Genomic DNA, 113,126 nt, shown 5'->3' on the forward strand with positions numbered 1-113,126 from the left:
CCGACTATGTATAACAAAGAGGAGTGTTAGGGCCAAACTGAAAAGAACATTTTTTAATCTTCTGAGAATAAAGTCGTAATATTATGAGAATAAACTTGTAATATTAAAAAGGTCGTAGATATTACGTGAATAAAGTTGGAATATTATGAGATATAGTAATTATTAATCAAGCAACATGTGACAAGATGAGAAACTAAAATTTAATTAAATAATGACACAAAGTCTTGCAATATCACCACTTTATTGTCATAATATTATGACTTTATTATAATTAATATTATGAGCTATACACAATTATGAAGGGAAAAAAACAGACACTACAAGCCATGGTCACTTTTTTTTCAGGATTCCAGTGTTCACAACTGCTGTACTGTAAGTTAATGGTTAAGTATGTGAAGAATCTCACTCAGGTTAGAGTCGTTTTCTGTAAGTAGCTGTAGGCAACTGGACTTGCTTGAATTCCGAAAGGCGGGTTCACTTTAGCTGACTGAAGAGAGCTCAGTCAGCGCAGCATTTGCAGCCGACTCTCAGGTGACTGTCACAACCCTCTTCTCACACCTCGACTCAGGTGAAAACAACAACCTGAAACTGGACCAGAGGGATGATTTGCATTCTTCAACTACTATGACTCTCTAGACAGGTTTCAACCTTAGAGGCTCATAAAAGTCACAGTTAGTCAAAAGAAGCCTCTTAGTCCAGTCGTCCTACAGCTAACCACTCTGCACACTGACCCACAAATGCAACGTCCACAGGTTACTTTTTCACAGTGAGCTGTTTAAATGATGACGTAACTCTTGAGACCTGCTGCAACTAAGCTTAGATCTGTCATTTACGGCTTTGACACCTGAACCCAGGTGCCAGGAACAAAAATAAAAATGTGATCGACTCTGCTTTATGGTTTTCCACTGGTGTTTATGAATTGGGTTACAAGGAAAACATTAACTCTGGAGCAGGTTAAAGATTGTTCCCCTGGGCTGAGTGTGTCGCCTGCATCAAAGGTTAATATAAAACTATTATGGAGCCTTTGAATGTCTTAATGCAGTTAAATGATTAGTATATTGATAGTTTCACCTTGCCAGTGAATGTATATAATGAGTATTATGTAGGCCTTTCGCGGTAAACGATATGTTACAGCTAAAATATAACAAGTAAAAGTAAGGAAAATGTGGGGAATGTAGTTTTTAATGCTGCCCAAGTGACAATAAATCTGATTGGTTTAGTGGTTTAGAGACTATAAATGTTCGCTAACTGTCACACTGATATCTTTGAATAATATCCGTGCATTTTTGATTGGTCATACATAGTTTTGTGGGGGTTTACTGGACCATTAATCATGTTTATGTCTTTAAACTAAATGAGTATTAATGAATTTCATAAACAATTGTCCTATTATCATTTTCTGCTCCATATCATCCTCGAGTGTCTGACTGATCCCAGAGAAATAGGTTAATTGAATCACTTTCTAGTAAATAATCTCTTGCTCTATAAGCACAGTCATTCTCACTCAAACATGAATGTAAACACATACTGTATGTTGTAAAATATGCAAATGTGGGTCTACTTTTTCCTGTTGCATGTATTAGTATGTATATTAACATATATTATAATATATATTATACTGAATGTGACTACAGTAACACAGTGATTTTGAACATAGCAGCAAATGGGGGAGGCAGAATTATTAAGAAGTTCACTGCAGGATTTCCTGAACAGAAGTCAGAGTTCCTACTGCTGTGTGTTTGTGTACATGCATAACCTTTCTGTACATACTGAATGTAGGTCAGTGGTGGTGAAACCTCTGGTGAAACATGGCATTTCAGATTTTTTTGGGAATATTCTATCGTCAAAACTAAGGTTACACAAAACCCAGGAACAGACAATAATATACTAACGTACACACATACAGCTCCCTCCCTATCCCGCCCTCATAGATACCATATAACAAGAATAATAATAATAATTGTTTGCAATAGAAGCAATATCACATCAAATATGAAAATGATTTTTCATGCTTGGCATATACCTAACACTGACAGAGCAGGTGGAGTGTGTTGCAAAATATAACCATGATGCAAGCATGCTCACCTTCACTCCCCAGATTTGCTGTATGTCATCTCTGTGCCCTTGGCCATCAATGAAAAGCAAGGATTTAATTTTCAGTGGCCTGTGTACTGCAGGTCAAATGAAAAGCATGCAAGTATTTCTCATTTTCTCATCCACGTCTATACTATTCATCATTATTTTGTGTCTCATTCTCCTTCTGTGAGGTGGAGTATGTTTGTACATGTGCATGTATGCCCCACAGTAACCCATCGGTCTGTTTAATGTTGAAACAGCTTGACAGGAGACCTTTAGGAAGGCCAAGAAGCAGCTTTGGAGTGATTGTTTTTGGACAAAACACAGGATTGTGGTCAAAATATCAACGCTGCTCTTCAGTGCTGGAATGTGACACAAAATATAAGATGTCTGTGGAACAAAGTCTTAATAAAGGATGGTTTGTCTCTTCAGCATCACTTAGTCTGTGCACAGCTCTTTTGCACTACGATGGTGTGTGTTCTTACATCTTTGTGTCTTTATAAACGTTTGTATGTTTCCATGTATGCAAAAAACCCAATAAATATATTGTTTAAAAAAAGATTTTCTTGAAATGGTAGGGTTGGTGAGTCTTGCTGTGACACCATCACCCATTTGTTTTCATATTATATACTATTATATAATGGATTTTTAAGGATCACATTTGTGAAGTAAATATTATGGTCTGCCACAGTGGAATGCACTGCTGACATTTGCTGTTGGTGCCATAACAAAACCCATGAACTACAGAGGCTGTTTGAATAACACAACAACACAAATCTGCAAACATTTTCCAAAATACAAGCATGTGATGTCACCTGTTTACTTGAATGAGCAATGAGGGCAGACTCACATCCAGGGCCACTGTGTCAGCCTCTGCTGGAGCCACTGAATTTAAAGAGGAAACGTCTGTTCTATTTTTGGCCTGTGCAATATGCGTCTTCAGCAGAATGTCAGAAAGCCCTCTGTTGAATCACACCGGCTCTGAAAATAAATCTGTATGTGACTTTGTTGTGATGTGTAGTGAAAGGCAAAGAACTCAGTTCCTTTGAGTCCGCCTCTTTTGATTGTTTATGTGAGAGAGTAGAGTTGACAGTGTGAGTGAGTATGGTTGTTTATATAAGAGAGTATGTTAGAAATTATGTGAGTGAGTATGGTTGTTTATATAAGAGAGTATAGTAGAATATGTGAGTAAGTATGTGAGAGAGTACAGTAGAATATGTGAGTGAGTATAATTGTTTATTTAAGAGAGTATAATACTGTAGTACGTGAGGGAGTTTGATTATTAATGTGTGTACGGTAGTCATACTAGTAAATGTGTCAGACAGAATAAATGATGGCTGTTTAATTTATACTGTCTCACACATTTGCTGATGCAGGTACTGTGAACCACATCACAGGAAATCATTCATTACCATTACATGATACTCAAAGTTACTTTGTTGAGTAAATATAAATGATTGCCAACCTGTAATCCCCCATTCTACTCATTATGTAATATATGTGTTCGACTTGTGTGTGTATGGCTTAACCTATTGAAGTTTGACCAGTGACATTATCTACTGGATCTATTTCCTCCCTCAAGAAGTCAAACCTTTAACAACAGCAGCAATTCCACTTGGTACTCTGGTACTTGGTACTTGGTACGTTGAATAATGATTAACTATAAATAAGGTGGCAATCCAAATTGTAGCCTTATTGGATCACCATGGTTTTATGTTTTATGTGAAGTGGAGGCTACGTGGGGAAGGATGAGGGATAATCAGCTGCAATTTTATCATTAAATGTTACAAAATTTTTAGAAATTACATATTTAAGGATGCTGTTGGTTGAAACAATCTTAAATCGGAACTTCATCTTCATTATCTAGTAACCCTGACTTATTTTAAAGATCTAGTGAAATGACTCTGGAGTCTAGCTGTCTTTATACAAATGTTTTTATTTATATATTTTTTTTCTTACTATATTGCTGCAATCTTAGCCAGGTCTCCTTTGTAAAATAGATACGTGATCTGAGTGGGTCTAACGTGGTTAAATAAAGGCTAAATAAAAATGATTTCATGTTAATCACGGTGATTCAAACAGATATGGTAAGAGCTGTGTTGTTAAATCATAGCATGGTCTTTAAACCTGTAGACACACCACTGTCAACAGTGACTGTCTCATGATGTCTCACGGCTGTGTCTTCTTCTCCAGCACCTCTTTAAGAAGTCTAGTTGTGGTGGTTTGGATCATTCACAAATGGAAGAGCATTGGTTTGTGTTCACATTGTAGACGTGTCCTTGGACAAGAAAATGAATCCAAATTTGCCCCGATGGCTTTGCCAATGGAAAATATGAAGATAGAGAAGAACTAAATATAAAAGCACTGTATGACTATATACAGAAGCATGGCGCAAATGTTATCTGTGCTGTGAAGCACTTTTGAGTGAATGTTGAGAAGAGAAAGTGCTTCACAAACGTTCAGTTTAAAAACAGGGTGTGTGTTCGGTGCAGTTTTTGGGACATGTACGACAAGGTTTTAATAGTTAATGTAGTTTTCATTTAGTTTTTGGTTTTAAAATGAGCTATTTTTAACTAGTTTCAGAGTGGGTTTTAATGTTTTGTAAATATTTAGTTTTAGTCAAGGTTTTCTGTAATATGGAGTATTTGCCAGGTGCAAGACTCAAAAAGGTCATAATAGGTATTGTGTCATAAAAACCCAACAAAAGACGCCATTTTAACTGTTTTAACCGCTCACATTCGTGCCACAGGTGCACCCATGGTAAATCCCTGCGGTAATAAAACACAACTCCTTCTATGGACATCCTGGGGGGGTGATGTTTATAGGTCACATCGTCAGGCTTTACAAAATGCATTTTTTTGTCTTCTTATGTGTTTTAATGTTGAGTCAAAGTCCTGATTCATTTTATATCAGATATTCTTTTGTTGGTAAAACGTGAGTAGCGTTAATTTTGCAAACGTCACAAAATAGAGCATTTTTATTTTATTTTTTGTTGTTTTTTATTGTTATTTTATTTTTTGAACTTTGACGTATTTCCAAATTTCATTCATTTAATTCACTCCGATTAAACAAAAAGCTGTACACGTGTGCTCAGATGTGTTTATATAGTTACTGAAAAATCTTCAACATCAGATTGCCTATAGGTTTTGCTGAAAAAAAAAGACAAATACTAAGCGAATTTTATTTTAAATTTTTAATTCAGTTGACAAAAATGATTTCTTTTTTCGATTTTAGTTTGCGTTATTTCGTTAGTTTTCGTTAACTATAACAACCTTGATCTAGGATCATGATAACTTACAAAGAAAAACATGGACACGGTGCAGTGTTTGATTGAGGACATACAGACTGTTGTTTCTACATTAATTAGAACACCGAGTACATTAATTGAAAGTCAGCACATCCTCCGGGGAGATCAGTGCAACAAGTTAAGTCTCATTACAGCTAAACTGAGCTTATACGTGTGTGCTTGTGAGTGCATGATCTATTTTCCCCTTGACTGACCTACTTTCTAAGTGAGCAGGGCAGACCACGGTATGGACGAATGGTTAGAAAATTGAGAGTCTGTGTGCCACACTGAGGATTTTCTTTTTTTGCATTTGTTCACGGGACAGATTGATTCTCGTGACTCTCTTGTGACTGACAGAGAGCCTGACACACTTCTGTGAGGGAAAACCTAGAGATATGTTTGACTACAGTGACATTTTCAAGGTCTGCATAATCCCATAATCAATTACAGCAAAGAGAGTCAGCTGAAACTCATCTTCCTCTCAACTATAGTATGTATAAGGATTACATGTGACAAATTCATTAGGTACAAATAACTAGAAGGTTTGCAGAATTCATTTTCTATGCACAAGTCAAAGCCAACATGTGGTTATTACAGTAATTTCACTCGTGCTGTTGCAGGAAGCCGGTGAATCTGTGTCTTTGTCACCACAGAGGAGAGAATTGGAAAAACTGCCTGTATATACTGTAGTTTCCTTTTTTGGGCCTGTTTTTAGACATTGAGATGAACACTTGTTGTCCTAAATATGTGTTGCACTGTTCAAACTTCAAATTTAGCATGCAAAATCTGGTGTTCGTGTACAACTACAGTGGGGTTTTTTTTATCAATAAAACCTTTTGTTTTTCTCCATTTTAAATGGTTAACATGCAGTAAATTGTGAATAACTGCCAGATATTGCAAGTTATTTTGCAAAAATGGGCAAAAGCAATTACACCCATGACATTTTATGGTTAAAATAAGCAAAAAGAAAACAAAAAAAAGAAAAAGTCCAGATGCACATTTTGAGGTTTAGGTGTGGGGTGCCACAAACTTTTACTTCAGTACAATAGATTTCTTTACTAAGTGCATATCGAACTCTACCCAGCAGCTGAACTATAACTGCTGATTCTGTGTCTGCCTTGTAGGATTCGGGACATTTTTGTGACGTGTAGGTTTGCTGTGGAAAAATCAAAGTCCTTGTTCTGACCCTGGGGCCTCTGCTTTGTCGTTTTAGATTTTCAGGCAATTCACCAACAAGACCAGACAAGTGTACATTAACAGGGCCAAAGGTAAATGGAGTAAGAGGTGAGGGAGTGTTGAGAGGTTAGAAGGAGCACGTCTGGATGACCTGGAACCGTGAGATGTGGCCTGTGAAGAACATGGGATAAAGGGGGGTCAGATGCACCTGTGTGGTTTGCGTAGGTGATTAAATTATCAAGGTACAGATTAATAATGTAGTGATTGAATTAGTATTTAGTATTTAATTAGGAGCCTTAGTCATAAGGTTTATTATTGCAAATTATTTGCCATTTATCCCTTATATTGTTGCATGTCAGTGAGTCGTCACAGCATGCTGACAGCCAATTAAACCCTCTCCACTACTTCACAGACATCTTCTAGGTGACGGCGTCAGTCCATCACTTATTAGACAAGAGGGTAACAATCATTACAATACCAATGTGCCTTTGTGCAAATACTGTAGGTGTCAAATGAAAGGGCATGCCAACAAGAGAGTGAGGAAACACAATGACTTTCAACCCTGTTTGGAGGATTTAGAATTGAGAGCACTGTTTAACCACTAACGTCAAAATCAGTGCAATGAGACCAAGGCCCTTTGAAGCTGTTCTCATGGAAATGCTGTGGGTCAAAACATTTAATGTTAATGTTTAGACTGATTTGTCAACCAGTCATGGTATATAAACTCAAATGTATAACCTACACACAACTTGAAGCGTCTTTCTTCAATCACGGAAGGACACTCCAAATGTTCTCTATTATTTGTTTTTGTCTATCTTTTGAAGATTTAACATGATGTGTCTTTGTTGACAGAAAATGGGAAGTTATCAACACTCTTGTTAGAGCCTAAGGCTTCACTTGGTGTCCTTCTCTTCATGGATGAACTGACTGCAGTGAAAACTGTCACTGCCTTTGCTCCACTAATCATTAGCCTGTCATGAGAAGGTTGCCTCACTGACCGGTTTATCAGAACCTTATCAGAGGATTGTATAACTCCACATTCACATTTTTCAGAGCTGCAGAGAAGCTATGAAAAAAAAACAACTTTGCCTTTGTACAGTGTAATGACTCGGAAAGGCAAATGCAATGTTGGTATTCCAACGACAATAGTAAAAGAAAGAAAATGACGTAAAGATATGAATGAATAGATTCATCGATAATTAATAGGTCGATCTATTAATAGATAGAATAGTCGATACACTATATGAAATGTTTTTCCTTAGAATCAGTTAATGTAGACAAGTGTACATTACATTAAGAAAAAGAAACATAGCAATAAAGCAAACACATGAAAAATCAATAAAGGACAGAAGAAAGTTGTTGTTGTCCTCATTTGACTCCAGTGTACTCATTGGTTTGCAGGGTTTTGTCCACTTTTCTTGTTCATCACAGTCTCAGAATTACAAATACGACAACAGATAAGTCATGTCTTCCTTTAGAAGATCAGTTTAGGCATCAAAAAGTCTCTACCACATACTGTATCCAAACTGTTCATAGTTACATGCAACCACATCTGAAGTTTGGGTTTTTAAAAGTCAAAGTCTCACTTTGTAAAGATGTGAGGAAGTTTTCATAGGTTCTAATCACTGCAGTGACATTGGGGGAAAAAAAAACATTGCATTTCCACTTTCTGTCTGTCTGTCTGTCTGTCTGTCTGTCTGATTCTAACTGCATCGACACAACAGTACCAGCGACGCGTCACAGCTGGGTCCAGATATGTTCATAGTGTCCTTGTCAGAACACGTTCATGCAGCCTCACTGAACCAATCTCTGTAGGATTAGGGAATGGGGTGCGGGGGTGCGTCAGAGTCTTTCAACATGACTCAGCAAAATGAAGGCTGTGTCCTTTGTGCTGATGGCAACACTCTCACCAACAGATTCTTGTGTACGTTTTAAGATTTAATGATAATACTTCAAGACAGTAAAACGGCAAGGTTGGGATGTTTCATAAAAGATGTTGATGACCATATACATTTGTTTTTATTTAGTTTAAATTGAGCCGTTTTTGTCACTTATGCATCCATTTTGCTTCTACATTTTTTGAAATTCAGTGTACTCAGAGAAGTATAATTTAATACCTTTAATTATAGTTTTATAATTAAAGGTCTGTGTCACTTTATGTATGTGTGTATGTAACCTTCTTTGATGTTTCATGTTAAAAATAAAATTATATATACACTATATATAGTATACAGTATGTACATTAGACATCTCACACCAGATGTTTTCAATCCTTGTTGAAGTTTATGTAGTTCCAATAATTTTGAAATAACCATAATTACTATTTTGTAGTTATTGTTAGACTTTTTTTTTTAAGTTGTTTTGTTTTTTTAGCCTCTTTTATGTGATATTAAAGATGACAAAACCATATATGTACACTGAAAGCTATTTAAAGTATACATGTGTTCACTCACTGGTGAACTGCGTAGGGTGTACTCCGCCTTTCGCTACATGTCAGCCAGGATTGGCTCCAGGGTCCTTCGATCTTCATGTGGAGGATGAAGTGGTAGACAATGGATGGATGAATATTTGTTCACTCACTTGTACAGACTTAATCTATATGGCAATAACACAACATCCAAATTTGCTTCGTTCACACTTTCTTGTCCCGATCTGAGTTCTAATAACACCTGCTTAAGAAACTAATAAGTGGAGCTGGCTGCCCTCCATCTGCTTTAATCACCACGTCTGAGGCTCCAGACACTGTGCTGAGGCGACGGACGGACTTCTTGCCAGAAAAATCCTTGTTCACCTTTGTAGGCAGTTGGGAGAAAGCTGAGGTCAGACAGCTCAGTGACAAAACTTAAAATGAGATGAGCAGAGCTGTGCTGCTTCAGGGGTTGAGTGAAGCCATCAAAAATCATAGTAGTGACAGGTTTTTACATTTTCTTTTATTGTACATATCTTGTACACACGTTTGATATCAAAGCTGCATGTGTGCTGTGTGTTTGTGTGGAGGTGATTCTTTTATAGTCTCAGGACTCCAGGCATGCATAGACACGGCTACAGTAAATAGAGTATGATGCAGGTGTCCATTCTTGGAAACCACGAGTGTCACCCCCCATACTGTAGTTGGAAGCCCAGCACATCACGGTAATAACACCAGCACAAAATCTGTTATGAAGACATTACTTTGTGTTGTTAAACCTAATCTGTGTTGACTGAGCACATGGCCCTGGCTGTTATCACTGTGGTTCTCTTTAAACAATGATCAGTGTGCCTGTAAGGCTACAGCTCGATGCTCATGTGCTGCTGTTGCATTTGATGACACATTTGTGCAGCTAGTCTTGTTAGGGCAATAGATTGATTTCCAATCATTTGGACAAGTCAATCAAAGCTTTATCCCTTTCCCTTTAACTACCAACTCCAACTTAAACCAGAGCCTCACAAACATGGTTCAGCCCTATCAGGACCAGAGATTAGTCATCACAGGGATTACTAATTCTGAAAAGGTACGTTTTTTGTACTGGAAAAGGTTCTAATTGTATCACACACACAGAAACTTGTTTTTATATCTTATTGAGGACACGTCATAGACATAATACATTTCCTTACATAAACCCAAGTCTAAAGCAACCTTAAACCAGGTCTTAACCCTGAAAAAGCCCTTTAAAGTCCGAATGCATACAAGTACACACACACTGGTACATGAAATCAGAGGACATTACATTGACTTTAATATTAATTTCCTGGAGACTTACTCCAACCTTAACCATAACTACTACTTGCCAATCCTAACCCTAATCCTAATCCTAACCCGATCCTAATTTTAAAACATGTCTTCGCTTTAAAATGTAATAATTCACGTTCTGGGGACTTGATTTTAATGAAGACAAGTAAACAGATTTAGGTCCCCACAACATAAGGAATACCAGGTCACACACACACACACACACACACATCTCTAATCTAATCACTGATGTACTGACGTAGTGCTAAGCTCTTTGCAGTCAGAGCAGGTGAATAGGTTCTATATATATATATATATATTGTATTTTCTGATATAAAATGTACTTTAGTTTTAGGTGAAGAGTTAGGATGGAGTCATGGTAGCTCAATGGTAGGGTGAATTGTCTTTCAACTGGAAGAAGTCTATATATGTTACACTTAACCCCATGTGGAAGTGTGTGAATGGGTGAATGTAAAGCTGCTCAAGAGTAGAAAAGCTCTGTAGACCATTACTAACTGTTCTTCTTCTTCTGATGTTATGTGGTAGTAACGAATAACAAAGATAGTTAGAGGAAATGTAGTGGAGTAAAAGTAAAAGTTGTTAGAAATATAAATAACAAAGTAAAATCAGACACATGATTTTTCAGTAATGAGGTATTTGTACTTTGTGACAATAAAATTGCAATACTTTCTACTTCCAAGCATATGTGAGTCACCCTTTACAAACTGGACCTACAGTTAAAAAAAAGCTTACGCTTTACATATTGCCAATTTGTTCCATTTACATGAAATGATTCACCCAAAAGAAAACAGCATTGGATCCTGGATTTCATCAGTTCCACATCACCCAGAGCAGTGTGGGCGTGGTAGAACGGCCCTCCGCTGCTTACGTCACAGGCGGCGTGGCGGTCACGCGGCTGTTCCCAGGGCCGAGCTTCAAAGTCACCACTGAGCTCGCGCGGCCATTCTGTTAGAACGAGTCTGTCATAGTCTGGAGTGGACGTGCTTCTTCTCTCTACGCTGAATCTAAGGAAGGAACACACGCCTGCTTGTTAGCCACAGAGAACCGTGCCTGTAGCCGCGTCGCGTCTTCTCTCTAAGCCGAACCAACCAACACTGAATTCGCATTAAATATGTCTAATATCGTTTGTTGTCAAACGCCTCAGGTAAGATTTTTCATCTCTATTCAAAAGTGACATTGTTTTTCCACTGACGCGTATGAACCAAATATGTTTAAAATGAATGAGTGGTGTCTTAAACTGGTGTGTTTGCTGGCTCAAACTGGACGGAAACCGCTGGAAAAAAAATAACGTCTCTTTATTGTCTTAAAGTGGCGCGAGAGGAGGCACACATTCAGCACGTCACACAAAAACCGCCCTGTAGTTTGGGAAATTAGATTTTGCAGTTGGCTCACATTTAACAAAGGGTCTTTCTCTTGTCGGGTTAAACGTCAATGAATATGGCCTTTAAAGTGGATGAATCCGCCCGGTGTGTCTGCCTCATGTCTCTCCCTCATCCCTGGCTCGGTAGCAGCAGCAGGACCAGGTTGCCTCCCTAGGCGTTCGCACTAGCTTTCTATCTTTATGCGGGGGTCTGTCGCCTATGTCCGGCTCCACACGGCACATACACACATTTATCTGTACGCGACATATTGTATGTCTGTGAGATTCGCTGGTTTCCTGGCCGCCCTCTTCTTCCCTGACCTACTTTGTGGTGATATATGCTGCACAGACGCTCTCGTGGTAAACCGCCATACATCACATACACCAGAGGAAGAAGGTGGGGGTGAGGAAGAGGAGGTGACACTGCTTTGCAGAGAACACGAAATGCGAGGTGTCCAACTTTAAGGGGGTGGCTGGGTTGTCAGTGTAGCACCACGGGCACATCCTGCCCTTTATTCACCCTCCATTTGTTGCCATATTGTCATAGTTTATGGGCCGTGATCAGTGTGAGCATAGCATTGACGCCTCACTATTCCATCATTATTGGATTTGCTATATCGATTGTCTAGTAAAATGAAATTGTCTTTAATAGTCAAATTTGCTGCTACTGCCGCTTATGACGGAGAAGAAAAAAAAACTTTTTGTGTTTTACATGGATAAGGATGTTCAACACCAACCATCTTGGAATATAATATAATAGAATATACATTAGTGTTATTGCACAACAAAATTGTGGGTGCTCCACACAGCAGCAGTGCACTAAAGGTAAAATATAAATTAAAAAAAAAATGCTAATTTTAACATTTAAGTGGTTATCATGGTGTGGCAATAATCTTTGTTCTGACAATGTTGTCAGTTTATTGTGTGCGTGTGTAGACAGAGAGAGGATTATTATTGACACCTTAATAACCTTGTTATGATTTGATTGTATTCTGTATTCGAGGTTGAAAATCAGTGGTAATTTTCCACACTGGGAAACTAGGGGAAATGGCGAGCAGCTCCTCTCTTCACCACTGGGGGAGCTGTCCAGCAAATACTGATTGTTCAGTGTCACAGACGTGCACTCTTGTGTGCGACTAATCGGATGGAAACATGTGCAACAGAGCAACCGCTGACTCTTTTCTCTTTCACACATTTGTTCTCTCCTCTTTATTCCCTGGTTCATAGATCCACTTACCCAGATCATAAAACCTCAAATTAGTCCCCCATTCCCAGTCTTTTTTTGGCATCCATTTTCCTTTAGATAATAATTTAAAACATAGTTGATGTGTAATTGTGCTTATTTTACTCTGTAGATAATGAATCGAAGCAGCAGCTCTGTATTAAGTATTGTGTAGTAGATAGATAGGGTTGTAGTGCTAGTTTACCTTGTGTGTTGGGTGGATAAATGGGATAATATAATAGGATAACCAGTCCCAGTTTTACACTGTGTTACTCCCTACCACCTGATTGTGGGGTGGAGGCACCTGTGAAGAATCAGAGTGAGGGGGTGGATGAAAACGCATTCAGCACTACAAAAAAGGGGCGTTTCCCACATCACTTCGCACGTAACACTCATTTATGGTCATAGGTGGAGAAAGAAGCCTAAGGTTGTTGATAAATACCCGCACGCGCACACTTCTTTGCTCAGACAGCGTAGAAATAGACACTCTACTTCATTGCTGAAGCAAAACAAACTTTGAAATTTAAAATCTCACCACAAAAATGCGGTCTACTCAGAGAGGTACTGACCACTGTCGGGACAAATCTCTATGGGCACTCACACCAGTGGACTTACATCAAGGTTTTTAAGTTTTTGTCAGCCTGTTGGCTTCTGCTTCATGGTATGTAATTCAAGTATTTGGATTAGAATTGCTTACTCTGTAAGTAAGCAATTCTATAATATATTCTATAATGTATATAGTAGGCATACTGCATGAGTCACATCTCTTGAGATGAATTCAAATGGAATGGAACATGGCAAAAGTGGGTGTTTTCGAATAGTGAATGGTTTATTATACATTTTTCTTGTTGTACAGTGTTTTTTTTTAGCATTGTTGTCGACAGTAAATGCGGTTTGAATAGGCAAATCAATTTTTTTACTGATCAATTTCATCCTAGCACATAATTATTTTTACAATGTGCAAAAAAGTGGACTTGATTTCTGCTTCAGTCTCATTATCCAGTGTCAGTCTGTCTGGGTAGCTTAAGAATTGTAACGCACAATGCCAATGCTATTCAGTTTGCCTCAGAGACATTATACTCCCCTATCTTTGAAGAAAACCAGCGTTTTTAATAAAAAATCTGAATCTGTGTCGGGATCACCATCTAATAATTTCTTCATATGGCCACAGCCTTCATGTGCCGAAAACTCGTAAAAACGTAGAGGAATTAATTTATTGAAAATATGTCTGACTAGAAGATTATAAGATGCCTCCTTTTGAGTAGAGGCTTGTAATATTAGTTACAAGGTTTTCAAGCAGCCCCATCATTGAATTCTTCCAGTGATTCACACTTAAGAGTCAAAAAGGACAGAAGCTGGAGTGAGAAGTACATTTCACATGTTGCAGTTGGTTATGTCACGTTTTATATCAACTGGAAGCACATACAACATGGTACTTAGTAATTGGTATACAATTTCAGACTGGGGCAGCTGCTGTGGTCGGTCTTGTCCTCTCTCCCAATCTGAGATAGAGAAGTTGGAAATGCAGTGTAATTTATTGACTGAGCTTGAGATTGCAGACAGAGTAGTGGTGACATGTATTATGATTGTATATGTACAAGTAAGGTTTGTGGATTTTGTTAAAAACATAAAATGTTTTGGCTAGACTAGATTAAAAATGTTGTGGTTTTTTTATGGTCAACCAGAATTTATAGTGCTGTCATGGAGTTGCATAAGACTGACACAGTAGCCAATTGACTGGCAGTGGGAATGTTGTCCCTCCTGCTTTATCCTTTTAGGTCAGTGCTTGAATGAAAGGCATCCAATAGGGAGGAGCCATCCAAAGGGGCCTGTCATATAACGTGGGGTTGGTGTGGCTGTGTTTCAGGGCGCATGGAGCCACAGCTGAGGGCATGCTAAGGATTTAACTGTCTTGCTTGGCCCGAATTAGCAGCAGGTGTGGATTTAAATCGCTATGCAAAGGTTTTTTTTCCTAAGGCATGAACTATTGTATTGCTTCTGTTGAAATAAATTGCATGATTCCACTTTTCCTCCCAAACTTAATGAGTATTGTTTGATTGGATGTTCTACAAATGTGTACTCACATGAGGAATATGGACACATTGTGCATGTTTGGAAAATGAGCTTGAGCTTGTGAAAAGGACACTGAGAACGTGGAAGAGGAGGGAGGGCGGAGTTCTCATCTGCCATTACTTGCACAAGGTTGACTTGATATAACACGTGGTACTGACTCATGCTAGCATTGCTTGAATGCCAAGAACAGGCAGCATCTACTTGAATGACACAAAATGAGCTGTGTGCCGTTTTTCCATCTAAAAGTGACTTCTTCTTTTTTTCTAGGTTATAATGTATGACCAACACAGAATAAGTACAACTCTATAGCCAACGGGATCCCGAGGACTTGATTACAGTCACTTCAAGCCTGATAGTTTGTCCGTGCGGCTGCACCTCCTCTCCCAACCAGGTTCGTGTCGTCAGCTGGCATTTCTTCTGACAGTTTCCCGTCCCTCTCAACGGCTAAAGAAGACTTAGTTTCCCTGGGATCTCAGTCTGCTTTGTCTACCTTTTAATTCCTGTTCTACTCTCAGCAGTGGCGCATCCCTGGATTTGCATTATTCTCGATTAGGTAAGGCTGTGACTAATGCATAGTACAGATTATAATGCACAATTCACATCACAGTCGCATCTAATCCTAATCCTTCCACTGGTCACCAATTAATAAAGCCAGCTATTACAGTGTGTGCACAGCTAAAAGCATGTTTGAAAGAATGCAGAAAATGAATATGTTGGGTATCATTGCTGTATGTATCATACATATTTTCCAACCATTTTTCTTCAGGCAAGCTATTAAAATTCACCAAGATGATTCCAAACGGTTATTTGATCTTTGAGGATGAAAGTTTCCTGGATTCCACCGTGGCCAAAATGAATGCTCTGAGAAAGAGTGGTCAGTTCTGTGATGTTAGACTGCAGGTACAGTTGCATGCACACATATGCTCATACGCACACTTACACAAAGGCCATTGCACTTTTTTAAGCACTTTTTAAAGTAATTCCTTTGCTTTTATTAGATGTATGACATGTCAGTGCAATGTGGATTCCACATTGTTCAATTCAAGGGGTGGTGTAAATGTTAATGAATGTAAATGAAGACTTCTTTCTTTTAAAACACAGATACTTGCAACTACACATTTTAAGTGTTTGTCTTCATCTGTCTCCACAGGTGTGTGGTCATGAGCTGATGGCACATCGTGCCGTTCTGGCTTGCTGCAGTCCCTACCTGTTTGAGATCTTTAATAGTGATATCGAGTCTCATGGAGTCTCGCATGTCACTTTTGAGGACTTGGACCCAGAGGCTGTGGAGATCTTGCTCAACTATGCCTACACTGCCAAGTGAGAAGCACCTTTGGCCATTGACCTTTTCACCTCATTACTGTGACACTCTCAACCTTTGAAAATGATTAACAACCACTTCTTCTTTCCTCTTCTTTGTTTTCAGACTAAAGGCAGATGAAGAGCTGGTCAAGGAAGTTTATTCAGCAGCCAGGAGGTTCAAGATGGAGCGGGTCAAACAGGTTTGTAGTTATTAGTGTGCCACTGATGAAATCCGGTACTCGAATCCTGTCTGTAATTTTATTTACTCCCATCATTTTCCACTCACTTCTCAGATTTGTGGCGACTACCTGTTGTCCAAAATGGATTCCCAGGGTGCCATCTCGTTTCGCAACTTTGCCAGCTCCATGGGAGATGCCAGAGTTTTGGCCAAGGTTGACGCCTTCATTCAAGACCATCTACTGGAAGTGTCGGAACAGGAGGATTTCCTCAGACTACCCCGACTCAAGGTACTTGCTTAAATTTGCACCTATAAGGATTTAAAGGTTTGCATATGTGTACCTTTCTGAATACATTTACCCACCAACATTGGTATAGATATTTTTGGGTTAGGGTTAGATGCTGAATTTAAAGACATACAATTAAACCCTGAGCACTTATGCAATAATATAGTAAATAAAACTGTACAGCTATTTAATAGTCAGTGTAAAGCTATAATGCAATTGGCTGCTGTTTTTTTTTTTTACTAGCTTCTCTTAACTCAAGTCAGCCTTGAACATCTTGGGTTGAATAACAAATACTAGATTAGGCTTTGTATTTTTACCTGTCTGACTTAGAAAATTAGCTTAAAATACTTATGTGCCTCTCTTAGATTTTCATTTTTGCTAAAACCAGCTGAGCATGTGGGTACAGTATAGTGACAGGTCAGCACAGTGCATCCCTTCATCCAGTAATTAATCCATTAATTTAATGTATGCCTTCTATTTTGCACCAATGGTGTGTACATTAGTTGATTTCTAAGCAATACTTATCAGAGGTATATAGTGACTTGTTATAATGCTTTTAAGGCCCAGGTTAAATAATAATACTCTGCATAATAATAAGCTGCAGTATTGGTTCTCCTAGTTGTGCATCTATTTATCCCTGCTGTGCTTGACTCTCTCTTGTTTCATCCCCTTGTGTGTTTACAGTTAGAAGTAATGCTAGAAGACAACCTGACTCTGCCCAGCAATGGCAAGCTTTACTCAAAGGTGCTCAGTTGGGTGCAGCGTAGCATTTGGGAGAATGGAGACCAACTGGAACGACTGATGGAGGAGGTCAGTACCAGGAAATGCATCTTAACTGGGATTGTCCTCCATTCCTAACCTGCCCCTTCCCTTCTCTATGACTCCTCCTGTTTTTGACGTTAAGAAGTCATTAAGGGGGATGAAATATAAATAGCATGCCCTTGTCATGCTGCTCTGTCAGGATTGTTCTTTTTCCCTCTGATTTGTTGAAGTTTTTGCAGTAAGAAACTCTGTACCCCTGACCCATACTACAAATTAGAGGTGAGCCGAAAAATAGCTACTGTTTGCTATTGTTTTTTTTTTTTTTGTTGTCCACTGTTCTCTTTTGGGTATGTGGTTGGTTTTACGTACAACCCTATCTGAGTATTACAGTGCTCCTCTCCTTTGAAACACAAAAACACAGGTTTGACCCTTGATTCTGCTGTCTCACTGCCACTTTGCTATCTGAACAGGTGCGTGTTTGTTGCTCCAGCACTAACAGGCCTTCCTCCCCATTGATTTTTATCTCTCCTATAGGTTTATTTGCAGCAGCAGGAGACCAGACTGAGGAGCCAGGACTGAGCCACGAGGGTAATGAGTCAGAGAAAAGAGAGGGAGGGGAGGAACACTACTGCCTCTCTTTGCAGCCAACATAGTGCTCCCATCTGTCCATGTCACACATATACAGATGTATCTCATTTCTGCTTTTCAAAGAAAACATTACAAACCTCTTGCAAACTATTCATCTAATTGAATGTCCATTTGCTGCACTTAACAGTACATGCTTATTCAAGCCCGTCTAACCACCAGTATGTTCAAGAACCACTCAAATTATGCATTACAAAACACTGTTCATAATCATGAGGATTTGTTTTGTGGAAATTTGTATATTTCACTAAACACCTCACATTTGCCTTATTCTTTCTAAAAAATGACCCTCAATACGTCAAGTGAGTCACTTCAACCAATTTTCTGAGTAGATAATTTGTAGCTTTTATTTCTTATGGGATGGGATATACCACGGGGTAATAATCAAGCATTAGCTTGATTGTATTGCTACAGCACAACTGTCTTTAGTCATCTGGAATTGACTGCCTATTGTGGCAATCATCTCAATGACCAACTTCTTCAGCTCAAGGACCGGTTTCCAAGCAGCAGAGGTGGAAAGAGGGCAGCGTGCAGCCCCTCCTCCTCTTCATTCTTCACAGAAGAAGAATTTTTCCAGTTGCAGCCTTTCTTCACCAGCTCCCTCCCTCTTTTTTAGATGCAAATTTAAAGGGGAGCCACTGTCGGATGTCTTCTTGACCTCAAACACTTAACCCACTTAATGCAGTGGCAAATGGAGCGTGTGTCTTTTTTCAAGGATGCTTTGCATTCGAGAGACTGAAGATCCAGGAGACTCCCACCCGCACCCCCCCTTCCCCCACCCCTCACAGCACTACTCCTCCTTCCCCTCTCTACTGAGGCTCTCAGTGTGTTGCCATGGAGACAGCCACATAGGTGTGTTGTTCCTGTTTGTCTTTCAGGTGCAAACGCTGTACTACTCGCCTGACCATAAGCTGGTGGATGGAGGGCTGGTGATTGAGGGGCACAGTGAGGTGTTTGGTAGCGAGGAGGACCACCATCAGTTTGTGCAGGTACTCAACAGCAGCTCATGCCTGGCTTCTCTTGTAATGAAGTCTTTACCACATTTTGCTTGGCAGTGTGTAGCTCTACTGTTTAGCTCGTGCCTTGCCAAGCATAAACATTACTATACATTCTGGGCCTGGCTAGTTGAAGATATGGCTCATTTATGACCACAATGTAAAAACTGTCAGATGCCTGCCTGGCTGTGCTGTTGAGTGTATGTTTAAACCACATTTTGATTTAAATAATCTCTAATCAGTTGCGTGTGGGCAGTTGCGTGTGTCTGCTTTTTACCCTCCACAGTGTTTTTGACTTAACTGTGTGTTGTTAGTTCTGGTCTGAGGGTGTAGTTTGCAGTGCTGGGTTTGTTGGCTTCAAGTGGAGATTTCAGTACAAACGCATCGTAGGTTCATTATGTTGCGTCAACGTTAGGATCAGCTGGATCAAAGTGTTGGGTTGGTTGTGATTCAAGTGGTGTTGGCCACGGGTGGGCCTGTGGTGCAAGCTTGGCTTCTGTAGCTGCACTGTGCTCTTGCAGAAGAAACCCGTACGAGAGAACACCCAGAGACAGATGAGCTGCAGCTCCTCAGGAAGCCTGTCGCCCACCAACCAAGCATCGAATGCCCCCAAACACACCACCAGGAGAGACTGGAAGTACATCGCCTCAGAGAAGACCACAAGTAAGTGTTTATGAGTTGTTTGTGTCTCATAGATACCTTCAAGAATAGATGAAATGCTCTTTCTTTTTTTTTACTTAAACATTGCATCCTTCACTCTCAAAACCTTGAGTGACTGTTAACAACTGTGAATCTTTCCTCCAGACAACACCTATCTGTGTCTGGCTGTGCTGGACGGTGTGCTGTGTGTGATCTTCTTGCACAGCCGCAGCACCCCTCAGACCTCTCCCTCTGCCACCCCCTGCCTGATGAAGAGCCTCAGCTTCGAGGCCCAGCCTGAGGAGCTGGAGGAGCAGCCGCTCTCTCCCATGCACTACGCTCGCTCAGGCCTGGGCACCGCAGCCCTGAATGGAAGACTCATCGCAGCAGGTTGGTACTAAAACATGTGAACTGGTAGACTAACATTGTCTGAGCAAGAGCTTTTTTCTTGCTGAACTGTATATAAAACAAATTGGGGGGACTTTTTGCGTCTTTTCTAATTTTGGTGCATCTGTCTGATTGCAGGAGGCTACAACAGAGAGGAGTGTCTGAGGACTGTGGAGTGTTATGACCCCAAAGAGGATCGCTGGACCTTCATGGCTCCCATGCGGACTCCAAGGGCTCGATTCCAGATGGCCATACTCATGGTACAGTTCGCATTCATCTTCGTCCCGTACATTTATGGACTCTAAGTGTCTTTTAGTATTGGCCCTGATAATACCTGCATACTCACTGCCTGTTCGAAGTCTGTTCTTTTTATTTCTGTTAATCTTGCCATCTCTGCCAAATGTGAATTTAAGGCATTCAAATTTTAATAAGTGTCTGGGTGTTGATGCATTGTCCTTTCACACCTCACAGGGTCAGCTGTACGTTATTGGAGGATCGAATGGGCAGTCTGATGAGCTGAGCTGCGGAGAGACGTACGACCCACATGCTGACGAGTGGGCTCAAATGCCAGAGCTGCGGACCAACCGCTGCAATGCAGGTCGGCCCCTCCTGCCACAAATTCATTCACTTATGATTAGTGAGGTTTCCTCTTTTCATTACTAAGACTTAGCTGTCTTCTTTGTTAAAGGTGTGTGCTCCTTGAACAACAAACTCTATGTTGTGGGAGGGTCGGACCCCTGTGGGCAGAAGGGCCTGAAGAACTGTGATGCATTTGACCCCATCACCAAAACCTGGTCCAACTGTGCCTCCCTTAACATTCGTACGTGTCCACTAAGTCCCACACACACTCAGAACTCTACCTGGAGTTGTTGTTAATTATTTTACTCTTCAACAAAACTTGTTTTCAGGGAGGCACCAGGCAGCAGTGTGTGAGTTAGACGGCTTCATGTATGTGATCGGCGGGGCAGAGTCGTGGAACTGCTTGAACACTGTGGAACGCTACAACCCCGAGAACAACACCTGGACCCTGGTTGCCCCCATGAATGTGGCTCGCAGGGGAGCCGGCGTCGCCGTCCATGCAGGTGAGCCCACTATGAAACCGTGAACGGTCATTTTTGGAAAGTGTGATGCATTTTCACGGTGACGAAAGACTTCCCAAAGAATATAAAGTAGTTAATATCCAAGTTGGAAATGTAAGGTTTTAGGGATCATGTTACTGTTACATCATCAGGTCAGGTTTTATCTCTGGCTGGATAAACTCTGCTCTCAACATCAGCTTTACTCGGTGACAACATCAATCCTCCTCCACTGAGCCTTGTCTAGCAGCTCAGCAGCCATGCACCATTAAATTGGACCTCTGTCCTTGTCCCAGTATACAAGCACTAGCGGGGAAGGGAGTGGATTTGCCCCCTTTAAGCTCATTAGTATTGGACGGTCTCCTGTTTAGCTGGTGGCTAGTTGTTAGCATGTTGAGTGCCATTTTCAGTCTTCCCACCTTCCATGAACTTGGATATATTCAATTGTTTAAGCTGGCAGAGCATCATCTCTGTTTACGGGCCTGGGATTTGCCATATTTTTGTCGCTGTTTTCTTCTTCTGTGTACAAGCTTCTTTTATTATTTCCGGGTCAAAACCCGGCTGTGGCAGCTGTGGATCATACAGAGAGCACCCAAGCCAGTTTGAGTTGGAATGAACGAATACACGCAGTTTATGCCTCAGTACAATTTCAATTGGACTAACATTTTTACATGCATTTCTAGTTTTAGTTTTAGTCACAACAATTTGATTATTTTCTAGCATCAAGCAGTAAACTTATTATCCAGTTAACTGCAGTACTCACGTCATCAGCCATCACCTGATTTTGTGGTGTTGTGTGTGTAGATCATAACTTCCTAACAAACGTCATAACTGACGCTGACATTCTCCACTCTCTTCAGGCAAACTGTTTGTCATCGGCGGCTTCGACGGCTCTCACGCGCTCCGCTGCGTGGAGATGTACGACCCCGCCCGCAACGAGTGGAAGATGTTGGGCAGCATGACTTCGTCGCGCAGCAATGCAGGTGTGGCCATGCTGGGCGAGACCATCTATGCCGTGGGCGGCTTTGACGGAAACGAGTTCCTCAACACGTTGGAAGTGTACAACACCGAGACCAACGAGTGGAACGACTGCGCCAAGACCCTGTCTCCTCTTTCCGACTGAAGACGCACGGATGACGAGGGAGGGAGGGAGGGAGGGAGGAGGGAGAGAGAGAGAGAGAGAGAGAGAGAGAGAAGGGGTTGGAGGGTTTCACAGTGCTTCACCTTTTCCCCAAACTAACAGGCTTAGTGACGTAATCGTGTTTCGTGATGTTCTGTGTGTGTGTGTGAGTGGATATGTGTGGGTGGGGATGGGGTTGGACGTGAGGGTTCTTCAGTGAAGACCTTTCTGCAAGAGGGGAGGGAGGGTTGTTGCCCAGAGCAACATGAAGCCTTTTCATATTGCATACAATTTTCTTTTCTTTTGTGCTGTACATATTTGTTCTTCCTCATTTTTTTGTCATATGCCAACATTTAATACACATTTAATTTAGTGCTTTTCTTTTTCTCTAAGAGTTGAAAGGTTTGTCACAATTTATCAAGGGGTTTCAGAAAACGATCTCCTCTTTGGAAGGTCATAGTTTAGTGTAGTGGTGATGAAAGTTGAGTTTATTTAACAAGATTTCTGTTTTTGGAAACAAAGCTTTGCTCACACAGTTTTAAAAAGTCAGTGGTTTTGAAGCCTTACAGAGTGAGAGTTGTTGAAACATCTGTCATGGCTTTTTTGTGTCATTTGAATCGAGCTGGATTGCTTTTCTGAATCTCAAATAACAATGGCCTTTTTTATATTTTTTTATACACTGCTAATTTACCAATAAAATAAAAGTAGTAGCAAACAGCTTAAGTAAGTCAATGAATCTAACCAGTGCCAGTTTAAGTTAAACATTTTCATGCACGCACAACCATGCTTCCGCTAACCAAACCTTTGTTATTGTGATTTTTAACTGATGTATTTAGAGATGCAGTTTACTGAAAATCCCCGCCCTTGTGTTTTAAAGTGTCAGGCATTGGCAGATTCTTCAGGAAGGAGTGAGCGACAAATTGATCACATTTGTAACATTTCTTAATTAATAAATCATTTAAATCTGACTCGTGGTGTCAGTCGGCTTTCTTAAGATGTGAAGATGTTATTTCCTGGGCACTTCATTCACATTAAGAATTCTAACAAGAGCTTCCATCAGCTGACTTTTACTGCCTCATCCCCAGATGGTACTGCTCTTGGGAGTCGAATAGTTCCCGTGTCCTGGTTATTGCCGTCTAATACACTAAGCCAGTTTTTTTTCAGCTCTAAGTGTCTTTTAGGGGAGATTATACTAAGCTGGCTAACAGACCTCAGCAGGAAGGGATGACGACGCTGGACGCTCTTGTATCAGGGAAAGCGTTGAAAAGAGGAGCAGATGAGCTTGAGGCATCTGTATGAACTAAGACGTCACTGGCTGCCTGTCGGATCTGGTTAAATCCCTGACCTGTACTCATTCATAAACTGGCCGCCTCCGATAATCTCTCCTGATACACCTTGACAGTCACAGCACACATGAGAAGCCAAAGTATGAGTCACGTGCTACAGAAGGAAGGAAGTGTGCACAAGTGCATTGCTTACTTTCTGTCTAAGCATTTTTTTGGAGGGCAGATATTAAACCAAAACGTAGTTTAATATCAAATGAACCCAATGGCAAAATAATTATTTTACGTGTTTTAACTTGCAACTAATGGTAGACTCACAATAATCTAAAATGAATTTTCTTATAGAGTATCATGCATGTTTTAGGTGTTTCCCCGCTCTAACACACTTGATTCAAGTAAATGGGTCGTTACCAGAGTTCTGCAGAGCTTGTTAATGAGCTATTTGAATCAGGTGTGTTGGAGCAGGGAAACATGTCAGCAATTGATGGCCCATGGGCCAAAACTTGGCCTTCCAGCATCAGTATCTGGCCCGGTAGATGATTTTAACAGATCTGTTCTTAAATGATTTGCTTATTTTCCCAAAAAAATATCAAGTTAAGAACTTTCATTCTGAAAAATTGATAAAATTCAGATGTATTATGTAGAAGAATTGACGGGTTAACTAAATGTTTAGTTTATAATAATAAAAACTGATTAAAGACAACGTCCACAGTATTGTTAGTTTAAGGCAGCAAACGTGGGTTTTTTGTTTCTGACTGAAGACGTTTTGGCCCAATATTTAATCGCTTACAAACATTTCCTTGCTGATCCCGGATCTTAAAACATGCAGGGCAGTGGGTCCCCGAGGACCAGGATTGAGAAACAGTGTCTTGGAGAAAGGTTCTCTCTGGTTCAGTGGCTTTTTCTTAGAGTTCACAGTAAAACATGGTCAGGATGCATGAGATGTTTCTCCTCTCTAACAAAGATATTTCAAAAGAACAGAATGTTCAATATCAGCTTTGACCACAACGTAACTGCAGTAAACTGACAACACAGGTAGTTCAGTACAGCTACATCATCTGTCAAGCTCCCTCCACCTCCTCCTGTGTGACGCGTAATGCTTTAACCTCAGTCCTTAAACCTAGTCCTAATGAGCGGAAACCACATTTCCCTAAGTTTAGGGTCAGGATTTGAAGTGTGGTTAGGTTAAGGTTAGGGATAGGCATTCATTGGTTATGGGTAAGGTGAGGGATGAGGCTGTGATCAGATTGCTCAAATGAACGGAAGTGGACGCAAGTCCTTAAAAGGAAAGCTGTGCAAACCTGTGTGTGGGTGTGTGTCACAGCAGCAGGTGTAATCTCAGCCTGTCTGTACGTAGTCACCTCTAATCCCCTTAGTCACCACCACACACATGCTGTATAAATACACACTCACTGTACACTACAACACTACAGGAAAAGCCTTTTAAACAAGGTAAAGTCATTGTGGCTGAGACTAAAAAACAGTTGTGTAAAAAAAATAAGTCAACAATAAAGTACTTTGAAAATATTTAATGTCTAAACATATAAATCTAGAAATAAAAATAGATTTTGTGCATGAAAACAATTTTACTTCGACATTGCTACTGGCAAATTAGCCTCACTATTAATACTTCATTTCCTTCATTCAAGGAACACTAAACACAACAACAGCAGCGGTTTTTGTTGCAGCTTCTGTTGGTTTTATATGAATTAAACAACAATAAAACACGTTCAGAGCGATGGATGTCACAGCAAAAACATAAAATAAGTACTGTGTAATTGACTTGAATTCAGTGTATTTATCTAATCACGCCATTTTTTTGGCCTTATTTACTTAATAAGGCTTCAGATATTTAAGATAATTTCACTTGTTTCAAGGTATTTTTTTCTTGTTTCAAGAAAACTTGTGCCATTTTCTTGCTGCACTGGCAGATAATATAGCTTAAAACAAGTCATTTCCCCCCCAATAGTGGTTATATTTTGCCGTGTAGTAGCTAATTATCTCTTTGCTGTCAACAGCAGCCACGTTGACAGGTTATCACAGGTGTAAGTAATCGCCGTCGTTAGCGTAATCAGTCACACCTGTGCTTTTCAGGCTGAAACGTCAAAATGGCTGCTGTGTTGAGGCTACGTTAGCTAGACAGAATAAATCCCTTCATTAATTCATCTCTGCTGCTGAAAGACACATATTTCTTGCAGAAATGGCCTTCAAAGGTGTTTGGACGACACAACCTTGCCGCTTGTCTTTTTTTGTGCACCAGTAAATATGCAAATAAGCCAGTGCCCGCCTCCGCCCGCCCCGCCTGTCTGTCTGTCTGTGACTGTGACTCCGCACAATCAAATGTTTGTTTTCTGTTTTGTTAGCGTGACTGTGTGTGCTCTCCTTTATCTAGAGAGAGAGGTTACAGCAGATATGAAGGAATAATCTGGAAATAATCTGGAAAACACAGTTCCCCATGAAATGACTGTATAACAATGTCAGTGTGGGTTTAAAATATTGTACAGTGCTTAACAAATGTATTAGACCACCACCTAAAGCCGTAGCTGAACTAAATTAACAGCATTGGCAATTATCAAAATCATATTTTATGATTAATACACCAATATGTAGAAGCTCTTTAACCAAAATTATATTTTTAATGCTAAAATATTATCCTTGTATTTTAAAATGTACTGTTTTAAAAAAAAAAACCTGGAAAAATATAGTAAAGCACATTATCATCTCTTGATTAAAATGTTAAATTATAGTTATTTACTTGCATTCTTGAACAGAAAACTGTGTGTTTTAGTGGAATATTTATGCTTGATTCATTTCTGAACTTGATCAGTGAGTCGCCTCAAATTTGGGTATAAAACAAATAAATAACAATAACAATTTTTAGTTTTAATGTCACATGGTCTAATACATTTGTTAAGCACTGTATATTCATACATTTGAATATTCAATGCTGACTAGGAGTTGGAGCGCCTAAGCTTTAAGACATTCACGTGGTCCAAAAAAAGCCTTTAAATAATAATTAGGAAGTAAATATAAACAATTCAAATAAACAAAAGACCAGTTCTTTGACATGATTAGTCAGTAAAATAATAATTTAATGTTCTTAAATACGGAACTTGCTCACACCTGGAAAATATATACATATATATATGAAACCACTGACTTACTGACATCAAGATATGATGTCAGATATGAGAACCAAAAGAAGAATACCTGAATGGACATGAAACAATGCTGAAAACATACGAGCTCTGCTTAACTGATTGTTGACCTTCCACAGGCAAACAGACCATCATCATCAGCTCCGTCTGAAAGATTAAAACTGAAAAAAACCTCCCTTAAACTAAAACGTTGTCGCCGTCGGAAACAGTATTGGTTTATTCAAGGCTTCTGTTTGGTTGATGTGCAAATGTCCCGACACTGTTCCACTCGTGCTGAGCGGCGAAGGTGATGATCTGACCTGAGAACTCAACACAGCGATCCAGAGCCTCCTTTAACCGCAGCAGCTGTGTCCCGCCAACTCTCAGCTTCTCCCTGCAAACACAATGAGTGCACGTTATTAGATTCACCAGCACTGGCAGACTGACAGACAGACAGACAGACAGGGACAACGTCTTTGACAACATTTATCAATCAACATTTAAACATGCAGATTTAGGAAGTAGGCAAATTCTTGTTGCCACGTAATATTCTTTCAAATTGGTAAACCAGACATTTTGAAAGATATATTGTATATTAATAAATGAATCACAGCTTCATTTCATACTCTTTAATATAAATCTTTCAGCAAATAATATTCAGTAGCCCATAAAAAATGTTAGGTTTCATTTTTTAATGAAACATCAGTGTTGCGTTAGCTGTTTTTACTCAGAGAAGCTTTGGCCCAAAGGTCGACTGGAAATTAAAGACAGATAGACAATTAAACATAATGATTAAAAATGAACCATAAAGTGAACCTTTTGTCTGGAGCTGAAGACATTTTGAGACTCTTTAATGGATTTAATCATTAGAAACTCCTGATAAATGAGCTTGTTACTGGAAATAGTAAATGGTCTGTATTTTTAATCAGAGGTCTAAAACTTGTGGCCCCGCCGATCGATTTCACGCGGCCCAGAATTAAAACTGATCGGCGAGCTCCTCTTCAGAAGCAGAGTCGTTCATTCTCTAGCTCTATCACAGCTGAAAACTCGAATCGCAGCAAGTAATAAAACAGCAAATGCTTCTCCAAATGAAAGATGAACAAAAGGCAAATTTAAAAGAATATCAAGTGTTCTTAAACACAATGCTGCTCACACACCCGCAGCAGTTTAACAGAACTTCTGGTTCTACAGCTGAGATAAAGTCGAGGTTAGGAAGAGAAATGTTAACTTAACAAAACAAAAGGTGGCATTTACACAGAATACTAAATATGTTTGTGAGCAAGTAGCATAGAGACATATTGATAATAACAATACATTTATTATGCTTAATATTAAATGTATTGTAGCTTCTTTAGTGTTTTTTGATTGATATTTCAGTCTGTTAAAATGTTCTTTTTTTTTTAATAGTTAACCCTGTAACACCGAGCGTACGAGCGCATCACTGTAATGCTGTATGCGACAGTCTGTGCTATCGGAAAAAAGTTGCAAGTCAAAGACAACATGTGGTTATTACGGTCATTTCAGCTTTGCCACCGGAGAGGAAAGAGTTGGGAAAAACTGCCTGTAACATAGTTTCCATTTGTGTACACTGAGACAAAAACTCAAACAAATGTTATTATACTGTTCAAATGTTTTGCCTTCCTTCATTTTAAAATGTCAATACACTAATTTAACATGCAGTACATTGTAAATAACTTAAAGCACTCACTCACAGGAGATTTTCTGGCCCTTTTATGTTTAAAATAAGCCATACTATAGTGGTTTATAGTATGGCCACTAACACACACATCTGTCAAACCCATTCACACAATGCCATCTGGAGTAATTTGGGATTAAACATCTAGCCCAAGGGACACGTCGACAACGAAGACTCCCAGTTAGAGGACGACCCACTCTACCACTGATCCACAGCAACTCTATGATTGAACTGGATGGGCCATGTGTCCAGAAGACACCATGAGGCCACGCAACGTGATGTGTTCACACAGAATAGTTTCCACAAAATGCAAACGACGTGACGACATCGCACAGACAAACAGAAAAAGTGCCTTCAAAACTTGAAAAACATGACAAAACTGGAGAGACTGGAGTTTGTCCCGACTAAACAGCGTCAGACTGGTTATTGTAATAATTATAATCACTGAGACAAGACACAGGCGGATATGAGTCATGCGTTCTTCAGTTTGACAAAAACAATATTTACTCATTTAATCCCCACTGACTTCTGCCTCGGTGTGTTTGTCATTATAATTAAAAAAAAAATACTGATGTAAGTTGTAAAATGGTTTTATAAAATGTAATTTTATGGACTCTAACAAGTCTTGTTTTCCTTATCCTAGTTTGAACTGTTCAATATTCATCCAGTTTATATTTAAATCATTAAAATAATAAAATACACATCTAACAGTTTACTTGTGGCCAATTTGGCGTTTGCCGTCCAATCAAATGTCCAGTATACAGATACTAAAGACATTGTTTGGACATTAAGGAAACATGAGCTTAAATCTTTTCACCTCCATCCATATTTTACATTATTTTATTTCTTTATGTTTTATATTCTACCGATTCAGACCTGCCAAATGTTGTGATTCAAAATGTATACATTTCTTTTAAGGCTTTTGTTTGTGTCTGTGGTTTTGTTTCGTCAGCGATTAGTATAAAGGTTTCATGAAAGGATATATGCATGCAGCTTTTTGTTTTTTATATATGTGTTTTAATAAAGGCCTGATTACGTTGAGCCTTGGAAGATATGAATCCTTTCACACACACACAGCGGATATACTATAAGTGTGACCTTCTGTGTGCTGATTGTGTTCACGACGGACAAAAGAACTCCTGTGGAAGCTGCAGCTTCTACAAGCTCCGCATTCCTGTGTCGCTCACTTCTTTCCAGCGCAATCACATTTTTCTGGTCCGTATACATCCATGCCAAGGGCACACAACCAGTCTTCTCTGTGCACACACACACACACACACACACACTGGAGTCTTGGCAACGGCTGCATAGCAGTGGAGACACTGAGGGAGCTTGTTGCGTGTTTTGTTTCCTCCTCTGCTTTGTTTCCATCGGAACATTATGTAACTCCAGCGAGGAGAAGAGGAGAAAAATAGACCAAAATCTGCCGGCTGTCCACACCCACAGTTTTCTTCCATCTACTTTCCCTTCTCCATCCCAGTGTGTGCAGCTGTGTGTTTTTGTAACCAGTGTAAACAACAGGTTGGTCTGTGTCAGCTGCTCTAGTTTTCCATTGTGGCCTCTTTTTTTTTTCATGGACAGAGAGGGCTGTGTGAAAAGCCTCCTGCTCTGCAGACGCAACAGAGACACACTTATCATCTCAAGCATCAAACTCTTCTTTTGTACAAAGACTGAAATTCAGCGGCGCGCGGGAATTCAGGTACGGGGCCGCTCGGCCCCTGTGTGCGTTACATAATGGGCCCGTACGTCCCCAGAAGACAATAACCATTTGCACTGCACTCAACCGCATGACACGGTGACATGACATAACAGACTGGTGTGCTCCACCAGCCAATCGTGTTGCTTTGTTGTGACAGCAAACCTCCAATTGGATAAATTCTCCTACCTCATTAAAGTGCTGCGATGGGACACACCAGGAAAATGAGGATGGATCAAAGTGGGATGGAACCGATTTTCAGTTGAACTTGTTTTTATACTGAAATTAAAAATCTTATGAGCTCAGACAAACAAAAACAGCCTCTCGCTTTGACTCTAGTCTGCACATTAAATATTCTCTGTGTACGACTCTTACAGCAACCCTTGAAAATAAGGTTCTCTCCACAAGTTATTGTGATTACACTTCATACTCTTTTGAAATATCTTTGGGCATTTTCGTCTAAATCAGCCTCCCAGAGTGAACAGTGGGTAATAATTGTGGAGGTCACTGGGTTTGCTTAGAAAACATTCACTGAACCAAGGAGGTGTGAGAGGTTTTGGTGCAGTCTAATTACAGCCGTGAATGATGAGAATCAGTATTACAGATCAGAACAGAGAATGATTATGTAGCTTCTATTTGGCTCTAATCCATATTTTTCTCAAATTAAAAAAACACCGACTTGGTGAGCGACACAACGGACAGAACGATCCGTCTTATCAAACACAAAGCAAAGTGTCACTCCAATAAACACAATAAAAGACAATCTTCTCTTAAACTGTGTGCTGTTGAGAAGATAAGGCCGGTCTATTTGACTTGAGCTACATAAAAGTCAGTTTAACCCTAACCCTAATTTCCTTTTTACAAAAAACATGGCTAAAGCGACAAGAAAAACAAATTAACTATGTTAGCTTGTGTGAGTACTTCTATTGACTTAAATCACAAATCTTGAATAAATCACAGTCTTTACATACTCTAAGTCTTTAGTACTTTAAGTTTGACCACCTGATTGACAAACAACACTTTCTTTGAATGTTGTCGTTTCTACTGTCTGTCCCTCATTTTAAACACCCTCTGGATACTCGGTGGTAAATTGCAGTCTACTAAATCTTTAAATTTCAGTGTGTTTAGCTGAATAAATGATGGGTTTGCCTGGCTCATGATGAAGCACGTGTGTGAGTCTTACAGTATATGTGCTTCCTCCGCACAGTATAACACAATGTATAATATATGATAGGACTAACGGTGACCGTAAAGGATAAGGAGCTGATGTGTAAGGTTGTTTGTTGTCAGAGTCTATGAATTATGTAAGAAACCATGCAAGATGCAAACTTGCCTTTCAGATTATGCAAAAGAGTGAGAGAGAGAGAGAGAGATAGAGATGAACAGACAAACGATTAATTTGCTCTTAGCTATCAGCTGTGGTTAACCACTGCAGCTGAGATATTGTATGTGGCGTTTGAAGAGAAGACCGAGACTGCAGCCCTGATGACATTTTCATGAGTCGCATGCAGCAAACTTGCCCAATGTCCTGATAATATTGCAAAAACAGATTCAGAAACAGATGTTCCCAAACAAGACGAGGACAATGAGAGCCTCGTATGTGCACAGAAGTTACAATCACAAGCAGGTGGAAAGACGTGCAAGGCTGCACATATTCAGTTTGTGCTGTTTTGTTTTGTTCCCTTTTTCCCTCCCACTCTCTTAAAGAAAACAGTGAAAGTGAGACGGGCTTTAGAGGAGAAACTTCTGGAACAACACAACGTGAGTTCTTTCGGACACGATTGCCTATAAACTATATCCTCTATAAAAACATCAAAGTGCTGTCTATGTATATAATCATTACAGTATATAGAAGCGATAGAAAGGAAACATGTCAAACAAGAGCATAAACGTAAAAAAGGACACAAAAAATTACTTTTGTGATCAAGTTTTGACAGGTACAACTTTGGAAGCTTATGTGCTTATGAGGTCAGCGTTCACAGGAAGCTCCGAGTGTCCGACGCTGCGTGATGCAGTTCAGGGCCTTCCTAAGGATTTATATAACGTATGACATCACTGCCACTGCACTGAGCAGAAATCAAATATTTAACACCGTGGATAATGTGCCCGGCGAGCGGGGCCGAGATCACTTCACAGTGAATGTAACAAATAAAAAATTTACAATCACCACGCGGCCAGCTCCGCTATAACTTTCAGCATCTGTCTGTTCTAACAAAAGCTGGAATGACGTGACAGCCGAGTGCCGGGAAAAGCTCTTCTGTGTTCATCTAGTCCTAAAGCACAAAAATACTATAAAGTCATTTACACACAGAAATACAATGGAAGCATACACCCAAGAGGCTGGAATCCACTTACGGTTACTTAAAATTGTTGCTGGTTATTTACTGTTCACCAACAAAACCTAGCAACTTTAACACTGCAAATATAACAACAAAGCAGTGAGGACAGATAGAGACTTAAAACTGTCTGTGAGGACATTTTCACTGGTCCACATGACTTTAAATAGCTTTTTAAGCATTAAGGTTACAACAGAGTTAAGTTAGGGTTAGGTTATGTTGGTTAAGGTTAGGATCAGAGGTTACATTACGTCCATGTGTGTCCTCAATGCTGTACTAAAATGCAATAATAGCTATTTATGATATTACTTTGTAATTGGTTTGGGTTTAATTTGCAGTGTTAAAAGTGCAAACGTTTCCCCAAAAAACTTTAGAAAAGCAAAACAAGTCTATTTAATACTTATTTAAGAAACATTTAAGAACTGTAATTAAGACAATTAAAGGCTAACCTTGAGATTAACCCTTAGAGCACAGTGCATTCTGGCTGCCTTTTTCCATTACTATGTTTAAACATACAGTATATACAGAGGCTATAAGAATGTGCAATATAGAGTGTCTTATATCCTTTTTTCAGCACAACCTTGACAATCTGATGAAAAAAATAATAAAAAATCACCAACTATATAACCACACCTGAGCAAAAAGTACTCAAAATGTTTAAAATCAGTTCCATGTTCGCTTGGGTCGTTTTTATGAACAAAAAGAAAAGAAAACGGACTATTTTGTGACTTCTGCACAATTATTTCTACATCATATCACTAATAAAAATGCGATATAAAATGAATTATAACTTTAACTCAACAACACATAAGAAACAATTTTTTAAAGCCTGAATATGTGACCTTTTTGTGTCCGATACCGAGATCACAAACTTTTAGTCCAATACAGTCATTTTAGACCATTTATGAACGTATGAAGCTGTTAACAACACATATATATCTATATGTAGGATTTTGGGATTTGACATATTCATCTGTCTGAAATCACTGATACAAGTGATTTTGACTAATATGGGACAGATACCGATTAAACTCTTTTTCCAATTAAGTCTGCTTTTTACTTCTCCTGCGAGTCTTATTCACTCTATTACTTCCATCCTAGAACTATGTAGATTGATTAACACGTGTGATCAGGGTGAACTTCAGGTGAACTTCGGGTGAACTTCAGGTGAGCGTTAAACTTTCATTTATTACCAGCCTGGTACTTAGTGAAGTGTGCCTGTTTGTTTATTGAGGTTAAAACCACTGAGTATTCCTTCTGGGAGGCATGTTAATCATTTGTGTCGCTGGTGTTTGGAAGAGTTGGCATGGCCACAAACATTGTTAGAGCTCTGCAGGGGATATCTAGGCGGAGGGTTAGTGTTACAGAGTAACAGCTGTGATAATGGGAATACAACAACATGCCTGGGCATGCTGCAACAAAAGAACACAAGAACACTGAGAACTTGAGAATGTTTGATTGTGATATGAGGTCCGGGGACGGGGACTAAACAATTTCAGCGGGTGTGTGTCACACCAAACTGTCCTCCTTTTTCCCTCGACAAATAGACTGGTATCATTGCAGCTGTACAGTCTGTGTGTATTGAGTCAATGGATCCATCTGATTTCGCAGAGAGAGCCAGGGGTCAAAGAGTATAACACTTTTGAGTCAGTTGATGTCAAAAAGACAGATTTTTGTGGAAGCTAAAAAACTATTATTTATGGTGAACAGTGAAACATTTCACTAATGTGAAGTAAAACATTCAAAGCAAATAAAGCATTTGAGTTTGCACAATGTACAAACATTGTTTTGTTCCACTTAATTCTTATTTGCCTATTCAAGACATTTATATTGCGTTAATTAATGTCAATAACTCATATTGCATTGACAATGGTCATGTCAATGCAATAGTTACAAAAGCATGCAGCTCCACTTACTGTAAAATAAAATCATAATTTTGTTATTGTAATGTGTTAGTTAATGTTTCTCCGAATTTTCCAGTTCCCTCCCACAGTCCAAAAACATGTGGATTTGGGAATAAGGAAAATTGGACACTCTAAATTGACCGAGTGTGTACGGTATGTGGCCCTGTGATGGACAGTGCCCACTGTGACCCTCATGTGGAGGGTTAAGTGGTAGAAGATGAGCAAGTGAGTGAGGATGTGTTAATTATGGAAGGAAAATTGACTTTTTTCCTACCTGTATTCCTGTTGTGAGAAACAGTCAAGCAGGTCTTTGGCTGTCAAAGTGAAATCCACATTCACGATCTAAAAACACCAAGCAAACAAGCAGAGGTTAAGATGAACATGCTAAGTTGAAGGTCACATAACCTGCAGGGGGTAAAATGTCAAGTGGCTGATTAAAGTGACATTTAACTGTATGACAAGAACTGAGAAACTGTGCCAACCTTATTAGAGGTGATAATACTGAGCAGTGTCTGGACTTCCTCCAAACTAGGGACCGAGGACAGGACACTGAAGAACAAAAGAAGAGAGACAAAATATTGTCACTCTCTAATCATCTCCCTCCCAGCACAGCTTCAGTCATTATTATACACCCACAAGTGACAACAATGAAGAGCAAACTGAGTTAAGTGTAATAATCATCCTTCTGAACACACTGTAGCATGCAAACAGCGGGAGCACATGACCCGTCAAAGTTTTATTCAGCCGTCCATTCATCAGGACAAGGCTTATCATCCACACAAACACAAGCACATGTCACAATTAGTAACCTTTAAAAAACAACAACAAAATAGACATAAAGTGAGAGAATGTAATGACAGTAAAAGAGTGCAACAGGTGGAGGAGGAAATGGCCATTCAAGTTGAGTCCAAAATTATATATATATATATATTTTTTTTTTTTAACATCCTCAGACTTAAAAATGAGATGGGAGAACATGAGTCATTGCTTTCAAACACATGAAATTGAGTGTGGCTGTATTTAGGGAACTGCACTTGGGCAGCCCAACACACACATGCACGTGCGGACAGAAGCCCAAAGGTATGTGCACATTATGTTTACACACCGTGAAGATGGGGACATAGCAGCAAGAAGCTGCCAATATACTCACAGCACTCAACACTTTGACTGTTATATATATCGTGCACTAGGGCAAGCATAATGAGTGTTATATGTATTCTGGCACTGTGAAATATAAGATATTTTCCTACAGCCAAACAAAGAGGAAATCAGGCACAAAACACACTATACACCTGCAGCATGAAAGAGAAAAAAACATTTATGGTCCTGAACAAGACACAAATGTAGAACTGCAGAACCGAGCTCCACACAGACACGTTTGTGGAAAAACATAAAGCCTTGGAACAACAGAGTCTGTTGTTGTGCTGGTGCCTCAGCTGACATAGGGGCGAAACTGGGAAGGGTCACCATGGACAGGTCGCCAGCCCGTGACAGGGCTACATATAGAGACAAACCACCATCCACTCTCACACTCTCGGTCAATTTAGTGTCCAATTTTCACTAAAAACTGCCAAAGAAAAACAAATGTCGTCATCACAAACGACTGATTGAGGTTTGTACATTGTTCCACTTCACAAACACCCACAGGTTTACTATCAATCAACATCAATCCTATCAAAGTCATGGGGAGAGTGGCCTGGAGCAGCAAGACTCACTCTGGCATCTGGAAAGGACACCAGTCCATCACAGAGACAGACAACAATTCAATTTACAATTACAAACATTTATTGTCAATTTATAGTCTCCAATTAACCTAACCGCAATCTGCATGTACTTTGGTTGAGGACGCCGGGAGAAAACACACACTATTCCACCAAGTAAGAACATGAAGGTAATCCTGTACCTTCCATATACTGCATGGCATAAATGGCATAATCAGAGAACAAGAGTGGATGTTTGAGTGGTAATAGAGGGCACTTGAGAGTCAGGGAATAGTGGCATATAGACATGTTTGCTTGTTTTATATCCACAGAGGTGAGAACTCAATGCACAACGGAGGTATCAGCTTTCTCCTAAAAAAAACCCTGAAACCTAAAAACACACCTTGCAGTTCTTGTCCAAATAACGATAAATCATTTCTACTTGGTTGAACGGATTACGCAACTCAAGTTGTTTCTATATGAAGTAACATGTGACAGGATCAGAGGAGGGCAGAGCCACGATCGCACATCAAAGCAAGGCAGAGCCATCAAGCAGGAAATAAAGCAAGCCAAGAAGCATACCAACACATGCATTATGATCACGTACAAATCTATACAAACCACAAGTAGAAAATCTTGGTTCTCAGGCAGTGAATATATTATGTTTACACAAACTGAAGCTCTCGTGAGTATTAAAATGATAAATCATTTTAATTTTGCCATCTAATTATTTTCAGGAACATGTCAAAACTTGGTTGATACAGAGTGATATCATGACATGAGACACTTTGCCTTTTGAATAGCTGGGCTTCTTGTCTCCCACTTTCAAAGAGAGTCAAAATGTCACAGTAAATCCTGCACAGGGAATGAATAATGTACTGGACCTGAGGTCTGAGTGGTGTTTTGATGCTGTATATGTACAGAGGGAGGGGTGGGAGTTATACAAGTGTGGGAGATTAAATAAGACAAAATAACGCAGCTATTAAATCAGAAAATACATGTAAATATAAAATATTGTCAATAGTTTTGACTTGGACATTGAATGGTGGTTAAATGTGAGTCATCAGGAAACCTGTGCTGTAAGACACATGTGTGATGTGGGACAGCCAAGAATAAACTGAACAGAAGTGAACTACGCAGCGTTAAAGTGTGTAGAGCCACTTATTTGCGTCATGGAAAAGGTCATAAAGCAAAGTTACGAGGTCAAGCAGATTAGTGCCAGAGCTGGACCAGAGAGCTGTGAGATCCCACGACACGTCACACACACACACACACATATGTGTAACCAGGACATAGGAGAGAGAAGGGCTGGTAGAGACAGATCCAGGACAGTATAAAACTAAGTATTTAACTAAGGCTTACATATAAGAACAGTAGTACTCAGAGATAAAGATGATTGGGATTGTCAATGAAGACTGGTCAAGACAACAACTGATTGATTTGTATAAATCATCGGTGAGACTGGACGGAATGTTTTTATCTTCAAACGCCGTCAATAACGTCAGTCTTTTGCAGTGTAGTTGGAATGTTTTGTCACTGATATCAGCTGCTACCAAATAAACATGATGAGTAGAAGTGTGTGCATTTGACTAGGAGTGGAGAATGTCACCAAATTGTATGTTTTAATGTTTGTTTTCCCCCTAACCCTTTGCATAACAACATCTAAAGGAAAACACGCCGCAACAACTCACTTGGGTAAGAGAGCCAGAGATGTGACAGCAGAGAGCACAGAACAATTAACGCACATTCAATTCTCTGAAGGCAGTCACACATGAGAGAAACCAAAATGCACAACTAACACAACTCATTTAACAGACTGAAAAACAGTTGACACAGAGGTCATTGTTGCAGTGGTGACAGGAGGCTAAGATACCTGCTGAAAGCTTGAAGCAGCTGTGAGACCATGGAGGACAGTTTGTGCAAACAAGCCAAGGCATCCTGGGGCGGCTGAGGGCATCCCGCTGGCTGAGCACTCTGCATGGTGTTACAGTCAAAGCCCAGCGCTTTGAACACTTCCAAGCTGAAACATGACAGGAAAGAAAGACCTCAGAGATCAGTGGAATGGAAAACAAACACAATACAGACAAATGTTTGTTGTACTTATAATTACATCAACAGACCGCGGTGTATTAGTCAACGGACCATTAGTTGTTGACTTGTTTTCTATCTTTTGTGCTTAAAATGCTTGCAACAGGAAATCACCATTCATGTAGCATGTTACAGACCACGCTACATCATCAGTTAAGACAACATTCACTGCATCCATCAAATATCCCATTACACCAACCTTAACTGATACACGTGACTCCAGATGTTCTCAAACAGGGCCCACACTTCCTGATGAGAGACCTGAGAAAATATGGGCTGTCTGTCTTCCTCATCATCATCATTCATGACAACATCGCAGGCATGATGAGATTCCCCCTACACACACACATACACAGATGGAGCTGTTATTCAATCTGAAATAGGTTAAACCGAGTCCAACTGTGTCAAATAATTAGTCCGTGTGTGCTAAGAAAACACATCCTGCTGTTTGTGTAATGGTTGTTTTTGTTGCTTTCATACTTAAACGACAACAGACTCCCTTTCTCTCTCTGCAGGTATAGGCACAGTATACAAAAAAGAAAACTGATAGAAAGGAACATTTTTATATTTCATTGGCTCCAAATGATACACAACACTTTCTGTGAGCGGAATAAACGGGAGTTCTGATTGAATGACGTGCACTGAAACTTCAAATGTGCTCAACACTGACCTGAGGTTGTAAATCACGAAAAATGTTGTCCATCGTGGAAACGGCACTGGCCACACGGCTTGAACTTTTCCCAAATGCAGTCACAAGCTCCTTAGCTTCTCGAAGGGCTGCTAAAGTAGCGTCACAATCTAATGTTTTACCTGAAAACACACACACACATATATATATTGTTGATGCATATGGACAATCAGATTTAAAAGGTATATGTGCTTAATAGCATTATACAATTCAGAAGCACCAAAAGAAGTGAACCTATAACTAAGGCTGCACAATTTTCGAAGATATATGCATGACTGTTTGCAATGCCAATATGACTTGCAACAAATAAACAAATAGCATAACTATTTGTTTATTTATTACAAGTCATATTGGCATTATGACTATATGGTGTTACTGTCCTTTTTGTTTGGGTTTGCAGACTAACATAGACTGAGACTGTGAATACTGAGTAGCTGATGCAAAACCTGAAAAACATCACAATAGTATCCACAATAATTTACATCATGTTCCTCACATAAACTAGCTCTATATACTTTGTCATAAGTATATATTTTTCAAATTATGTATACTAGGCATTTTGATATTGCAATAACTGTATGTGCAGGCCAAATTTCACATACATGGCATACAGATTTGAAGTATATTGTATTATTTTGGTTTTGTATAACTGGAAACGGCACATACAAGCACACTTACAAACAACATCCATGTGAATGAGCCAAAGGAAAAAGGTGTGTCTTAAGTTCTGAGAGTAACATGTTATGAATGAATAGTGTTGGAGAAGACAAAGCCCTGCATGAGGGGAACTGAGAACAAGCCAGCTTCACACACTTGTATTGTTTTTGGCAATAGACCTTTTTTATTTCTCGAGACTTTATTCTGTTTCTTATCATCACAGCTGCATACCGATCCATAAACACTACCCTTATCAAACACCCTAAAAACAAGCTGTGTTACTTTAGAGGCATATGATGAATCTGTCCTGACTCACTTTACTCAAGTTTAGCTACAAGCAGCTACACACACGCACACAGACATAGACACACACACACGGATGCCTGTTCTCAGAGGAGAGCAGAAAATCACATGCAGTACTTTTCCACTCCAACATTTGTTTCTCAGCCTCACACACAGTTTATCCCGTCTTCCTTCCTTTCCTACCCTGCCTCCACCTCCTCCTCCTCCTCACCCAACTCTCAGAGTCCAGGCACAGAGCCAGGCTGCGTAGTACCATGGAATCCAGACTCATGCTTGTCATGCTAGACACAGAACAGTAAAACTCGTATTGTTTAAGCTATTAACATTCTTGGATGGCTTAAAAAGCGTCTCTGACAAATCAGAGCGACGTGTGCCATCACACACACAAAACTATGCAAATGTAATTATGTCCAATGATGAGGCTGAGAGCAAGAAAGGCTGCAGTGGGCAACTCAGCATCTTTCTGACTCACACTTCAGTGTCCTGCTTTAACACATGACCTCATTTTGTATGTAGTCCTTTAGGGTTTTAGCGCAGTGCAAGTCAGACCTCATCGTCGAGGGGAGTCACTATGTCGACAAGAAAAAACTGAAATATTGGATATTAAGAGGTTTTACTTCAGCAACCTCTGAATGTTATAATTCTAAACTTAAATGTGAGTGTTACAGAGGAACACAGAATATCTTAGTTTTCATTTAGACACCAAAGGGAGCTCTGCCTGGCTCTGTTTGTACGTGTGAATGTCAAGGCTCTTTCCCTCTTTTCAAACTGTTGTTCACATTGAAAGCAAAGATTAAAATCAGTCCCAAGGAAACAGGCATCATCTGCTGTGTGTGATGTTATCAAGCCTATTCAAACGCAAAGCAGAGTGTGCTAAATGAAACAATTTACAGTGAGAGTACACACATTTATTTACTGCATCCTGCGTAGGCAACAATAAACGTCACAGATAACGACAACACCGACAATAAAAGAGGAAAAGGTTTCAATTGACTTCATACAGTCTTAAAAAGGTTCATTTATTTGCTTGTCTTGCAGGCTATTTTCGGTATTAATTCCAATTTTCAGTTGCAGTTCACACAGTAGTTATACACCAAGTGTGTAGGAGTTTGGACTATGGCCCAGACTGACAAGACTGTTTACAGCAGCTGTAACCCAAATCAACAAACAAACATTAACCTACATTATGGACATCTACCTGATCTGGTTATCTACTAAGACATGCTTGTACAAGCTGTTCTTTCCAAGTCAATATATCACATTTAGACATTGTGAACTGAAGGAGCAGTCATGTTGAAATACAGATCCAAATCTTGATGGGTGTTAAAAAGCAATTGAAATAATAAAATAAAATAAAACAATAATAAAAAAAACATTTTCATCTCTTCAACTTACATACCTGAGTTGAAAAATTCGATGAGATTTAAAACTGTTTGCAGCTTTTTTCGTGGGACAATGTGCCCAAATATGGCAATCCAGTGCTTTTTCAAACACTGAAGGACATCTTGAAGAGTCCAGGGTGGTTTTAGACAAACTATCTGTTAAGCAGAATAAAAAAAACAACAACAATAATAAAACAATAGCCTGAAGAGGAGAAGTTTAGTTTACAGTTCAATAGACACATTATTTTATGACATCTGCTTATCAACTATCAGCAAAATGCAGATTTCAGTGAATAAAAAGTATCATCTCAAAGATGGTGCTAAATTCAAAGACACTGAGTTTACCTCCAACCAGAGGTCTTCATAAGCGGCCTTCATCTCCACCTCTACTACATCTGACAGCACCTCCCGCAGGCTTCCCTCTAGTTCAGAAATACATCTGCTGAGGTCCCATTTTACTTCCTCTTCTCTTCCTCCGAGCTGCTGCTGCTGCTGCTCGTCTGTCATCAGATACATACACACACAACATATATCTAAGAATACACAGTTGAAAGACAAGAGCCTTTACATACACGTTGTTGCTTTGCAGTGTGAGTGTAAACTTTATTTAAGACTATCTCCTTCATTGCTCTTCAAATCTGATTTGTTAATGTCGCTGAGCGGAGTCACCGTCAATGTAACACTTACTACACCTGGACATGAACTGAAGGAAAAGAAAACAGGAAGGGGTGGGTGTCAAGTGTATGGAAGGTGTGTGCAATTAACTACAGCACTGCGATGGAGCGTGCCAAGTAGTTTCCTGTTTTGTATGAACAACACATTCATTCCTGGCTCACGTTTTGTTATTACTCCCACAGAAAGGTCTGCTCTCTCTCGAGTGTGTGGTTGGGCTGCGGTGCAACTCCTTCTCAGCACAGGTGATGAGAGCTGAGGGTTTGGACGAGGCAGCATGTTAGTCTCAATGCTTTGCAGCGAGTGAAGTCCGAGTCTGGCTCTCCCAACCTCGGCCTCCAAGTCATTCTTGCTGAAGGCTTTCACCCCACTCAGCAAGGCTTTACTGCATAGATTCTTATCATTACTAACGAGAAAAAAAAAGGGACAGCATTATTTCACATCGGGTGACAGTGACACCTCATCTAAGACAGCACCAGTGTTAGATGAAACAATGCCGTACATACTCTGGAAACAGCACAAGTCAGTAGAATTGGGCCCAAAGGTGAAAGAATGTGAAAAAAAAACAGGCACTGCTATTGAGTAGGAAAGAAATTCCTCAACTCAGCACATCTATTCTTGCACAATTACTGTGTCTGGCTCGATCTTTCTCTCATCCGACTGGAACTATCTGGCTGAAACCCGCTTGCAGTCACATGCATGTGCATTATTATTTGTAGGGGTGACACACACTCTGCTACAGCAGCAGCAGCAACACAGGTAGGGGGAGGGGGGTACTCACGTGCAAAGGATGACAGCGCACCCTGGATGCAGACTCTGATACTGCAGGCAGCAGTGCAGCACTCTGTCATCATTATTCTCAGCACTGAGACCATCTGAGGACAAGAGGGAACAGAGACAAAGAGGAAGGAACAGTGAGATGAGACAAAACGTGACAGAGAACAAAAACATGACAACCCATATGAGCACGGGGTGGGAGATGAACACAGAAAACACACAACACTGAAAAACACATTGTAAGTGCATCACAAAAGTACAGCATGTCCTTTGTCTGTTTTAGACAAAGAGGAATATTTAAAAAATGAAAACAATTTAAATGGAGGCAACAGCTAAAGATAAAGCTCATTTATTAAAAAATCATTACCAATGCTGTAAAATGAATGTTTGAACCAGTCTTGCATACAGCTTAGAAAAGGGTGACCTCATGCTTGGGTGCAACCTGCCCTTGAGTTGCACGTAATGCATGCTATGATGGATTTTGGAGAACCAGCTTGGTGCTAGTGCCACCTACTGTCTATACAGTCAAGCATTTATTTAACGGAATGAAGTCATGATCATCAACCTTAAGTAAAAGTAACTATGAAATAAAAGTATGTAAAACAAATTACTAGGCTCTATCAAACCTAAAAGGTGGATTATTTCTTCATACAATTGAACTAATAAAAGCGAACTGTTTTGCTTATCATCACTGTAATCCTTACATGTGGTCTTCTGTAATAGAGTGGTATTCATTAGCCATCAAGTCCAAGAATGAATCTGATATGAGCTAATGGATTAATTTAACCTTTAGATTCCATTTTTAGTTTTAATACACCTGCTTTAACGTCTGATGTACATTATTTTATCAACACTCACTGCTGCACTCTGAAGCCTGCTGCATTGACTGCCCCCACAGGTGCGGTTCCCGGCTCTTCAAAGTGTTGTAAATGTACGAGATGGCGGGAATGGCCAGGTGAGCCACAGAGCCAGACAGGTCTTTCCCTCTTTTTAAGGAATCCAGCTCCTGAAGCACCACCCAGGGGATCAGGAGGACAGGAAAACCCAACGCTATAATAACATAAAACAGAAAGAAAGGAGTGATGATTTCATATTTCATGAAAGACTATGCATATATAAAATGGTAGACTTCTTACTTTTTTGGAATGTTATTTTGTGTAGAGAAAGAGAATTTAAATCTACTATCTACTACCATCTACTATCCTCATTGTGTCAGCAATATGTTCTTCAGAATAAAATTTGAGATCATATCCTGATCTTCTAACAGCTCTCACATGTTACATCAAGACAATTATGAAATTGATTAGAAGGAAATGTTTTAAACACCTCCAAGTCCTTGAGATCTGATCTTTTTCACATAATCCAGGTGACTCAGGAGAATGTTTGTGTCCAGAATGATGATAAGGTCTTGCTGAGGGGGTTGTTTACCTGTAAGAAGAAACAACAAGTTATGTAACAATTAAACAATTAATAAAAATAAACAGACTTTAACTTTGTTTGCAGAAACAAGGCATGGTGAAAAGACTGATCACTGATTAAAACCAGACAAAAGACAAAACTTACAGTAAGCATCAGTTGCTCCATCTTCTGGAGGGTCTATCTCCATACAGGTCAGTTCTCCATAGCTCTGCAGAACATCGACCTCCAATTTCCTCTCAGTGCGGGCAAGATGCAGCTCCTCAACCACTTGTGTCTGCAAAATAACCCATTTAAGGGAACTTAAATATGAAGAACTTACTTCAGATCTCCTGATGCAGTGGTAAAGGCTGTCATTTTTTAGATTAATGGGTAATGTGTTTTATTACCTGGTCACACCATGGCTCAGAGGTGGCATTGCAGACAGTTGGGAATTGATCAGACAAGGATAAACTCTTATTTTGTCCTTCAGATGAAAACCCCATGCAGACATCTGAAGAGCTGTGATGTTGTTGGATTGATTCCTGCTTGGAATTCTTGGCATCGTAGGCACCTGGGAATTGGTTCGACAAGGATGAACTTGTATCTTGTGTTTTAGATGAAAAACTCTGACTAGCATCCAAAGAGCTGTGATGTTGTTGGACTGTTTCCTGCTTGGAATTCTTGGTATCGGACACAGTAAGGAATTGGTTAGAAAAGGTGAAACTCTTATCTTGTATTTTCGATGAAAAACTCTGACTTGCATCCAAATAGCTGTGAGGTTGTTGGGCTGTTTCCTGCGTAGAATTCTTTATTATGGCCCCGGAGTCAGAGATCTCAGTTCTGTGTTTGACATTTTTGTTTGCAGAAACAGCATCATGGCTGTCTCCAGTGCTAGCAATTGGCTTTGGTTTAACTTTTTTTGGTATTTTAAAACTAAAAAGCAGAGGTGAAGAACCTTTTTGCTCATGAGCAGATGATGAGCCAGCTGTCTTATGTGAAAATGACATGACACTCCTTGGAATCAAAGGAACATTCTTCCACAGCTTTGAGCTCCTCTCCTGTTTGGCTGAAATGGAAGAGAGTTTTCTGGGAGACACAGAAGATTTTGCTTCTGTAAGCAAAATCGTTTTTTTATTAGTATCATTCTCTTGTTGCCTTTGACAAAATTTTTTGACCAGCTCAATTCTCTTCTGCACTAAATAATCTTTGATGACAGAGGACGTCTTGCTTGGTTGTCCAGTCTTGCTTGGTTCCTCAATCTTACTTGGTTCCCCAATCTTACTTGGTTCCCTGATTTCGCTTGGTTCCCCAATTTTGCTTGGTTCTCTGGTCTTACTTGGTTGCACGATCTTGCTTGGTTGCCTGATTTTGCCTGGTTCCCCAGTCTTGCTTGGTTCCCCAGTCTTGCTTGGTTGCCCAGTCTCGCTTGGTTCCCCAATCTTGCTTGATTCTCTGGTCTTACTTGGTTGCACAATCTTGCTTGGTTGCCCAATCTGGCCTGGTTCCCCAGTCTTGCTTGGTTGCCCAATCCTGCTTGATTCCCGGATCATAAGAGTACTACTGTCATTTCCAGGCCTTGGTTGTGCCTCAGCTCTGCCTGTCTTCTTTTGTACATAATGCCTGTGCTCTTTCTGTTTAACAGAAACCAAACCGGGGCTTGTTAGATTTTTTAATTTTGATGGGCTCCTCCGGGAAGACTTTTCATCTATGCAGTCTTTAGATATCTTTGCCGTTTTCTTAGGAGCTGCACCTTCAATGTCAGTGTTCAAACGTTTTGAAGGTCTTTCTTCCGCAGTCTTACTCCCACTGACAGTTTTATCTCTCCCTGAAATAGAACTCTTCGTTTTTTCTGAGCGATTTTCCCAGTGGGATTGCAAATGCTTTGTTTTAGTGGAATCTTCGGCCTTTTTAAAAGGCTTCTGGTCTGTTGCTTCTTTTTTTTCCTGTCTGTAGACTGGCTTTTTAATGTGGCGGGTGCTTTGGGAACCATGTTTAGTTCTAGAAGAACCAGACTTTTCCTGTTTCGCTGCATGGCTACATGTAGAAGAAAAAAGGAAATATCACACACACTGCTCAACATACAGAGGCAAGTGATTTATCATCACACCAGGTGTCACCTCTCGTGCTTCCTCTTTTCTCTTCTGCAACTCTTGGTGACTTCTTTTCTTTTAGATGCCTAAAAAGAAGGAAAATAAACACAGAATACCATATAAACATGTTGCAAGTACACAACACCTCCCCAATGGCATAAAGACAAAATATTGCATCTTTGATTGAGACATTTCCTGCATATTTGATTTACACAGTGTAAATATAATGACATTATTTTCCATATAAATAGCTAAATAGTAGCTGGAAACAATATAAACAATAATTGATGTCATCACTCTCACCTTCTTGTCTTCTTCACTGGAGGATGAAGATGACCTCTTGTGCTTTCTCTTTGACTTTTTGGACATTTCCCTGTGGAAGCAATTCAGGAGAGAAAAAATTCAAATACATTTAGTAATTGAATCATCCTTGAAATAGAATATAGAGTAGTAGTAATATTTTGTTGGGTTGTTAAAGTTGTTCAAAGTCGGTTTTTTTGGTAATTTTTCATAGTGGGTACACAAAAATACACGTGTGCCATCTGCAAAATCACACCAGTGACCAGTATTATGTATTGGTTTTCTGTAAACAGAGATACACATACACACACACTTAAATGGAAATACACAGACAGTAAACAGTAGACCAACAGCCAGTAAGACACACACACACTGTGATTTGCTGCATTTTACGTTCTTTCATAGATGACATTTCTGTTGAGTTAATTCTGACCTATTATTGTGTCATTGTGACATGCTGTTTTGTGCATGGTATTATTCAATGTCTGTTTTTCAGTGTAAAGCACATTGGATTTCTTTGTAATGGAATGCACTCGACATATAAAGTTGCCCTTGCCTCGCCATCAAATCAAGTCGAAAAAGTAGATGTTTCTCCCAAATCGTTCAGCCTTAGAACTACCAATGGATGACACATGTGCCGTCTCTAACAGGTTAACTACACCTTTACAACGTTTGTTTACATCGTTCACGCACTGGTTAACCAAAGGTAGACGAGAATGAACTGTATCACGTCACAAAAACACACCTTTATTTGTGTGTGACGGTGTGATATTCTCAAGCTTAAACACAACACAACACAACACACAACACTTTAGAGAGCACTCGAAGTTACATGTCCGTGTTAGCTTGTTAGCTCGCTTAAGCTACCTGACGTCAAGTGACAGTAAATCCGCAGCTATCTGTCCTCTCCAGTGTCGGAGGCGTTCGCGTACATTAACTTAGTGAAATAAAGCAGGTTCAGTAAAATCACACGCGTCATTCCCGGCACTGATCTGTCAACAAAGTTTCCATGAATACACATCAGCTGCATTTCCAACATCCGCTTCTTCTTCTTCTTCTTCTTCTACTACTACTACGAGGACGAGTACGACTACATCTGCTGTTGAGATACATTACCGCCACTCAGTGGAGCCTGGAGACTGCAGCATTTGGAAGAATTGGCCTGATTTAGCTCTGAAGGCGAGGATACAATTCCCAACACAGCATGTACAACAAGTGTATTCCTCTGAAAAGACGGAGACGCGAGCTCATTCCCGAATGAAGGAGAAGACAGAGACGATGCAAGGTCAGTGGCAGTGAGAATGTGGGTTATCTGGAAAACTCACCACCTGCAGCCATTTCCCCAAGGTCACACACACAAACACACTGTTTCAAAGCTCCACAGTACTTTCACTTACTTCTAGTTTTAGTGTGTTTATTATTATTGCTCATTCAAGACATTTGTATAACCACTTCCATTTTGATTCTTTCTTTTTACTTTTTCAGATATTTAATGTTTTCTGCATTTTCTTTTCATCCATAGGAGATGAATTGACAGGGCAGATCAAAGGGATCACATGGAAGCTAGCTAGAACACACATTGAGTACACCTCATTATATATTTATATTATATTATATATTATTATTATTGATATATATTAATATTAATATTATTATTAAAATAATAAATCCACTAAAAAGAGAATCTGCACTTGCAGTTTTACGCCACACAGTGACACTGTAGCTCCAGTTACTCTCCCAGCGTCTCCTCTCTCAACACAGTGCACTAAGCACAAAGAAACAAAGAACGTGACATTAGTCACTTGAATATTTCAAATTTTCCACTACCTATATGTCTATTCTTCTACTTACTCCCACAAACTTCAGTTCTGCCTCAATAAAGCAGTTCCTCTTTGACTTGTAATGGAGTACTTTTATTAATCCTTTTATTTAAATGAAAGATTCCAATATCTGAATCTAAATGAGCCACCAAATACTGACACTTTATGTCAAAAATACAAAGCTAAATAAGCCACCTGTGGGTTTCTGTAGCATGGCTTGAGCAACAGTGATGTTAAAGACTTTGAAGGGGAGAGAAATGTAGACGACAAACAGATGAGCCGTGAGTAGTTTCAGCTGCGGGGAATAATCTGTGACCACATCAGTAATCTTGGACATAAATGATAACAACATGTAGGGATTGTGACAGAAACAGTTAAATGCTTTGGGATTGAGAGGATGAGACTGTTTGGATTAGATCAGTGACATGTTAAATACATGAAGATTATACTTGAAAATGAGAAACAGCTTCCCCCGTTTTTGTAGTTTGGTTAAGTTTTTTTCCCCCTCTTTCTCCTGGCTTAAGTTGTGTTTATGTGGTATGTTGTGATGAAGGTCCAGAAGTCAGATCTCAAACAGACCAATTCATAAGATTACATCATTAGAAAGAAGCAGCGAAGCCTCCCTTATTAGCATGATTTAGGAAACATAATCTTCTACTTGACCATTAAAAAAAAATGCCATTACACAAAGGGAAATCTGCCAGAAGCACAAAACCCCTCACTTGAATTTATGGGTTAACAATTTTGACTTCATAATTCATCAGAATCAGCCCCTTGACATACACAGCTATAAAAATATAAACGTCTTCAGTGAAACTATTAGATTGTAAAAACAAATTCAGTTATTAAAAACACAAATACAGAAATAAAACATTATATTTAAACGTTTGCAAAGCCGACTCTAGTTAAAATGACATCCTGGCTTTTAGATGGACAGTCCCACGCGCCTGTCCCTCTGTGTTTGTCTCACTGTCCCTCTTCTGCCAATCACAGACATTTGGTTTTAATCACTGAGCAGATTTAGAGACACAGCGAACATGAAGGCTGTGATGTGTATGTAGGTGTGTGTGTGATCGTGTGTCGGGGAGGGACATTACTTTATAAGCTGACAAGAGGAGGGTGTTTATGAATGTATGAAAATATTCTTTCAGTCATTTAGATAATGGCCAACTACTGTGTGTGTGTGTGTGTGTGTGTGTGTGTGTGTCAGTGTTTGTAAGTTAGAGAGACGGATAGAGATGGACAGAAAGACGGGTGTGAGATAGAGAGGTAAAGATTTGAGCTTGTGTGGAAGTATGGATTTTATGCTTTGTGATTTAACACAGACAAGGTCTTGGTCTAGGCCTTTGGGGTCAAGTCTGCACACACACACACACACACACACACACACATAAACTTAACCATTTCCTCAGAAATGCCACATTAGGACCAGGTTTTGGTCTCCATGAGAACTACTGGTCCTGACAAGGTCAGTGTTTATGCAAGAAAATGTCAAATATGCACATGTACAGCCTTTGAACACAATGATGACAGAATGGCTTCACATCAAGTGCGTCCCAGACCACTGGGTCCTCACCCCATAAGGGATTAAATCTAAATGTATGGGCGTGGGGGGGTCACAATGATTTGAGAGACAAGAAAGAAACCACACAATTCTAAAATCCTGTACTTCTAATATTCTAAACAACCTGTGTCCACTCTTAAGCTCTTAAGGCTGATACAGCTGCAGCAATAATCAGTTATTCAAGTGTTTGGATGTGTCAACATATTACAGTAAGTTAGTTTAGTTAGTTTAGTTTGTATCAAGGTATTTCAATACAAGAAAAGACTGTTTTCATAACCAGGTTGTGAACCAGGAGGTTAGACTGGTAGATTTACCTGTTGGTTGAAGTCATTTCTAACCACAGACAGAGTGAAAAGCCTGGTTTTCACGACAGTCCTCCCAGTACTCACTAAATATTTATATGATTCTGTTTCCCCCAAATCAAAACCTAGGTGATTATTTCTCCCTGTTGGTGCCAGCAGAGATGATTCCTCTTCTGGGATACAATTTCATATAAACAAATAACACTTTCTATCCCGTCCCGTGTGCTAAACATCTTGACTTGGCCCAGGTTCTCGTGCGCCCTCTCGTCTTGGCTCCGCACTTGTTGTCGAAAAGTGGTGACTAACGCACTCGCTGGCTCTCTGACAGACGCCTACCTCAACACTCTTTCTTTTCATCACTCTCCTAATAATAAATATTCTTGAGTCGATGAGTCGACTCCGTGGATGTAGTGAAAGAATTCCCTGACAATGTGTTTCAGATAACGATAACCTGGATGAGTGAGAATCTACAAAGACATTTTGTATCATGTTGATGCATCAGAATCAGTCCAATACTGGCTATTGAAGAAGAATTTTCGGGATGTTTTCTATTTAAATTGGCTGGTTATGGCCAGGGCCACATGGTGGGTGTAGCCTTTGCAGCAAGGAGACTTCGGAACATGGGCCTTTCTGCATGGAGTTTGCATGTTCTCCCCGTGTGTGCGTCGGTTTTCTCCAGCTTCTCTGGTTTCCATCCAAAAACATGCAGATTTGGGGATAAGGGGAAATTGACAAGGTGTGACCCCCGCCTTTTGCTCTATGTCAGCTGGCATTGGCACCAGTGGCCCCTGAGACCCTCATGTGGAGGATCAAGTGATAGAAGATAAATGGATGGACAGAAATTGACTTTTATCTGACCGATATCTGTGTAAGAAACAGTTATGATGTCAATATAATTCAGGTAAATAAATCTGTGATGATGCGACAGCTAAATTGATGAGAGTTGCAGGTTCACAGGTAATGGCAGTGAAATAAATGCCATGGATGAAGAAGACTAATAAATATTATGCAAATTATGCAATGCTTGATTTTTGTTTTGTTTTTTATTGCGATTTTTAATTTATTTTAGTTGTTTGCCTTTTATTTATTGTGTCTTTTATTTATTATTCTGTACAGCACTGTGGTCCACTGTGTTTGTTTTAAAGTGCTTTACGAATGAAGTTATAATAAGGAACTTGGGGAATAAAATTGTAAAGCTAACTTCAGTGACTCGCACAGGTGACAAAAACACTGTGCCCTAAAGTGCGCTATAGCGTGGTAAAAACATGAGGAAGTGCCCTACTGGCTGCCTTTCATTTGTTGTTGTTTTTAATTTAAACTTTATTCAACCAGGTTGGTCCCATTGAGATCAAAAGATCTCTTTTGTGAGGGAGACCTGGCCAAGAGGGCAGCAGCAGCATGATTACATTAAAAACAGCAGATAAAATGAGTTACATAAAACACACACAGACAAGGTAGACTGAAACGACTTCACCAGAGCTTTGAACTCGTTCAATGTAGCGAGGGCTTGAACTGTAATTTGCTCCATGTATTAGGTGCTGGAAATCTAAATGCTTTTCTTGCCCAGTTCAGTTTGTACTTTGTGGACGAGAAATTGCAAAACATTGATAGATTGATCGGCGATTGTGACTTACACGTTCCCTTGTTTAAAGACAAGACAAATAGAAAGGAGTAATGCCCAGAATGGTTTTGTAAATAAATACATACCAATGACTGAGTACACAATAGTGAGTAAGGGCACCACAGTTGTTAATGAGTCTCAGTGCCAAGTGTTAAACACTATCCAGGAGAAGACAATGAGCAGAAGCTCCATTTAAAAATATACCACAGTTTTTGCCATTCACTCACGCTTTCATACAGCCTTAGCAGAGCCAAGAATTGAACCCACAACCTTCAAGTTGAACAACAACTTGTTCTACCACTGACCTACCGTCCTACTGTCCTTAGAGGAAATGATATTCAGTACTGTATACATTTTCTTTAAAGTGATGCAGTTCTGTAAACAAAGTCCCTGTACTGTACTTGTGGCATCTGCCCCCACTGGTGCTCAGTAGGTGCCCTTTTAATTCTCGCCCCTTCCAAATGTCTGTGCACGCCACTGGATAACCTGGTGATGAGACCTGCGCGTGCACAGGTGTTAGAACAGGTGATAATGTGCAAGAGTAGTGGTGCAAAACGTGATGGACAAAAAAAAAAGGATGAAAAGCATTGTGTGGCTGCACTTGCACCGATGGTGGGAGTGTCCGCGAGGAGGGCAGATCTGCTCCCCGCCGCCCTCGCGCTCAGGCAGTGAAGTGTAGATGTGGTTTTAATTCTTCAACTTGAAGGGTCGCGTGAGCAGGACGAGCTGACGAGCTTAGGGGCGCGAGGACAAGGGGGAAGTGTATAGTGCTGTATAATTGTTGTTTTTATTTTTACCCCGTGTTGTTTCCGTGTTTTTCGTGTCGGCGTCCATCATGTCAGTGACTCGTTCAGCCGGTGTGGTGCTGCTCCTGTGCGCGGTGTTGGCTGTGACTCGTGGCCGCAGGAGTTCACCGGAGCAGGAGGATGTGGAGGAGAAAATCAACAGCGCCAGATGCACGTCCAGGTGCCTGACTCTGCACATGACTCAGCTCACCGCTGCCTTCAGACACATCCAGGTAACCTCCAGCAGCCGCTTCACACCTCACTTAACCCGCCCCGAGGTCAAATATGAGCACCAGTGTTAGACATGTGTCAAGACATCACACACTGAAGCATGTGATGGATACAGAATAATATGTAAAACAAGTTTAAATTGGACACTGTCACACAACAAGACAGTTACATACATAGGTCAGGACAGTACAGAACTGTGAGAATCATGCAACATGTGATTAACTGATGATCTTCTTTTTTCCCCTCTAACTATAAGTTCTGCTGTACCTTATTCCACCTATAATGAGTATATAAAGTGTATGAATACAGTTTTCCCCAGTTCTGCATGAACAACTGGGATGTTCAAGGCAATGAGCTCTTGACAGTGATGGGAGCAAATTTGTCTCAGATTTGAGAGTCATGATTGGTAAATAAGTCAAACTTTTTACTTAGTTTAAACCTCAACTACAGCTGAACAAACCTATTGTGTTTCATATTCCAGTACCAATTGCTGGTATTACACTTATTCCTATAACATAACTCTGTAGGATCAAGGATAGGGCTGATTTTAAATAAACATCTAATTGCAATTATTTTGCCAGGAGTTGCATGTGCGATATGATTGTAGATATCAGAGGGAATGGTCATTTTTACATCTTTATTCTTATTTTCATTTGAAAAACATGATTTGTATACACATGAAGATGTGTATAGATCAAGACACACATTTAGGCAAATATTGTGACCTTCTGCTATTTGAAAATTGAAGTAGGCTCTACTGCGATTTCCAGCAGCTATACTTAAGAAATTGTGTTGTTTTGTGCATAGCACATAACAATCCTAATATATATATATGTATATATATATATATATATATATATATATATATATATATATATATATATATATATGCCCTTAACACCACCATGCAGCAGTGTGTTTCACAAAAGGATGTGAAAGGGTGAGGATTGAGGCACCTTGTCAGGTGCAGTCATTAGTCAAATGAGTAAATAAAGGAGAAGGGTGGAAGACGAATGACTCCGTACACTCTGTACACAACAGCTCACACAATGCAACATATTGATGGCACGTCTGTAGATTCAGTATGCACGCACGGCTCAATGTGAACTCAATTACGGACATAAACACAGGCATTATCACTAAGATTAAAGTTAAATAGTGTCATTAAACTTTATGAAATCCTTAAAAAAAGAGGGTTTTTGTTCCTCTCTGTGGTTTTGATTCTTCACACTGTGCTTGAAAAATAGATTATTTCTAGTGTTCACATTTTATCCACACTTCAGACAAAAGAGGGCTTTAAACGACACCGTAAACAATGGCCACCCCAGTGCCTTGTTAAGCAGTGACTTTTAGCTGTTTGGTGGTGATGGAGATTACTGGCAAAAGCACGTAAGTTATTTATCTGCAAACTTTGTGACCTTAAACACCGGTGTTTTTAATGTGGTTTTCATTAGGAAGTTTCGAATAAATGTTTTAATGTTGCTCAGCCTGAAGTGTCCTCAGGTAAGTAGTCAAGGTAGGCTGAGAAATGTTAGGTTGCTGGGTCCTAATGATTGGCAAAATTGCTCATCTCACTGAAATCGCTGGCCTGCGCACCGTGGGCTTTGTAGTGAGGAATGTGAGATTAACAGGGACATTAGGACGTTACCAAGTTTGAAAAAGCCACTTACTTTAACGGCTTCAACATGTGCACGCTGTGTAGTGGGTGGGAAAGTCATTAAACACAAGAGTTCAGCCCCAATGGCTCTGAGGTGTGTAGAAGAAAGTGTGTGCGAGTGGGAGTGAGTGAGTGTGTTCATGGTTAAAACAAAAGGTTTGGGTCTGGTCCTCGTCCATCAAGAATAGACTCCTGTCACCTGTGCATTGGGTAATGAGTGTGGCCCCTGGATGACTCTGCAGCAATGAAATGTGTGTGTGTGTGTGTGCACACTGGGGTTTCTGGAACAGAGGTGTGAGAAAGTGAATGTTTGGTTTAAACTTTATGAAGTGGGGTGCAGTAGTCAGATGTTGATCATCAAACGGCAGCGATGGAAAAGAAACAAAGCGACTGGGAGGTCGTAAAGGGGCCAAACACTAATTTTTTGGCCAAGCTAAAACGATCAATTATGTTTATTCAACTTTTTTTCTTCTGGCTCTGGACACTGATGTCCTCAAATGGACAAACTTACTGTAGCTTTAGATTAAATATCTTAGAATCCAGAGAGGAAAAAAGTTCATCCTTTTCTAGTGTGTTGAACATCTAATTCTCCATCTCGTGTTTATTGTTATAATCCTACCTGAGAGGATTACTTTTTTCTCTCTAACGTATTGGATTAGTTGTTTCTGAACGTTAATGAGGCAATGTAGAAAAAATGAAAAACAAGGTGTGGGGAATTATTATTGTTTTTACCAAGATGCCTGTGGGGCTGTGCTTCTGTTGCATTTGTCGTTACTAAGCAACCAAAACCTGAGCGCTGTAGAGATGACCAAATTTGCTGCAGCCTCCCTGAATTTATAAAGTCATTACCAAAAAATCAAAGCAAAGACAAAGGATTACCAGTGTCCACCTCGAACCTTGTAGTGTCTGTTCACATAGACATGTTTGAATGACTTGTTTGGCCAAAGGCCAAATTGCTAGAACAATTGTTGTGTTGATTGCTGAGTTTCAGTCACAAGTTGTTAAAATCCCCCCCCCGTGGTGAGCTCCTTGCCTCGGATGAGCATAGACAGAATGAACCAAGCCAGGAAGGAAAGAAAAGTGAAGCAAATGGACCAAACAAACTCCATTATGAGAGGAAGTGAGAGGTGTGGCCATGGCATCACCGTCTTCCCAAAGTAGCATTGGATGTGTACATGAAAACGCAGGGATGGCGTTTTGTGATTTCTTTCACTCCTGGTCCCTTTTTGTCATGTGGATAAGCCAAAGTGATCGATGTTTACTGTCCACCTCTCCTTTAGACTCTTCAATATTCTAGGTTGCTTTGCAGTTTAGGTGCTGGAATAGTGATCTTCCCCTCGATGAGACCTGTGTGCACAGCAGTAGTAGAACAGCCCTCTTTTTACCCTCAACTGTGCTTTGACGGATTGATTTACATTATAATGAAACTGTAGTATGCACATATTGATCAGTAATACCAACTGTGTTCTGCCTACTGGACCATTTAATACTTCATTTCATGACTACTTGATTAAAACGTTGCTTTCCAGTGTGTTTAGACTCGATTATCCCATCAGAGAATGAAATCAACAAAAAAGAGTTCAGCTAGGATCAGCTGAAGTGGTTGAGGAGTTGTCAGTCGATAGAAAAACAGTCTCAATTGTTTGAGCTATTGTCAAGCACAGAAATATGCCACATTGTGCTCGTTGCAGTGTCTCCAATGTGAGCTTTTCTTAGTCGCACAGCATTGTGAAATGAATATGGCTGGGTTGGACGAAACAAGCTGCTGTATTTCTGGATGCCACGCTGGACTCGGTGGTGGGTATTTTAAATTGCATTTATAGCCCAAATGAATATAGTATAGCATGTTTTCGTAAAGGAAAACAAATCTACACATTGACCAGTCAATAAATATAACATTTATATTTAGTTTATTTATATAGCACCATTCACAAGTGTTTTGTAAAAGCAGGAAATACAAGGGCATCATTCACAAACATTGGAATTTGAAATAGACTCAGTGAATGTAAGGGACTGTAGTCGTACGTAGAGTTGTGTGTCATCAGCATAGGTATGGTAAAAGATGTTGTAACATGGGTGTGTTTGGTGTGATATTAAACACACCCATGTTGCCTGAGGTGCAGCCATGTGCTGCTTGTCTTATCCTCAGAATTCTGTCAGTGAAAAATGCTGCAAAGTCATTGCGTTACTTGTTAGACTGCAGTTCAGGAGGGACCGATGGTGAGGGGATTGTTATTCATCTGTGAATAAGGGGCGGGTGTTGTTGTTTTTTTTATTGATAATCTAAGAGAAAACCTGGTTTTATGAGACTCTCTGTACCTAAAGTTTAATTTTTGCCATTTCTGTTAAGCCTGACTTCACGTTATTTTCTGGAGCTTTTACCAGTGTGGCATTCTTCCAAGGGGATTTTTTCCTTCCTGAGATAACTTGGTCTTAATCTGGGCAATGGCATCCATAACAGTCATAACACTGGAACTGAAACTATTTACAAGGCCACTGACAGATGATGATGATGATGATGATGATGATGTAAACGCCTTCTAATGTTTAGACCTTTTTGGCTCTTTTACATGCTGAAAAGACCCAACGGTGTCCAGAATATTTTCTATTGCACATCCATCTTTTAAGTATTAAATCATCCTCTAAAACAAGACAGTCAAAATCAATGTTGACAACAGACAGTTGTTTGGCAAGCTCACCAAAGAGATGTGCATTTTATTACGACGGAAGGATCTCAACTGCACAGCAAAAATGTCCATATTTGAAGGTTTTATTTAACAAAATGAATGGATCTTATGCATTCTAGCCTCACTCATGACATTGGAGCATGTGTATAAATGTGGGGTTTGGATCAATATAGTGATAGGTTTTTGTGATACACTACTGAATAATTGACTGATTATATGGCTAAAATCATTTGGAAGAATAATGGATAATAAACATGATGAATACAAACATTCCTAGCTGTAAAGAACATAACGTCAGAAGTAAACACTGACGTCATGGCGACTGGCAGGACAGTGACAGTTGGAACGAGTCGTAAAAAGTACCTACATGAAAACTACGTGTGTTGTATCAAAGCGAAAAGATCCTCGTCCTAAAATTTGAGCAAACAAGGAAACAAGTTTCCTCTCCACCACATCCTGGGGAACAGCATCACTCACTGGACCTATTATAGGACAGACAGTGCAGAGAGCGCACAGGGTGATTGATGGTCGCAGGGAGAGACTGTGCATTACAGCATTCATTCATTTAAAGGTCATAAAGTTTGAATGACAAAGAAAAAAAGGATCCTTTTGATAACTGCTCCAGTAACTATAACATCAGCGAGGACAAATACAGCTTTACTCATCCTGCTCTGTCACCACACTCAGACACAAACACACACATTACTTCCTCTGGCTTCATGTGGGTGAACCCTGTGTTTTTGGCTCTTTCTTTCTCTCTCTGTGTGTGTGTGTGGCTAGTGTGTAGCCACTAGAATGTGAGTCACCAGTTTTCTATTTACACCTCTCTTTCTGCTGCGTCTCTGGGTTTTCCACTACTTTCCCTTGTATGGTGTAATAGCGTAATTATAGCGTGTTGTGTGTGTGTCTGTGTGAGTGTGCATATATATATGTGTATATATACATATATGTGTATATATATGTATGTGTATGTATATATATATATATATATATATATATATATATATATATATATATATACATATACATATATATATATATACATGCATACATACATATATATATGTATATATACACATATATGTATCTATAAATATATTTGTAAACACCTAAAAATAAAAGCTAAATTCCTCCTGTCTGGCCTGCAGAGCTGGATCTTTTCGCACATACGTAGTCTGCGTGTCTTAAACACTCACAGGTCTGTGGCACTGATGAGCGGACGGTTTGTGGTGCGATGCCGGGGGCCGAGGGCCGAGGGCCCAGGGCGAGTGAGGCTGCATGTGCCGCCTGTGCATTCATGTTTGTGTGTGTGTCCCAGCTGCTCTGCGGTAGGTAACTCTAATCAGCCCAGAGGTCGGCTGGCCAACTAGTCACGCTCTGAAAAATGCCAGAGACAATGGTCAGGTCAGGTTGCACAGTGAGAGACAGACGGGGGGAGATTAAGGCAGGTAGACAGACGTGGTCAAGCACAAAGACGGGCAAAGAGATGGAAAGGCAGGCACACTGACAGGTGTGACAGACACGCATGAAGACAGACAACCTGACAAACTAATACATACTGCAGGCAAGACAGGTATAAGCAGAGAGACAGGCAGAGGGGTGGAGATGGCGGCGGACAAAGGCCTGTTTGATTCACCTCCGAGATAAAGCCTCTACTTCTCTCCGGAGCTTTGTCACTGCCCTGTCATTTGATCGGTACAAGCAGGGATGGATGGTGATAAAACTGTGGCGGTGCAGGAATGGTTCTCACCTGAAACCAGGGCAAGAAATTCCAAGACAGTAAATCACAGCGAGGCATTGAGCGGCGTGCCTTTTTATTCTTTCAGCAACAGAACGGGAGACAGTCAGAGGGAGCCTGTTTGACCACATCAGAACTGTGATGCCATACTATATCTGATACCTCGGCAATTAAATCCATCCCACTTCTCGCTGCTGACAGTTTCACTTGGCTGAATCTTAATTTAACTTAAAAGAAACTGTTTTTTTCATTTTGGGGAATATACTCGCTCTTTGGTTTCCTGGTTGAAATGTAATTGAAATGATTGGTTCCACTCTCATGTTTGTGTCTAAATGTGAAGACACAACAAAAGTTTTTTTTTTTTATGATTTAGGTTGGCATAAAAATGGAAAACAAACAGTAACATAATCCGCTTACACCAGCATGTTTACGTAAACGACTATTATCACTTTTAAATGTGATGTAAATGCTTCAGTAAACACAGTAGGCATCAGTAGCATTGATTAGGCATAAACCACCAACGGTATCAATCCTCTCATTAAACAAGGCAAAGATATCAAGGGTTTAAGAAGCATCTTTCTTAAAATGTCGAATGTTCCCATCAACTTGTTGATCATTTAAGGGTATTTTTATTTTGTTTACCAATGGGAGTTTTGTCATCATTCCTCTTGGAAGTGAACGGGAAGGCAAATGGCGACGTAATCGTCGGATGAGGTAAATTTCAGGGCCATATAACAACCGCTTTGTTGTGATGCTTGTTGTTTACAGGATGTGGAGCACCACAAACACTAACGTTGACACACACACACGCACACACATGCACTGAGATAGTGAGGGAGAGGGAGAGGGTAATTAGGGGCTTCTGTCGGGAACGTTCAGACCTCAATATGGACTTTTTGGGAAGAACTTTATATTCTGTTGAGGGGGATGTAAATTCACCGTTTACATTCACACTAACGACATACGCACACACACACACACCATGGATGTGTTTGCTTCTGGTCATCTGGGTGTGATTAGCAGAGTTAATGCCTCATGTTAAATAGACTTTCTACTGCGCCTCACCTCAAACACTGACCACAGCGCGCGCGCACACACACACACACACACTTTTTTATCACTGCATCTGGCAGAAGTTTGATTTATATCTCTTTCTCTTTCAAAAACTAAAGGGTGTGCGCAGCTGTGCGTGTGCACGTTGACTGTACATGTTTCTGTGTGTGTGTGTGTGCTTTTGGGTCACGGCCTCTTTTCCCGCTGCACCGATATCAGAAGGTAATTCTGTCGCAGTGATTAGTGGAGACTCGGCGGCGATCAGAGCCATGTGGACGTCCTTTTTTTAGTGCAAGTGTTTCTTACTCTGTGGGTCAGTTAGTTTCTGGTGGCTCTCTTGTGTCACATGTTCCTCTCTTAGACAGAAATAAAAAGACTCGTGGGCCATGTGGGAATCTATCATTAAAAATGAAATGAGATTTCTCTGTGGTTTTGTCCCATACGTCATATACATCACAAGTTGAGTTTAATTGAAATTCACGTTTGATATTTTTCATGAATGGCGACGTCCCTATTATTAGAAATAACTTTTCAGATCAAACTCGACGCAGACTGACAGCAATCACTGGAAATGATTCCATCCGTTTTCACTATAAATATCCACTGGTCTATTCCTGTTTCTGCTCTTAATATATATTTCCAGCTTTTATCTTCTTGTGTCCAGCTCCTTCTGCTCTTCTCAACTTCCCCCCTTCTCGTCCATTTTCCTCTGTTCCTTTCTTCCAATCTCGCCTTCCTTCCCCTGACTTATTCAGCATGTGCAGCTGTTTTTGCCGCAGACGGACTTGCACACAAACTCTAAGACCCTGTGAAACCCCACTTTGACCACCATTAAATAGCCATACGGCACACACGCCCATCTTGATTGGCTCTGACAGCAAATATGTCCCATGAAATTGACTTGGTATAAATGTTTAATGTGTGTGTGTTCGGGGGGGCAAAAAGAAGGAGTGAAAGAAAGCGGGGGATGTAATGATGAGGGTGACAGAAAGAAAGAAAGAAAGAAAGACAGGCAGTGTGAAAAAGATTAAGAGAGAAGATGAAGATGTGAGGCCAGCAGCGGGGGGGTGGAAGCAGCTTTATATCTCCTCTGTGAAAATCTGGAGCTGTTTAACTGAGCCTCTACAAAGTCCTCATCTCTTTGACTGGAGCAGCTTCAGTTTATCATCACCACTGTTTTCAAGTCCTGTCCTGTTGTTTTTACAGGAGGTAGCAGAAACATGGAGCAGATAGACACAGAGCAAGAGAGAGAATAGTGCCCAAATGACAGAGAGGGTGAGAAGCAGGAAGAGGAAGAGGGAATTCAAAGTGCGCATGTACTCTCCTTCCAGCTTTTATTTGTCTATTTCTCCTTTTTCTCCTATTTCTTCCTGGCACGTGGTGCTCGGCTGAATAAACCAGCCTTCTGGACAAACATTTGACCCACTCTGATCAAGCATCCAGAAGCAGAACAAAGTGGAGCCCTGCTGCCAATACTGTCAAAAATCCAAACATTCTTGTCTTGATGCCTTGGATGCTTTGCACATAATTTACTGGATATAATCAAGGCTGCAATTTAGATTTGATTATGATTAATGTGGATGTGATTTCGGTGTCATATCACTCACCTAGAGGCAGTAATGGGTTTAGAGAGTGACCTCGCCTAACGGGAATCAATCCCACACACACACACAAAAAGAAGCAAGGATATACAGTATATCTTTAGCCACATTAAGATGTCAAGCAAATAGAGTCAGCGATAACCCGACTTTTCTATTTGCCTGAAACATCACAGCTGTTTACTGTTTAACAATCATACACGGATACATTACAGTAAAAAAGAAAAGCAGCAAAAACATAGTTTTCTACTTCATATAAACTCAATAGACTGGATGACAATGCAACATACCCTTTTCATTATGCCTGTAACTCTACATATAAAACCCATCCCACCTGAAAAGCCAAGTACATTCATCAGGCAACGTTGGAAACACTTTCTTGGGAAATATGAGGGAATTCTTGCAGAAGCCAAAGGTAGTATAAGTAATAACTTGTAAAATAACTTCAGGAATTCACTGAACATCACAAACTGAGTGTCATAGGAAGGAATTTGCCTCATTCGCTCCAAACTGAATGTGCCCTGTGCAGTGTTCAAGCATTAGCAGTCAGCTCTATGGAGCGCTGTGTTCGCTGGTGGATCCCCCATTTATTTGTTTCTTGCAGAGACTGCATTACTGCCTCTGGTTTCAAATGTTTTCCACTGATTATCGGGAAGCAGCTACGGTATGTGGCGCGGAACGCAGAAATGTGTCAGTCCACAGAACAACGCGACGCATTCGAGTGTAAACAGAACATCTATCGTGGAGAAAAAGCACAATACCTGCTGTAATATCTGTATATAATCACCACAGACCTGAAGGCTTCAGTTTTTATTAAGTTGATATGTTTTTTTAAAGACAGAAGGAAAGAGAGAAAAGATGATCTCCTCTCGGCTATTCCTCTCTTTATTCCCCAACCCCCCACAGACTTTTTACTAATCTATTCCTCAGTGGTTTAACCCTTACTTTCATCCTATGCTGCATTCTTTCTTTCTTTCTCTTCTCTTGCTCAATACTTTTTCTGTTAGAAAAGGGTGAAGTGCCCTTTCTGGCTCAGGAATGAGATCCTGCCAAGTGGACGAGTTCAGGTAACCCGGGGTCTCAGGTCAGTGCCACGTGCGCAGTAATGCGGGCTCTGCATCGGTCTGTCAAGATGAAGAAGGAGCTGAGCCAATGAGGCGGAGCTCTGGATTTACCGGTCGATCTACGTTCCTACCCTCACCTGTGGTCACGAGCTGTGGGTAGTGACTGAAAGAACAAGATTGCGGAGACAAGCAGCGGAAATGGTGTCTAGGCTCTTCCTCAGAAACGGTGAGAAGCTCGGTCGTCCGGGATCGATGAGGAGGAGCCAGATGAAGTGGCTCAGGCATCTGGTTAGGATGACTCCTGGACGGCTCCCTGGTGAGGTGTTCCAGGCACGTCCGTCCAACTGGGAGGAACAGGGAAGACCCAGGACTCACTGGAGGGATTATGTCTCTCAGCTCTCAGAATTCCCCCCAGAAAAGCTGGAGAAAGTCGCCGGGGTGAGAGAAGTCTGGGCTTCTCTGCTCAAGCTGCTGTCCCAGCGACCTGACCTCAGATAAGCGGTAGAAGATAGATTGATGGACGGATGGACAGATTACTGTTAAGACAATGGTGTCCACCCCATCGATACTCATTTAGTCTTCAAGGCGTACTACATACTGTGTACACAGACAAGCAATATCCTTTTACTTCCACCTAGTTTGTGTCCAAGAATAATTTCACAGACCAAATTTATTTTTAACAGCTGTCAACTCTGTTGAAGCCTGCGTTCGGGACCAAATCCTGATTTTGATCGCGCTCCTGTTGCTTCTCGGAAAGTTGACCACTTCTCTGTTGCTTCTAACAGCAGGACAACCAAAGCAATAGTCAGTAGCTGTTGCCGTGGACATGGAGTGGAGCAGGAGTGTGAGAGGAACGAGGGAAGTCTACAGATTTGTAGGGAACCTGGAGCCATTTGCACATAATACTGTATTCTCACTGGCTGTGTGCACTCAAAGCTGGCTCCTTGCACTGAGAACCACTGTAAGACAGATGTTCTCTCTTGTAGATGCAGGGAAAAAACTGATTAAAACAGAAAGAAATAATTATTATTGGTGTTTCTAGCTGGCAGGAACTTGTGCACTACTGGAAACTCTTTATCACTAAAGTAAATCTGACCAAAGTCACATTAAAAGTAAAAGTTAGATTTCTGACTTTTATGCTTAAATATACAGAGATATGATTCTATTTTTGGTCTATATTGCATTGCCCTATGGGAGTCTTTTGTTAAGTGGGTAAATGTGTCCCCGCTGATGGGTTCAGCAAGGGCCACGCACAGCTCGGTGCTTACAGTAATGTATGTTAGCACCCCAAACAACTGCAATTCAATTATTTGTAATAACCATGTAACCAGCTTGAGCTTTAAAAGTATGTCCTGGCTTCCCAGTGATTATAAACGCTTTATTTCACTAAACTCCATATTAATGACAGGTATTTTACAGTTCGTTGAATCGGTCAATTTGTATCTGTCATGAGAGACAAATCTACGTCTCCTGTACTGTGAAAACCCTTTAATCCCTAATCTCTCACCTTTAACCGCTGCACTCTAACCCCTTAACCTGCTCCGCTCAAGAAGCACAAAGGCAAACTTAAAAGAGGAGAAGCTCTGTAAAGTGTCTGTGTGTGTGTGTGTGTGTGTGTGTGTGTGTGTGTGTGTCTGTGTGTCTGTGTGTGTGTGTGTGTGTGTGTCTGTGCTGTGGAAAGAGATGAACCAGGTTCAGGCTAAATACAGCTCACTCAGGAGAGGGTTTAGCAGGAGTCGTTAAGAAGGCTTATCCCACACACACACACAGGAGGCTCACACACTCCCTTAAGAGCAGTCACACACATGACAACAGACACACAACTGCACACCCACTGCTTGTTTAATAGTTGTTTTGATGTTGGATGCTGGCATCATGATTGTACTGATGATAACAAAGTGTTTCAGAGGGATAAGCAGCTCTGTTGCCACACTACCAGTTCAACTGTAGAGTACTCACATGACATCCAGCTTCCATTTTTAACCACTAAATCCCACAGAAACTGTGCATGTAAAAGCAGAGCAAGGGCCTCAGGGACAGGGACAGGGGCAAAGGAAAGGTGATTTAGATTTTTCAATTACAATTATCTATTACTGATTAAATGCCTCAAAATCTGCCACAGGTCTGTTTCACCCGCTCTGTTTATTATCAACCCCATTCATACAGATTTAGTTTTAAAGAGTTTTAAAATCCGGAGAAAAGGGACGGTTGGTTGTTTGGTCACTTGAACTTTCTTTTGCTGTGGTCCTGTGTGTGTGATGACGTCTCTCCCTCCTGTCACAGTGGTTATAATACTCATGTTTACCGGTGGCAGTAACACACATACACACACATACTGTACACACACAAACATACAGTTCTCCAAGTGACGTAGTCTGTCTGCTCTGGCAGCCACAAACACAGTGCACTCACTCACTCACGTTTCACCCAGAGGATAATTATGTAAATAATAGAAAAGTTGACTGTGTGTCTGTCTGCTTCACAGGTTTCCTCCGGTTATGTAATTTGGTCAGTGACCTTTAATTAACAGTATTTTGCTTTCTGTCTATGTGCAGGTTACTGTCAACACAGACTTCAAACGATGTGGGATTTGTCTGTGAAAGATTTATTTCTCTCTCTTTCTCTCTTTGTTTGTTTTAATCTTTTAATGTTCTCTGTCTCTTCCAGAGTGACCAAGTTCTGGTTTGGTGTGAAAACAACAGACGCTGCGCTCAGGTAAATGCAACCAACCACACACACACACACACACACACACACACACCAAAAACTAAACCTGTGCTTTGTGACATTGTGCTGACTTACATTAATTCCCCTAAATGTCAATTAAACCCTGTTTTTGTAACCGTGCCACGTCCTCACCACTCCTCACTCTGTGGAGGAGAGACACGGGGGTGACATTTCTGAGTGCTTGTGCACGTTCCAAACCAGCACCCCCATGCATGTCCTGCCAAGTACTTGGGGTGAAATGGTAGGCGAATCATTTGCCTGTTACTCCGTCCTGTTTAAGCTCATTTGCGGCACGATGCACGGCAGTGACAAAGACTGTAGCGCTCTGTGAATGAGGCATTTAATGTCTTGCCCAAAAGACAGGGCTGAACTCTGGAAAGACTTGACTTGAAAAATAAATAGTTGACCTTGTGTCCTCAAGTATTAACACAAATGTCCAATTCAAGTGGACATGTTTATGCTCACACATGCAAACAAACGCACATGTATATATATGTGTGTGTACATATATATACATATATGTATATATGTGTGTGTATATGTATACATACACACATAAATATATATGTATATTTATGTGTGTATATATAAATACATATATGTATATATGTGTGTGTGTATATATACATAAACACATAAATATATATATATTTATGTGTGTATATATACATATATATATGTTGACAGGAGTTAGAGCCAACGTGCTTGATGAAGAGTACAGTAGTACTATAGTAACATATAATAGTGTTTTAAAAACATCAGTATTAGTCACTGCAGGGATTGTCCAGTCAGCTCTCTGTATAATCTCTGGTCAACGAGTGAATGCAGCAGGAGAAACTGCAGGTAATGCACAGTGAGTGAAGTGGCAAGTCGCCCTGTTTCCTGAACGCTCTTACTAAGCGCCACCCCTTCACCTGGATCCTCGGGAGATTCTCCTGCTGTCGTAAACACAGACGATGTCCCCCGCTGCGACAAACTCCAGAGGATGTCGACACATGACTGAGAGTTCAAGTCTGAAAATAGCAGAGAGAGAGAGAGTCTGTGGAATCTTTTAACCTTTGCTCGTGTCATGGCAAATATTGTGGTTTTATCTGCCCCCACATATTTATCCATCCTTCCAAAATCCAAATTTGCTCCAGTGCATGAGTGTGTGTGTGTATGTGTATCCCTGTGTTTATGTGAACTATCACTTAGTCCTTATTCAGCAGCAGGCAAATACTGATTCTTACTGTATATTCAATTAAATAGATTCCGATCACCCTAGGGCCACACGGTTGGTGTAGTGGTGAGCACTCTTGCCTTTGCAGCAAGAAGTCCCGGGTTCTCCGGTTTCCTCCCACAGTCCAAAAACCTGCAATATGGGGATTAGGTAAATTTGACACTCTAAATTGAGTGAGAAACACTCATGTGGACTAAATAAGAACTGGTCCACAACTGTGTGACCCTTTACTCACCGAGTTTACTTCTTTCATTATTAATGGCTTCTTGAAAGATGCAGTCTTGTGTCATGCGGATGTGTCATCTGAACTCTGTTCAGGTTCAGACCCATTTTAAAAGCCTGGACGCAGCTGAAGCACACCTGTGTCATATTTCACTTTTCGCAGCATCTCCATGCATTGCAACAAATGCATTTGACAGTCGGATAAAAGAAAAGGTAGAAACAGGAGTGCTTTTTTTTTTTTGCGTATTTCGTCTGTGTGTGTGTTAGTGTGTGTGTATAATAGGGTCAGTAAAGGTTAATGTAAACAACTCCCCTCAAAACTCCCCTCCACCAGACCATAGCGGGGGATACCACACTGGGCAAAACATCAAACTGTCTTTTCTTGTTTTTCTTCCTTCTCTCCTTTCCTTGGTGTCTATTTTTAATATTCAGATCAGCGTTAGAGTGAGAAGGGAAAACATTTTCTCGTTTAATACCGTGTCTAAACTTTACTACCTTGGCTTTGTGTCCTGCTGCTGTACATGTGTGAATACCAATGTGGGCACGATACTGAAACCAAGGTTTTAACAAACACTCTCAGAAACTGGCCGGTTGGGGCTGACGCTGCTGTGCGTGAACTGCACTTTTCCTCTCAGGCAGCCCTGATGCTGCACAGGCGTGCTCACTGACTCTTCATGCTTGTTTAAGTTGCAGAGTTATTAATTCGTACCTTTTTACAGTGGGTTAAAAGTGGATACAGTCCAATTTGTAAACGTCACGAGAACAGGCCAAGAGAAATAAATTCTGACACAGAAGTACATGCGGGTGCCAATTTTACAAATATTAATCAAAGTAATGAATGTTACAGCGGAGTCCAGCGCTGTTTAATGCTCCCAAGGTGAGTGTATTTGTTAACAGGATGCTTAGCGAGCCGTTTTTCTGATGCACCTGGGTAGCATTATACAGCCTATACAGCTTATTATATATACTCTATTCTAATTACTCCTCATTATGACAATCGTTGGTCTGCGGGACAATAGAAATGACATCAGGTTTAATATCATTAAACATACACTGTGAAAACGATAATAAATGGACCTAAATGAATACATTAGAGCTGGATGAATGGATTATTAAGCGATAAGTAAATTAATGCTCAACTATTTTGATAATCTATTCATTGGTTTAAAGATTTTTTCATGATTAAAGCAAGATAGTTTCTAGTTAGTTAGCTATAGTTTTGGCTTCTTAAATGTGAATATTTTCTTCATTTCTTTGCTCCATATAACAAAGAAATCATTAAAACTGAATCATTTTGGTTGGTGGACAACAGCTAGGCACTTTATGGACAAAATGATTACTCGATTAATCGATTATGAAAATAATCGTTAGTTGCAGCTCCAGAATAAATGGTCAGAAAAGATTAAGGAAGCAAAACATTATGGGATACCCTTAGGTAAAAAGTGTGCAGATTCATTCTCAGTATGAAGCAGAATTTATAAGAAAAATAAGACTTTATTTTGTTTGAATCTGTCCTATGCTGCCACTGTTCCAGTAGCATATTTGGTTTAGTGGTACATGACAGAATATAAAAACATGTCATAGTAAAACCAGCGAGACAGACTCTCTCTCGCTCTCTCTGATGCTGTTAGAGACACAAACAGAAGCCAAACATGTTCCTTTGCTCTGTTTATATAACACAAACTTAAACTCCCGCTGGTCTGAAAAGCAGAAACATTAACAAGCCTGTTTAGACTTTCAATGCCAACCTTTGTCAAAATGAGTATTATTATTATTATTTATTATTGATACAGTGGACAAGCTTCAGCTTGTGACGTTTGATATCCATAACTATTCTCCACAGAAGGAAAACAACATGTCAGAGTCAGAGGGAAGTAGGTAAAAAGGGAGAACCCTGACTTGTTAGCAGCTGATCTCCTCTGCTCAGTGTGAATTTTAGACTTTTTCCCCTGGGGAGCTACATTTTTCTAATGTTTCTAAACCCAGTTTTAGGGCGATTAGTTAGGCACATCGAAGAGAATGTGACTCGGTTTCTGTCTGCATTCCAGTGCAGAATCTCATAAAGCCTCTTGGCAGTGAAACACACTGTGTAACTTTCTACAGATTAATTTGGGGACTCGTATTAATTTTCCCTCGACTCCTTTTTATGTCTTCATGCAAACTTGATGCAGCGCTGTTGTTGGTATATCTTGCGTCGAGTTGTTCTACTGTGTAAAACACAGTCACACACCCACACATGCGAAAAATGTGAAACTAAAGAATAAAAGCAGTTTTCCCATGTCTTCTGTTTCACGTGGAGGGCTTTAAATGTGCAATGATTCATGTAGAAAAGGAAATTGGAAACACAATATTGAAAGTGGAGCAAGGTATTCGGGTATTTTGAAATTTCCTTTTAAAGCACAGTTAAGGATAAGATGCAAGGGGGGGCGGAAGAGATGAGACAACAGATAAAGGCAGGCAGGCAGACATGTCTCATCATCTGTGGTGCTTTATCAGTTCCTTTGTTACATCAGGGCCCGTGGTCTCTCTCTCTTACTCTCTTTCTCTGCTGAAGACACACACACACACACACACACACCAAGCAGATGTGGCCCCATCTCATATGGTTTGTGTCACATCATCAGTGGACTCTTGCTCATGGAAACACACGTGGGAGTTCACTAAAACCCCACAACAGCCCTCACTCAATTCCTCCATCTGTCCATCTCCTCCTTCTTTTATCTTTTCCCCTTCACTCGCACACTCTCGCAGACACACAAACGTGTAGACGTATACATAGCGTAATGTGTACCAGGTGTCCGAGGCAGTGGAACAAACAGTTCTGACGCAGAACCATGGTGCAAGTCTGTGATGAAATCCCTATTAACTCCTCCTCTTTCTATCTTCCTCGTTTATAGTTATTCAGTAGAAGCTGGGAGTTGTTCTGTGTTCTTGGATTTTGCTCGGTTTATTTCACACCATGCTATGAGTAAGAGTGCGACTTGGAGAGATAATTGCACTTCTACCCTGCCCCTTCCCTAATACTCCAAATAGCTGTATAAAAATGATTCAATATTATTTTAATTTTCCAGTTTTCCATCACTCATATGGGTTGTGGTGGTACACATCGACGTTTGGCCTTATGTCCTGGCCGTGTACTCCATCTCATGGTGGGGTTTCCCAAAGTGTTCCCAGGCTTGGTGGGATATGTGGTCCTTCCATCATACTCTTGGTCGGTGGTTTACTTTATATACACAGAGAGATGTCCAAGTGCGATCCCTAAGTGTAAGGCCAGACCAAGTGGCAACTGGTCATGACGTCAGCCATAAGACTCCTGACCCACACTTTGAAGCCTCCAGAGGTGCAGTTTTGCCAGGTTTTACAACCCGAAAATTCAACCAGGCACCTATTGAATGATAACCAAGTGCTTTATTGTCTATACTCCTCCAAAATGTGAACATAATTTGCTAAATTTACATTGTGCTTTTGAAGCAAACCTGAAACTACTGACTAAATTACGTGAGAAGTAGGCTCATTTTCCCTTTTCCATTCAAACTGAGTTATTTTTTCAACCAGCAGAGAGTCACCCCCTAGTGGCTACTTACTCTTACTTCCTGGTTGGCCTCAAACTGGAAAACTATAGCCCCTTTTCCACCAACTTTTCCAGGAACTTTTATTGCCTGGAACTTATTTACCTGGGGATAAGAATTCCATATAATCTGTGCGGTTTGCTTTTCCACCGCACCTCAAAGTTCTTGAAAACAAAACTCGGTCGGCCTGAAGTCCCTCTGAACCGCTTCCTCAGCAAACACGCTCAAAACACACTTGTCTTACATCCTTTTCTCTTGCTCCATATTGTTGAAATGAATAAGTTCTTCTTTCTTCGTCTTCTTCTTTTAAAGGTGGGTTGCAGCCACACTGGCTTAAACAGCTGCCAAAATGTGTTCCACCAATCAGTGTTCCTCAGCACACAGCCCCGCCCCTCTAGAGTTCCTGGTTACCTGAAAAGTCTCTCTCCAGTGTTGGTTGGAAGTAAAACCACAGTGGTAATCATCCAGTCAAAATACAGAAGGAAATGGTAAAATAGAGGGATCTGTTGGCGACACGTTTAAATATCAGACATCCTATCTTGATCCCCTGTGTGCCAGTACGAATCTTCCTCCTCACCCTCTCTCTTGATCTTATTTTCTCAGTTGTTAATTTGCACAGCGCAGCACAACAGCTGCATCCAGCAGCTTTCTCGCCTGTGTGAGCCTTTATATCTTCTACTGGCTTCATGTTTGAGTCTGCTTACTTTTCCCACACTCATCTCCTATCACTCTGCTGTTCAAACATGTCCAGTTGCTTGATATAATATCTAATAATAACATTGTATTGTCAGAAATACATGCTGATGCTCAAGGCCTTTGAAGGCATGAACCAGGTTTTGGAATCGTCTTTTTGATATTGACCCTTATGTACAGTAGTTGAAGTATTTCAGTAGCCACCTGCTACAGCATATTTATCTTTTATTGGCATATTGGACCATCAGATCAGAGGCTTTCCAGTATCATTTTGTAGAGATGTAATTGTCTAATTGCATTTCCATGGTACCAGATTTCTGCTTCACACCAGGGTTTGCGACCCGGTCAGAACAAGGGCCTTTCTGCTGTTGTTCTTCCCACATGCAATATGGGGATTAGGTAAATTGGACACTCTAAACTGACTGTGAGTGTAAGAGTGGGTGGTTGTGTGTCTCTATGTGTTGCCCTGTACCTCGCCTTTCGCCCTATGTCAGCTGAGATTGGCACAGCTCCCCCCGTGACCCTCATGTGGAGGATAAAGTGGTAGAAGATGGATGGATGTATATTTCTGCTCCGGTGATAGTAATATAGCTCTAAAATTCACCATTTTAAATTGAGATGCATTGGTCTTATTTGTCTGAGCCTCTGTCTACTGTAACTTAAGCTTTTGTCTCTTTGTCAAGAGCTGGTCATGGCTTCAATAAGCATCAATAAGAGTGCAAAGGATGATGGGTACACATGGGACGATGGTCCCACTTCCCTCCTCTCTGCTTCATTGTTTATGAAACAAAACAATAGTTTTTGCCTGTCATTTGATACGGTCAGAGGCTCTCAACAATATTGTGATGTGTCACGATGCAGTTTGAGGGCTTAAGAGGCACATTTGGTTTGAGAGGTGAACTATACTGATGCATTTGTCTTTTCGAGTCCTCCTGCTCATCCCTCTTTCTTTTCCTCTTCACTCTGTCCTGCAGCCTTTCTTTTTTCTCCACCCACTTGCTGCCAGCTGAAGTTTGGTTTGGTTGTTTTTAAATGTTTTTCCAAAGGTCTGGCAAAAGTCTCACATGCTTTTCAAAGGGATTTTAGGAATTTGTTCCGCTACTTTTCATTTAAGTACTACAAAGCCTGAAATGGTGTGTGTGTGTGTGTGTGTGTTTGTGTAGATATTAAAAATGTAGAGCAAGTATATCCGGTGAAATGTTCTGTAAAATCTCATTTGACATTTATAAATGCAGCTGTCTCACTATATTATGGACACATGCTGTACTGTAGGATACTAATACACAATCACTTTCTTTAACGTTGCTGAGGAAAGTCATTTTGGTCTCAAATGCTACTATTTCATGAAATGCAGTGAATAAAACAGCTTTATGTGGAACTGTGACATCAATACATGTGTAGTCCAGTCATTAAATCATTAGTTATTCTTAGTTTCTGCTTAAAGTGTTTCTAACCAACATGATCATCATGAGTTTTAATCACAAAGTTTTAACCACAATTTAAATCTTAAGACCTAAACTTAATCAAATCCACAAAATGAGTTTCTGACCAGGTTTTGGTCTCCATTAAGACTACAACAGGCTAGTGATTTCAGAAAAAAGTGGGGACAAAAGCAGAAAGCTCTGCCTGTTGGATGCATGTAAAGCCCACATGATCACAACAACAGTGTGTGTGTGTGTGCTACTGCTATTTCAGAGGTTAAACATTTTTCTTTAACCTCTGAAATCAGAGGCTACGAAGCCGCACAGCGAGCGTGAGCTAGCCGTTAGCACCACGCTAGCTCATCCTGAGGCGAGCTGCTAAAACAACATTATTTCATAAACCAGCGCCACCTTTTGACTTTCAACAGCCTCCGTTTGTTAATTATACCCCAAAAACCAGCCATGCCAAGAGCGTTCTGTGTTTAAATGTGTCCTGAAGCTCCACACACGGAGCTAAGTACGTCTGCGGGGCCGGGCTCCGGGTTTACCTGCGGGACGAGTCACTCACCCTGTGTGGGTTGGGCTAATGCAAAATAATGAAAACAAGGGGGGTGTTCTCTGAAGACGCGCTGTTACCAGTGAAACATAAATATGACTTACTTAGATATTATTTCAAATGTGTGATCAGTGACGAGTCCAAGTGAAAACTTTGTAGGGATTCACTGGACCCTCTCCTGCCCTTTTCCATTTACACGGGCAAAAACTGTGACCATGACCTTAAACGTTCGACCACCAAAGTCAATTCCTTTTGTGTCCAAGTGAACAATTGTGCCAAAGTCGAGGCGGTCCAAAGATATTACTTTCAAGAGGATTGTTTGCTGAGGTAACAGTGACATCCAACTTTTGAGTTCACTGCTCGAATCTAATCAGTTACATCTCTGTAAACTATTTTTTCCCTCAAGGTATTTCTTAGATATGGCACGGAACAGATGGACAAACCATAAATGTCAACGCTGTTTGAAATATGATTTACAAAAAAATCATGTAAATGTAGTTAGCACTGGCACTGCACTGCCACCAAACCTCATGTGACTCATGTGGCTGTAAACCATACACATGCAGAAATAATAAAATAAACTCTAAAGAGGTGATGACAAGCTGGATGCATAATTTAGCATAAATAGTGTTTTACACTTCGCCCAGTGAACAAGTGAGCGTGTAGTGAGAGTGGGCACATCTGGTGTGTAGCTGTCTCGCTTTGTCTCTCTCCCTTTTCCTCTGGACCTGTTTCACTGTTTATCTTTCATCTCCTCTCTCCTTTTCAACTGACACTCACTTATATCCCCCCGCCATCCACTCCGAAACTGCATCTCTCCTTCCCTCCCTCTTCCATTTCCTCCCCTCCCTCTCGCTGAGTGTAGCTGTCATCCCTCCATCGTGGCAGGTGAGGCCATAAAACAGCAGGAGAGGCCAGAGGAGGGCTGAGAGACCAAGTGTGTGTGTGTGTGATTAATTATTATACAGGTATCTGATGAGCTCCTGTGCCAAATGTGCACACATGTAGACACAAACTCATTAATCTCGCCTTTAGTTGTTGCACTGCGCTGCTGTATTAAACAGTAATATCTCTGACCTCTGCTGTGTCTGCTGCACTCTCTCCCGCCGACACATAACTCATCGTGTCACCTTCAAGGCCAAAAGTGTCTGCTCATCTTTCAGCTCCTCTTACACAAACACACTGCATGTATATGATTTACAGCCTACACGTGATATTTGAGAGTGTAAGGTATGTACCACATGCATATCAAGTGTTTTCACCTCATATCCATTTGTGACAGTGCCCACATTCCTGTTTTCTGTCCTTTCACTGCTTTACTGCAGAAAGTAAGTAAGTAGTAAAACAAATACAGTTAAGTTTTAAAGTTTTTGCATTAACTTAAAAAAAGTTTCAGAAGTAAAAGTTTAAAAAAGTGAGGAGTTAGGATTGAGCCATGGTAGCTCAGTGGTAGGGCGAGTTGTCTTTCAACTGGAAGGTTGTGGGTTCAATTCCTGGCTCTATATGTGTGCTTGAGCAAGACACTCAGCCATATGTTGCAGCGTGTGAATGGCAAAACTGTAGTTTAAAGCATCTCATCAAGACTAGAAAAGCTCTATATAAATACAGACCATTACCAACTCTTCTTCTTCTGATTTTATTTGGTAGTAACGAGTTACAAAGATAGTTAGAGGAAAATGTAGAGGAGTAAAAGTAGCTAGAAATATAAAGTACCAATATGTGAATTTTCGACTTAAGTATAGTAACAAACTATTTGTACAGTAAAGCAAAGCAAATGCCTAAAGTGCATATAAGGTAGGAGTGTCAAACTCAAATGACCTGGGGGCTAATGAGGGTCGAGTCTAGTCAAGAGGGGGCCGGTCTAGAGAAAAAAAGTGTTAAAATACAACTATTCACTAGCAGGTGGGCAATATGATCTAAAAACTCTAAAATGATATTCCATCATGGTATCACAATAAAGTGATCCATGCTGATATTTCACTGAGAAAAAACTGAGAAATTAATCTAAATTTAAGTACATAATAATGTAGACAACTGTAATTAACATCAAGCAATCATATACTACATGTATGTCATTTGATGTAGAATGTAATACATTTAATACTGTGATAATTACAGTATTACAGTAAATGAAATTAATTTCTATTATTACTATTAATAAAATAGAATTCAATTCTGTCTTTATCTTATCACCATTTAAAGAAAGAGGAGGCTGTGGGCCATTTTTTCATGATAACGTGATAACAAAGTGATGGGCCACATTTGGCCCATGGGCCACCAGTTTGACACCGAAAGGCTTTGTTTTTGTGAGTGGTATTTTAAATTTTGGCCAGTAACTCCAAAAGGTTACACACTGGACCTTTAAGCCAATGTGTGTATTGCCGGTGGATGTCACACATTTTAGCAGAATTTGAATATAATTGGTATAAAATGCACATTCATATGAGTTCCTATCCACTGCTGTTAAGCGAATATTCAGAGTGAGTTTTCAGAGTTTCACAGTAGCTCAGACTAAAGCCTGGATCACTTCAGGAGGATAAGAAGGTGCAACCTGATGACATAAATGAAGAGTGCCAAGCACGTTCAAAAGGTGTGTGATGATAAAGTGTTTTGTTGCTGTTTCCCATCTATTATTGCAGTAATATTTTCTTTTTGCACTGAGTGGAGGAATGCTGCGGTTTCCTCATCAGTCCACACATCAGCTCTCACATGCTGTTTCTTTTTCCAGTGCAGTGAAATGCAGAAGTCGGAGTGACGTTTATGTCTAGACGTCATCCTTTATTCCCCAAATCTGTTTCCATTGTACTTATTCATGTTTACTTTTAATGTGTTTGCCAAACAGGGTAAAAACGTCAATGTAATATTTCAAATATTTGGAATATTTTGTGTTTCCATTCGGGGGCAAATTGAATATGGAATCCCACTCTGTCTGGCCTCTGATTTCAAGGTATTTCCATCTGAAGAGCCACCACTAAATCTCATTTGTATCTAATTCTGATGTGAACATAACTTAGGTTCCCAAGACTGCAGACCTTTATGTCTTCCTCTGCTCCCCCATGATTGGCTGATTGGATAATTGCATGAGATAGAAGGTGTACAGGTGTTCCTAATAAGGACTTTCGTAGGAACTTCCCACCGTGCCCACTGTGGTGGAAATTTGTCTTAAGCCACTCCTCGTCTGTAAAAATATCCTGCAGCATGTAAAACATCGACTTCATGGAAAACATCTGTTTACACACCTACAGTACAATGACAGACAAATATCAGAGAGTACGTAAGGAGTGCCACATGTAAACTTCACCTTCCAGACTCTGTGACCACCCAACAGAGGAGGAGGAGGAGGAGGAGGAGGAGGAGAAGCTTAGGAGAGCTGGGGAGGAAGGAGAAGACGTGAGACCGTCAAACGATAGAATTGAAGGAAGCTGTGGAGGAGGCAGAGGAAGGCAGCAAACAGATGAGGGGAAACCAAAATACCTGCCGACCACAGAGAGGGATGGGGTCGGGGAGGGGAGGGAAGCGAAGGACGAGAGGACAGGAATGAAAAATGAAACGTGTCTGTAACAGATCAAAGTGGGAGTACAGAAGAAAAGGAGTGAGAACAGACGGTGCAGCGTGTAGAGAAAGGCACTTGGTTGGTGAAAGGTGTTTTGGGGGGGAATTTTGACAACCTTAAGCTCAGCCCAGCATGTGGTAGAGTGATGAGACCCATGAGAGCTCCTCCAAAAACATATCGCACTTAAGGATCTGGTTACAATAGCGCAATGCTGTGTGTGTGTGTGTGTGTGTGTGCTTGTATTGGACTATCTCTGTGTCTCCTCATATCCAGACTCCTTAAGGAATGCGTCATTAACAAGCAGTGGAGAGAAGGGGAAAACAACTAAGAGGTGATGCGAGAGAGGGAGGGAGAGAGAGAGAGACGCATCACCTCTCTCTCTCTCTCCCTCCCTCTCTCAAAACGATGTCTTTTTTGGACGACACAGATCTGTAGAAGTGGCTGTGAGAGTTCGATAGTTTGTTACTTCCTGGAGATTGAAGGTTGTGGTCAGCTCGGATGGAAGTATTAATGGAAAACAAAAAAAATCAAACATAGCTGAGGTGCAGGACACAGTGCAGTAACACCATTCATTCATATGGCAAAAGCATTTCACAGATGTGTGGGGTTTTTTTTATGTTTCCATATTCTCAATACAAAGACAGGTAGTGTGTTGATGTACCTTATACATATTATACATAAACTGACATGTCATCCCACATTCACGTTTTCTTTATACCACATTTCATCTCCCAGTGATTGTGCCCTCTGTACATGTGATATTTGCTCCAGATCATAAAGACAATGTTGGTTTGGGCAAATATTGTAATATTCCTACAGCGGAACATACAGTCTTAGACAGACAAATTTCTGTTTCAAAAAACTGTCATTTGAGAAACTGAAGTGATTCATTTTATCTATATGGCAAAAGTTCCAATAGGTAACCATGACAAATCTTATTACATTTAAATTTTGTATTATTTCACAATTGCACACTTTATTTGATTACTTTAAAGTGCTGAGTTACCTCTTACTGTTACTGTTACAGCTTTACTTATCTATTTATTTATTTAGTTAGTTCACCTCCTGAGTAACAGATTGATCTGCAGTTGTCTTTAGGTGCATACGCTACAAAAAGATAGTCAGCTGTTTTAAAAAGTCTGTCACTGACCATCGTTACATTCAGTGTACTCTGTGTACGATAAATGTGATTTAAAGTAAAAAACAACCCTTTATTAATCATGAATAATGTGTGACAGCCCTATTTTTTCAAGTTTTTACATCGATAATTCGATTCTTTAAACGTTTTTATGGCAATATAAATGATAATAGAAGGTTAAGACATCAGTGTGAAGAAATTACAGTAGGTACTCAAAAACGCAGGTATGTACGTGCGTAGATATCTTCCTTCATCCTTTACATCTGTTCACCGAGCCTTGGTTTTCTGCAGCCACATTTCATCTCTGCAGGAGACAAGTGTTTTGTTCTCGGAAGATAGATTTTGGGCAGCGTGTCACTCTAAACTTAGGCAAACTTCTTCTTCCATGACTGAAATTAAACGAAGCAACTGCACGACATTAAACAGTGATCAGGCTCCACGCTGAGACCGAGAGTTTATGTCCAAGCACATGTGGCTTCGTTGGCTTTGGTTTGCTGGGGCTTTATGAATCCCAGTGTTCCCATGTAGTGTTTGCCCTGTGTTTTATATATGAAAATGAAAAGTTTACATAGTCTTCGACACAGTGCTGTTGAAGACCTAAAAAAAGCCCTGTTATCACTGTGAAAATACTTAGTCATCAGTCCGCAGATGAACCCATTTGAAACAATCCTGAGGTTGTGGAGACGACGTTTTCATCCAACAGTAGCCATTTATTTGTGCAAAGATGAAGTATTTATGGCTTTTTGTTGATTCTGTTTGTTCCCCTGGAATCAGGGAGATGGAATAAATTGAGAGAGTGATTGAAGCCAGACCCACTGTGGAGCTGAGGGAGACAGACGGACTGACAGGCAGAGGGAGGAGGGGAAGGAGGTTTGGGGTGAAACCGCAGTTTTTATACGTTGTCTGGTTTTAATTTGGTAAGAGCCATCACTCACCGGTTCACTGGGGTGGCAAACCAGATGAATATGTGCGTGTGAGCTGGAGCAGTGTGGATTTTTTATTTTTTTTGTTCTTCTTTAGCGCGTTTTCTCTACCTGCTTAAACACAGAGAGTTGTAAATGCTAAAACCATGTGACAGGTTGTAACTTAGATGAGTTCTTACTCTTTCTTCTTTTTTTTTGCAAACCTCAGCCATTTAAAGGAAGAATTAACTTTTTAAACTATTTCCGTACAGACAAACCTACTAATGGAGGAAGACATCAACATATCTTTCAACTTGTAAACGTATTGTTATATGCAGTCTAATAGTTACAGTTAACATTCCAGTATATGTTGTCCCGTGAAAGAAATGACTTCAGACTAAACTATGTATTAAACAAACATGCTGACTGTGGTTTTTCACTAGAGATGGGACAATACCACTTTATTGTGTCTGATACAATATCAAAAACTTGAGTATCTTCCACATACAGTCATTTTAGACCAGGGGTGTCAAACTCATTTTAGTTTATGGGCCACATTTGATATCAAGTGGGCCAGAAGAGTAAAATAATAGCATAATAACCTATAAACAACAAGAACTCCTAATTTTGCCCATTGTTTTACAAAACATATTATGCGCAAACGGTCATTTCCTGAGAAAAATAAGGGCAATTTCAAGAATATTATGCTTTATTTACCATTTACACATGCAATACTTATAGATCACAGTGGATCTACAAAGGCTCCTGTGGGCCAGTTCTGCCGTATGTTTGGCACCCCTGTTTTAGACCATTTATGAACGTGTGCAGCTGTTCGCAACATATTTGTGCCGAGTCATTTCAAAGACACAATTCTCCAACTGTGTTCTCCCAAAAAGAAGTCAATCAAAAACAGCCCAAACATGACTCAGCTAAAATGTTAGTTTCAGGTTTTTATTTATTTTTATTATTTTTCTACATTTTTATCTGTCCGATATCCGATCCAGAGTTTTTGACCAGTATCGGACTGATACCGACTCCCATCCCTCTTTTTCACTGACTAGTTCACATGTGATGAAACTTGTGTAAGTGTACATTGTAAGACACTGTGCTTGTGTTGTTGTGTAGTGTCTTCAGCCATGCAGGGAGCTGTGGGAAACCAGGAAGGTGCTGTCTCCAAAGTCCTGTGAGGTAAGATGTGGGTCAGTGTGTGTGTGTGTGTTTACTTGTATTTGTCACCTATTTAGCACATTTCCAGGCATAAGCACTCACCTTGTCAGGACCAGTAGTCCTCACAGAGACCAAAATCCAGTCCTAATGAGGCAGAACCTGTTTTGTGAGGACGTTTAGAGCTAAGATTTGAATTGTGGTTAGGTTAAAGTGAGGGTTAGACATTAACTGGTTCAGGATCCTTCTGTCAAAATGAATGGAAGTGAATAAACAATGTGTCAGAAGAATAGCTGCATATTTGTGTGCACTGCAATACGCTTGTGGGCTTTTGAATGTGTTGCACACATATGAGATTGTGCAACAATTCTGTGTATGTTTTGCATGTATATACAGTATGTGTGTGCGCGTGTGGCCCAAAATGATTATTTGCAGAGCCAGTTGCTGTGGTTTTCAGAGTTTTTCATCGCAGCAGCTGATGCATGTTACAGGCTGGATGGCTGACTGGCTGGCTGGTTAGGAACACAGGGTAATTCAGATCTATCAGCTGAGGTTTGTGTATACATTTAGATCATTTGCAGCCATGTGCACAGAAACACACACACACACTTTCACCAGCTTACATCCCAGACCTCAAGGGCTGCCTTCAAAGGCGTTTTATGAGGAAACTCTGTCACCTCTGCTGTGTTGTTCTGCACATTGTGTGTCTCTATATTATGTATGATTTCCATTGTGTGTGAACTGTACCAATAACAATAATAATAATTACCGTGCGCTCTCTTGCTCTCAGAAGCAGACAGAGTGTGTAACGAGCAGGGAGTTCCTTGCCTCTCTGAGGTCGTCTCGTCAGGGCGACTGTCCACCACCACAGCGAGCCACCGGCTTCGCTGCAGCCTGTGTGGAGAGCTGCTCCTCAGACCAGCACTGTCCCTCCCCCAGAAAGTGCTGCTCCAATGGCTGTGGACATACTTGCCAAGCCCCAGCCAACCCATACAAAGGTAAATGCTTTCAGAGTTGGTTTAAGGCTCGTTTAAACTGAGATTATCATCAAAGAATATGATGTGACAACAGTCGTGATGAAGAAATCGTTATCATTTATTTTGTATGGCTTGTTTATCCCTGTGTTGACTGATATGCTGTAAATCATAGCCCGCAAACAGTTGTTGATTCTGTTGGGCTGGAGGCACTTGAGAAATATAGTGGTGTTTAAATGTATTTAATGTGCAGATTTTTTAATAAACCTTAAAAGTTCCTTACTTTATTGCCTGCTTGTGTGTTACCTGAGGTCCCATGCAGCTCCATGTGAAATCAGAACTTAAACCCGCAATCTATGAAGATGTTTATTATAAACAAACAGCACTTGACTCAAGATTTATTTTCTGATGCACATGAAACCACAGTATGTAACATTTGGTGATTTTTCTTGTTATTCTGCCTGTCTTTGTTCTTCATGAACATAAACGATGTAACATTTAGGGATGTGTGATATTATTGGCACGATGTCTGTATTGGTGACAGATATTTTTGCTTTAAAATATGTTATTGGATATCAGCAAACACATTAACATCTGCCAAAATGACTACGATTTTATGTGTTTTTTTCTTTCTTTCTTTTTTCTTATACCTTGGCTTAGCTAATTGTGTGATTTTAATTCATTCTGTTTGTAAAGTGTCCTTGTGTGACATGAAAGGCGCTTTTAAATTAAATTTATTATTATTACAACAGTAGGCTAAATAAGCGGCTCCCTCCTTGACTTCTATGCTGGTGCCCTCTACAACTATAATTTTTTTTTACATTTATTTATTTATTCTGCTCAAAAAATTACAATTATTTCACAGGGCACAGGGGAAAATATATGTATATGCATATATATATCAATATTGGTTATCAGCCTAAGCATTCCCGATCTATTGGCAAAATATCTGATCTCTTGCATCCCTAGTTACATTATTTGTTCATCTGAGGGAGCATTTGTGTGTATATAACAGCAGCACAGGAGAGGGCGGCGACAAGAGGCGTTTAGTGGACGCCGTCTGTCTTGACGTAAAACAAAGCCCTAATTAATCCAGTGCAATGAATGAATAGACGTTTGTTGGTATTTAAAAATGATCGACTACAGTCTTAAATCTAAATTTACTGAATGTCACCTAGTCATTCATGTACCTTTTTTTTTTGATTGACTTAAGAGCCCAGCACCCACACAGGTGATATCAATTATTTTGTGTGCTTGTTAGCGCTGCAGTTGATTGACATGTTCCCGTTTGGGTCGGAGAAAGGATTTCATCATCATTCATATTAGTCCAGAGTTCAGTGACCTCACAAAATCAAGAACATATTTTTTTTTACATAAACTCAATACACGTCCAATCATCCATCCAACCACGTGTTCTTTGGCGTCTTTAGAAATCCAGTGACACCACGTATTATTCGTACTCTCCTAAGAATTATATTCAGATGGCTTCCTGTTTCGTCCCCTCAGGTGTTCCCCTGAAGCCTCGCAGGGAGATGAGCTTTGTAGAGAATCCGGAAGGTCACGTGAAGGTGGTGTGGGTGTCAAAGTTCAACGTCAGCGTGGAGCCGATCATTTACATGCTTCAGTCCCGCTGGAACGTGGGCATCCATCCCAGCGAAGACCACGCCACGCCATGGACTACTGCCGCCATGGTAACGCAGCCGCATGGCCCTTTCACCTTTCATCCCTGGTCCTAATTTGAGGATCAGAAGGTTTATAATGACTCCCTGACTACAAATTAAGTTGTTTTAGGAGTTTGAAGAGTTATCATCTCGTTACTGTCACCCTCCTGAGATATTATGTGGAGATGTAACAACCCAGCACATGGTTGATTCTGTCTGAAATTGCTACTTAAGAGAGTCACTCAATCTATAAGAAAAAAAAGGTTTCCTGGTGCCGTTAACAGTGGAGCAAGCAACACCACAGAGATTGTAACATATCCTTACTTCATAAGTCTCAATTTGCCTGGAATGATGAAACTTCTCAGCTATGGAGATGGATGTTAGACTGTGTTTCCACCTCATCAGTCTGCTGCCTTGCTGTCTAAACCTCTCCACCCCAGCCAGTCTCCCATTCTGCCAGGGTAAACTGTGTGTGTGTGTGTGTGTGTGTGTGTGTAAGTGATTGTGTGTGCGCGCACTGTACGCCCATGTGTGTGTGCCTGTGTGAGGTTAGGTAAATAAGCAGAGCTTAAAAAGGAACCACAGGCAGCCACAGTCGTTCCACCGGCTGACGCTGAATGACTGAACGCTCATTATGGACTTAAATAGATGGCAGCTCGTGTGTGTGTGTGTGTGTGTGTGTGTGTGTTTGCTCTGTCAGGGAGACAAAACATGAATCTTTAGCAGCTTCAACCATCATTTTGGCAAATCTATTATCAGATGAACTTCACTCCAAGTGTGTTCATCTGACTTTCCAGCTCATTAACTTGAGAAAACTTGTATGTTTAAAACTACACAGGGTGCTGTCATGTTTTTGGACGGAAGATGTTTTATGGATATGAACTTAGTTGGCAGTAGTTTATTAACTGCTAAAACTAATCTGGTATAATAGGAATTTAACGTCTTTGTCAGCGCATGGCTGGAAACTGACAGTCAAGTATTCGGTCGTATGCCTCTAATTAAACAGGCCTGCAGCAAATCTAACCTTCGTTAAGGATACAATGTTTCTTTTATAAACTGTAGCGAGCATGTTGATTCATCGTTTCAATTTTATGTGTTTTAGTTTTTATAGTGTTAAATTGTGACAGTGGTACAATCCAGAGCAAGAAGGGTCACTGGTTCGGTTCCTCGTGTGTGCGCAGGTTCTCTTTGAGTACTCTGGTCTCCTCCTACAGTCCACAAAAACATGCAGATTAGGGATTAGATTAACTGGACACTCTGAATTGGCTGTAGGTGTGAATGTGAGAGTGAATGGTTGTGATGGACTGGCAACCTCTCCATGGTTTACTCCCATGGTTTGCTCTGTGTCAGCTGGGATTGTCTTCAGCTCCCCTGCAACCATAATCTTATTCTCACTGAAAACAACATTGTTGTATGATTGTGCATAATATTATTATTATTATTATTTTTACGTGATGGACTGTTGGTTTGCAACTGCTTCCAGGCAAAAGTATCCTACTGCAAGTAAATCAATAATGTGTTGTATGTTTTGAATAAAAAAGTAATTTATTGATTAGGGTGTTAGTAGGCTGTTGTGCTGCTAGTTGTTTTCTGAGTATTATAATACAAACCATGTCAGCAGGAAAGTGAGTATTTGAGCATTTGAGAATTGTATGTCATCCTCTGGGATTATATAAATTCACTAGAATCTGTATCTTACTGTTTATAATTGAATCTTTTAGATCAGTGGTTCCCATCTTTTCACACTCGCCTGCAGACATTTGGACCTCCAGCCACGTACCCCATAATCCCACACTGCACACAGAGCATACATCAAATAAAGTATCTTAAAATGAGGGTAGCCTATGATTATGCACCTCAGACTTTTTATGCCAGTTTCAAAATGTAATCATCTTGGGAATCATTGTTTTCGATGAAATACTGTGAAAGTAAGACTGCATCATGCCATTATTTTAATGTCGCGTCTATATTTTCAGACCCTTTCTGAAGAGGTGGTTCTGCCAGATCTGAGACCTCAGCGCTGGTACCAATTCAGAGTAGCAGCCATCAACAGCCACGGCAGCAGGGGCTTCACGACACCGAGCAAACACTACATCTCCAGTAAAGGTAACACAAACACAGTCACACGTGTCCCAGCAGAGGACAGTGACACCTTCAGCGTACTGTAGTTTGACATTCTAGTCCAGAGACACCAAGCAAAACACATTTGACAAGAAGTATTACACCTACGAATTTAAAACTCAGAGGAAAAAGTCCAACACTCAGGAGCCGTTTCCTTCCTCTCCTCCGCTGTTCTCTCCCTCTTTCACTCAAAGATGATGGATAAGGCACACAGCTGGAAAATGGCAGTCCATAAAGCACGGACAGGAAATACACACTCGGCTGCAAATTGCAAATGTTGTTAACTCTGACACTCACTTGCATACACGTACAGTATGTGCTGTACACACTCAGTCGGGTTCGGTGCCAAAATGAAATACCCGGTGTTGGTCGGTAAGACGGTGTGAAAGTGAGAGCAAGACAGTCAGAAACACACACACACACACACACACACACACAAACTGTAGGAGGTCCTCGCTGTAATACCTCGCAGGCTGAGGTCATATTGGTGTGATGCCAGGATTGGCTGGAGATATGAATCCCCCGCCAGGATTGGCGAGAGCATGTTTCTCTGTGAATAATGACTTCAGGTTGGACCCGGCTTTGGAAAAAAAAATAAAAAATTCTTTATCAGTTGAACACATAGAAAACTGCAGCGTCTGGGACTGCATTTTCCACTGCCATCAACAAAATACTAAATGGTGGAATTCTCCGTGACTCCTGTAGTGTTTTATAAACATTACAACCTGTGCCTTGGCACGCTGAATATTCCCTGGCAGCTCCTGGTGGCCCATCAGCATATTAACGTTGTTGGACATATGGAAAATATGGAGCTTTCTCGCGGCGAGGGAGACGGACGCGAGGACCAGTGCCATTCTCATCATTTCTATCTGCTCTGTGTAAAGCAGGATATTGTGCTTGTCTGCGTTGCATGCAAGTGAATGTAGACAAGTTTTCCTCGGAAAGTGTTTTTTAGCCAACTGGCTGCTTTCTATAGCAGTATATACAACTGACAGAAGGACGAGCGGGTGGTGTCAGTTTATGTTCGAATTTCACTCCCCGCTGCCAAGCGAAAAACAGTGTATATCCCATAATGTTGGAGGAGTGCTAGTTAAGGACATACTGTGTGTGTGTGTGTGTGTGTATTTATTAGGCCATGGGGTTTTTTAAAATATTGGTTCAAATCCATTGCTGTGAGGACAGTTTAGGATGACCTCACAACCTAAAGGGGCTTTTTTCGTAAATAAAGTTCCATTGTGTCACTTAACCCTCTTATGAACATCACGATATTCAGGATTTATTTTGATTTTATGGCTGTAGAACTGTTAAAAATGCTTCTGCCACTTTTTCCAAGGTAACTTTCACTTTCAACCGTTTAGGAATTACGGTACTGAGAAGCTGACGTCACAAACGTGCGATGCGCTGCAGAATCTTGTCTGTGATTGGACGGTTGTTACGTGGAAGTCCTGAGGGCTACCATAATGACAAGTATATGGGCGCAAAGTTCTTCTCTGCTTTCCGGTGTCCATCCATCCATCTTTTACCGCTTTATCCTCCACATGAGGGTTGTGGGATTGACATAGGGCGAAAGGCTGGGGTCACACCCTGGATAGATCGCCTGTCCATAGTTTTTGAATTTCCTAGATATCACAAACAGTCTAGGAGTTACGGTAATGAGAAGAAAATGCGACAGGATGGTCACAGAAGGGTTAAACACTGTCCGACGAGTAAAAACAAACATAAACTGAGCGTCTGCTCAGTTTATGGAGCAGTGAGTGACTGAGATGCTGGTATGAGGAACACACACACACATACAGAGACTCTGCTGATTAGGAGGAAATTTCTCAAATGATTGGAAGTCAAAGCATGGTCTGAAGACGAATATCTGCACAATAATCTCAGCGTGAGTGCTTGTGCACTCTCATATACTTCAAGCACCTGGGTTAAGGGTTAAACACAAACTAAAACATTCCGTATAGCATCTGATCGCCGTCAGAGTCTTGTGTTTCCAGTTCATTTGTCTGATTAGTCAGGGGCTGGAGGTCAGGGGTCACAAATCAGGAAGCTGGCAGATGTCAGGGTGGTTACGGTTTCTCCCCTGTGACCCGATGCTAACCACAGAGAGAGAGAATGTGATTTTATTTTATTTTTTTTAAAGAAAAAGAAAAAACTTCCCTTTTTGTTCTAATATTAGTGTTGCGCAGGAGCTGCCAGCAGTGATTACATGGGAATGTCTAGATCAGAAACCTCATCTTGATGTCTTTATCTGAAGAAACAATGGAATGAAACCTAGCTGATTGAGGGAGGAGCACGGAGTGAAAATAAGCCTCAGACACATGTGTGTCTGTTGGTTCTGATCTGTTCTACTGCTGGCACTACACCACAAACTGAAGGACACCCTTCTCCTTCCAAAGAAACGCCACTTACACATGCAAACACAAACAGGCCACATCTTGTAGCCCTAATATGTCGTCCCAACTTTGATCTCCGCATTTGGGTCAGCCAAGCACAGCCTCGGGGGCCCGTGGGAGGCCCGCCATGGGGGATGTAGTTTTAATCAGATACATTTAGTCGTTTTAATCAAATACAGGATTGGGATTTCAGAGTCTTAATGTGATACAGAGCCCCAGCGCTAGAAGAGCACTGACCTCAGGATTTCATTTTGGAGGCAAACGGTGACTAGTGGTGGTCGCCTTTGGTATTTGTTGTGGTAGCTACTGAACAGGGAGGCTCCAGGCTTCTCCAGTATCACTCACCTTTGATGCCGGAAATCTAATTGGCTTTGTAGACTCGAATGAGACCAAGAGGAAATTAGTCTTTTCCCTCCCATATTGGCGTCTTGACTCTGCTCTGCTGCAGCAGATTAAACGTGGAGTTATTAGACAATGCAGTCAAGCTGGCGAACGGCCACAGCTCAGTTGGATTCACCAACTCCACAACAGTCGCTCGCCAATAGATATAGTTGAATGATTTGTTGTTTCGTCATCCAAATCATAATTTAAGAGTTGAAGCGTGTGACTGTTGATTTTACGAGCTGCTTAAACGTACGTGGCAGGCAAATTCACTCAGCTAAACCTTCACCATGCTGTGGAAGACACAGGACTCTACATCATGTTGTGTGCCGTGTCTTTTTGGAAGCCAATGACAACAGTGTGCACCTTGTTGTGGAAATTTGTGGCTACTTGTGCACATGCACCGAGTTTGGTTTGGAATGTGTTGTGAATGCTGCGCGCAATAGTTACACGTGTTGCACTGAAACATTTATACATGCTGCGTTTTCCACAGAATTTCACGGGCTTTTTTATCAAGTTAAATGAACATGATAGTGTTGTTGTTTAACTTTGTTTTCTACATCTAATGTAATATCTAACAATGTGATAAATTAGCATATGAATGTAGAACGTAAACTAAACCAGAAGTTGAGAAATGTGCTAAGAAAGTGGCAAGGAATGACTTGGAGGAACCAAGTTAGTGTTTTATTTTCTAAAATGAATGTTGGATCAAATTAAAGCTGCAGTCCTGTAACATTACATGGACTTACTTTTACTAAAGTGGTGACGTTGTATCACCATTGTATGATCTATATATTATCTTGCCAGTTTGGTACTGGGGGTAGGGCTAAACAAACAAGCGAAATGCTATTGAAATAACAATATGTCTTTAGTTTAGTGTGTCAAAATCTCATTTTAGATGAATTAATGTCTTGATTTATACATGTCTTATTCTACAGACTGAAGACAACATTCTCACAATTTCTCACAGATCTGCACAAATACCACACAGAAATCATTGAGAGCAAATGAGAGCAAATGTAAAAATTACCCTTTCCTCTGATATCGCAATCACAATGCCTGTCAAAATACTCACAATTAGATACCTACTTAAAATTGTTCAAACAAGGCAATCAGAGATGGCAGACGCAACAAGCCTCTGTTGGCCTCTGGTGGTCATACTGGCAAGTGAGGAAACACAAACAGACAGACAGACACACAGAGCCGTGGGGTGAATTAATGAGAATGTGTCCTTATCATGATGGTAGCAGTGTTAATGATGATTACTTTTCTCTAACTACATCTCTCTCTCTCTCTCTCTCTCTCTCTCTCTCTCTCTCTCTCTTGCTCTCTCTCTCTTTACAGATCCTTCACCTCCAGAACCTCCAGTCAACATTCGAGTGGGCAACCAGTCTTTAGATTGGATGAGTTCACTACCAGGGGCCCAGTTCATAGAGAGGTAACTTGAGTTATGAAAGAGGATTGATATTCTTCTGTCTTTTCAGCGCTTGCACACTGCTGCACACTGTCTGAAGTCTTAAATTGTGGTCAGGTGGATACAGAGACCTGGCTCTGCACTTTACGTCATATTTTGTAGCGCCTTTTCTGTGTGCGTATGCTGTTCATCAAAGGTCATATTAAGTTCAGACTTGGATGAGAAAAGATTTAATGAGTTTAATATAAAGTAAACGATAAAGTAAACGATTGTAAACAGGTATTATGTCTATTTTACTGCTTCCTCAATGGAGATAGTTTTCTTTTCACTTTATTATCATTCATTTAGTTTGTGATGTCATTTTGTTTGACTTCCTGTTTTCTGTCTTCAGGACAAAGGGAAGTGGGGTCACGGTGGTGGTCTTGTTACGCTGGGAGCCCCCCGCAGAGGGAGACCTGCCGGTCCACAACTACAGAGTCACCTGGATGTCTCGGCATACGCACACAGCCCATAAACACGCTCAAGCACTGCACAACAACATGCACACACACCCTCGCACAACGGAACAAGGGAAGAAGGAGAGCAACAGCAGAGTGACTCACGGGGTAAGGGAATTTTTATTTTGTTTACATTTATCCTAAATAAAACAACATACAAATTAACAACACTGACTGTGGAGGCACACAGTCTTCCAAACGCTGTCTTCAGCATATGTTGATCTCAGAATGTATTTAGAATGCGTGACTATGTTCACATTTCATTCTTAGAGTTGAATTTTAAATGGATAAATTCACCATTTCTGCCCAGCAATCTACATGCAGCAACCCATAATGACAACGTGAGATGTTAGTTTAGATTATTCACATTAGCTTCTCCTCATGTTTGAAAAGGTGTGAGAAGAAGTTTAAAACATGTTTAATGAAATGTGAATTAATTGATCCACACGGCTTCCTGTTGACATCTTTCTATACTATATCGTCACATAATTCATACTTACTGTATATATACACACATATACACTCAGTGTTGGGCAGTAGCGGCGTTACTAGCATAAATACATTTCTCAGTAGCGTGGTGGCGCTGTTGCTGTTTTCTAGTAAGGTCGCTACAATTAGCGGCGTTACTAGCGTAACTATATTTCTCAGTAGCGGGGTGGTAGCGTCGCCATTTTCTGAATCAAATAGCTTTTCAGTAGCTTAGCTCTATTACTGCGGTAGTAGTAAGTACTGCGATAGCGTCCACACAAGCTACATTTTTACAAACATCTCTGTATCTCAGCACAGCGGAGCTTTTCTACCGCAGTCTGAAATAAAAGGATCAGTCAATGACGCCACCACCATACACGGCGATACTGTGGTTTGACTTCAGTTAGTGAGTTAACTTGCAGTTTGTCCTGCAAATGTGTGCATACCCATGAAAACACATGTGTGTGCGTGCACACAGACACGCACACAGACACACACACACAAACAAACATAGATGAACATACACACACTCTCAACACCTGTTTTTTGTTACCATGTAGAGCACATGTTTGTGCAAACATTTTGTTTGGTTTTTGTGTTCTGGTTTTGGAGCAGTGAGAGCATAGCTTGTTGTTTAATAAACAACAAGCTATGCAAAAAATGTAACATTTTTGCCTGCTTATCTGTCTGATAAGTTTTATTGATCACTGAGATAGTTTTGACTTGGAATGAAGTTGTTCCAATATAAAAAAAAAGAAATAGCTTTGATGTAGTTAAACTACTTTTGCAATGTTGCTGTAGCTTAGCTCACTACATTTTCCAAGTAGCTTGCCCAACACTGTATACACTCCTGCACATATACAAATTCTTTAAAAAGAACAGGTGCATCCTTTTTTCTTTGCTTATGTCTATGTCAAAATTAACCAATTGTTTTGGTAAATGGTCTGTATTTATATATCGCTTTTCATGTAAAAAGTCTAATGTGTTCTCAAGGCTTACACTGAACCAGTTTACCCCAACAAAAGACTCTCTCTGCCATTGATACAAAAAACTAAAGTGTAAACATAACTAAAAGTACAGCCCTAACTTAACTGTATTACAAAAACCTTTTGTATTACAGTGTCAGTCTGTGTCAGGGCTAAAATTCAAATGAATCTGTGTAAAAATGTGAGTTAATAGCAGACACATGCACACACGTAAACACCACAGCTCTGAAGCTGCACCTGAGAATGTTTTACTGGTCCTGTAAACACATGAGCGTCATATACACACACACACACACACACATGTGCACATCCATTATTAGTCAGCTACTGTAGTGCAAGCAGAACAACCTGGAATACTAATTTAATGATATCCTATCATCTTTGTGTATGTTTGAGCTTCACTGTTGCGTATGTAAACAAGAAGAAGCACACAGCAACAGCTGGGACTCACATTTCCCCACCAACCCTTTTTTACATTCATGCTTAATATTAGACATTAAATAATGGCTTTGCGTCCCGCTGAACCACCTGCGTCCAATAAAAATTCCTACAAATGTGAATTCGATGGAGACACAGAAAAACTAGCCAGATGTTTCAATTAAGGATGTGGATTTATATAATGAGCAGCAACGAGGTGATAAAAAAAGCTGGTCTAGCTGTTCTGTGTAATTGTTTAACTTATACATAAAAGTGACACGCCAATTAAACGTTTAGAGTTAATTTATGTTTTGTGGATGTGGTTTTATAATAATACATGCTGATATATTTACCTGAATCGCTTTTTTACATGTGTAGTATTTTAAAATCTGTTTTTTTGGCTCATAGTCGCTCATGAAAATTGCTGTTTCTGGCGTTTGTTCCTCTGTGCTGAGGGCTTTCACAGAGGTCCTTGTGGGTCTGAAAATGTAATATCGCCCTCGGGCCGCCGCTCCCATTATCTTCATGGGACATAACTTTGTTAGAGTGCTATGACAACATGATGGTCTGCCTTTACAACGCTGGAATAACATGGTAACTTAGCCGTTTAGATGGACAGACAACGGAGGGGAAGGAGCATGTGCATCTCGAGTCAAAGCATCTGGTGGTCTCCAGTCAGTAAGTTTATCCAGTATGGATGAAGAGTAGCTATTTGTTACGTCCAGCACAAACACGTACGAGCATGAGAGCGATCGCGTCTAAACTCTACAAACAGATTTCTTGATGTACTCATTAAATTACATTTAATGCACCAATAACAGGGGGAGATCTTGATTATAGGTGTGACGACGATGATGATCTGAATGCGGCTTAGTCCGTCATAATCACAGTAAACAACGCAAACAGACATTACTACTCCTCCCCAAGTGCCGTAAACAGGCCTCATGATAAACGATAGAAGAACTCAGGTCTTTGCTTGGATCCTTCGTCTTGAGATTCGCTTAACTTTGAAGTGAAGTTCATTTAAAGAAAATGAAAAAGAAACATAAACACTTTGGGGTTTTAAAGGTTTTAATGTAAGCACACTCGTATGGGGCCTGGCTATCTTAAAAGTAGTTAATGGTGATCCCAGACTGAGACTGGTGGAGCCATTTATCTGAAGTGTGGTCCTCTGTTCTGCTTGGCTGGGAGGCCTGGAATTTAAATGAGGCCCCCTAACTAGTATTTCCTACTCACAGCTGCATCCAGGCACACACAGAGACAGCGGCATCACAACAGGTAGGTAGGCAGGAACCTGAATCGCATACAAAACAGCCTTCCATATCATACAAGGCATTGATATTTTACGACGCTCCATTATTAAGTTACTCTCCATGAGCACATGGTGTATTCCCTCGATGTGTATAAAGTGCACTGTATATCCTGTCAATCAGGAGTTTATGCAGCACTGGTGGGATTTAGCATAAAACCTGAAGTATCACAGGAAATTGGAGGAAGTATGAGTCAAAAGAAAAAAACTCTCTGCTGATTCAGTGCTTTTAAATATACATCAGCTTTTACATATAATGTCCACTGACGTTATTTGCCAAAATAGAAATCTACGTCTCTCATACACACACACACACACACACACACACACACATGCATGCAGCTGTACAGGGCCATATGTTTTGTCTATCTTCAGAGTAATGGAAATACTTCAACCCCATTTTTGAGGGCAGGTCACTAAGAAACTGCTTTTAACTTTAGGCTTTTGTCTCATTCCGTCTTAAGTATATGCACACACACACAAATACACACACACACACACACAGGCTTGTTATCATGCAAGCATCTCTCTGTTGTGACTAACTGGAGTCCACTCAGACAGACAGGACTGACTGTCTAAGAGCTTGTTAGTGAGCTGTCCGTCAAACAGCAGGCTAATGTAGAACAGCTCTGCACTGTCAGTCAAACAGTGGGGCGCCCGTAACACTGATGATGATGATGATGATGATGATGAAAGTATTGAAATTATGAATAATAGCATTTTACGTCTTCTGTTTGCTGTTAAAATCGTGTAAAGACGGTAGTTCATCTTTTACATAACTTCTATGACTTAGCCCACAATAACAACATAACAGTGGATAACACTGTCAGTGATTCTGGTCATGTTTTAAATTCTGAACATGAATTATTGCCGTCAAACCACAGACTCAGTGTCTCACGATCTAATAGAAACAGACTTTTGTGCATCATTCAAGGTTTAAATGCACGGTGAAAGTATTTCCGTGTGTGTTTTTCCGTATTTTGTTCTGTGTGGTTAATTGTGTCAACGTGTCATGTTGTATTGTGTAATTAATTGCATTTATGTTCTGTGATATCAAATGGAGCCATGATGGCAAAAGATGTGAGAATGTGTTAGACATTTGTCTAACAATAAAAATGATTTATTGAAGCTTCAATATGAACTTGATTGCGGCCGAAAAACTTCACAAGAGCAAACCCGAGAAGTAGCCAAGGACGCGAGGCTAAGAAAACGTTGATTTCTATAATCTATGTTCTGGTTCTTGTTGATATGTTACAGGCGCAGTGTGAGCTGTGGCTGCAGGGTCTGTTGCCTGCTACTTCCTACTTTCTGTCCGTCCAGACTGTAGCCTTCTGGGGCCAGAAGAGGCTCAAGAGTCCCCGAGCTCAGTTTATGTTCACAACAATAAGTCATGCAGGTAAAAGAAAGCATCTTCCTGATCAAGGCTCCATGGTGTGTCTTTATATCATGGTATTTATTGTTCATGCATTTCACAAAACAGTTCTATAGCATATTTCTTTGGACGTATGATCGATTGTATGTTACTGGTTTTTTTTGGGTCTGTCTGGAGTTAATGTCTTATCATGAATAATCTTTACAGTGGTTTGCGAAGACAGTTTAACATAAAATGCACTTTTATTCAACCACTGCAGTTCATTTTAAAGAGTGATTTTGAGTTTTTGAAGATTACATACTATGAATCCAGTGTTTTGTTTTCATGCCTACTGAGACATTAATCACAATATAAACATGTTTTTTTTAATAAAACCATGTTTTTGGAGTGAAAAGTGAACCCAAAACATGAACACCCTAAACTTAAGAATAACTTATTTGTTGACATATTTGCCGCCTCTCCACTACATGGTCCTGGCACAACTTGACTCGCACGACACAGCACAGTTTGTTTGTTTTTTTGCTTTGTCATTAACGATAGTGCCTGGTACCTGGTCTGGCGAGGTTCCAAGCGAGCTGAGCTGATACATTGTCAAACTCAGGAGCAAGACGTTCGACCCCTGAACCAAACCGAGCAATGCCGAACTGTAGATCAGTTAAAAAGACTTAAAAATCCTGAAAAGTGTTCATCTCCAAAATTTGGCACGGAAATGTCTGGTGTATTTGCACTAGTGCATTTAGCGACAGCACTGCTATCATGACTCCTGACGCTGTATTTCAGTTCAGACGGAATCAACTGATTCAAATGCTACAGTACATCGAAAACTGCTAACTGCTTTACAAGTCACGAGTTACTAGTTTGTGTCACAGCAGCTTCATGCAGCGGTGACTCCGCCCATGTTGAGGAGGGGAAACCAACTAAACCATGTAGTGGAAAAGTGGCTATTGTCACTGCAGTATTCAACACTATGGGATGTTACGTTTTCCTCATCGTGTGCTGCAGCTCTAGATTTCAGTAGAGTCTGCAGCTGCCGTTTCTGAACAGAGCCATACATTACTGACTTAAGGATTTTTCTGTTACTTTGGGGCTGCTGTGTCAGCGTATTCTATCTACCTACAGCTGCAATGCTTAAAAACACTGACACACACACACACACACACGCTGTGGAAAAAGATGCTAATGTTCGTCCAGGCAACAGAGGTATTTATAGGTGACCTGTCGGTCAGGCCAGCAGAGGATTAATAGACGCAGCTGCAGCTCAATTATCAAACCACATACCAACTATTTAGTATTGGAACATTTTGTCGTTTTAGCCGCATTAATATCTGACACAATTTGACACAGTCCATGTTTTGGGTTGGCCTCACTTCTCTTAGTGCTAATGAGGGTCAGCTCGGCCTGATAAAACCAATGACTGTTTCTGAGTGAATAAATTAATGAGAGCGGGAGCGAGAGAGAGAGAGAGAGAGAGAGAGAGTGAGCTACCAACTGCAGCTTTCTGCAGCACTTTACGTGATATTCTTGGAGCAATATGTGAGATAAGAGGTTTTTACGTGTCCAGTCACTCATGTTACAGTAAGTTTACAGTAAGTTTTATAATAGTGGAGCAACACACAAACAAATACACACACACACACACTGTTGAAATGTATATGTTGCTCATGAACTATGTTTTTTGTTGTTTTTATTAAGCAAAATAACATTTGGGTTCTGTTGCAACTCTGGTTTTATGAAGGAGAATGAGCTTTTGACTTTAAAATGTTTTTATTTGTGTGTCCTATGTCAGCTGAGATTGGCCCCCCGCGACCCTCATGTGGCAGATAAAGTGGTAGACGATGGATGGATGGATGTTCATTCTTACTTTAATGACTCAAACTCCTCTGCTTCCCCCATAGGCGAAGACTTCTCCAATGAGCTCCCGTCTTCGTCGTCTTCATCCTCGTCGTCCCTCCCTTCATCGCCTTCCCTGTCGTCCTCCTCCCCTGCTTCCTCTGACCTCCCTCTCTCCCCCTCTAATCCTCGACCTGAACCTCCCCCGAACCCCGACAACCTGCGCCTTGAGGTAGCGGCCCCTCATTACCATGACAACCAGCTGCAGGTCAAGGTGTTCTGGAAGTGGCTGTACCATGGTGAGTTGATTTGGAAACAAGAAAAAAAAAAACTTGCTTGCTGTAGTATGTAGTTGTGAATAAGATAGTGAATAATCATACATTATCTCTTTCTTTGTAAAGCATCCTGTCCATAAACTAAACCTTTGTACTTACTTACTTGAAAGCTTTAATTTAACTATTTGAATTTAAACCATTGTAAAAATGAGTTCACACAAAATCCTCATTAAGCCTATCAGCTCCACACTCCTCCCTCTGTGTTTCGCAGTATAGCAGCGTTTAAATCTCTGCACACAGGAAATGACTTGTTTTATGTCAAGACAGACGGACGAACAGCAACATTGCACTTGTAAAGCAAAGCGGCTGTAAACAGGTTGGCGTAGTACAGAAATTGTACAAAATGTACAGAAGATAAACATTTATTTGGAGCACTCACTCATGCAAAAAAAAAATACTGTTACATACAGTAAAACCGTTAAAATTTAGAAAGATACAGTGATATACATTTTTGGTCACTCTGCCCAGCTCTAGGTTGGAGTATGTGCCCACTCAAAGTTTCAGAAGTGAATTTTATTGCTCAAAAATCTGGCCCGTTCATCAATTTGACAGGAAAAGTGCCTCTTTTCCCCACGCCCCCATCACCTAACGTTGCACTCTGCAGCTTTAATATCTCAATATCTTCACATTATTTACCAAAGCAGTGTTATCACCTTATAAGGTGATGAATAATTAGATTAGATCATAAATGAATGTCGAGCACAGGTTTTGTTTTCTAGTATCTATACTTTTATGGTAACAAAGCAAACAAATGTACTGTATGTAAAAGGAGAAGTAACCTACTTAGAATCATTACCTGGATGTGCAGCTGCCCTCGACGATACATACAGTAGCTGTGCGTGTCCTGCTCAGTACCAAACGCCAGACACATTTAAACACTATTTATCATTTAGCAGTTAAAGAGACACATTTATGTGTCATCACACAGGTTTATTGTCTACAGTCTGGTTCTGCTACTGAGAGAAAACCTGATATCTCAGGTTCACCAGGAGCAGAAATGTGATTTGTGTCTCTGTTTTTGTGATATACAGGCAGACAGAGACATCCTGGTCCATACATCTTGCGGTGGCATCCACATACGTGCAGCACTAATGTCACAGGCACTGAGAGAACAACAACTGTGCAGGTATAACTATCCCGTCTGAGTTTTATGTGTCTCTGTGTTTGTGCAAACCGTGCATGGGTGTCATGTTTCTATGTCGTTGTTGTGCCTTTTTCGAGTGTGTAGTCGTGGAGATCCATTTTCATTACCATAACTCAGATCAGTCTGGAATGTTCTCGTCCCGCCGCCTGCGTGTCATTCTGTCTCGCTGCCAAATTCCCTCCCTAACATCACATTTACAGTATCATAACCCTGTCAAATACCTGGCTACACTATCCTACATTTCTGTTGCTGTGTGTGTCAGGTTCATTTTCAAGTTATGGCTTGTGTAATTTTTACCAGCCGTGTGAATCATGCCTGTTGTAAAGGTAGAGGTAGAGTACTTTGGCATGTGTCTGTCTGTCTGTCTGTCTGTCTGTCTGTCTGTGAAACCATCACAACTGTACGAGAGCGGGTTACAAAACATTACAGGTGTCTCGTTGACGTCCAAATAAAGGTCCAGTTGTGAGATGGGTGTGGGCCATCCATACAAGGAGTGCTGCACAAAGAGGCATCAAAGTTGTTATTGCGATACTATCTCAGCCGCAGAAGCAGGGTTTTCTGTTACTCCACATCGATAAAAATGTGATTTTTAAACTACAGAGGACAAAACCCACAACTGGCTTTCTAGCACATGATCAAACTGTCCATAGCATGACAGTTTTCTCATGGTTTCACTATTCTTAAAGGAATACTTCACCGATTTGCATTTAGCTTTGTATAACTAGAATAGAGGTAGTATTTTGAAAAATTGTGCTACTCAACCTCAGTTTCCAAGTGTCACTGGTGGGCACGTAACAAAAAAAATTAACAACTAACAACTAAATGCATTTCAGTGCACAATATCTATATCTATCACACAAATTGCCCAGGTTAATAAAAAGGTAAAGGATCTTTGTGGTTTGTCATCCTGGAAAACTAATAAATATTTGGACAAGACAGTCGGACCATTGTAGAGCTGCAACTAACGATTATTTTCATAATTGATTCATCTGTTGATTAAGTAATCGTTTGGTCCGTAAAATGTCATAAAATGTTGAAATATATTGATCAGTGTTTGTCAAACCTGGAAATGAACTTGTGATTCAACATAAATGGTTCAGTTTGAATGATTTCTTTGTTATATGGAGCAAAGAAACCAGACAATATTCACATTTAAGAAGCTGAAAAATCACAGAAACTGGAAAACACTCAAACCAAATAATCGATTATCAAAAAAGTTGAGTAATCGAGTAATCGTTTCAGCCCTAGACCATTATTACCAGTTTCCTCAATCTCTTATGACATGTCATGGTCATTTTTATCATCTTTATTATAATACACATCTTCTAGTGCTGAAACAATCACTCAGTTATTAATCGATTACTAAATGAATCGTCAACTATTTTGAGTGTTCTTTCATAATTAAAACATTGATTTCTAATTTTTCTGCTTCTTAAATGTGAATTTGTTCTGGTTTCTTTGCTCCATATAAACAAAGAAATCATTAAAACAAAACAATCATCATTTCCAGGTTGGTGAACACCAAACAACATTTTCCAGACCAAACGATTCCTCGATTAATCATGAAAATAATTGTGTAACCGATTATTAAACTAATCGTCAGTTGCAGCCTTACATTTCTTATATATACTCTAATATAGCACCATTAAATGTCTTTCCTAAAACTGCTGATGATTTCAAACAGGATACAAGTGAATTTGTGAGTGAGACAAGCATTTTAAAAGATGAACATGTGCTGTGTGGAGAAGAAAATCTGTAACAGACCCAGTAGATCACAGTGTGATAAGCATGAATTTGAATTTTGCAATTTCCCTGAAGCTCAGCTGGGGTTTTTTGTCCAAGTTGTAGGCCTACAAAACTGTAAATACGGCTTCAAAGTAGTTGTGTTTATTAAAAATATGCAGCAAACAAAGCTGCTCATGTAAACAAAAACAGCTCACACTGCAGCATCTCCGCGAAGACTTTGTTAACCCGTGACTTGACTTGAGTTTCTCTCTCCAGGGCACGCATCACACCATCACAGGCCTGTTGTTTGCCTGTAAGTACCGGGTCGCCGTGGCAATTAAGGCTGACCCAGGGTCAGAGGCTGTTGCCTGGGTTACAACCCCAACTTGCTCTTCCATCAGGGTCAGAGGAGGCAGAGCTTTGCCCTGCAACACCGAGGGTACGAGTAACTAAACACAGATGGAAAGGCAGTGTTTCATTGACCTTCACTGATCTGCTGACCCACATAATCATTTTTAAAAATAATGTGTTTGTTAACTGCCTCCTGCAACATGTGTTGTCTTGTTTGAGTATGAAAACTAAGTCAGACACACTATAACACCACAAATCATGACAATATTCCACCATATTGTGGTGTTTTTTGCTTAAATGCATTTAAAATAAATGTCATCATGATAAAACTATTTAATTGGGTTCTTAATTTAAGAAATTTTTGCATGGAAAATGAAAAAAAAATGCTCAAGGAGGGGTGTTCTGTGAAGAGTAAAGGAAACGTGTTGCCTTTTGTTTTGTGTCAGAGCGCCTCCTGGCAGGCAGAAAGGTGGTACTGCGTCCAGAGCGGCTCACTGCTGACTTCCAACAAGTCAACGGCACCTTGCTCACTACATTTCGCTGGAGGATGTCCCAGCATGCACTGAACCCGGCGGCAGTGGAGGGGTTCCAGTTCTCCTGGACACTTCAGTCAGGGGTTACCACGGCAACAGAGAGGCGGGAAGACACGCGGATTTCCCAGACACAGACGATTGCACCGGTGAGGCAGAAAAAAAACAAAACAGTCACAGTATTGATTTTGAAGGTATTGTGTTAGTAACAGGAAGTAGAAACACCTTAGAAATATTATAGCCTGTGTGTGTGTCTTTAGTAGGCTTGTTTGTGAGGACATTTTGGCTGGTCCTCCCTTTTTGAGGATTAAAACCCGGTTTTAGGGTTAGAGTTAGTTTTATTTGTGAGGGTTAAGGCTAATGTAAAGGTCTCGGGAATGCATTATGTCTGTGAGTGTCCACACAAATGTTCAAAACCAGTATTTGTGTGCGTGTGTACATACTTGTATTCATATCTTTGTGAGGTCCACAAAACATACAAACCTACCTTTATAATAACATCAATAAGAATGGTAATAATAGTAATAATGCATTTATTTATAAGCGCCTTTTGAACACTCAAGGACACTTTACAGAGACAAAACAATAAAACAACAGGACAACATGGTAAACAGAAAATGGAACAGTAAAAGTTTGAGCTACTCTGAACAGGTGAGTGAGTTTTGAGTGTGGATTTGAAGAGGGGATGAGTTCCGGATGTCTGGTGAGAGTGAATTCCACAGATTTCTGAGGACATTTTGACCTTGGGTCTTCAGGGTTAAGACCTGATTTTAGGGTTAGAATTGGGCTCAGGTTAAGGGTATTGTAAGGGGTTAGGAAATGCATTATGTCTATGTCACTAAAATATAAAACCAGGTGTATGTGTGTGTGTGTCCACTTTCTCAAGGGGAGTCAACCATTCTTTTAAAATACTCAAGCACCAAATGTATTAAAGAAATTCAATTTAAACAATACGCAGTTTCCTCTTATCTGAATCTATCAGATAATAGCCTCACAACTACTTCTTTTTCGCTTCATGAGCGGCTTTGACCAATCACAGGGCTCGTATCAGCTGTTCCACTACACCTACTCTGCAAACAGAATCCTACACTGTAAAGAAACCTAGAAACAAACAATGACAGAGTCTGCAACAAAGATAGCCTCAGGTCGTCTGTCATGTTTGTCTGTGCTCATCTGATAACAGCAGCTTAGCACAGAAAACTGTGATCCAAATATCAACAGCAGTCGTGTCTGCGGCAGCTTTCAGTTGCTTAAATTTTCCGTATCAAGCAGCTTTAGAAGACGCTTAAATGTTACAGCATTTTTAATCTATACACAAATCATACAGTGACACTGTGTCTGTCCGAGAATGTGCAAACTGACCTGATTTCTTTCACAGTCTCAGCGGTCAGTGACCGTACACGGCCTTCAGGGAAACAGTGTCTATCAGCTGCAGCTCCAGGTGCTAACAGCAGGGGGCAGCAGTGGCGCGGCAGTCTCCAAGACCGTTAACACTCCAGCTATCAACGCCACACTTTGATGGGTACTTGTTACTTTTTTTAGGATCCATTACATTTCTGTCATGATGATGTGTGAAAATGTCAGTGTCACTGAATCTTGGAAAATCGTCTCTTGCAGGATTCAAACGCTGCCACCACCAGCAGCTGCTGCAGCACTGTCGTCGTCCCCGACATCCACTTCAGTCTGGATTTCATTCAAGTGCAAACAACTTCAAAAATGAGTTCCTCTGTGTGACGTGGATTCTCACAGGAAAGTTTCTCGTTCACTTTTAATCACACCAGAAAAAGGGCTGAACGATTTTGAATAAGTATAATAATTGTGATTATTTTGACAGGGATTGCGATATGATTCGTGATATCAGAGGGAATGATACATTTTTACACATCATTATTCTTATTTTCATTCATTACTGATGATATTTGTGCAGATCTGTGAGAAACAACGATGTTCTCTTCAGTCTGTAGAATAAGACGTATATAGATCAAGACAGTTTGGCTTTAACAAATTATATTGCCTCTTTCTAGCCCTGATTCATTGTTCAGTCCTTATCAGGAATACAGATTTCAAATTACTGTCATTACTCTGTCAACTCAAGGTGTGAAAAATGGGATCTTTTAAATTTTGCTACATGTATTTCACCTATGCAAGTACTGACAGTTTTAGTAGATGACATTAAACCCATATTTCCACTGTTTTCTTCAAGTGGAAACTGCAGCATTTTCTCATCATCACGAGACTTGACACTCGGCTGCGTCTTTACAAATAAAGTCTCATCACCCCCGGTGTCAAAGAAATGTATTATGCCTGTCGTGTATGATCATGATCAAGTAGAGAATAAAATATAGCACTGACCTTATGTACAAATATAAATGTATAGCTATAGACTGTGTTTGTTTTAATGCATTATCTCTGAAGCTAGTGGGTCTGACTCGTGCAGAAATCCTTTAAGTAAGTAAGCAAATATTTTTGATATTTTTGTTCATTTATGTGTTTTTTTAACATGTGTGAATTTTACATTTTGTGCAGCATTTCATTTTACCCTGACACGCTGTTCACCCATTTCACTAAGCAGTCATTAATGTTGTCATATCTGTGGTACAGTAGGTTTCTTTCTCATCAAGCCATATTCTCTCTTCTCTATGTAACTTTTTAACTGTTGATAATTTTGTACTTAATTCCTTTACTTTACTTTTTTTTTGTCTGTTAGTTTTATTTATTGTTTTCTAATCTTAGATTTTTATAATTAAAGATTATCAGGACACCCTGGTGTGTTGTTTCAGTGATCATAACCACTTTGCGTCGCAATAGCTTGGATTATATCAGGATTTATTTATTCATTTACATTCCTTTACTTACATTGATTAACAGAAAATAAATGGACGTTCCCAGTTTAGTTGGCAAATAGTAGATTCAACTTCTTTGTCATGATATATTGATCTGAATATAGATTAGTTTTGTTTTTTTACTTTAAGTGTTAACGGGTCAACTAAATCAATCAATCACGATTTATGATGAATACAGAGGGGGTGGTGCAATTAATCTTTTTATTTTAAAGAGGTTTTAAAACATTATTTGTGTATTTGTAGTTCAATTTCCTGTCAGTCTGTTGTAAAAATTGATTGTATTATACTCATCTATGCCCTAAATGTACTAGTTACCTTCAGAGTCAGGTTTAACATGTAAAATATTTAATATCAACCACTATAACATAATGCACTTTTAATATACAATTAAGCAGTATATGAAAGTGGCATCACCTCATTCACTAGTATTATTATTATTATTTTGTTATACACACACACATCTAACAAAAACAAAATAATGCTCATTGATGTAGAAAAATACAGAAAAGTAAACGTTTTCTGCTGTCGATTTTCTTCATTTCATAGTTTTGTTGAATTTTTGTTGGCCATTGTACGGAGGATGGACTGGCTGTAACTTCAGAGTGACACCAGAGGGCGCAGCAAAGCAATAACACGGATACAAGCTGCCGTTTTACCCCAGAAGAAGAAGCCGACTGGACTTCGGGATTGTGGCGGAGAGAGCCGAAGGTGTGTTTTTCGCTGTGTGACGCAATCAATGGGCGACAATAGCTCGATTTGTGTTTTCTTCAAATCGTGGTCGGATGAGTATTATTTCATTGATAAGGTACTGCGTTTGCCGGTTGTTCTTGAAACGTTTTGCTGGGGTTTTAGTTTTTCCGCAAAATCACCGCAGACACTGTGTTGCGGCGGCTTCTTTGTCTGCGGGCGCCTTTAACTTCCTACTAAAATGGAGGAAATGTGTGCATTCGCTGCTTTGTGTTATCGCCTGTTTTGCAGCAGTTAGCTCCCTCGGCTAGCTGCAGGGGATTCAATAACTTGTGAAAAGTTTTGTGAAATGACATATTAGATGTGGTCAAGTTACCCGTCGGTGCATACAATCAATAAATAATTACTTGAGCCGCCACAGCCGCAGTGGCAGAGAAGCGTAGCTATCGCACCTTTCATTTAACACACAGCATCAACGTTTTGATTTCAGGAAAAACCGCGGTTTCTTTGATCAATATTGCAATGACTGATTTATCTACGTACAGGGGTGAACACATGAAGCTTAGACATTTTTGTGGTGTGCTGCTAAAGAAAGCTACATATTGAAATAACGCAATACGTTTTAAGAAGAGCTGAACGATTTTGAATAATTATCTAATTGCGATTATTTTGGCTGAAATTGCGATTACGGTATGATTTGCGATATTAGAGGGAATGGTACTTCTAACATTTAAAATCACTGTGTGTCCAAATCTGTGCAAAACAAATATGGTTTCTTCTGTTTGTAGAATATGATGTGTAGGTCCGGACACTACTTAATATAAAATGGTATTTTGGCTTTAATTAATATTACGCCTCTTGTGATTTGAAAATTGCAATAAGCCGTATTGTGTTTTTGTTGAAATTTTGATTAATTGTTCAGCCCTATTTGTAATCCTAAAAGACCAGACAAAGTTAGCCACATAGTCAATTGTTTAAAAAAAAAGCAACTATTTTATGTAAATGTGTTGCCCAACATCCATCTAACCCTGACTCTTTTGTGTTGCTGCCCAAGACTCGCACAGCCAATGAATCATTATTCTGCACAAACATTACTCTAAAAAAACTATAAATATAAATTGTTAATTTTGTTTTATTTGCAATGGCGTGTGCATGTTTGTATAGTAATTGTTTCCTTGGTCTCACATGTTTAGACTATGTCCATTTAAACAAACAAGAGGATTGTGTTCTGTACGGGTCCTAGATGTTAGCACACCTGAAATCTCACCTGTCTGTAAGAAATTGTATTATTAATTTCTGACACGATTGAGTAAACACAATTGGGTCATTGTAAACAACTTAGGACTGTAGTCAGCTGTGTTTCTAGAATGATTGTTGACTCCGAACTGCTAAGGAACTTGTGAACCATCTACAATTGAACTGTTAAAATAAATTGTCAGATTGACACAAGGAAACAATTTACAATTATTTTACTAATTCCGTTTCTGTCACTCTTATTAGGATAATATGCCACAGAGGAACAACAGACGACAGCAACCTGCATGTTAGTGTGCTTTCGTTTTCAACTACCTAATTTCTGCCCAGAGACGTGTCTGGATTCAAACAAATCAAGGAACTAACAATCTATTGACACTTACAAATTTAGAATACCTAAGGACAGGAGAGAACAGGAGTGTGGAGAGGGGTTATTGGGGATGGGGTTAGAGAGCCAAAGGAGGACGTCATGGTTCACAGCGGCTCTGCTTCCCCAATGACAACACCTTCAGAATCACCTCATTTAACTGTTCCTGCTACAGCACCTCCTCTGGTGCCTCCATCTGGAGATTCCACTGTTCAGGACCAAATCCAGCCCCCTGCCAAACTCCTCAGCGTAGACCTTACTGCTAACTCAGATGAAACTCAGTCCTCCTCTCCATCTGTTGCTGAACCCCCTGATGTAGCAAAAACACTTAAAGCTAACTCCCAACATAACCCAACATCATCTCAGGCCTCTCCACAGACACCAACCCCTGCTCAGGGCCACATCAATGGCCGTACATCAGGCAGGAAGAGGACTCCAAAGGCCTGTGACTGCTGTGGACCCAACGGTACAGGTCATAATGTCAAAACTTTGAGCAGAGGGAGGGGGAAAGGGAAGGGGTCTTTTCAGGATCTCGGGGACACCCCAAAACGAAAAGCAAGCCAGCTGACACATATAAGTAACACTGCTCTGACCAAAAAGAAGGTACAGGAAACAGAAGATGAAAGTAAAACACAAAAAACAGTGCCAAAAGAGACTATGGTAGTGGCTGATACTCAGCCACACACAAATGCTCCCCTACCTGTCACATCCCTGCAAGATGTGTCAAAAACGAACTGTGCAGCTCCAGAAAAAGAAGCTTTACAGAAAAAGGAGGACACGTTGATAAAGGGGTTAGTGATTCCTAGTGATGGAGGAAAAGTAGGTGGAGGTGCCAGAGGTCTGGAGATAAGAGTATTAGGAAATACAGGCAGGGGTGCTACTGTAGTGAGAGGGAGGGGAATAATGGGAGCTAAGTTTGCATCAAATATGAAAGTGGACATTGGAATTAAGAAGTGGAGTGAAGGTGTTTTTGTCATCGGATCAAAGATGAACTTTCCCGCTCCATCAGTGGTGGTGCAGAGTCGGGACAAGAGCAAAGTGGCAGAGCTGGAGCGTGGATTGCAAACTAACTCCAGCATGGTTACATCTTCCTTTGGAAATGGAGAGACAGTGAATCTGTCTGACTCTGAACCTGAAGGGGAGGATAATGTTGACAACATAATCATGAGTGAACAGGAAAATGGTCCACTATCTTTCCCAGACCCTGAGATAAAGTCAGGAACGCCCCAGGATCATGACTCTGAGATGCAGGTGGATCAGAAACCTGACCATTGTTCTTTAGTTGTGACTCTGTCCAATGGAATTACCACCACACCAACAGACCACAGCCACGGATCCACACCTATGGAAGTGGAACGTGGCCCAATAACAGTGACTAGTACTCGGCATCATTGGGCATTAAGAGACCACAAGCTGTACTGTCGAGCAGGAACCTGGGCAAATAAGGCAGTGGAAGAAATGGCGGATAAGCTAGAAGCAGGGATGGATGGACAGATGCAGAATGAAGACAGGCTGATGCAGCTCATTGATATGGTCCATGGTAAGATGCATGTTTAGATCACACACTGTCTCAACATTTATCCCCATCATCAGTTAAAATGCAGCACAGGAATTTATGTCATGTCTCAACACAGTGATATTAGAGTTTCTCCTCAAACCATGTGGCATCATCTATGACACAGACTTTGTTGTATCTTCATGGTCAGAAATGCACAGCTTATGTAGGAAAAATCGAACTACTCAATATTTTTCACATTTTCTGAACACACCCCCATTATTTAATATTACAGATTGCCATAATACTGAGCCTGAATGTCAACAGATATCTAATTGAATTTAAGATCAACCCACATTCTTACATATCTCCATCCTCTACACATTTTTAATCAATCAGTAAATTGGAATTTTTTAAATTTTGTCGACTGTCATGTGGACGAGGTAGAGGTAGAAGATGAATTCATTAATTAATTTAAGGGACAATATTAACAACTAAGACATAATTTAGGTCTTAAATTAAACCTGTTCATTTTTACGACCACATTGTCACTGATTTGACTGTGTGGGTAATGTGGTACGTTGTAATGGTTTATGTTATAGAGTTTCTGGAGGCCTTCTATTTGAAGTATGGCAGTTTCATTCCTCTCACTGAGACAGATGTTGTGGAACACTTGAAGAAGAACAGCAACTCTGATTTCAGCAAATGGTTTGTGTACACACACACACACACACACACACTAGCCTGAACTCTGTATCGATGTGGAATTAAGTATTTGAACTCTTTATACAAGAACAGTACTTGTTTTTTCGTCTTGTACTCTCATGATAATGAAATATTCTAATTAAAACAACACATGTCCTGTTTAAAAGGAGTTCATATTAACTTTGATGTCCTTTTAAAACCTATTTTGAGCTTTTTATTATTCTTCATGGCTTTATGATATGACAAAGTCAAAGTACACTGGTCAGCCACAGTCAGTTTGCTGATTTGTTTGATTTGCTCACTGTTTGCTGAAGTTTGTATTTCAGCAGTCAGTTGTCACGTTCATCCAGTGTGTGCAAAAACCACAGCCCAAATCTTTTGCGTATATGACAAATGTGGATTGCAGTTTTCTGATTATTCTAATTTCACCATAAAAACAACTGTGCTATTTTTCCTCAAATTCAATTTTTTACTCTTTGTTCATATTTGTCAAAATTCTTCACTTGTATTTGATATATTTGTTTCAGGGGTCTGAACATTAAAGGAGAGATGACTCGATACAAGTCGGGGTTGGCCTCTGCTCCTATTGCAGGCTTCATGGTGATGCATAACAAACACACCCTGAGTTTAGAGGACCTCGGCACACTAGAGGAACAGAATTGGCTGAATGACCAGGTAAAGAAGGAAGACGAGTTTCTTGTTACTGTGTTGTTTTCCCCTTAATGAAATCCTAGACAAATCGAGTAGTGAGAATTCTACCATTGTATGCGTTTCAAACACACCACTAAGGCTTCTTTAATAAATCATTAAAGGTTATTTCAACACAAGTTGCAACATAAATGAGTCGAGGTAAAAAGGGGTCATTCTGTGTTGGAATGTTGGCATTTGTCTCCTCATTTGTTGCAACAGTTGAATGCATGCAATGCAGGGTATATGGTTGGGAATATCCTTGTCACATAATGTATGCGGGTGTCTTAGCTCCTGTAGTGCTGGCGTGCAACAATATCAGATGATATCGTCTCATTATGGGAACATATCACACATTTTGGAACTTTGACATCAATTGTAATGCTAATAATAATAAGAGTAATATCATGGTCAGCAGAAGTAGAGGAGACAATACATTTATTGTCTGCTGCTGTATATATTCTTGTAAATGATTTAGATGATAGCAACATGAACAGACAGTGTCGTAAGATGTATGCACGAGCTAATGATGCTCGCTCATAAATCTTAGGTAGACTTATTTAATGCATTCTCTATCCTTTTTATGTACTGCCTATTTGTGGTGTTCTTCTCGAGTAAGATAAGTAACGTACAGAGACTTAAAGGTACAGTGTGTTGAGCGAAGAAGGGCTGAATCTCTCTCACCTCACGCTTTCCTTTCAAACATGTAGGAGAACCAATGATAGCCCTCCAGTTATCACTAAAACTCAAAAGGTGTTTGTCTATTTAAAACTTGGTGAAGTATTAGAGATGACCCGCTCTTTAAAGTAAATGGAAAGGGCTCGTTCTGTGGCCATACATACAAAACATACATTCAGGTTATTGTACACTCGAAAAGAGGAAAAACATCCGTATAATCATTTTATTTTCCCTTTCTGTGGTGCCTGTCAAATCTTAGTGTTGGAATACAGGCCATAATTCTGATAAGAAATGACAATTGCTAGGTAAATGTGTAAATAATTGTCAGAGTTAAAAAGTGTCGTCAGTTCAAACAGCCTTCAAGCAAGAAGAAGTCACAAGTCTCTTTCTCAATATTTATCACTGTCATGGGAGCTGTCAGTGACTCGTGGTCCAGATAAGTGTGTGTGTGTGTAACTCGTCTATGGGTAGATGTGTCTGGTACAGAGTGACCCAGTACCAGGTGCATGAAGGAAAACATCTATTGATACTACTACTATCTCTCACTATGAGCCAAACAAGGTTAAATGAGAATATAAACAAGGTTCTGTGAACACAACAACATTTATAAACAAATATCTTTAACGTCCACATTTCACCAGTTTTACGTGCACAACGACAGCTTCAGAAAATGGTATTATTCAGATCTGGAACCGGCCTGAGTTTAACTCGATCACGTTTATAAAATATGGACACCTGCATGTTTAAAAGTTGGGTCCAACACCAAGCAAAATAATATTACATTTGTTGCTTTTAGTGATGCTGAAAAACGTATTGAATCTCCTTGTGTCTGCTCAGATCATCAACATGTATGGAGAACTCATTATGGAAACCACACAACACAAGGTGACTGTTTCTGAAATATCAAAAACACACACTCTTTCAACGAGCCTGCGATTATATATTTTTGACACATTTTTTAAACACATTTCAGTTTATAAATCAATCAAATCTTGTCTGTCAGGTTCATTTTTTCAACAGCTTTTTCCATAAGCAGCTGGTTGCCAAGGGTTATGAGGGTGTGAAGAGATGGACCAAAAAGGTACGTTTTTTTCATTTGTACAGTAACAAACCTGACTTTACAGGAGAAAGATGTCAAAATGTATCTATAGTTAAATAGATAAACTTTGTCACATGTGAAAACAAGTGGTAATGTGACTTGTGCATTGAGGTAACATAAAAACCAGATGTTATAATAACCTATGTTCATAGGTAATTATGCTATTATTTTACTGCTTCGGCCCACTTGAGATCAAACTGTGTTGTATGTACCCCTGAACTAAAATGAGTTTGACACCCCTGATTTAGAGCAGAAAATAATGAGAACAAATTCCAAATTAGGGGGAAGATTTAAGGTGTAGGCCTGTGGGCGATGTTTAAATCCTCAAAACAAAAAAGGGGATTTTCTGTTTTAAATAAATCTAAACAAAAACATGACACTTCTGAATACGTGTCATTCCTCACTGTTTTGTGACACCTGCATCATTGTCTTTCGTGTAGGTCGACCTGTTCTCCAAGTGGCTGTTGCTGATTCCCATTCATTTAGAAATCCACTGGTCCCTCGTCACGGTCACCATGGCAACCAAAACAATCAGTTACTACGACAGCCAAGGCATCGTCTTCAGACACACCACAGATGTGAGTGCCCCCATGTAACTGTGTTTGAGTTACAGATCATAGGAGACGATTTTTAAAAGAACAAACCAGCGCCGCTGAAACAAGATGACGATCAAACCAGTTTTCCTTCTCTCTACCACATATTAACCTGCTGCACAAACAAACAAGGAAGTCATGCATGATGAGAAACAACAGTTGGCTAATATAATACATATTAAAATGAGTGTGTATACAATGATTCCTAAATAAGAGCAAACCATCAGCTGTGTTTTTACTGCATTTTATCCAAAACTTTGTTAAAAGAATGTGTTTTAAAGATCAGTCGTATTATCTTCATAAACCACAAATTTGATGCCAAGCTATAACCTTTCTTCACTGCCATCTCTTGCTGTTCAACATTGTTTAAAAATGTTTTTAAAGTAATAAACACATCTTTCAAGTCCTTGGCACCATTTTTATTGTATCTTAAATGTCTCTCTCTCTCTTTCTTTCTCTCTCTCAGAACATTATGAAGTACCTTCAGTCAGAAGCCAGAGAAAAGGAACTGACAGCTTTTCAAAAAGGCTGGAAAATTACTATCATCAAGGTAAGGTTCAGCCCTGAATATAATTGTCACCTTGGGTCCCAAAAGTACAGTTAGTGCTCGTTAAATGCTCAAACCGTGAGACTCTTTCTTGTTGCTAACAATCAAGTGTAGATTTTGCAGTACAGTGTAAGTTAAAACTACATTGTCCTTAAAAACCTGTCGAAATATCTTATTTATGTGCAGGACATGGATTTATCCAGCTTGTTTTTGCTGCATTCCCTGGTCGTTTGTTGCATGTACAGTAAACGCACACGTAGAAACACTGCTCTGTGCAGATTTCACTGACATCTTTTGTCCGTCTCCCTGCTTGACTGTGACCCGTTGACTCCACAGGGAATTCCTCAGCAGAAAAATGACAGCGACTGTGGAGTTTTTGTCCTCGAGGTGAGACTTTTTTGTTATTTTTATCCCATTTCCTGGTATAGTCGCAATTCCTTTTGGCTTCATTTTCGTCTTATCTGTGTCCCCTGAGGTTATTAGACAAGGTTGTTATTTGTCTCCTGAGGGGCTAAAAACATAAAAGAAAAGCTTCTGTCTAGACAAGTTCAGTCACTGTGCTGGTGTATTTCTGCATGTCACCGCCTTGTCTCTCTGTCTCAGTACTGCCGTCGCCTGTCAGTGAAGCAGCCTCTGCTGTTCAGTCAGGAGGACATGCCTCGCATCCGCAAGAGAATCTACAAGGAGCTGTGCGACTGTCGCCTCAACGACTGAACGACCAAATTACACCCGTGTTTGCTTTTGTTTTTTGTTTTTTGTTTTTACTGCTGCCTAATTATATTAGACCTTATGTCCAAGTGTGTCTGACGGTCACAACCTGTTACACAACCTGGCTAATCTGTTTTTCCAGGGAGCCCCAACCTTCATGTACCTTGTGAGTAACGGCAGTGAAGCTTTGCCTCCTGGGACTTTTTCTGACAGTCTTGAACAGAACTACTGACGTGGCCCAAACAACTACTGATTGCCCCGCCCCTCAAAACACACAAAAAAAAACAAATGCTGGACCAGCAAACTTCAGGTTGCTTTTGCATTCTTTACTAACCCTCCCCAAGAGGATTTCAACCAAATGGCAGCGCAGCCATCTTTGTGAACACGAGTGGTTCTGACTTTGACGATGCAGGCGTTGAACCAGCCTGGACCAATGGGATGGATGTTCTCTCCCAGATAGAGTGGCCTTATCTCTACTGATGGCCATTTTAAACTGAGCGACCTTTTAGCTGTTGATGTTTATGTCGGACTTTGTCGCAGTATCAAAAAGCTTGGACGTGTGATTCCGTGGACCAACTGTTCACCTTAAACTTGAACGTTTTAGAGTTGGTTTGTGAATTCCTCTTGGACTACAGACATTTGCACAGTCAAAAGGCCCATCTGTTGTAGAGTATCTAGAATATCAGCTGAATGTACTGATCACGTTTTCTTCCTAACTGTCTCGCAGGTCGCTGACATAGCACCACAGAGGCTCATGGCGTTTGACCATGGCTTCAAACAGGGATATTATTTTCCAAGGTAGTTTTTGTTCATCAGGTTTTTTGACGTCTGCTTAAAATTCCACACCTTTTTCTTTTTGTAGGTTTTGCACAAGCATTTTCTTCATTCGTCATTACCGCTAACTGTTATTGTTCACCGATATTTTAACGTTTAACATCAAAGAGCTTGTGTTGAAAACAGTTTCCTGTGCTGGTTAATACATTTCTTAACTGTACAGCTGGCTGCTGACATTATGTTCTTGATTTGAGGCATTTAGCAGCTTTATTTTGTCACTGCTTCACGACTGCGGTAACAGAGAGAGAAATAAAGTGGACCTCAGTTGTTTTTTTTGGTTGATTTAATATTCTGTCCAACTTGGGTTTTGTTGTTATATTCACGTATATAAAGATTTACAGATTGTATTGTACTTTTACTGTCTACTATTACTGTACATACTTGCTATGACTAAAATCACAGCTGTTTCTGGACTGTTTTTATTGTTATTAAAAGGCAGATACTGTTGGGAGACTGCAAGGATGCGTTGCATATTTTCTCGTCATCCGTTTTCAGCATTATGTTTGTACTAATATCGTATATTTATTGAGCCTGAATTAATGATCTTTTAAGCAGTAATAATGTGGACATTAGTTTTCCTGAAATCTTTGAAACAATTACTCGATAAATTGGTTGAGTGTTTTTTTGAATTTAAACAAGTTTCTCCAATTTTCTTCCTCTTAAATGTGAATATTTACATTTTATGGACTAAACTATTAATCGATTATGAAAAGAATCATGAGTTGCAGTCCTAGAATGTTTCAAATTAAATGTTTACTTTTCCCGTTCTGGTCCATGATAGCTATATTGATGTCAGGGAACTTGAACCTAAGTCATATCAGTTCACGTCCCATCATGTTTGTAGTTTCTATACTTTTCTAGAGAAAAAAAGTGCTTTCATTTGTTCATTGTAGGCAGCATTACTTCATAATTACCACAAGAGGGGGCCATCTATATCCATATTCCTTATTTTCCCCCCCTTGAAGTTCATAAACATGCCAGCTGACTGGGAGCTAGTGTTGGCACAGGTGCTTGGACTGT

General features: G+C 40.2%; 4 protein-coding genes across 9 annotated transcripts; 3 read left to right on the forward strand and 1 right to left on the reverse strand.

Annotated features, from left to right (window-relative positions):
- The first annotated feature begins 11,199 nt into the window (after positions 1 to 11,199).
- On the forward strand, positions 11,200 to 23,281 carry ivns1abpa (influenza virus NS1A binding protein a). Of its 4 annotated transcripts, XM_044043615.1 has the most exons (16): positions 11,200 to 11,412; positions 15,191 to 15,314; positions 15,439 to 15,476; positions 15,690 to 15,823; positions 16,074 to 16,243; positions 16,350 to 16,425; positions 16,519 to 16,692; positions 17,374 to 17,499; positions 18,975 to 19,085; positions 19,613 to 19,754; positions 19,896 to 20,120; positions 20,256 to 20,377; positions 20,589 to 20,715; positions 20,806 to 20,937; positions 21,026 to 21,199; positions 22,054 to 23,281. In XM_044043615.1, exons 4-16 carry the CDS (start codon positions 15,713 to 15,715, stop codon positions 22,314 to 22,316), a joined length of 1,953 nt encoding a protein of 650 aa, XP_043899550.1. In that variant the 5' UTR covers positions 11,200 to 11,412; positions 15,191 to 15,314; positions 15,439 to 15,476; positions 15,690 to 15,712; the 3' UTR covers positions 22,317 to 23,281. The 4 variants fall into 4 exon arrangements, with proteins under 4 accessions (XP_043899550.1, XP_043899547.1, XP_043899548.1 ...); XM_044043612.1 differs by having other exon boundaries at positions 15,191 to 15,476; XM_044043613.1 differs by lacking the exon at positions 11,200 to 11,412 and adding an exon at positions 13,313 to 13,511 and having other exon boundaries at positions 15,191 to 15,476.
- Positions 23,282 to 26,671: 3,390 nt separating this feature from the next.
- On the reverse strand, positions 26,672 to 47,469 carry swt1 (SWT1 RNA endoribonuclease homolog). Of its 2 annotated transcripts, none has more exons than XM_044044289.1 (17): positions 47,288 to 47,469; positions 46,424 to 46,493; positions 46,148 to 46,206; positions 44,438 to 46,064; positions 44,196 to 44,325; positions 43,959 to 44,060; positions 43,491 to 43,682; positions 42,637 to 42,730; positions 42,020 to 42,261; positions 41,529 to 41,683; positions 41,201 to 41,339; positions 38,824 to 38,963; positions 38,353 to 38,489; positions 37,939 to 38,085; positions 34,848 to 34,914; positions 34,640 to 34,707; positions 26,672 to 27,127 (listed from the first exon to the last, which is right to left on the reverse strand). In XM_044044289.1, exons 2-17 carry the CDS (start codon positions 46,487 to 46,489, stop codon positions 26,971 to 26,973), a joined length of 3,522 nt encoding a protein of 1,173 aa, XP_043900224.1. In that variant the 5' UTR covers positions 46,490 to 46,493; positions 47,288 to 47,469; the 3' UTR covers positions 26,672 to 26,970. The 2 variants fall into 2 exon arrangements, with proteins under 2 accessions (XP_043900224.1, XP_043900223.1); XM_044044288.1 differs by having other exon boundaries at positions 46,977 to 47,469.
- Positions 47,470 to 52,265: 4,796 nt separating this feature from the next.
- anos1b (anosmin 1b) lies at positions 52,266 to 102,398 on the forward strand. 2 transcript variants are annotated; one of them, XM_044043245.1, is made up of 15 exons: positions 52,266 to 52,745; positions 65,208 to 65,255; positions 79,666 to 79,728; positions 80,495 to 80,702; positions 82,185 to 82,369; positions 84,316 to 84,445; positions 88,576 to 88,669; positions 89,037 to 89,250; positions 93,580 to 93,718; positions 95,590 to 95,823; positions 96,891 to 96,985; positions 99,005 to 99,167; positions 99,526 to 99,758; positions 100,988 to 101,131; positions 101,227 to 102,398. In XM_044043245.1, the coding sequence occupies exons 1-14, from the start codon at positions 52,563 to 52,565 to the stop codon at positions 101,126 to 101,128; spliced, it is 2,130 nt and encodes a 709-aa protein (XP_043899180.1). In that variant the 5' UTR covers positions 52,266 to 52,562; the 3' UTR covers positions 101,129 to 101,131; positions 101,227 to 102,398. The 2 variants fall into 2 exon arrangements, with proteins under 2 accessions (XP_043899180.1, XP_043899181.1); XM_044043246.1 differs by having other exon boundaries at positions 80,498 to 80,702.
- Positions 102,399 to 103,167: 769 nt separating this feature from the next.
- Positions 103,168 to 112,565, forward strand: senp5 (SUMO specific peptidase 5). The gene is made up of 10 exons (XM_044044605.1): positions 103,168 to 103,257; positions 104,640 to 106,300; positions 106,858 to 106,963; positions 107,488 to 107,635; positions 109,163 to 109,210; positions 109,329 to 109,406; positions 109,865 to 110,002; positions 110,484 to 110,567; positions 110,901 to 110,951; positions 111,168 to 112,565. The coding sequence occupies exons 2-10, from the start codon at positions 104,863 to 104,865 to the stop codon at positions 111,276 to 111,278; spliced, it is 2,202 nt and encodes a 733-aa protein (XP_043900540.1). The 5' UTR covers positions 103,168 to 103,257; positions 104,640 to 104,862; the 3' UTR covers positions 111,279 to 112,565.
- The last annotated feature ends 561 nt before the right edge of the window (positions 112,566 to 113,126 follow it).

Source organism: Solea senegalensis, linkage group LG14 (assembly GCF_019176455.1).
Source record: "Solea senegalensis isolate Sse05_10M linkage group LG14, IFAPA_SoseM_1, whole genome shotgun sequence".
Taxonomy (NCBI): Eukaryota; Metazoa; Chordata; class Actinopteri; order Pleuronectiformes; family Soleidae; genus Solea; species Solea senegalensis.

What these genes read in the sequence shown, in the direction of transcription:
- ivns1abpa (XM_044043612.1), top strand. Translation starts at nt 15,713, where the DNA reads ATGATTCCAAACGGTTATTTGATCTTTGAGGATGAAAGTTTCCTGGAT. An exon ending in TCAGACTACCCCGACTCAAG is followed by an intron (nt 16,693 to 17,373) that starts GTACTTGCTTAA and finishes GTGTGTTTACAG; the next exon opens with TTAGAAGTAATGCTAGAAGA. An exon ending in CTGTGCCTCCCTTAACATTC is followed by an intron (nt 20,938 to 21,025) that starts GTACGTGTCCAC and finishes ACTTGTTTTCAG; the next exon opens with GGAGGCACCAGGCAGCAGTG.
- swt1 (XM_044044288.1), bottom strand. An exon ending in GCAGGCTTCAGAGTGCAGCA is followed by an intron (nt 42,731 to 43,490) that starts GTGAGTGTTGAT and finishes TCTTGTCCTCAG; the next exon opens with ATGGTCTCAGTGCTGAGAAT. An exon ending in CTGCTTCAAGCTTTCAGCAG is followed by an intron (nt 34,915 to 37,938) that starts GTATCTTAGCCT and finishes TTTGTTCTTCAG; the next exon opens with TGTCCTGTCCTCGGTCCCTA.
- anos1b (XM_044043245.1), top strand. Translation starts at nt 52,563, where the DNA reads ATGTCAGTGACTCGTTCAGCCGGTGTGGTGCTGCTCCTGTGCGCGGTG. An exon ending in CATGGACTACTGCCGCCATG is followed by an intron (nt 82,370 to 84,315) that starts GTAACGCAGCCG and finishes CTATATTTTCAG; the next exon opens with ACCCTTTCTGAAGAGGTGGT. An exon ending in AGAGAACAACAACTGTGCAG is followed by an intron (nt 96,986 to 99,004) that starts GTATAACTATCC and finishes TTCTCTCTCCAG; the next exon opens with GGCACGCATCACACCATCAC.
- senp5 (XM_044044605.1), top strand. Translation starts at nt 104,863, where the DNA reads ATGGTTCACAGCGGCTCTGCTTCCCCAATGACAACACCTTCAGAATCA. An exon ending in TGGAAACCACACAACACAAG is followed by an intron (nt 109,211 to 109,328) that starts GTGACTGTTTCT and finishes CTTGTCTGTCAG; the next exon opens with GTTCATTTTTTCAACAGCTT. An exon ending in GGAAAATTACTATCATCAAG is followed by an intron (nt 110,568 to 110,900) that starts GTAAGGTTCAGC and finishes TTGACTCCACAG; the next exon opens with GGAATTCCTCAGCAGAAAAA.